This window comes from Notolepis coatsorum, assembly GCF_963971535.1.
Source record: "Notolepis coatsorum genome assembly, chromosome: 11".
Lineage (NCBI taxonomy): Eukaryota > Metazoa > Chordata > Actinopteri > Aulopiformes > Paralepididae > Notolepis > Notolepis coatsorum.
The window spans coordinates 49,267,375-49,411,553 of record NC_140175.1 but is presented as its reverse complement, the minus strand read 5'-3'; the positions used below and the strand labels follow the sequence as shown (position 1 = coordinate 49,411,553).

The following is a 144,179-nucleotide window of genomic DNA, read 5'->3' as shown; positions in this document are numbered from 1 at the left end:
GCTTTCTAAACTCAATAATCGATATTATTTCGGCGTTTATTGCGCCATACAAACTGGAAATGGATCTAGGAGATCGGCGTCAAATAATTGGGATATTTTTCCTCCAGTCTCATCGGCGAACGGTAAGAGGACACTAACGTTATTTTCAGCCTGATTGTTTATTCATTTCACTGCAAACCATCTGATCAATGTATCAACCCATACTAAATAAAGCAGTTACTGAGGATCAAGGAATTATAAACAAGCCCCCCCCCCCTTTTCCTTCACGCATGAAGCATATACCGATCATATACATTTGAATTTTTTAATATAGTGTGTATAGGAAAGAAACGATAATCTATCATATGCGTCAGGGCCTATAACTCGTTTTTGGAATTACAGCAGAAAACCTTAAACACTTATATTATAGACGGTATTAACACAACAATGTATGAAAAAATATAACGTTCCCACATCCTGAACAATAGATAATCGATGTTGAATGGGCCATAGTAATGTCAATATAGCAATACAATTTAAAAAGTTATAGCCATGCAAAGAAGGTAAACATCTCCATAGGCTTTCAACGGTGGCAGACTGGGTACAATGATGGGCACAACCCCCGGCGCCCAATGTGTTAATACATACAGTACAATAACAACAGCAAGTGATTACATTACTACATATAGCAAAATAACAGCAGGCTATTACTACATAAACTGTAGTACAATGAGCACAGCAGGCTATTAGTTAGAGTTGGGGTAGGTGTGTTGGACCCAGGCGCAGTGTAGAACAGAGGAGACGGAATGCAGGGGTTGACCTTCACAATATAACAAAGTCTTTATTTCTGAATAGCGGATACCTTTGTAGCACGTAGCAAACAAAAGGCGAGAAAACTTGGTCTCCACAAAACACTATACGAAAAACAAAGCACTAAACAGGGAAAACAAATGGAAGAAAGCAAGTCTCCAAAACGGGATAAGTTAAAGGGTAACACAGCGATCGATGGTGCTGCAGACACACATCAAGGTACTGTATACTTTCAATGATTATTTTCGGACGACATCAAAGCAAATGGCAAACAGACTTATTCCCCATGGCAGGAGCAATAAGGCGCAACTCACAAAGGTGTACTCACGGGTAGGTTCAGTGAACGACTGACAATCTGAATAGTAAACAAGGAGGACATATAAAGCAGAATAAACTATACACACCAGGTACCAATTAGGGTAATCAGGGCAGAAAGACAGGTAATTACCATTGGGCAGGTGAGAGTAAAACCCCAAACGTTACAATTACTGCACATTATTACATATTAGATTCGATTAAAATCTATTTTCATTGTTGTGTACTCTTCAGGGGATATTTAAAAAAAAACTTAAAAAGTAAAATAATTCAGGAGTAATTGTAACTGAGGGGTACAATTCCCTGACTGTATTGAATAAGTATGGTATCATTAAACCACTACTGAGTTATGTACATTACTACTGGCCATACAGTACACATGTATGTGAGATGAACACCCCCACAATAACACGGCTTCACAAGAAATACTGTTTAGAAGAATATTTATTAGAAGAGCACCAAGATTATCTTACATTACTTATCAAGATTGAGAGTTGCGCTTGTAAGGCGAAGAATGTGCATGAATAGGTCAAGAGCGTAAGTCCATGAGCATATTACGCAGGAGATAATTAATACCACCTGTATCATAAGAATTATATATGGTACACTAGTAGGTCAGCTGGAGATACTAAGGGGGTTTCCTCCGGTTGTAAGCCAGCAGGGGAGAGGATTTGTCGGTAGCAAAAGTCTGGATCAACGAGGAATAAGGAGACTCCAGGTACAGGAGACAGTGCAGTAATCCCTTGATCCGTAGACAAACAACAGCTATTCTCCGGTATGCAGTGCCGCATGGAGGAAAGCTAGCCAGCCTCAGAGTCTTAGAGGCGGGCTCGACGGTGCTCCTCACAGGGTAAATCCCACACGGTAGTGGGTGTAGACGATTCTCCGCTCCAACAGCCACAGGACCAAAGCAAATATAATCCAGCCGAAAAGGGCTCTGTAGTCGTCGGGGTAGGTTATCCAGTGTACATATCCACACGGTTCTCGTCTAGGGCTCCTCGGATGACGGCACAAGGTTAGGCCGCCCAGCCTGGATAAGCACACTAGCTCGGTACGATGAAACGTTGGTAATGCTGGTCACTGTAGAACGGTAGCCGCACGATACACTATACATAATAGACTATTACTTAATAATAGAATAGGTCGAACTTGACGATACAGCGTTAAACTCTGACACTTCAGCTATCAATTCGCACGCGGTCTCAAGGCTCTATTTCGGGGCAAAACGGGCCCACTTCACAGCACGTTGTATTGTGGTGTGAGGCTTCAACTTATTGGTTAACATGTTTCGGGTAACTAACTGCTGTATCCACCTGCAACGTATTTATACGTAAGGTGAACAATCTAGTACCAGCCTTATTTCTGTCTCGTATTCCTGCGCAGAACCGGGCATGTCCAGGCATGTCTTAGCGGTGACTTTGAACTAGACATTGGGGGGTATGGCCGTGGCGCCTAGGGGATCGCTGTCCAATAGGAGAACGAATATTATGGTCTGGCCTGTACTAGGTAAAGGGATATTCTGTGTATATGTACAAAGAATATACAAGGGATATCAGACGATATACAAATACTATACAATATATCTCAAGTAATAAATATATATATTCGGTTTAATCTGACCCTTCGTAACAGTAATAGTTGAGCAAAACACCAAACATTTGTTTTTTTCAAAAAAGATATCTTGCAGCATATTCATTTTTTTTCTTTTTTTTATATATATTTAGTTTTTAATAATTGTAAAGGATAGGCAAAAATAAGCATTGCTTCAGCCTATTACTTTTTTTCGGTCATTGAGTTTGGATTATACAGTACAATAAAAACTGCAAATGTAACAGTAAAGTACAATGGTACTATACAATGTACAGGTGATTAAACTGGGTATATTATTATTAAATAATTATTATCAGATCAGATTGTTTTTGTGAGGGCTGGGTAGGACTGCATGCTGCCCAACGAGGGGACGTGCCGAACATTCTTCCTCACGCACCTGTGAGTGGTTGGTAATCAGCTCCTCTGGAGAGTATTAGTACTGCTGGTTGCCTTCCACTCCTTGCCAGGTCATCTTGTTGCCACCATCTACTGCCGTGCTCTTGGTGAGACATCGTCGTCGCTCTCTAAACGTCCACGGGAGGATTTCTATGTTCTCACTGGGAGACGTCGTGCCATTCTGTACACTACCCTCTACCGCCGTTTCCTGGAGTGGGGCCTCGTCTTCGCTCTCTAGACTTCCACGGGAGGATCCCTATGTTCTCACTCCAGACGTTGTGCCATTCTACATTGCTACCATCTACCGCCGCGTCTCTGGGGTGAGACGTCGTGCCGGCTACTGTCCTACTCCCTCTTCATGGACCTCATTCCTGGGGTGAGGCTAGTCATCGCTCTCTATTGTCCAACAGGAGGATGCCGTGTTCTCACTCCATTCCCCTTGGACCCCCTGTTTGCTGCGTTGCCCATCGGCAGTGTTCACGTTCTTGAAGATTCCTGTGTACCTTTTTGTTTGCCCTTTAAAGGCACAGTGCTGCAATTTGTGTTCTTGGACTTTAGTGTTTTTTACCCTTAAAGGGCCAGTGCCGCTTTTTGTGTATTAATAAATCATGCCCTTGTTTTGGCTAACTTTGAATACCTGTCTGTGTCGTGCAATTGGGGTCGCATTACAATCCGTAACAGTTTTATTTGCCATTATGCAACAAGTACAATGTAATTCTTACTCTCCGTTTGCTCCACAGCATGAAGGAATAAAAAGCAACAATTTACAGAATAAAAGAGCAGGTATTTATATACAATAGAAAATAAGTACAACTAAGTATAAGTAAGTAATATAATATGTACAGGTATATACAGTATGGTAGTAGTCATACTGGCCAGCAACATAACTAGTAGGTAAGGGATATGTATAGATATCGTATCTACAGATATGTAAAAGGATTATGTGCAGGTAAGTACAGACAGGTGAGAATAAATATATATATACAGCATGATTGTACATGCTCTCATACAGAGTTATGGGTTATATGCAGACATATAAGTATGTTTAAAGAAGGATAATATGCAGGTATATTCAGACACATGGATATAGCCTATGTGATACATGTGAAAATATATAATATAGTACAACAACAGCAGGCTATTACTGTACATTAAAACATATTGTACAATTACAAAGGCTACATTAATACAGTACAATAAAATAGCAGGTTAATATATGACTGCATAACACCATCAAGCATCTGGTAAAATCCATAGCTGGGGATTAAAGTCAAGTCTCTGATAAATTGTTCAGCATGCGGAAAGGCCATGTGGACAACACATTAACACTTGTGTAATCCGATCCCCTCAGCAATTTCACTAGATCTGATTGGTAGATCCACCCTTTCATCTCATGACTTAATTTTGAGTTCACTATTCACCACGTCACCCTCAGATCTACTAGATGAATTGTTCAAAGGTGGCACAGCGTAGTACTTTGTAGTACAAGTACTTCATATATGCCTATGAAAGGCACAGACAACAGATATCCTTTCATTATTAGTCCACTTGCTCTCCAGGCCAGTAACTTTTCAAATTCAATGGCACTGTTATTAACACTTTGAGAGCCAGCCATGCGGAGCACTAAAGGGCTCCGTATGCCAGCGTCCACTTCAATGATAGAGCTCTCATATTTGCAAAATTATGGCTATGTGTCTAATCTGGCAGTCGCTTATCAATGACTTGTTTGCAGTCAACATTTTCTAAACGGATTGTTTTTTTAATCGGTTAATTTCCGTTTGATACAATTTTGAAAAACGCTCGTTTTTTTTTAAGTTTCACAAATTTAAAGATTCTGTGATAATCGCCCTTTACTGGAATATTCTGGAATACACAAAACGTTGAAATTTTTCGGCCTATTTATGAATCGTTTTCAAATAAACGCTAGATTATCGATAGTACATGTGTACTTATGCACGCTATAGAAGCTCGCTGAAAAATCGATTCTCTCATTTCCTGATCAGCACACACGCACACACACACGTTGATATCTCTGTGAAAAAAGTTCTGATTATCCTAAGGCTGGTAAAATAGATTCCTTACCTCAGATCAGATGTTCTCCAAAAAGATTATTCCAATTCATGATCGCAATTCCAAATATCGATTGCGTTTATTGATCAGACGCTGGGTACTGGAAATATGTATTCCACGCTGTTTTGGGGCTCGGCAATGAATCTGATCCTCTCGGGTGACTTGTCTGAGAAGTAAAATGAGGAAGCTGGATTCCCCCTCCCCCCATGTGTTTCATGCAATCCATTCCAAAGGGGTGCAGTACAACAGGGAGAGACGATAGGGGGCGGTATTTTCCCAATGGAGCTCAGAGAGAGTTTGCAGCACTAACGTGAGACTAGATTGATAAAATATTAATTCAAATCGCTAATTAAAAAAAATTATTTATCGTCGCTGGCACTCAACGGTCGGCATGAACTAATGATAAATCTTGTCGCTGGCACTCAAAGTGTTAAAGTCACTGGCCCTTAAATAATAGGTTATTTCTGTATTATTTCAACCTGTAAAAAAGTAAACATGGGAAAATTCACTTGACCTACCTATATATACCTACAGTATTAAGCGGATATTGGAAAGTATTTCAAATCATGCTATAAAGATCATGAATACATCGCTTCTGACAGGCATTTTCCCAGATGCATTCAAAACAGCCATCGTAAAACCCTTACTAAAGAAACTAAAACTAGGCAGCGGGTATTGAAGGTGAGGCTATGCCTACCCAAATGGGCAGCCCCAGTCGCAGCATTATTATAGGCAGCCTAGGTGTGTATTGTGTGGGCTGCTGCAGCCCGGTGGTGACAATTACGCAAGGGTCGGCCGACCAAGGTGTCAATGGGTAGTAGGTGTGTGGTGACCGTTTAACATTCCAGACTGCAGGCAGTAACCAATCACGCCGCACCCGTTTGTGTAAACATCTGCATTCAAATGTTCACCAGCCAGTTTCTTTGTAGATAACACCAGCGACGGCAGCAGGAACGCAAAATGGATATATGTAATTTTTTCAAGGCAAAGGAGGATCATAAAAGTAATTCAGAAGCTCTAGAAGATCGCATCCGTGAAGCCACAGCAAGCCCTGCCCCTGGGCATAATAACACCTTGACCCGATCACCTGAGGCTTCAGGTAATCCACCCCACACTGATTTGGGAGAAAAAAACAGTGGCCCCTCTCAGCCAATCATGCCAGAATATCCTAAAACAAATTTTGGGAAACAGAAACGTTGCTTTTCATCGCACTTCTTTAAAAAGTACATGTTTCTAGAGTACAGCAAAGAAGAAGATGCTGTGTTCTGTTTCCCCTGCCGCCATTTTCAGTGCAACAGTGGCTATAAGGATCCTGCTTTTGTGAATGGTGTATGCGACTGGACAAATATTTCAGTCAAATTACAGAAACACACTGAATGTTGTTCCCATCGGCAGTGTATGGAGCAATGGAATTCCTATCTGCAATCCAAAACCACTGGTTCCGTTGCTGCACAGTTAAGTAATGCTCAAACTGTTAAGTGCAACAGGGAATATGCCACCACTATTGCTGAGATGGTACTTTATCTTGGCAAACAAGGGCTTGCTCTACGAGGGCATGATGAGAGTCGGAGTTCGACAAACTAGGAACTTTTTAGAGCTTGGTACGTGGTTCTCAAAGCATGATGGCGCGTTCTGCGCTAGGTTGAATAGCCCCTTCAACCTTACTAGCTACGACGCTCAAAATGAACTGTTGGAAATTGCAGCCAAAAGTGTGAAAAGCCAAATCATTCGCAGTGGATTTTACACCATTCTTGTGGATGAAGCGTGGCCATTTAAACAGGAGCAAATGACAGTGTGCGTGCGATACGCAGAGGGACTGGAAGCCTGTACGTTAATGCCAAGCAAGCAGTGCAAAAATGCTTCCGCATTCGTCACCGCACGCTAGTGCGGTAAAGCGCCCTTCTTTTCAGACAAATGCTACCGTGCGTGCACCGGCGGCGGCGTGCTCGCTCAGGTGCGTGCGTGCGCCGGCGTGCTCGCGCGAGGTGCCCGCGCATGCGACACGAGCGGAGCTCAATATATATAAGTCACCGCCCCTTATTCAGTATCCAACAAATAGCTCAATTGGCAAGGACACATGGCTGTGGATCCTATGGCTTGTTTGCTGGCGAGTTCGAATCCCATCGAAAATATTTTTTAACGTGATTTTTTTTTAACGTGTATTCTTTCGCCGATTAAGGTTAGGCATTGTTTCGGAGTTGGTTAAGGTTAGAACGGTTAAGTTTAGGCGCTGTTAAGGAGCTGGTTAAGGTTAGAGTTTGTCAAAGAGAATGGCAATATAATTTCTATGGTTAAGGTTAGGCATGGTTAAGGTTAAGGTTAAGGTTAGGCATTGTTTCGGAGTTGGTTAAGGTTAGAACGGTTAAGTTTAGGCGTTGTTAAGGAGCTGGTTAAGGTTAGAGTTTGTCAAAGAGAATGGCAATAGACAGCCTATTTCCGCGAAAATGAAAGGCGCATTACTGCATGCCACTACGGTAAATTTTTGCACTGCTTGCTTGGCATAAAGCTACACGCGGACTGGAAACAAAAGAGCGATTTCTTGGATTTGTGAATTGTTCTGAAGTGCAAGACGCAAATGCAATCTATGTGAAGCACTTTCTGGAGGATTGTGGACTGTACAGTTTACCCATTGTGGCACAGAGTTATGATGGCGCAACTGTAATGTCTGGGCATGTCAATGGTGTTCAGACAAAACTGCGTGAGGATCACCCATCTGCTACCTACGTCCATTGCATGGCCCACAAATTAAACCTGGTTTTGGTGGATGCCTGTAAAGTAAATCGCACAGCAATGGGATTTTTTCTCACCCTTGAGAGTCTGTACACCTTCTTCGCACAACTAGGAACACATCACGCATACAAGCAGGTGTTACCGCAGATCTCACAGCACTGAGCGACACGAGATGGGCTTGCTGATGGAAAAACGTGTCAGCTGTCAAAGATGGAATACAAGCCCTGACCTCCACTCTGTCTGATCTGTCCGAGCCTCCTTATCGTCGGTTTGTGGAAGCATCTGGTCTGCTGAATAGTGTAAAACGCACAGACTTTTGCGTGAGTCTGATTATTTTTAATGATTTGCTCAGCCATGTCGCACACACAGCATTTCAAGGGAAAGACACAACATTGTCTAAAGCCGCAAGTATCCTGGAATCGATGATGAAATGCTTCGAATACATGAGGACCGACAGTCAAAAGTGGGATGACATCTGGAGCGAAATCCAAATATTCTGCCAGTCAGTTGATGTTTGTATGGAGAGCGGGGATGAGAGACGACCACGCAAGCGCCCTGTCAAACAGCCAGCTGCTCTCGCAGACAGCGTTGTCACCAGCACTCTAGGCCAGAGAGAGTACGAGGCAAGCACAGCAACCACCATGAAACAAATGGGCCTGTCAGCTGTTCTATCCTGTTTTGGACACACTTCTGGGCAAGTGTCGAGACAGATTTTCCCCGCAATCACTGGCCATTGCTAAAAGTGTTGATGCTGTGTTCAAATGTGATTATGGGGGTGCAGAGAGCCTGATCAGCCAGTATGCAAACATACTCAACATCAACCCCAAACTCACACTGACTGAGATGACAATGGTGTCAACACAAATCCAAAACGGATCCACTGATTCAGAAGGGAACTTGTGTCTGGACATTATCCAAATTATGGAACTGGCTAAGAACCACCATGGGCCAGGAGAGACTGACAACTCTGAGTCTGCTTCACATCGAAAGTGATCTCACACACACACTTGAAGCAGAAGAGATCATTGCTGCCTACGATGCCAAGACGAAATGTCGCATATTGCTGCATTAAGGTAAGACTGATTGATTGATTGATTGATTGAAAACTTGATTAACATATTGCATAATGGGTACAATACAGTACGGCGCAATACACACAATTGTTAAGGGGTTAATCATATTGGATGCCTTAATTTGAACACTTAATTTGCTCTACAGCAGGCACTTTGTATATGGTGAGAGCCACTAAATTTCCACACTCAATCTGGGGGGCCGCATTGTTTATCGGCAGTCCTGCCAGTAGTACCCCATCACTCAAATAGCCCATAATAGTCACAGATGTGATAAATAAGGCATATAAACTATTATAATTTGTTGTAACTTTGTTTTTATTCCATTTCAAACGCATTTAGTAATGCTTAATTTCAACTTTATGAATTTATAAATACAGCTGAATTTGAAAGTATTGCTGTGTAAGAGATACAAACAGCACAGAAGGGTACTGACAAGATAACCTAACAACAAACAATGACGCAACACTGGAAGACAGGGGCGGCATGAATATATACAGGACTAATTACAATTGACAAGGAACAGTTGGGGGCTGACAGGCAGGACACATGAATACAAGGGAAGGAGACTAGACACTGAACTAACAGGCAGGAATAAACATAGTAACATAACACACAGGGAAGACTAGGACTAGACAGGAACATGAATATGAATACACACAGGGAACAAGAACATTGGCAGCCAGGCAGGGAGTAAACAAATTTCCAAAAAGTTCAGACCTGACAGTACCCCCCCCCCCCCCACGAAGGGGAGGCTCCCAGACGACCCACACGATTGACCCGGAACAGGCAGGGCAAAGGGCAGAGATCCCGGAAAAAACTGGGGACGAGGACACGGAAAAAACTGGGGACGAGGTCACGGGAAACAGGAGCCGGGGGGCGGAAAAAATAACCCAGGAGGGGCCCAGCAGCAGGGGGACCGGGGAACAGGACCAGAGGGGAGCCCGGAGAAGGGCGCACAGGGCACGGGACCAGGGGCACCGGCGAGGGGGACAGAGACAGAGGCCCGGAGAGGCGGGCTAGAGACAGGGACAGAGGCCCGGAGAGGGGGGCCCCCGGGACCGAACCAGGGGGCCCGGAGAAGAGGGGCGGAGGCGACGACCCCGGAGCAGGACCCCGGACGAGGGATACTCCAGGTGCAGGTCTTGGGACCGGGCGCAGGACTCCGGACGGGAGCCCCTCCTGGCGTAGACCTTGGCGCAGACCTCGGCGTTGACCACGGCGTCGACCACGGCGTAGACCACAGCGCAGGGCTGGGCCAGACAACTCTCCAGGTGCAGATCTAGGGACCGAGTGGCCTAGACCTCGGCGTCGACCACGGCGTAGACCTCGGTGCAGACCTTAGCGTTGACCACGGCGTAGACCGCGGCGCAGGGCTGGGCCAGACGACTCTCCAGGTGCAGATCTCGGGACCAGGTGCAGAACCCCGGATGGGGATCTCTCCTGGCGTAGACCTCGGTGCAGACCTCGGCGTTGACCATGGCGTAGACCACGGCGTAGACCACGGCGCAGGGCTGGACCAGACGAGGAGCCGGGACCAGACGACGAGCCGGGACCAGACGACGAGCCGGAGGCAGGAGACTCCCCGGGGACAGGAGCAGGGGCACGACCCGGACAAGACGTCGGGGTCTCCCCGGGAGCCGGAGGAACAGGAGCAGCTAGAGCCACTCTAGCAGGGGCTAAACTGGCAGTAGAGATGCTAGCTGCAGGACCTGTGCTGGCTGCTAGGGCTACACCAGCCGGCGGGGCTAAAGCGCTAGCAGTAGGAACTCTAGCATGCGGAACTGAGGGACTAGGCGTAGGAACCCTAGCAGACGGGACCGAAACGCTAGCAACAGGGGCTCTAGCGGACGAGACTGAGGTGCTAGCAGCAGGGGCTCTAGCGGACGAGACTGAGGTGCTAGCAGCAGGGGCTCTAGCGGACGAGACTGTGGGGTTAGCCGACGGGGCGGCTCCAGGGAAACTGACCTTGCTAGCCGAAGAGGCAGTCCTAGCAGCGGGGAGACTGACCTTGCTAGCTGAAGGGGCAGTCCTAGCAGTGGGGAAACTTACCTCGCTAGCTGAAGGGGCAGTCCTAGCAGTGGGAGACATGCTGGTGGTAGAGGCTACATAGGCAATCTGGAGTAAGCTAGCAGGGGCTAAGCTAAGTGCAGGAGCAGTACTAGCTGCAGAGAGTCTGCTAGCAGTGGGGGATGTGCTAGCTGTAGAGGGTATGCTAGCAGGAAGAGCTAAGGCGCCAGCTACAGAGGCTACATGGGCGATCTGGAGTAAGCTAGCAGGGGCTAGGCTAGCAAATAGGGCTGGACTAGCTGTGGAAGCCTGGTTAGCTGCAGAGGCTAAGCTATCAGACGGGGCTGTACTAGCTGTTGAGGCCTGGTTAGCTGCAGGGGCTAAGCTAGCAGACAGGGCTGGACTAGCTGTGGAAGCCAAGAGATTAGCCGACAGGGCGGCTCCAGGGAAACTGACCTTACTAGCTGATGGGGCAGTCCTAGCAGTGGGAAACAGGCTAGTTGACGAAGCTACGCTAGCAGTAGGAACTGAACTAGCAGTAGGGGCTGGGCTAGCTGTGGAGACCATGCTAGCTGAATGCGCTACACACAGTGGGGCTAGCAGGCAGGGCTGGGGTGCTAGCAGCAGGTACCCTAGCAGGTGAGGCTATGCTAGCCTTCCTAGACTTTCTAGCTCTCCGTGACTTGTTAGCAGTAGGAGCTACGCTAGCAGACGGGGCTATGGTGCTGGTAGTAGCTGTGCTAACAACCGGGGCCACGCTGGCAGTAGAGGCTTCACCAGCAGAGGAGGCCGTGCTAGCTGTGGAAGCTATGCTAGCAGTAGGGACTGAACTAGTAGTAGCTATGCTAACAGTAGAGGCCATGCTGGTGGTGGAGGCCTTACCAGGGTTAGCAGCTTGGCAGTCGGCTGGGGAGCTGGGGTCCTGGAAGAGCACCCTAAATATGTTCCCGGCCAGTACCCGGAGTTCGCATGCTCTTTCAGGACTCCGCTTCATCATGGAGAACACCAGGCGATAAGCGTTCTTTCGCTCCTCCAGACTGCAGGCCGGAGAATAATTGCCCATGAATTTTTGTAGGAGGGAATGTGCCTCATGAAACCCGTCCCCGAGGGGGGCTACGGGACCAGTAGGGGACGCTATACTAGCAGAGAGGGCTATGGTGCTAGCTGTAGATGCTATACTAGCAGGAAGGGCTAAGGTGCTAGCTGTAGATGCTATGCTAGTGGGAGGAGCTAAGGTGCTAGCGGGAGGGGCTAAGGTGCTAGCAGTAGGAGTTACCCTAGCAGGAAGGGCTGTGCTAGTCTTCTTAGCTTTGCTAGCCTTTTGAGACTTGCTAGCAGGCTTGCTAGCGGACTGGACCGAGGCGGTAGCTACCGAGGCTACACTAGCGGCAGGGGCTGTGCTAACCACGGAGGCCATGCCGGCCGAAGGGGCGGTCCCAGCATCTGAGGCTACGTTAGCTATAGGGCCTGTGCACGCGAGGGCAGCTAGGTAGGTAGCTACTGCAGAGGCTGCTCTATCACCAAAGGTTCTGCCAGTTGCAGAAGCCTCGCTAGCAGTAGCAGGATGGAGTAAGCTAGTGGTAGAGAACGAGCTTACACTGAGCCTCCGAACAGAAGGAACCCTTGACTTAGCTGTGGGGGCAGAGAGAGCTAAGGGGATAGCTGCCGAAGCTACAATGGCTACAGGGGCTGTACTAGCTACTGGGCTTGTGCTAGCTGCCTGTGTAGTGAGGGCCGCGGGGCCTATGCGAACTGCTACAGGGGCAGGACTAGCTACTGGGCTTGTGCTAGCTGCCTGGGCAGTGTTAGCTAAGAGAGCTAACAGGGTAGCTGCCGAAGCTACATTGGCTACGGGAGCTAAGCTAACTACAGGGGCCTTGCCGGCCGACGGAGCGGTCCCAGCATTAGAGGCTCTGGTTGCTATAGGGCCTGAGCTGGCTACCTGGACAGCGAGGCCTAAGGAGCCTATGCTAACCGCTATAGGGGTAATACTAGCTGTGGCGGTTATGCTAGTGGGACTAGCTGAGGTGCTAACACCGGTAGTCTAGCAGGTGAGGCTAAGCTAGCCTTTCTAGCACTACTAGCTCTCTGAGACCTACGCGGAGCGTGAGCTACGCTGGCAGTACTCGCTGTGGGAGCTAGGCTAACGGCTGTGCTAGTAGCATGGACTGTTAACGGAGCCGGGGTTAGCAGTACTAGCTGGGGAAGCAAGGCTAACGGCTATGCTAGTAGTCTGGACAGTGTTAACAGAGCGGGGACTAGCATTACTGGCTCTGGAAGCTAGGCTAACGGCTGGGCTAACAGCCTGGGCAGTGAAGGCCGCGGGACCAACGCTAACAGCTGCGGTGGCAGTAGAGGCCTTACTTGTGGAGGAGGGCGTACTGGTAGCCGTGGCGTCGCTGGGAGCAGGGGACCAGAGCGCCCGAATAATCAGTCCCAGCTGCCGTTCATGTTCCGCAAGCAGTGGAGCCTGCTCCGAGCTGCAAGTCCCACTTGCGCAGGTGAGCAGTGTGTGCAGCCGCATCCTTTCGAACGAGGATGAAGCGAGGAAATCTCCCTCGAAGAAGCGTTGCATGTTCAGCAGCAAGTCGCTCGCTTGGTCTGTCCCGTTGTCCGCTGAATCCTGGTTAGGTTGCGTCATACTGTGAGGATTCGGAGTTCAGGAGGGGTGTAGGATTCAATCGCAGGACAAGGTGGAGTGAGAGAGACGAGGCAACGAGTCGACGTTCCGATAATAATAAGTTTACTGAACACAGCCAAACAGGCACACGTTTACAGGGGAAAACAAAGGTAGGCAGAACAGCACGGGGAGGTACTGACAACAGAAGATACAAACAGCACGGAAGGGTACTGACGGGATAACCTAACAACAAACAATGACGCGACACTGGAAGACAGGGGCGGCATGAATATATACAGGACTAATTACAATTGACAAGGAACAGCTGGGGGCTGACAGGCAGGACACATGAATACAAGGGAAGGAGACTAGACACTGAATTAACAGGCAGGAATAAACATAGTAACATAACAACACGGGAAGACTAGGACTAGACAGGAACATGAATATGAATACACACAGGGAACAAGAACATAGGCAGCCAGGCAGGGAGTAAACATTGTGATAGAATGAAAATACATGAGGACAACAACAGATTGTCCAGAACGGCGTAGTACCGCCGATGAGCACACGATGGTGCCAGGGGATAAATGTCCAAAAAGTTCAGATCCTGACACAACTAAAAACACATATGTTTAGACAGGTCTTTGGTCATATATAGGCACTCTTTCTTGTCCTCACTGTTCCTATAGTTTTGTTTTTTAATTAGTGACTGATGATTTTATTTAACTTCTTTTATTCTATTATTTTATTTGGTTTCACTGTTTTTAACACTTTGGTTGCCAGGCTTATATTCTTAATATACCATCCTCCGCCAGCTCTATTTGTCTATGGAGAAGTTCCCCTTCTTTGCAGGGCTATAACTTTTTAAATTGTATTGCTAAATTGACATTACTATGGCCCATTCAACATCAAGTATCTATTGTTCAGGGTGTAGCAACGTTATACTTTTTCATTCACATGTACATACTAAAATACGGTCTAAAGTATAAGTATGTTTTTATCGTTTTCTGCAGCTTTCTCCAGAACGTGATTTATAGCCCCAAATGCATTATATTGATGATCAAATACAGTTTGATAGGAATCTGCGCGAGATAAAAAAACACTGACTATATAGACGTAGGCCTGATATTAGCGTCATATGACCTTAAAAGCAAAGACCACAAGCCCTATATTAGTTTATTGGTGAACGGAGAAAGAGTACAGTTCCTGTGTGACTCAGGAGCCTGCACGTCACTAGTCAGTAGTTTTTTTTTTTAAACACAGAAATACGCAATTTTAGAGATAAATACTGAAGAACTAGAATCATTAGAGGTTCTCAAAGTGAGGTCCATGTCCACGAGAGGGATCTTGGAAGTCCCCATAGAAAATTCAAAGTTAACAGGACCAAATCATCAGTTTCTTATTTGTTTATTTAACCTTTATTTAGCCAGATAAAACATTGATCTGGTCCAAGAGGCCCCAACAGGAGTACAAATATACATATATATACATATACTGTACATACATACACACATATACAATTTATATACAATAACAAAATAAAAACACAGTTAAGAATCATATAAGCAAATAAACAAACAAACAAACATATGCACAGCCTATGTACAAAAGAAATAAACAGTTATCTCTAGTCTTTACAGTTTTCTTCAATTGCATAAACACGCAAATCAAAAGTATTAAACAATTATCAAAACCTTACACTCAAGGAGCAAAACATAGGCCCAGATTTGCACCCCTATAAGCACAATGTCAGCCACACACTTTTTGCAAAACAATACAACATATTTTCATCAGTCTACAGCATTGGTCTTGTGTAGTGTTTGGTGAATTTATTGTATATTTGCACATTCTCTGCGTACTTCACTTACAGTACTCTAATCACTGAGAAGTAGAATTGCTAAATGTGTTTTAGGTTAAGCACAGCAGTGTGTGTAACTGGTTCAAACAGAATTAAGTCATATGAAACGTGTGTTTCATATGGTAACAAAATGTAGTTTTTATAAATTAGTGTATGGTTTTGACAAGTGTTTAATTTAGCAAAGGATCTGAGGTGTTCTGATAATTGTATGTGGTTGTGCTAATTGTGTGTTTTGAAACACCGGGCCCCGTTTTCAAAATCATGCTTAAGCAATCGAAAAAAGCCAAAGGAGGAAGCAGAAAAGGATGGACGAGTATGTAGTTGAGTTGAGATAATAATAATAATAATGCATTTGATTTATAAGGCGCCTTTCAGGACACTAAAAAAAAAAGTCCACAAATCGGTGAATGAAAAAATTATAGGATCAAATGAAAACTACTTACTAAAAATTGATGTTTAAAAGTACTAAAAACCAACAAAAAATACCAAACACTAACAAACATTCAGCACAGACAATGGGGATGCTGACATCTTAAAAAAAAAAAAATGCAAAAATAAAAAAAAATTAAACACTTTTTTTTTTTTTTTTTTTTTTTGGTCCGGGGCTAGGAGAAAAACATCCGGAAGCCCAGGGCTAACGACGCCACTGCTCTTAAAGGCCCAGCCGATATAAAAAAAAACAGATGAATTACACGCAACAATCAGATTCAAAAGGACAACAGGTCTTGACCCAGACTTTGATAAAAAGATTAGTAAATTGGGACCCCAAAAGATAACTTGTGCATATGTCTACTCTGACGGAGTGAGTAGTGTTGTTGATGTCTCATGGCCAAAAATGGTCAACGATCTGGCTACAACCCCTCCACACATCTCGCTCACAAAAGAGCCCGGTACAAAATGGTACCAATTAGGAGACTTTGTGGCCAGAGCTAGAAATCAAGTGAAATGGTATCCAGAACAGACAGGAGGGTAGGAGTTCTCCTGTAACAAAACCCTCAGGAGAAAACCTCTAAGTTGGACGACAGTGACCACTCCACCGTCCACATGACGGGACAACCAGCCTTTTGATTATTAAGTTTGGAGGAACACCCCGAGCTAAGAGCGCTTCCTCCCTCCTTATGGTCAAAGGGGCTGTCGTATATTTCTAAATGAAAACATGATTAATGCAACTGTACAAAATAATACTGGACATGCTGTTGGTAAACTGTAAAGGAGCGACCAGGGCTCCAGGAGAAATGGTGTCCGTTACCACCAGGCCTACAGAGGGTAAGAGGCAGGTTGACTCCCCAGAAACAGATGGTTGACCTTAAGACAATAAAACTGACCCCTCAGGACTATAGTAAGACGGGCCGAAAGGAGGGGTATGCACTTTGGCTATCGTTGAGAACTAAAACAAACTGCTGACTAACCCAGAGGTCAGAAAGGTGACACAGGCTATTTGGAAATCTCCCCTTACACAAGTAGAAGGCCACCAGGTACACATTAACTCTAATAGTTAGACTAGAAGGTTTTTAGACCTCAAGGATACAGAGAAAACTAATGGCTACTGAACAAAATACTAAGTGATCAAAATAGAGCTAAAACCTAGATTACAGCGTACTTTAGAATAGGAAAAACAAACAGTAAGATAAATAGTTCAATCAAATAAAGTAAAAAGTGGACCCAACTGAAGACAAGACAGTGAGTCACTGGCTAGACAATAAAGAATTATCTTAGTATTCTAAAATGCAATTACAGAATGGTAAAGAGTTTGTAGATGGAAATAGCTCATGTTTTATTATCTAGGCATCAAGAGCCAGTCTGTCTCCCCATAGACTATGAAAACGGTTGTGTCAGCAGAAGAAATTGTGTAACATGTGGTCACAGGACACCATCAAGACAAGTTCTGCTGGAATGTGACAAGAATAGGCAGGCAGGGTCTCCCCCTCCCTCTCGCTCTCTGTCTCCCCCTCCCTCTCTCTCTCTCTCTCTCTCCCCCTGATAAAAAGGGCGGATGGCGACGGACAGACACACACCCGGTGACGGGAGCGAGGAGACAAGAAAGGATCTCTCGAGAGCGAGCCGACTCACACCAGAAGGAACCTGGAGAGACACGCCACACACACCGGCTGAGCGAAGGAACCTGGAGATGAGCGCTCCTTGCTTGAGCGCTGAACCTCCACCGACGGAGAGAGAATCATCAAACAGAACTCGAGAGCCGAGCAAGACACTCAGAGGAGACGGAGAACCGAGCCTGAGACTCGACAAGCCGGCTACTGAAGAGCCGATGACATGAGAGCCATTGAGACCAGATGACTGAGCCGAGGCTCATATCCAGACTCCACCGAGGGTAGATGAAAGAACCAAGCGCTCCCAAACCTCCCAGGATCCGAAAGAAAGGTTGCCGTGGCAACCAGACCACGGACCACTAGAGAGAACGCGTGTTGCCATGGACAACCGGAGACGACAACAGCCACATGAAAGAGACAATTAGATTTGAACCAAAGAGACGATGTACTTGTTTTTGATTCCTGAGCTGTAGTATTAATAAACAACCGCCGCCCGTTGATTTGAAAACGTTGTCAGCTCCTCTCTTACTTGAAACCGAACATCTGAGAAAAATACCTAAACCAATGCAGAGGAAAGGGTGATATAGAACACTATACGATCAATGAACTTAGATAGAGATACATGAATGAAGATAAGACACTTCAGGGCCCTCTGATGTGGGACTAATGACCACAGCGTTGCCAGTAACTATTACTCCCAGATCAGACTACAGGCCTGTGACCCGACAGTACCCATTGAAAAAGCAGGCAATGGATGGCATTAAACCAGTAATCTCAGATATGGAGAAAGCAGGTATTATCATTCGCTCACCCAAAGCACAGTGTAATACACCCATATTCCCTGTAGAGAAAGCAATCACTGGCAAATGGAGACTAATACAAGACTTGAGAACAGTCAACAGCGCAGTAATTCCAAGAGCACCGAATGTGCCAAACCCACATACGTTGTTGAACAGTTTAGAACCACAGAGAAAGGTGTTTTCAGTCATAGATTTGAGTAATGCATTTTTCTCAATACCATTACACCCAGACGCTCAACATTGGTTTGGATTCACGTTTGAAGGAGTAAAATACACCTACACTCGCTTACCACAAGGGTACAGTGAGAGTCCTTCAATATTTTCAGAAAACATACAGAAATGTATGTCTACCTATATTCCTAAAGAACATAGCCAAATTTTAATTTACGTGGACGATATCCTCATAGGTTCAAACACAACTGACCAATGCAAAAGTACAACACTAGAAGTTCTACAGCATTTAGCAAAAACAGGAAACAAAGTCTCCCTTTCGAAACTTCAGTTTGTGCAGCCGGAAGTCATATATTTGGGTCACCAGATTTCACAGCAAGGTAAACGGCTGCACGAAAACAGGAAGCTGGCAATCTTACAGGCACCAAAGCCACACACTAAATGACAGCTAATGTCGTTCATTGGAATGTGCAATTATTACAGAATTTGGATTCCAGAATATTCTAGAACAACAGCTCTCCTACAGGCGTTAATCTACACTACACAGATGGCTGACAGATAAATTAACATGGACACCTGAGGCTGACGAAGCATTCATAACAATGAAAAAGTTATTACAATCAAATGCTATTCTGGCATTTCCAGATTATAGGCTGCCTTTTGAACTGTTTGTGCACAATAACGATGGTCACATGTGTGCAGTGCTCACCCAACCACATGGGACCAAGAGATGTCCAGTAGGATATTTCTCTAGTCGACTAGATTCAGTAGCTAGAGCGCTACCACCCTGTGTACAGGCCACCGTCGCGGCAAGTATGGCTGTCACCACAACTTCTGAGATAGTGTTGTATAGCCCATTAACAGTATTCGTACCACACGCCGTGGATGCGTTACTGCTACAAGCTAAATTAACATTCCTCACAGCAGCCAGACATTTATATTTGACAGCCACTCTCTTGTCACAACCTCACATAACATTGAAACGATGCACCATGGTGAATCCAGCAACACTCTTGCCAACAGCAGAGGATGGCTCACCCCACTGTTGCATTCATGAAACAGACCAGGCTACCAAACCCAGACAAGACATGCATGATACACCTCAACAAGGCTACATAGACGTTTTTGTGGACGGCTCATCGTCAAAAGATCAGTATGGCAAGACACATACAGGATTCGCAGTAACAACAATAGATACACTGCTCATAGGAGGAAAATAATTTTCACACCTGTCTGCACAGGCAGCTGAATTATCAGCCATAATTGCAGCCTGCAAATGGGCAGAGGGTAAAAAGATTAACTTATATACTGACATGCTTTTTCTGCCGTCCATCACTTTTCACAGTTATGGGCATGCAGAGGAATGATTACCTCAACAGGAAAAGCTGTGACTCATGGGGAACTACTGAAACAGCTCTTAGATGTGGTCTCATTACCAAATTCACTTGCATTGTGTAAATGCGCCGCACACAAGACAGACACCTCATTGGTTACCACAGGAAACAATTTTGCAGACAAAATGGCAAAATTAGCAGCCGTGGGGAAAACCCCAAAGACACATGACGCTTTCTTAAGTGACACGTCTGTAAACACGCCCATCGATTTTGAAATCCTACTAGACATGCAAAACGCTGCACCCATACTTGAACAACAAGCATGGACGCGCGCAGGCGCAGTGAGAAACCCCAGAGGACTTCTCACTATACAGGAAAAACTGGTTCTACCTAAAGCTATGTATAAAACAGCAGCTGTATTGAGTCATGGGCTAAGCCATGTCTCAACAGGAGGGATGGTGTCACAAGTGATGAAAGTGTTCTATGCTCCTAATTACCAAAACTATTCAAAAAAAATGTGTAGAGCATGCTTGATCTGTTGTAAAAATAACTCGCAAGGTGGCTGCCGACCAAAAAGAGGAAGTTTCCCCAAACCCACACACCCATTTCAAGTAATACACATGGACTCCATAGAACTATCTCAAAACGGTAAACTAAGATACTGCCTGGTAATAATTGATGCATTTTCTAAATGGGTAGAAATATTTCCAACAAAGGATTTAACAGCACTTACAGTAGCAAACATACTGTGTAAAGAAATCTTCCCAACTCATGGCATTTCATCCATAATACGGTCCGACAACGGAACACATTTTGTGAATGAGGTCATCACGCTTTGCTCACGAACGCTCGGTATTGAATTGAAAAACCACTGTGCTTACCACCCCCAAAGTGCTGGACTGGTAGAACGCACAAATGGCACTCTGAAACAAAGACTGAGAAAATGTGTAGAGGAAACAGGAAGACCATGGCCAGACTGCTTGCATTTAGTAAAAATGTATATGCGAGTGACACCCACAGCAGAAGGGTTAATGCCATTTGAAATTCTGTATGGCCGCCATTTTCTGATGCCTATTATTGCGGCAGATCTCACTAAGAGTGCGGAGGAGACAACTCTTGCAGAATGGATAGCTGTTATGCTTAAGAATAAGACAATTAAAGAAGCAAATGATCTGCCTGAGTCCTTATCTCCCCCACAGGTCAGCGTTCTCAAACCAGGTGACCAGGTGCTGGTAAAGGTGTTCCGGAGAGCCAACTGGGCAACACCATGCTGGGACGGCCCATTCCAAGTGCTGCTAACCACGCGTACTTCAGTGAAAGTGGAAGGACGGCCCTCTTGGATCCATCAATCACACTGTAAAAAGCTTGAATTCCTGCCCAATCTCGACGTGTAGGAGGAAGTCCAGCTACAAAGGGGGTCATTCCGTTAGGGTTTGACCGTCTCAACCCTGGTGAAGAAAACAACTAATCCTACACAAATTAGAAAATGGGGAAGGTTCTGATTGTGATAGCTGTGGTTACAATGATGGTTACATGCACAGTAGTACTCACATCATTTCTGTTACATCTCTACCTACCACTGGTTCCTAACGATGACTATGATTCAGAGACTCCAGGACTCTCTGGTGCTGAAACACTCCTTTCACTGCACAAGAGATGGACATATCTCAAAGATACAACTTGGGACTACAACACAGGAACACACAAAGCACCTAGAATGACGAATAAATGATATTTCTATGTGAACACCTTGGCAAAAAGCTATGAAAAAACTGATTGTTATGTGTGTTCAAGAATTCCCTATTCTAGCTCCCAGGTGACCCTCTACGGAAAAATGATGAACAAGTCACGAGCCATGTGTTATGAAAGTATGGGTGGGATAGGTTACCAGCATAAAGGCCTAATCATTAATGACACTCATTCATACAACCCGGGTATCAGCAAGGGCACATGCGCCCGTGATTTTTGGATCAACTGGAAGAAAACCTCTGAAAAAATGAGGCCCCAGCGTGTTGTCCTTGATACAAAAGGTGCAAATCACCCAATATGTTATCAACAGGCAATTGGGAATACCACCAATTGTGACCAAATTGTGGTTCACGGAGACGGCGCTCCAGTGGACCTCTCAGGGGTATCAAACGGAACCTATTGGGTGCAGGGAGGATGGTGGCTGTGCGGAGACAACGCTTACCCCTTGCTGCCAAAGTATTGGACAGGCACCTGCGCGCCCATATCTGTGACTGATCATACGTTCTTCCTGGAGCCAGGGGAACGACCTGTCACTAAGAATAGACACAAGAAAGGTTCAGAGCAGCCTTTGAAACCTCATGACGCTGTATGGGGTTCTGATGTTCCGGCCGAGTTTAAACACTGGTCTGATGGCAACAAAGCAGTACTGACCCTCTTCCCACACATAGGTGTGTTAAAAAACATCCTACGGATTGAAACCATGGACTATAGGCTTGGGCTGTACATTAACTCTTCCCTCAAAGTAAACTCACTCCAAAACCACGAAATAGATGCTATTCGCACAGTGGTTATGGAGAATAGGATGGCTCTCGACTTAATCACTGCTTCCTCAGGGGGCACCTGTGTACTGATAGGAACTACATGCTGTACATATATCACAGACGACGTCCACTCCAAAAACATGACCGATGCAATGGACCGACTGAGAGAGTTACAAAGAGTAATGGCTAAGGATCATGTTACTGGTCAAGGTTGGTTCGATTGGTTGTTAGACGGGGGGTGGCAGGCACTGTTGACGAAAGTATTCATGTTCCTGATAGCCAGTATGATAATCCTAAGTGTATTTACTGCATGCATTCTCCCTCTGATAAAAAACATGATGAGAAAGATGTTTTCTGGAATGGTGGGCAATTACATAGCATTGCAACAATTAGATGGTGACATGCCCCTACAGGAATATGATCCAGAATGTGCTAAAGATGACGATGAACTGTAAAAACAATGACGTTCCTGCAGAAAAGATTGCGCAGATGTAGGTAACTGATGGACAAACTACAGTGTTATCATCCATTTTGATAAACAGGAGGGAAATGTTAAAGATATTATGTTTAACTCTATGTATTCTTTTATCTGCAATGTTTGAATAACTAATGCAATGTTTGAATAACTAATGCAATGTCTGAATAACTAATGTTCAATAAGATTCGCTCTGTGTGTCTGACATGTCTCTTATGGATAAGCACTTCTGGTTATCCACCTCTGAGAAAAGCACTTCTGCTTTTCCACCTACAATAAAACAGGAAGTTCCTCTGTGCCTCTGTTAAAACAGGAAGTTCCTCTGTGCCTCTAACACAAGACCAGTTCCTGAAACTAGATGCACAGGCATCCGTTTCTAACTTACTGCAAGAAGCCATTTCCTGCTAAACCATTTAGCCTAGAAACTGCTCGTCTTAGTGACCGTCTCTAACTGTTTGTGTAGAGTCAGCAAACGGCACATCCTATTGTCTGCTATCAGCAAAACCATCTCTGTCTTGTGACGCCCTTTTGTCACATGATGTCTTGCTCCACGCTTGCTCCGTGTTTCGATTCCACCCGTTGTGGACAGAAGCACGGATATTTCCGTGGCAAGTTGTTATTGCTTTTATTCCATTTTAATAACCTATTCAAGGTCGCCGAGCGGCACTGCAGCTTTACCCTACTCTTTCGCCAACGTGCAATACCGGCCAGATCCTCTTAGGGGCGCTATCGCTATAATAGAGTGTTCCCTGTGGCAGAAGTTGTCTTTTTTTTTTTGGATCTCTAATGTAGTTTTCTACTCATTGTCTGTTGCACAGGATACGTTTTGAATTGCGGATTTCACTATGCAATAAGGGGATTTATCATCAGCCAATGGACATATCGATCTACCAGATGGCGATCAATAACGGGGAAATGCTCAAGGGGATCCAACCGGCTCATGGTAAGATCTTTTTCACGTAAATTACAGCCAAATCGAGCCTTGTTATGATACGATACGATACGAATGGCCTATGTGGCTAGTTAGACGAACACGGTTATTGGTAATCAATAATAAGAAACTACGTCCCCCGCCCCCCCCCCCCCCTTTCATGCATACATGCTTGAGGATCGTGCCGATCATATGCAGTTTGAGTTTTAACTGTAGCATCTGTATAACGGAAATGCCATTGGATATAACGTTAGCCCTTTATCTCGCCTCCCAGGAAATATACTAGACCAAATGCCGTATAACGCTTATATTCACGGCGCTATAAAATGAGAACGTATTGATGAAAAAATTATTTCTTTAATCCATTTTGAAGGGACGGTTTATGGTCCCAATTGACAATGAGAATGGACAGATAGCAATACTATAAAGTATAGATTTAGCTCTACAAACAGCCCCACGTCTGTTTACATTTGCCGGTCCTCTAGAGATTTATTAGACGCATCCCAATGGCCCCGAATGTGTTAACATCCCTACTAGAGATAGATAGATGGAACAGGAAAACAACTGAACATCACTGTCAACAAGCTCAGGCAATGGAATGGCATTGGATTGCATTCCCCCAAACTCTTAGAGAGCTCAAAACTCATAGAGCTCAAGACTCATAAACAAGAACATATATTACGAATTAAATACATACATGTTATATGGCACTAAAAACTGTCCATGTCTAACAGAGCTCTACTGTAAATTAATTATTTCTTAGCACCATGACATATTCTATCCAAGTCTCTCTTCCTTCCCCTCACTTGTCAACTTCTCCCCATGGACCTCTTTATCTCTCCCTTAATATTCTCCCTCCTCTTCCTCTCATCCTGGAATGAATAGCCCTTCAAGCGAGAGCTGAAGATTGAAATCTCTCACTTAATTGAAGAGAGGAGAAATGGATTCAAGTTTTCGTCCTGGATTCCTGCTTGACTGGGAGTGGAAGCAATTATACCAGGGGCATCTAATCAATTCCTGTTTAAAAAAAATTACAAATTCATGGCGTAGCGGAGATTGCGCTCGTCACCAATGCAAGAGGCTGCGGTCTCGACTCCCGGAGTCAGCATTGCTTGAGGCTTGGGCTGATCGCTATACTAACCCGTTTGGCTGGGTTAGGGGGAGGGCAAGTCATGGGTGGGAATCTGGCGTTGTGGACAGCGACTACAACTACAGGTCAGGTCTGGGCGCTTGCTCAGCGGAGGCAGGACTTGATGAAGGCAGCGTGACCTCCCACGCGTTACACTTCACCAATGAGAGTCCTCGCTGCCAGGTGAAAAAAGAGTCACTGGCTGTCGCCGCGCGTGTCGGAGGAAGTGTGCGGATGACTTTAGTACCGACCAGTAGGAGAACATGCACACAACAAACAGGTAGGGGAGGGGGGGAATTGGCACAACGACTAAATTGGGACGGGAGTAAACAGAGAAAAATCAGAGAAAGAGAGGATTACATTCTAAAAAAAAGATTTATTGACAAATTAAGGGCAAAGGTCTGTTTTCCATGATCAGGAATTACGTGAAAATATCAATTGGTTGCATGTAAATGAATATGATTAAGTTCTACATTTAGATTTTAAGCCTAATTCACTTTCTCTGTCTCTCTCACACACACACATGTAGGCTAAACTAGTGGTTCTCAAACTGTGGGGCACAGATCAAATGTCTATAAGTCTATACTTTATATTATTGCTATCTGTCCATTCTCATTGTCAATTGACACTATAAACCGTCCCTTCAAAATGGCTTAAAGAAAAAAAAAATTCATCAATACGTTTCCATTTTATAGCGTCTTGAATATAAGCGTTATATGGGATTGGTCTGGTATATTTCCTGCAAAACGAGAAACAGGCTGCTAAGCTAATAACGTTAAATCGAATGGCGTTTCGGCCCTACAGAAGCTAGAGCTAAAAATCTAAATGCATATGATCGATATAATGTTCCACCATGAATGCATGAAAGGGGGGGCGGGGGACGTCGTTTCTGATTATTGATTACCAATAACGGCGTTAGCCTCAATAGCCACATTCGCTGATCGCCTGGTTGGGTATGATAACAAGGCCTGATCAGCGTGTAATTTACATGAAAAAGATCTTACCTGTGGCCGGTTGGACTGCAAAAAGGATTTCCCAGTTATCGATCGCCATCTGGTAGATCCATATGTCCATTGGCTGATGCTATATTCCTTTACTGCACACTGAATTCAGCTCCCAAAACGTATACCATGCTACATGCTACACGCATAGATGCACCCTAACAGGAAAGTCCATTCGAGATCCAAAAAAATAAATAAAAAAAAATCTGCCACAGGGAACACTGCATTATCGAGACAGCGCCCCCCCCCCTCCCCCCTTTTTTTCCCTTTTTGAATTCCAAGAGTAGGGGAAATCTGCAGTGCCGCTCGGTGACATGGAGTAGGTTATTAAAATGGAATAAAAGCCAAAACAACCTGGCCCTCAACCGTTGGATCCGAAACACGGAGGCCGGGAATGTGTTAAGGCCACCTGCCGAGGTTGGATAATCAATCATGCATCAGTTAAACACAAGAAAGCTATTGAAAAGGAGAAATATTTACTAACTAAAAACAATGGAGATGCAACATAACAGGATCCTATAAATCTTGCAACTTGAGAACGCTCTAATCAGTGTAAGGGATAACTGATAGCAATACCTTGCTATGCTCGCTCATGCCTGTATTTTTTACTGTTGTGAAGCACTTTGAACTGCAACCTCTGTATGAAAAGTGCTATACAAATAAAGTTATTATTATTAATACTGGAGACTGCCTTTTCACTTTATCAATACAACATGAAGAGATCATTATAAATTCTAAAAAATTAAACCCACTCTGGAAACGAATTGAAACTAAACTGAATTGAGATTGTTTAGTGGCAGCTCTCTCTGGCGTGCACAATTTGGATTTGGTCCTGTGGTCCATAACACAAGTCCAGTTTCTTATTTTTCCTAGTAGGGCAGGTGGTGTACTGGTAGAGCTTCATGGATTTGTTAAGTTTACAATGATTCAAGATTCAAGAGGTTTATTTGTCACATACATACCAGGGCATACAGTGAAATGCGGGTGGCCATGCCCGCTTTGATTGTGCAATAATACGAAATAATAAAAATAGACATAATAAACAGGTAATAAAAATAGACATAAAATAGATATGATAAAATAGACATGTTAAAGTCCTGAGATAATGCAATACAATGTTAGCTACAAATTAAGGCACTGGGTCCTATGTACACTACTATACAATATACAGTTTTTACTCTATATCCTTATGCTATACTTGCTCTTTCTAAACTATACTATTAATACAAGAACCACAACAGTAAAGTGACCGTTTGTGTGTGAGCGAATGCAGAATGTGTGTTGTGTGTGTGTACTGTGCTCATGTGTACTTGTGTGTGGAGAGTTCAGTGTTCAATGTTCTGATAGCCTGGGGGAAGAAGCTGAGCCTTATTGATTCAAATCTCCATGTACTGTACAGTAACATGCATGGAGCATCTGGGGAAAGGTACTGGAGTCTTTGTCATTCTGTAGATGGTGTCAGCAGCAGCATGTGGGGTGTCTGCCCATGGGTGACAATCTTCCCTGGGAAGATAAAATGGTCGGACAGACAACAAAGTCAGCTGTGCCTCCTTGGGATTTCCCCCACTCGTATCCCTGTCCAGCCTGACAGGTGCTCCAAAGCCGTTAATTGTCAGATCCAAGTCTTTCATTTCACCATGAAGCAAGCATCTGTGCATTTGTGTAGATGGTTTGTGTTTGCCTGCAACTCGTCTGTCTTGTTTCTGAGGGACTGGACATTTGCAAGGATTATAGACAGGGGCAGAATGCGCCTCAGTTTCTGTCGGACGCCTCCTCTAATTTCCTCATTTTAGAGAAGACATTTCTGTCCCCCTCATCATACGTCTTGCGTCCCTAGAGATCTCAGCATTTAAATCTATTTAAATGCGTATATTGTTTTTAAATGTAGTGAAGTAAAAGTGAAAGTCGAAAGTATAGATTCTCCCAAAAACTACTTAAGTTACTTTACACTACTGCTTCTCTCCCTTCATGCCCACTATGGAAACACCTGCTCTTTTCGGGAGCATGTCTATGTTCCTCGGGTCCCATGTTCCCCGGTAGCGATAGATAGTCAGACCACCAGCCCTGATTCCAAACTATAACCTTAACCAACTTCGAAAGAGGGCCTAAGCTTAACCAGTTCGAAACAAGGCGGACATTAATAATTAATAAAATAATAAAAATTTATAAAATGTTCAATCAATCAATCGGGGAACATAGGACCCGGGGAACATAGAACCCGGGGAACATATAGGGATGACCCCCCTCTTTTCAACAGGCAGTAGGTATAGCCTGTTGACCAACATATGCAAGGCCATCAGGTAGGTACAATTTGGAAGGACAATACCATAATCCTATTTTCAGAAATGATAACAGCATTCAATCTGTTGTGAATATAGAATACTATGAATATAATAATGATTAATTAATTAATAATCTCTTATTTGCAGTTAAAAGCTGTCATCACAAAACTAACCTCAAAGGGTACCATGGTTGCCATGAACATGGATAACAGCCTAAAGAAAATCGCAAAGAGGGTTTCAGGCATAATACGTTTAAATAAATGGACGGAGGACTTTCTGAACCTGATAATCATGCAAGAAGCTGCATCATCTCTGGTATATCTGAGGGGAGGGAACGGCTTATGGGACAAAAAGGTCCTTCCTGGAATCACAACATCTTACCCTCTTCTCTTTCTAACATAACAAGGTCATTGTTGGACTCACAATATTCACTTCTGGTCTCAACCATCTTGTTTGTTTCTGTAAAGTAATGTTTATTTAAAAAAAAGGAAAAATAAAAGGATATTTATGCATTGCAGCATTGTTGATGTCAGACCATGTGCATACATGTGTTCCTAAATAGAAACACATACATTAAATAATTTAGCACTGTAACCCTCCCCCTCCCTCCTTCAACTGTTTTGTCTTGTCTGTACAATAGCCATGTCCTTGTATTGTCATACTGGAAAATGCATAATACAATCTAAATAAAAATAATCAATAATATAATCAAATAATCAACATAACATATACTGTGCATCGAGCAGCATGATGACCTTTTTAAATTTTTATATATTACTGAACAATTGTCTCTAAATAATAGAGACGTTATTTAGTTAATATAAAAAGGAACATTTCCGACCAGACCATATAGTGCTACGTTATTGTTAATACTATTTTGTTAATAGCTCCTTTTATCTTTATCAAGGCTTAATAATTACGGAGGGAATGTACATGATGTTCATTAGTGATGTACATGACATCATCACGTTTATTACTTCCTTGACTGATGAACTCTAAGCATGTAGAGCTGCACAACTATTCTAAACAAATATAAACATGCAACAGTACACCCACTGTAACGCCAGTAGCTATGGCCAAAGCTCCCACCCCCCTCAGATCTTACCCCCCACAGATGATCCCTGGAATTCAATTTTGGCAGCAACTTAAGCACCCTTGTAAGCACCCTCGACTTGGTTTATTAATAGTTTTAAATAGGCAAATGAAAGTATTTTAATTATTTAAGTATGTTAAATTAAGTAGAATTTTTTTTGACATTCTTATTAAAACACTCTTGTAATTTAAGGTAATTGTTTTGAGTTAGAATATTCCATTGTAACATTTAGTAATCCTTGTATGCACTATTGTAAAACACAAAATTCCAATTTTGATATGAAAATCTTTGTTTTGTGTAGCAAGAATTGAGCAGCATTCCATATTACGAAAGGTAAAATCAATGGCATGTACACTTGCGCTATAACAGCAGGTGCCGATGACAAAAGTAAATGCTAATCAATTTTCACATAAGCCGTTTGGAGAGATGCCCGTATTTAGTTTGTGCTTGGCAAGCAGAATGACCTCAATATAAGCATGTTGAGAGGGTGATGAGACAGCAGGGGAGACAGGTCTGTTCCAGCTAGTGGTAAGTGACACTGATCATTCACTGTGATAGCATTGCATGAGAAATACCTTCGTGCTTATTGAAAAGTGATTTATTGATTAATACGTTTAAGTTAATTAAAATAAGAACTTTATAATCACTTAGAGGAACTTGTGACATTGTTGTCAATAATACACTACTATGGTATGGTAACCTTTATTTGGACAAGTAATAAACAAACAAACGTTACTTTAAGATACAGTCAACCAAGAGTATGGCATGTTAAATGATCATACCGATTTTGGTAAACAAGGTTCAGCACCATACTATGAGGGATCATCTAAATCAGACAATTCTGACTTCTGACAAGTCTGTGGAAGTTGTTTTTCATACTGTACAAGAATGAATGGTTTCTTCTGAATACAAACTGTGCTATCTCCAACTATGCTGTGTGTAGACACTACCATGCATAATGTGAAGGAGAGGGTTAATGTAGGGTGAGGTAGAAATACATTTGGCCCTCCATGAAATTATTTTGGCCCTTCATATTCCAGGAGTGATTTTGAAACAAACTTCATAATGACAAGAAACAAACATATTGACATAATACCTAAATTGTCATTTGGTAAGGTTACCTGATAATTACTGTTTCCTTGCTGATGATGGAACAGGTTGGATAATACAACCTTTTCAAGCTGAAAGCTTTTCAGAATTAGATTTTCAAAGAGATTCCAATCATTCAATTGATCCCAACCATGACTTCTATTCACATAAATGGACTGCATTTATATAGAGCTTTTATCCAAAACGCTTTACAACTTGTTCCTCACATTCACTCACACACCGATGACGGAGGCAACCATGCAAGGTGCCAACCTGCTCATTGAGAGCAGTTAGGGGTTAAGTGTCTTGCTCAAGGACACTTCGACACATTGCCGGGAGGAGCCTTCCGATAACCATGACGACCGCTCTACCTTCTGAGCCACTGTCCCCCCATAGATACACAGTATCTACAGTTTCCTAACTGTCAAATATCATTTTCGTGATACTGTGGCATACAGTATTGTTGCAATATTTTGAAAATAAAGTCAGAGGGTGTGCAGCCACATAATAATTTCACATAATAGTGACATTTCCATTTGTGAATGAATTCTACTTCCACAACAATGTTCTGCACTTCACTGTCGTTGCACCATGCATATGATTCTTTGTGAACATTTTCATAATTTATTTATTATTTAATACTCATGACTCAAGACCATCTAAAATATTTGTTTTCTCATGTAGGGTTGTCAATTGTGAACGGTTACTCTGTGATTGGGTGGTAGAACACGGTGAGAATTACATTTTTATTACAGAACATCCTCCTAACACAATCTCTAATTATTTTATAACAGTAGCAGGTGAACATAATTTTAGATTTGGTTTCATGCTATCAGTTCTGGATCTAGTTTAGGTTGGAGATATTAAGACAATTTATTACAGTAGATGAAACATAATGTATTGCGTATTGGGGCCCGGGGGGGCATTTGGCTAAAATGTAAAGAATGTTTTATTTCATATTTTCTCAAAGCCGTAATGGTAATGGTCTTGCTGTTATGGTTCATAACTGCAACATTAATTTACTATATAGGAAACACTATGAGAATGTGCTCTGATTAGACTAAAACTAATAAAATGTCCACTTCAGATGAGAGAAGAGTGAAAACAATTTATGTCTATGTCATAACAGAAAACCGCCACCATGAGTACGGACGCAGAGATGGCCATGTATGGCAAGGCCGCCATTTACCTACGTAAACCAGAGAAGGAGAGGATTGCGGCTCAAGCCGCACCCTTTGATGCCAAGTCTGCTGGTTACGTTGCTGATGTTAAGGAGTTGTACCTCAAATGTACCATCCTGAAGAAAGACGGTGACAAAGTCACTGTCAAAGTGCTTGACACTCAAGAGGTGCATGTATAGTGTTTAAAAGTGTTTAATTTATAATTCAAGGCAATGTGACTTACAGATGAAAGATAAACTGAAATTATTTCTTTATTTCAGGAGAGGACTGTTAAAGACGATGATGTCACCCCTATGAACCCTCCCAAGTACGACAAAATTGAGGACATGGCCATGATGACCCATCTCAATGAAGCTTCTGTGTTGTATAACCTCAAAGAGCGTTATGCCGCATGGATGATCTATGTAAGATATTATCAAATATGAGTAAAAGGTGCAATCTTAAATAAGGATAATTTAATGTAATGCAGTTTTAATTATCTCATCCCCTTCAGACCTACTCTGGGCTGTTCTGTGCCACTGTGAATCCCTACAAATGGCTCCCAGTGTACGACCAGGAGGTCGTAAATGCCTACAGAGGCAAAAAGCGTATGGAGGCCCCACCCCACATCTTCTCTGTCTCTGACAACGCCTTTCAGAACATGCTTACTGGTATGTCCTGGTCATGAAAATCCTATGAATTATTATTTTTGGTTTGGTTAAACAGATAAGAAATGTCTTGCTTTACCTTTCACAGATAAGGAGAACCAGTCTGTTCTTATCACGTACGTTTCTCATCTGTTGATCATCAGAAATATCAATATAATCAAAATTATTGAAATGCATTTGTGAGTTTCTCTTAATTCAATTATCTATACACAGTGGAGAATCTGGTGCCGGAAAGACTGTGAACACCAAGCGTGTCATCCAGTACTTTGCCACAATCGCAGTGGCTCCTGGTGGAGAGAAGAAGAAAGAATCAAAGATGCAGGTAAAATACTGAGAGAATATACTGAAAATGGAAACCACAGACATTTTAACAAAGCGTGGAAATGTACTGATATGATCGTTAAAATGTGACATTTTAATTATAGGGCTCACTGGAGGATCAGATCATTGCAGCCAATCCTTTGCTGGAGAGTTATGGTAACGCAAAGACCGTGAGGAATGACAACTCCTCTCGCTTTGTAAGTTGAATATAACATTTTCTATCAAATATCACTTGGGCATGAATGAATGAATGAATGAATGAATGAACACTTTATTTAACAGATTGCAGAATGGGTACAATACAGTATGGCTCAATACACACAATTGTTAAGGGGATGCAGACCTGAGAAAGACGTTTGTCTTGTTTCCATCAGGGTCCCCCGATGCATTACTTGGTTACACAATAATAACACTGTTGTGTTCTTCTGAAAAGGGTAAATTCATCAGAATCCACTTCCTTCCAACTGGCAAACTGTCCAGTGCTGATATTGAAACATGTAGGTATAACATTCACGTACAAAATAAACAAGTGACATTATTAACCTGTTAATCTGTAGACCGTTTTCGCCTAAAAGGTACATGCCTAAGTAAATGGAAGATTGCTCCACTTCTGCAAGGTCAATTTGCATGTTCTTGGTATCTAGGAACATCTAGGGACCTGGGGGTATGTAATTTCAGTGTCAGAAATATTGTGTCTGTTACTAGGCTGAGTAAATTGTAATGAATAAATTAATTATGATTAACTATGATTTATGATTTTGATGATGATGATCAAAAATGTATACAGGTAGGAGAAAATGCTCACTGAGCTCATTCACCACCTTATTGAGATCATGTGTACAAAAAATCTAAGCAAATGAACCGCAGGAAGATGATTAAACAGAAGGATTTGTAGATACAGTAATTAATGATAATCGACTTTAATTATAAATTCATATTTGACCTTGAACTTGACCTTATTATGGTCAAATCATACATCTATGGATAGGGTAAATGCTCCTCTTTCCAATGGCAGGGTTGATTTAGTCATTTCTTGCGTTTTTTACGATAATTAGCATTTTCTGATAAATTTGTATTTCCGATAAAACATATAAAACATCGGTAAAAATGAAAATATACAATTTGACTACTGTTTTTGATAGGGTTATGGTCTTTACTCTTGGCTACAAAATATTTAAAAACATTGACCTCTTAACATCCAAGGGCTCACATGTGGACGATTCTTTGCCGACCTCTAGTGGCTCGGGTGTGCATTTCTTTTAACACTTTGGGTGCCGGGAACCGTCTTTAGACGTCTTTGCTGGCCATGCTAAAGTTGCCGGAGGACGCTTTACGTCGTCCTTATATCAATATTTCAAAAATCTGCGATCGGATTCATATGTCCCCTCCGCTGGCCTGAGATCCACCAGCAGGACCCACTGAGCTCTCTGGCGGTTCAGGAGCGCCATCTGGTGGCCGATCGGCGCAACTGCTTAACAGGATGTGCCATAGAGGTTGTGCTGGACTCCGTATTACTTCCGGGCACTCGCTATAGGTCCCGGGACTCTGGCTCATCACGCTACACAGTGATCGATTGCCAATAACTCGATAAACAACATGATTTGGACGTATATACCATTATACAAGCTGGAGATGGACCGGGTAAAAATCGCCATCCCATAATGATAGAATTTCTACTCTACGATGATCGCCCAACGGCGCGCGGAGACTGGGGTGAGTTTGAGCGTGTAACGTTACCGTCTTCGATACTAACTGCTATTATCAATATTTGACCCACATTAGATGATTGGTATAACGCTGCCCACGGAATTATAAACGCCCCCTCGCCCATCCGGTCAACATCAGATGACGTGTAGTAACTTCTAGAAGTACGTCTAGTTGGAATTTTCTATATCGCGCTGATTGCCATCAAACTGTATTTCATCATCAATATAATGCATTTGGGGCTATATATCACGTTCTGGAGAAAGCTGCAGAAAGAGATGAAAACATACTTATACATTAGACCATACTTTACTATGAATATGTGAATGAAAAAGTTTAACGTTGCTACACAATGAACAATACATATAGGACTTTGAATGGGCCCTAATAATGGCAATGTAGCAATAGAATTTAAAAAGTTATAGCCCTGCAAAGAAGGGGACTTTCTCCATAGACAAATAGAGCTGGCAATCTATGGTATATCATGAATTTAACCTTAGGCAGCCAAAGTGTTAATACAATATATAGATAGAATTAAAGCCCTATTTGTTGCCTGTCGATTGCCCTTTCAGGTGACAAAATCCGTTCAGCGGTTCTCGAGTTACATGCCGATATGTGAGGCGTGCCCCAAAGTACGCAAAAGTACACATTACCACCCCCGACTCCCGGGGCTCTACAGTAGCTCCGTCAATCATTTGGCGATCTCGAAAGTCTTTGCACAGGGTTGTAGCCAATGAGTGTGACTTTCCAATGATACCCCATGATATCTAATACGGTCTCTATTGATCGATTTATGATAAAGAAAAGCAGAGTCTTAACAGGTTAACAGGCTAAATATTAATTATGACCAAACCTCATAGATCTGCTGGAGAAGTCCAGAGTGACCTTCCAGCTTCCAGATGAGAGAGGCTACCACATCTTCTACCAGATGATGACCAACCACAAGCCTGAGCTGATTGGTGAGCTGAATAACTGATATAACTAATCTTAATTTGATTGTTTATTGTTTATTGTTATTTGCACTTAGAAACATACATTTTGGAATCAAATAAGTAAAAGAAGAACAGTTAAAATAATTGTCAACAACAATGGTCCATAATCATTGGACGGAAGCAGATCCTGTCTAACTCATTTGATTCTATGTGTGTCCACACCAGAAATGACTCTCATCACCAACAACCCCTATGACTTCCCCATGTGCAGTCAGGGTCAGATCACTGTGGCCAGCATTAATGACAACGATGAGCTGGATGCCACTGATGTGAGTGATGTGTAGTAATCTACCTTTTTACACAGATGTTCCAACTTATTATATTATTTTATATGTTTAAATGTTATTTTAAGGGCGGCTGATTGGCGCAGTGGGCAAGGCGCTCGCCACTAATGCAGGATACGCTGGGTTCAAGCCCAGCTCTCAGCGTTGCTACCGGCTGGCCGGTTGTTCATACTAACACAATTGGCAAGTGTTAGAGGGTGGGAAAGCCGGTGGGTGGGGATTGGACGTTGTGGACAGCGACTCCTACAGGTCGGTTTGGTGACGCCAGTGCGGCGGAAGCAGGAAGTAGCGGGGGCAGCGTGAGCCTTCCACGCGTTACTCCTGGCCACTGAGAGTTCGAGCTGCTGCGGTGAAAAGATGCGACAGGCTGCCTCCTCGTGTACCGGAGGGGACACGTGATGCAAGGCTTCTGTCCTCACTACAACCGACCAGTGGGAGCCATAGTCTAGCAACGTTCAAGACAGGGGAGGGAATAATTGGATAATACGAAATTGGGATGGGAGAAAAATAAAAAAATGGGGAGAAAAAGTGGATATACATTTTTTTTATTTTAAGAATAATTACATTACATATGCAGTTTCTCAAATTGCCATACGATGGTAAATAATAGATAGTTATTTAGAATTAACCTGACCCACCAGATGGTTTGTTACACAGTAGAACCATCTGGGAAGTAAGTAGTTAGCATGCATTTTCAATTCAATTTCAGCTTCTTCCCCCAGGCCATCAGAACATTGAACACTGATCTCTCCAGAAACAAGCACACATGAACACACACACACACACACACACCACACCACACATGCTGCACTCTCTCACACACAAACACACCACAGGTAACTTTAAACACACAAGAAAAGGTCGCTTTAAAGGAAAGAAAAAAGGTCACTTTAAAGAAAAAGATAAACATAACTGGATGTTTTTGTATAGTATAGTTAGGATAGCATAGTGACATAGAGTACAACTGTATATTGTAGAATAGTGTACATAGGACTCATTACCTTTTGTATTTTATCTTAGTACTTTTATCATCACTATTTTATTTCTATTCTATTTTATTTATTATTTGTATTTTTTGCACAATCGAAGCGGGCATGGCCACCTTCATTTCATTATGTCTTGTGTATGTATGTGATGAATAAACCTCTTGAATCTTGAATCATTAAAGCAACAGAAATGATCGCTTATCCACTTATCCAAACATTTTAAATAAAAAAACCTAGTTGGCCTGAAGGAAGCACTATGGAGCTTAAATTTAGAAGGCCTTCATTTCCACACTACAATTCTAATTGACAAGAAATGTTGCTGACATATCCAGTGTGCCTTTAACCCCCTAGTCCACAATAAAGCTCTTGGTCACTTTTCTGCATGTGGTTGACATTCTTATATATTTTTTTCTTGTACTTATTTAAACTTCTTTTCATACAGGAAGCCATTGACATTCTGGGCTTCACTGCTGAAGAGAAGATTTATATCTGGAAGCTGACTGGTGCTGTGCTTCACCATGGCAACATGAAGTTCAAGCAGAAGCAGCGTGAGGAGCAGGCTGAGCCTGATGGCACAGAGGGTGAGTATTAAAAGATAGGTTCACTATTTTTCAAACCACCTCTTCACAATTTCAATCTCGCACAATCTCACTGATAGTATTGAGAAACATACCCCTTCACTGCAGCTTATCAGCAGGCTGAGTATTAAAACATAGGTTCACTATTTTTCAAACAAATGTTGTTTCCCATCATTTATAATCATGCATCGCAAAATCTCACTGATAGATTTAGTGTTGAGAAACACACCCCTCCACTGCAGCTGCTCTGGACTTAACACAGTAAAATTGGGCTTTAGTTTTATAGTTTAGAGACCTTCAAAAACCATGATAAATCTACTTTTTGAACTCACAGTATATGTTTACAGTATATGTTTGACTGAAACACAAGTTTCAAGTTTCTCAAGTTTCTTTAATAGTTGTCATACAGAAGTACAGAATACTTTTATACAAAATGCTTCTTACTGTTACACTCCAGAGACTGTGCTAGACAAGATAAGTATGAAATAAAATAAAGTAGCATGTAAAAAGAAGTAAAAATAGAGGTCCCAGTGTTCAGTATAGACATATGTACAATGTTCGATGCAGACTAGAAGTAACTGAGTTACCATACAATATACAATATACTATGCAATATACTAATATACAATACTATATAGTGCAAAGCAGAAATTGGATGAGGTACAATTTAGGTACAATTTACAGTAAGGTGTACGAGTTGTAGCACAAACCATGCTTTATATCAGGTTATATTGACTTAATATTGTAAATATGTTCCTGTGGCTACATCCACGGAAGAAGCAAACATTGTTTGTTTAATTTTAGTAACACAACTTTTTCAGTGATACAATCCAATCACACAGGCACATTTGCCTTGGGCTCTGTTTTTGCTTTGTTCAAGTATTATATTCTATCTTTGCTATGCTAGTGTGACTATGGCATCATGCTGTCTCTTTGCTATGCTGAACCCATGAACATTATGCTGTCTCTTTACTCTGCTGAACCCTATAGGCATTATGCTGTCTCTTTACTATGCTAGTGAAACTCTATGACATTATGCTGTCTTTTTGCTATGCTAGTAGTCAAAGTCAGCTTTATTGTCACCTCTCGTAATGTGCAAGACATACAGATCAATGAAATTGCATTTCCCCCTTCCCACGGTGTATATAACAAAATATCAATAACATATAGTACACTATAAACATAAAGTAACATATGGACAGTATACAGGACTATATACAATGTAGACAGTAGCTACAAAAAAGTATGTATAAGTGAATGACATAACAACAGACATTCAGTTGATAATAGATAATAATAGAATAGAAAGAGTATATGAAAATAAATTCCTGTGAGTGATTTTAGACCATAAACTCTGCTGGAAACCCCATATAGAATATGTGAGGGCTAAGATGGCAAAGAGCATCTCAATTATTAGTAAGGTGAGACATGTACTATATCCCAACTCATTGCACACTCTGTACTGTGCAATGATCTTGCCTTACCTGCATTACTGCACAGAGGTATGGGGGGTAACACATACAAAACAACCATAAATACATTGACTATCCTACAAAAAAGAGCAATAAGAGTAATAAACAACGGGATATCGGGACCACACACACACTGTTTCTACAATCACACATTTTGAAGTTCATTGATATGGTAAACTTTAAAACTCTGCAAGTTATGTACAAAACAAGAAATAATCAATTACCGGTAAATGTAAGAAGCAAATTTCTGGATAAAGAGGGGGGATACAACCTCAGAGGACCATTGAACTTCAAAAAACCTGTGATGAAAACCAACCTGAAAATAATGTGTATCTCCTCTTATGGAGCCACCCTGTGGAATGGGCTAGAGCAGGGGTGTCAAACTCATTTTCACAGAGGGCCACATCAGCATAATGGTTGCCCTCAAAGGGCCAAAGACCGTATAAATGTTAATGTAAAATAAATGTAGCTACTCATTTACATATTGTTAAACATGTTGTTTCTGTATTTATTACTTATTCAAGTTATACATATTGCATATATGCATTTGCATAGATGTAAAAATATATGTTAGCTTATGTTATTTTAACAAAAATTTTAGTTTATCAGAACACCATATTACTCCATCAATCAATGATCAAACCATTCAAGTAAATAACAAAGAAGAATATCATCAAATACAAGCTATGACATTAAGTTTGTTCAAAACCTTTTTGTCACAGTCAAGAGGGGCAGAACTAACAACTGTGAGCTGCAAAGAACACGTGGGACAGATGTAGCAGATGTTACAAAAACAAATGGCTGCACACAACCTTGCAGAGGCCATACATCCAACTAATGGAAGATAGTTTAATTAATTAACTTTAATTAACAGATTGCAGAATGGGTACAGTACAGTACAGCTCAATACACACAATTGTTAAGGGGATGCAGACCAGAGAAAGACTTTCGATTTGTTTACATCAGGGTCCCCCATTTTCAATTCGTAATGAAATTGCTATTATGTGTCTGCATGAACACACAACTGTAACTGTACTCAAAAATAACAAAATAAGGGTTGTCTCAGTCCACAACTATATTGGTCAAGTTTTGGGTGGGACTTGTTTGCATCCCTACAGCTTCTTATTCAATTGAGCGAGATGCTCGGTTATGTCACACAGCCAGTTTGCATCTGACAGTTCAGACAATATTTCTTCAACCTTTTGTTACCTATTCCGCCTGGATATTTTTTGTATTTTGGGCTGTAAAATTGTCAAAGAATGTCTGAGGAGTAAGTGCTTTTGGCTTTTTTCCTTTGTTACTTCATCAATACCTCAGATGTTCAACATACATATGCGTAAGAATGTGTAATAACTAAGGCTGTCAAAGTTAAAGCTTTATTAACGAATTAACCCACAATTCTTTTAACGCCGCTATTTTTTAACCCAAGATTAATGTATAAAAAAGATTTTTTTAATTTTTTTACCAGAGCTCTTGGGGGCCACATCAAATGACGTGGCGGGCCACATTTGGCCCGTGGGCCATGAGTTTGACACCTATGGGCTAGAGGATGAACAAAAATATTGTGAAAACATAAATCAATTAAAATCTAGACTAAAAAAATCTATTTTTGATAGGTACAGAAGGGAAGAAGAGCTTTAATTGCATAAAGAAAAATACTAAGTAAAATAAGTATTGTACGGTATATCATATTACATTATATAATCATATTATAATTAATTTGTATATTATATTGAACTATATTTGCAGTATATACTATTATATTATGGTACTATATTATATTGTATATATATGTGCTGTATACACTATTATGTACTATATACTATTATATATATTATTATATACTGCAGGTATACTATACTGTAATGTGTACTATATGTATGTACTATGTATGTATGTATGTAAATGAAAAAAAGAAAAAAAACTAAACGTAAGTCTTCAGGGGTAGGGCCCGACAAGCCTAGTGCTTCTCCCTAGCCCTTTTTGGACAATTGGACAATGCTGCAATAGCAGCTGGTAAAACTTTGCAGATTTATGGAATGACCGTTGTTATGTGTCCAAAGCCTGAAATAAAAAAAATTACTGAACTGAATGTAAATATAGAGGTAAACGAGAACCTAGTGCACAACTTTTAGCACCAGTGGTACATAGGGGTGGGAATCACCAGTTTCATCACGATACGATACGATATCGATTCTTTGGACAACGATACGATATTTTCCGTTATCACAAAGTCTGCCACGATACGATACGATTCGATTCAGGTGCCTGCGATCGATATGAGACGATATTATATGCCCATTTAACACAATCAGTAACATTTAAATCAACAAAAAAAAAGGCAATGGAAATATCATTTGACATTTTTATTTTTGATCTCTTCCAGACATTTAAATGAAAAACAATGTATTGTTTTTAATACAAATAGACCTCCTGTTCATTGTTTTTGGTTCGTTTTTCTTTTTTTCTGATATTAATATCCTATCACAGCGCTGTATTTTGGCTGGAAAAGGCATATTGGGAGTCAGAAGGTGCAGTACCGGCCAGATCCTGTTAGTGGGGCTATCTCGAGAATGCAGTACCCCCCCCTCCTTCCCAGTCTCTCTATGGCTCTATCAGCTTAGCTTAGTTAGCTCACGCTAACGCAACGTTAATTTCGGTATTTAACGCGACGTGGGCAATGTATAAAGGAATGGCGAGGATGGAAAGCATGTTAGATGCATTTGACCCCACAAAAAAACAACAGGCACTTATTTCGGGCAAAATAGGCGGACTCTGAAGCAATGCTGTCTAACGTCTACACACGCTGAGCTGTTGTTGTTGTTGCAGCCGGGCGGATATGCTCACGAGGGGATTTTCAAAATAAGAGTATCGCAATATGAATCGATCTTTTTACGTTGCATCGATCCTATTTGATAATTGATAATAGATATATATATCGATCTGGATTGATGTATCGTCCCATAGTGGTACATAGTAAGTATGAATAATAAATAATGACAGTAAAATACAATAATACAATAATGGCAGTAAAGTGGCAGTGAGATGATAGATATGGCAGTCAACTAATATGATGTAAACTAAATAGTGGCAGTAAAGTAAAGTGGCAGTGAGTTTGTAAAGTGGCAGTGTGTGTGTCTGTGTGTGTCAGTGGGTGGGGGGTTAGTCCAGAGTCTCTGGGGGGCAGAGTAAGGTCGCTTTCACATATAGTTTTGGTGGACTCGGTGCGGTTCTGGGGGTGAAGTTGCAACATTGTTGCATTCTTCATTTGGTTCGCCTGCTTTCACACAGATATCTGTCAGGCGGACCGAGACCTTCTGAACAATGTCACGCGGTCGAAAAGGGCGCTTGTCTATTGGACAGTGGAAATGTGTGTGTGGCTGCGATCCCGTGTGTGCGCGCGCGCGCGTGTGTGTGTCTGTGTGTGTACTGCGGAGCCCTCCAGATCAGCGGAGCGAGTTTTGACATGGCATTGATCCATTGTTCTATTGAAGCACATTACCACCATCCTCTCGCTAAACAACTTGTAGACCACGGTGTTTTTATGAGTGCCCACAAGTAGCTGTTTTAATAATATAATAAGCCGCGCGCCTCTGTAATAATAATAAGCCGCGTTTTTTCTTCCTTCTTCCCAAGATGCACAGACATATATAGATAGATAGATAGAGAGATTAGATGCAGTGTGCTTGTTTTGCAGTGAGTGCTGCGAGCAGTGGTAATAATAATCACTTCCTATATTTGGTTCGCGTTTGGTTCGATGAAGCCGAACCGAGACCTACGTTTTCAGGCGGACTAGAGTTCGCCTGCTTGGTCCGCGGACCGAGTTCGACGCGCATTCACACAGACCCGAAAAACCGGACTATTGAATTCTGGTCCGAAAGTCCGGACCAAACAGCCCCTGTGTGAAAGCGACCTAAGAGAAGAGTCCAGATTATGTGGGGGCAGGGTAAGAGAGATGGAGGGGAGAGCTGTGTGTGTGTGTCAGTGGGGGGGGGGGGGGGGTTCTTAGTCCAGGTTCTGTGGTGGCAGAGTAAGAGAGCGGGGGAGAGCTGGGAGAGAGTTCAGCTTTCTGACAGCCTGGTGTATGAAGCTGTCTTTCAGTGTGCTGGTCCTGGCTCGGAGGCTCCTCATTCTCCTCCCGGAGGGCAGGAGAGTGAAAAGGTGTTGGTGAGGGGTTGGTGATGTCGCCCGCAATGCGTAGTGCTTTGCGGGCCAGGCGTGTATTGTAGATGTCCTGGAGGGAGGGGGGCACCAACGATCCTCTCAGCCGTGCGCTGCAGGGTCTTGTGGCAGGATGCTCTGCAGTTGCCGTACCACGCGGTTATGCAGCTGGTCAGGAGGCTCTCAATGGTGCCCCGGTAGAAGGAGCACATAAGGGGCCCTGAGGCTCCAGCTCATCTTGCGGAGGAAGTAGAGGCGCTGTTGAGCTTTCTTCGCCAATGATGCAGTGTTGGTGTTCCAGGAGAGGTCCTCTGTGATGTGCACACCCAGGAATTTGGTGCTTCTCACTCTCTCCACCACTGCACCGTTGTAGTGGGACTCGTCTGTAGTGGGACTTGTCATTGTAGTGGGACTTGTCATTGTAGTGGGACTCGTCATTGTTTTGAATGAGATTGCGGTGGACCGGTTGACCCGATATGCAAACTGGAAGGGGTCCAGGGAGGGAGGGAGGGAGGATGAATTTGATGTGTTGCATGACTAGCCGTTCAAAGCACTTCATGATGATGGGTGTCAGAGCAATGGGATGGTAGTCATTGTAGCAGGCTGGAGAAGCCTTCTTTGGGACCAGGATGATAGTGTCTTTGAAGCATGTCGGCTTGGCTCAGGGAGGTGAAGGAAGCTGAAGCAGGCTGGCCTGCCACGAAATCTCCTTGTCAACTTTTATCATTGTGCGGTTGAGAGTGTGCTGACCTACGGTGTGTCTGTGTGGTTCTCCAGCTGCACAAAGGCAGAGCAAGAGGCTCTACAGAGGGTGGTGAAGGCGGCAGGCAGGATCGTCGGGACTCCTCTACCAAACATCACCTCCGTCTTCACCTCCCGCTGCCTCCACCGCTCCAAGTGTATTATCAAGGACCAGTCTCACCCAGCACATCACCTCTTTCAGCTCCTTCCCTCAGGGAGGAGATACCGTTCCATACATGCGAAGAGTTCAAGACTTATGAACAGCTTTTCCCCCCAAGCAGTCAGACTGTTAAACTCTCATTGACTGTCTCCTCACGTGCACCATGCACTTACCTGGACTTGATAACCACTATGTTACGGCCCATCATGCACTTTATTATTTAAAATATTCTGTTATATGTACAGTGTTATGTGTTTCATGTATGTATATATTGTACTACGGTCTGTGGGAGCTCCCCTGAAATTTCGTTGTATACTTGTGTGCAATGACAATTAAAAGTCTATTCTATTCTATTCTAGGTGTTAACTCATTCAGCGCAAACCACTTAATAATATGTGTTTGCTCGCGTACATATGTACATGTTATATACCTTTTGATTTGGGAGTATTTGGGGTTTCAGGGAATCAACCAGAACGATTCGGGCTTATTGCACACAATGCGTTTCATCTCACGATCTATGGGAAAAGACTGGATTATCTTGGAAATGCACTGTGTTTAGCGTGTAAAAGATGTGAGCTCCACTGCACAGTCTTTCAGCACCCGCCCGGGTATGTTGCCTGGGCCCCCAGCTTTGCGAGTGTTGATCCTGGAGAGGGATTGTCTCACGCTGGCTGGGGACAGAGACAGCACCTGGCATAGAAGTCATTCTGGTTGTTCAGCAGAGTGGTATCACTGTCACAGGTCTGAGGTCGGGGTTTATAGTCTGTGATGGTCTGTATCCCCTGCCACACGCTCCTGGTGTCTCTGCTGTCACTGAAACGGTGCTCTATCCTCTTTGTGTATTGCCTTTTGGCCTTTTTGATACCATGGTCCAAGTTGGCCCTGGCTGTTCTCAGGCCATCATCGTCACCTGCCCTGAAGCCGGCGTTCCGGGCCCTCAGTAACCTATGGACTTCCCCTGTCAGCCATGTTTTCTGATTGGCCCGTACTGTGATGGTCTTGGTCTCTGTGACGTCATCGATGCATTTACTGATGTAAGCAGTGACTGTCACTGTGTATTCATTAATGTTGGTGTGATGATTGTAGGTGGCTGCCTGCTTAAACATATCCCAGTCTGTGGTGTTAAAGCAGTCTTGTGTTGAGGAGGCATCCTCTGGCCACACCCATACTTGCTTATGAACTGGTCTGGCGACTTTAGCCTGTGGCCTGTATGCTGGCATTAGCATGACAGTGGAGTGATTAGAAGCACCTAGGTGGGGGAGGGGTGTAGCCTTGTATGCTCCTCTCAGGGTTGTGTACACAAGGTCCAGTGTGTTTTTTGAAAATGTATATGTTGATGAAGTTGTGGGCATACATATTTATGGTTTGTATGGTTGAAATCGCCAGCCACTATGATAACGTATATGTGAATCAACTCAGACTACCATTGACCTCATCCTGACCTCTGACAAGTCCAAGATCTCCAATAAAGGGGTTATAGCATGCAGGTTAAGTGATCATTATATGATATTCTGTATCCGCAAAAAGCTAAAACATAAGGCCGGCTGTCACAAAACAGTCACATCTAGAGACCTCAAAACCTACTCTAGCGAGGCCTTTAACCTTGAACTGGAGAGTGGACTGGTCAGATGAGCTCAATGGTACACTGGTTGAAGAAACATGGCTTGGTTTCAAAACCAAATTTTCAACAACACTAAACGACATGGCCCCCCTAAGAACCACCAGGGTAAAAAATCACGCTGAGCCGTGGATGCACTCCGAAATATTGGCCGCTATGAAAACCAGAGACAAAAAATGCTCTGAGTTTCGTAAAAGTCAGTCAAAGCTTACAAAAAGCACGAGCAGTGAACTCCAAGCCTACGTGACTGAACTCAAACTGGAAAGAAACAGACTAAGAAACGACGTAAACTCGAATTTCATCAATGACAAAACTGAGGAAAACAAAAACAAACCACCTGAACTTTGGAAATTACTCAACAATCAACTAGGCTGCAGTAAAAAACTTAAAACCAGATTCTCAAACATAAACATAAAGACGGACAACACACTCATCACAGACAAGCTAGATGTAGCCAATTACTTAAACATTTTCTTCACAAACATAGCCACAACACTGGTAAACAGACTACCCTCCCACTCAGGGCACATAGTAGCTTACTACAAAAACCTAGGGGTCCGCAAAGACGACTTTAATGGTAACAACAGATGAGGTACTCAAAAAACGGAGTGCCCTCCAACCTAACAAGGCCACTGGCCATGACAACATCCCCTCCAAATTCCTCAGAGACTCAGCAGCCGCCATCACCCCATCATCACACACATAATAAACCTCTCCATAAAACAGGGACACGTCCCCAAGGACTTCAAATTTGCGAGAGTGACCCCTCTGCACACAAAGGGCAGTAAATTAGACCCAGGCAACTACCGCCCTGTTTCTATTCTTACCTCCATCTCGAAAGTCATGGAAAAAATAGTCTACGAACAGGTTGAAAAGTACCTAGCGGGAAAAAATCGAATCTACGAATTCCAATCTGGCTTCAGAACATCCCACTCCACTGACACATGCCTTCTCTATTTGAACGACCACATCAAACAAGAGGTGGACGTGGGCAAATACTGCGGCATGGTCATGCTGGACCTACAAAAAGCCTTCGACACTGTCAATCACTCCATTCTGATAGACAAGCTGAAAGCAATTGGTTTTGATAGTCTATCAGTGAGCTGGATGCAATCCTACCTTGAGGGGAGGAAACAGATGGTGGAGGTAAACGGTACCCTATCCCCCCCCCTCACAGTGAGCTGTGGTGTTCCACAAGGAAGCATACTAGGACCGCTACTGTTCCTAATTTATGCAAATGACATGTCATCAGCTTGTGACTGCAGCTTGTTCTTGTTCGCAGACGACTCAGCCCTGATGGTCTCTGACAAGAACAAGTTACAGGTTGAAAAAACCCTCAGCTCAGAATCTGCACCTGGCTTGCTGATAACAAACTATCATTACACCTGGGTAAAACAGAGTCCATTCTCTTCGGATCAAATAACAAACTCAGCAAGACCGACAAGTTACAGTGGGTGACAATATTGTCACAAGGAAAGATGAAATTACATACCTAGGTTACATCCTAGAGGCAAATCTTTCCTGTGACAAAATGGCAATATAGGTAATAAAAAAAGTCAACCAACGAACTAGATTCTTGTACCGGATCTCCTCTCTGGTAAACAAGAATACCATGAAGACTCTGGCAGGAGCACTCATTCAAGGGTACTACGACTATGCTTGCACCTCATGGTACCAAAGCACCTCAAAGGCGCTAAAAACTAAATTACAAACATCTCAAAACAAACTGGTCAGACTACTGCTTGACCTTACTCCTAGAACCCACCTCACCCCTGCCCACTTTGACAACCTAGGATGGCTTAGAGTAGACGACAGAGTACAGCAACTTGCAATGGGCCTGGTCTACAAGATACACTACACGACCAAGGTACCCATGTACATGTCAAAATACTTCCCAAAGGTCAGTGAATACCACGATCACAACACCAGAGGGAGCTCCACAAATCATGTTAAACCCAGATTCGGCTCAAACAAGGGACTAAACACGTTTCGCAATTATGCCACATCAATGTGGAACGCCCTACCCAAAGCTGTAAAGGAATGTGAATCACTACCCACTTTCAAAACCACTCAAAGAACACCTACGGGAGACTGCAATTCAAAACTGGCCCCTGTAAATGTCCTAACCCAACCCCCTCCAATGTACAGTAAATTACCAAGTATGGGTTTGTCAATATTCCAATGTACAGTTTTGCTTGTACAGTTGTACAGTGTCCCCCACCCACCCACCCCTCCTACCCAACCCCCCCACCCACCCAACCACCTCCAATGTACAGTCCCCCCCCACCCACCCCACCTACCCAACCTCCTCCAATGTACAGTTTCTACATCAAATGTATATACTCTCTTTTCTAGACTATTTTTGTATCACAAACAGTACTGTATTTGCAAATCTGGTATGTCATAAATGTATAGGTGTAACAGTACTGTCTATCTGTATGTCGTGTATGTCATATATGTTATGATGAATTGAAAATGGGGGAGCCTGATGAAAACAAGACGAAAGTCTTTCTCTGGTCTGCATCTGCAAAAAGTCCAAAAATGGGACAACAGTAAGATTTTGGTGGGACAAAGTGGGACAACAGTAAGATTTTGGTGGGACAAAGTGGGACAGATAGATAATGTAAATTTTTTGTATTAGAATAATTGCCATGGTCTTCACCGAATAGATTTAAATCAAAGGTTAAATAAAAATAAATACAAATTAAATACCACCTAACATCTGTTTAAATATTCAAACTTCATCACTTGACAGGAATGTCTTGTGTTTGATATTCCCTGTTAACACAGAACTAGGGAAAACAGTGTAGTATAATACAAAAATAATAATACAAATAAATTGTGTTTCTATATTAGAATAACTGGTCCCTCCACATTAGTCTTGAGCTGGCAGCCGGCTTGAACCATGGAAAGCACCTGGCTGAAACACACACCGGCAGAGTCATTATTATAGCATCGTGGCATTGCATTGGTAATACAATATATTATGCTACAATCTAGTTGTTCTAATCTAAACAAAGTTTGATCTTACCTTAATTGTTCTTCACTTTATATTTTTTGTTTGAGCGTGCAGCTTCCAGTAGAGCCTTATTCTTCAGTACGCGACTGTAGAATTCAATACAACTGCATCCGAAGTTGGTCTTGATTTGGATTTCAGCCTTAATTAGCGCCACACTGCACCGGTTTCGTTGGTCGGTCCACGCCATTACCATCAGGGAAAACACCCTCTCAACAAACGCGTTAGTAACGGGGATGCTGAGGAGAAAGGATGCAAGGGCAGTCATATTTGGGGTCTTTGTGCCTTTAAGCATGCTTGACCACTTCACTCCAATACGTCTCTTCTCTCCACAATGTCTCGCTGTCGTGGCAGTGTCAGACAATACTCTTCGTAGAGTTCGTCCATCAGTGCCATACTTGCCACATGCTTTTGGTAGTTGTCGTCAGAGAAGTCGTACCACTTTTCGAGGTAGGTGAGTGCAGACTTGTAGAACTTTAAAAAATCCTGCTTGATTGCTGCTGCCTTTGTTGTCGGAAATCTTTGGAGAGTGGCACTGGTCTCCACTCCAAAGAATGCATCCACCTGTCGCTGCTGGAGCTTGGTCCTGAGAGTGGACATGATCTCATATAGCTCACAGACAGTCACATCATCTCCCTCCAATAGCAGCACAACATCATGGAATGTCTTCAGCCCATTCTGGAGGAAGGACAGATAGGCCTGTAGCTCAAGGGGTTGTCCATCTCCGTCCTGATCCTTTTCAAATAACCGCCACAGTAACTTTGGGCATTGGTCCTCTCCCAGTGACAAGAAGTAGCTTTTGATAGCTGGCCAGCTGTCATGTAGTCTTTTCACAGCTGGCCATATGCTTAGCCATCTTGTGGGTACGTGCCTCAGCACAGTCATATAGTCCTCTTCCACAAATGCAAACACTGCTTTCAATTCCTCTGTGCGTTTTGCTGATGATGAAAAGTGGCTGAATATTTTGTTGATTGTGGATTCTATGTCCAGCTTGTCTCCAGCATGTTTCACACAGTTGTGCACTATGTGAGCAACACAGTTTGCCTTTATGATGCCACTGTTATCTGCCTTTAGCTTCTGAAAAACAGAATTATGTTTGCCGTAATTTACGCTTGCGTTGTCTGCAGTGTACGCTGAAATCCTATCCGGATTGAGATCATTTTCTGTCAGTTTTTTCATAATCTGGCAGTGTATGGCAGCAGACGATTTGTCACTATCCTCATAAAAATCAAGGATTTGGCTCTTCAAACCTAGCTCGGGTGTCCAATATCTCAGTGACAGAGGGAAAAGTTTTATGGTGCCATGATTGGAAGCATCAGAAGCGACCGAAAATAATGGTATGTTTTGGTCATCTGGGACCATTGGGGTTTTTAATTCAATCAAACAACTCTCCACTGAGGAAGGTGCCAGTACATCCATAACTATGGATGTAGCTTTTGTACGACCACACAATATTTTTTTGCAATATCTGAGTCTGGCAAAATGACAGGAACTAGTTTCATACCACAGTCGGCTGACCTGTATGAATGGGAGTGTTGTACTGTGTGATAGACACTTGTTATCTCAGCTGCAGTGACCTTGTCCGTCTGGCTATCATTGTTTGGTTTAAAAAGAAACATATCCATAGATCTGGATGTTTCTTTTTGGTGAGCCACTTTCATGTGAGACTCACGTCCACTGTGGCGCTTCAAGTCGTATTCTCCTCCATGCGCAATTGAAAACGAACTATGACACAAAACACAGAAAGCCTGCTGCGGATTGCCTGACATCTGCCTCACCCAGGCATGTGTCATTTGCCAGTCTTGGTTGTAACTGCAGGTCTGTTTCTTTTTACTGCTTTCCATCTTGAACTAGTTCGCTTGTAATGTTGTTTGCGATATGAGGTAGCGTCACAAGTTCAACTCTCACGAGCAGTGCGCTAAATTACTATAACCAATCAGATCTGCGACTCACGACTCAGTCTCACGTCACGAGCAGCGCGCTAAAGTACTATAACCAATCAGAGCAATGTGTGTGGACAAGAGGCGGGTTGCTACGTTTACTGTCTGTAGGGAGGGGCTTTTAGACGCATGTTTTTTTTTTGCTTCGAAAAGAAGGACATCCTCTCAATATGCGGGACGCGGGACATTCGGTCAAATGGTGGGACAGTACAACCAAAAAGGAGACACCTGGTCACCCTATCTGCATCCCCTTAACACTTTGAGTGCCACTCCGGGTTTTCCTTTTTACCCCCTGAATGCCACGGTCCGCTCCAATGTTAACGTTAATATCGCCTAATCTATGTTTTAAATTATGGCTATGTGTCTAATCTGCCCGTCGCTTATCAAAGACCGCTTTTCCAGTCAGTGCTGTCAAGGCAGATTGGTTTTTTATCACTTCATTTCCGTTTCAGAGCATTTAGAAAAGCACTCGTTTTGAGATAGAAAACAGTTCATTCTGGACCATTCTGTGAAAATCGTCTTTTACTGTAATATTCCATAACGTTGTTATTTGTCGGCCTATTTATGAATCGTTTTCAAATAAACGCTAGATGATCAATATTATACGTGCACGCAAGCACATTCGGGCCGCGCACGGATAATCGCCGTTTTCATTTCCTCTTCGACTTTTACATTGAAACCGAAAGAGGACATTTCACAAAACAGCCTATATCTTCATCAACATTAGTCTGATTATCCTAACACTGATAACATAGATTCCTTACCTGACATCAGATGGTATCCAACTGGTATATTCCAATTCCTGATCACCATTCGAAAAAATCGATAAGTGTATTGATCCAACGTGTGTACAGTGCAGTACATGAATCCGCGGGGCTCAGAGCCCCCTGAATGAACGCTGGAACTCCGGCTGCATCAGTGGACTGTAAAATGTGGAGTACCGGATTTCTTTCCCCATCCACTTTCATTGAGTCCATTCCAAAATCCCTTATGTCATCTGGGAGACGACAGGGGGCGCTTTTTTCCACAATGATCACCGGCGCCGCTCGGGTATACTCGGGTAGGCTCGGGTGATGCAATATGATTTCAGATCGCTAAAAAAAAAAAGAAAAAAAAAATCAGAGAAATCTCGTGAGTGGCTTTCAACCACGTATTAATAAACCCGAGTATTCTCATGTGTGGCAGTGAAAGTGTTAACAATTGTATGTAACTGTACCCATTCTGCAATCTGTTAATAAAGTTTTCAATCAATCAATCAATCAATCCATCTGGATGGGCTGTCTGTTGCTCACTGATGGCGTTGTTAAGTTCCCATAGTGCCCTGTCGTTGTTGTGCAGGGGGGACTGTAAACAGCGGCTAACAGGATGGCTGTAAACTCCCTCGGTAGGTAGAAAAGCAGACACTTTAGGAACATGAACTCAACCAGGGCTGAGCAGTGTTTTTGTATAATCAGTGTCTTGACACCAAGCATCTCTGATGTAAACACAGACCCAGCTGCCGCAGGTCTTACCTCCTTCCGTGAGGACCCTGTCTGCCCGGTAGCATGTTAGCTCGTTGAGCTGGATGGCGGAGTCTGGGATGCTGTCATTCAGCCACGATTCCGTAAAAACAAAAGCACAACACTCTCGCCGTCTGCTGTGTCTATCTCAAAAGGTGTATGTGGTCCCATTTATTGTCCAGGGAGGATACGTTAGCGAGTATGATGGATGGTATAGCTGGCTTGTTTGGGTTAGCCGCTAGCCTAACACGGATACCTCCACGCTTGCCCCGCTTCTACTTCCTCTCGCATCGCTTTCGGCGTGTCCTCAGCGGGCACGGCTCAGTGGTGAGGGGTGGTGGGATAGTAGTAGTGTACCCCTATGGCATTATGGTGTCTCTTTGCTGTGCTAGTGTACCCCTATGGCAGTATGCTGTCTCTTTACTATGCTAGTGAAACTCTATGGAATTATGCTGTCTCTTTGCTATGCTAGTGTAACTCTATGGCATTATTCTGTCTCTTGGCTATATGTTAGTGTAACACTATGGCATTATTATGTCTCTTTACTATGCTAGTGAATCTCTATGGCATTATGCTGTCTCTTTTCTATATTAGTGTAATTATGTCATTATTTTGTCTCTTTGCTATGCTAGTGGGACACTATAGCATGAATCGCGAATATTCCTGGAAATCTCTCCTGGTTGTGTTTTATAAATTTTTTCAGAGGCTGACAAAATCGCCTACCTTTTGGGCTTGAACTCTGCTGACATGCTGAAGGGTCTGTGCTACCCCAAAGTGAAGGTCGGAAACGAGTATGTCACCAAGGGACAGACTGTGCCTCAGGTGAGCAAGATACATTACATCCTTCCCCTTCTGTGTATTTCACACACAGGTCACAGCAAATATGTCACATTTTCTTGTATAAATCAAATCAAATCAAATACAATTTATGTGTAAGGCCCGACAACACACGTTAATGTCCCCATGGGCCAGACACGTCTTCTTTAAACAAGTCAAGAAGAAAGATCACAATAAATCAAGAACAAAACAAAAACACCATAATGTCCAGAAAATGTAAAATAAATGCAACACTCCCAGACATACCCCACGCGAAGGTAAGGAAAAACTCACTAAAACCTAGCAATAGGGAAAAAATGCACCACAGGCAATGTGGAGGAGAGAAACCTTAGAAGGGCCATTCAAGGGGGATCTCCCTTCTTAGATGTCGGTGATGTTATGGTTTGACACCGACCCCAAACGCAACGACACAAGAGAGTAGGATTCAGAGTTGCCAAAAACAAGGGCTTGTTTATTTACACTAAATAAACAGCATAGACTTGGTAGAGTTCAAACAAAGGACAACTGGAATACAAGCAAGGATGAATGTTGCTGCTCTGCAGCTTCTCCCGGGATGGTAGTCTGGGGAAGCAGACGATGACGTCAGAGCCGCTCTGCAGACTTCTCTCGGCAGAATCTCCGAGGTGGTTGCGGGACCGAGAGGGAGAGAGGGAGCGAGTTAGCTCAGAGTGCAGTTGGAACAGAGCAGGTGACAGGAGAGGTGACTTGTACCCAAAAACAGAGTTATCCAAGTGACTGAATCTTCGGTGTATATACACACTGTGAGTAACGTTCCAAGCACAATCCCACGTGATAGAAATCTTCGGTGCAAAATAAACACTGTGAGCGAAGTCCCAAAATACAAATCCAAGTGATAATATCTTCGGTGTGTAAACACACAGTGGGCGATGTTAGGCCAACATATTATCCCAATGAAACAATCCAAAAAGGGCTAAACGCTGGGTGAGTGACTGTCTGATAAAAAGCAGGAAATCTTCAGTGTTATATAAACACACGAAAAACGGAATAGGATCAAAGACAGTCATAAAAACTCACCCAGGCGCTGTGCGTAAAGAGCGTTGGAACAGAACGGAGCGAGCGCGTCGCCACGGGGAAAGGGTGTCCAAGAGGAATGCTTCTTGAATATCCTGGAGGCAAAGCACAGGGAAAACACAGCAGGCAAGGCAGGAACGGCGAATGCAACTGAAATATCAAAACGATCCAACAAAACTTGAATGGGGAAACGGGGTATAAATAATCAGGGAATGCTTAATTGACAAGCAGTGACAGCTGAGGGATGTGATTGACAAGCGTGTGGTTGGGGGAGAACCAATCAACGACGTCTATGGGAAGAAGCGTGTGAATAGGGGAATGCAATGATAACAGAAAACTAAAGGAAAACAGAGCGAGTAGGCTTAAAGGAACAGAGCGAGTAAGTGAGCAATGGACAAAAACCTCACAGTACCCCCCCCTCCACGGGAGCCACCTGGCGACCAGGCCGACCCGGCTCGTCAGGATGGGCACGATGGAAGTCAGTGATCAAGCCGGGATCCACGATGAGCTGCCGGGAGACCCAGCTACGCTCCTCAGGGCCGTAACCCTCCCAGTCCACCAGGTATTGGAACCCCCGGCCCCGCCGACGAACGCCCATCAACCGGCAAACCTGCTACTGGGGGTGACCATCCACCAACACGGGAGGCGGAGGATCAGGAGCTGGAGGCATCAGGGGACTGAGGGAGACGGGCTTAACCCGGGAGACATGGAACACGGGGTGAATGTGCATGGACGCAGGAAGTTTCAGGCGTAGGGCCGCCGGACTGAGTACCTTCAGGACCTCGAAAGGTCCGACGAAACGGGGGTTGAGCTTCTTGGCCGAGGATCGAAGCGGGAGGTCCCTTGCGGAGAGCCACACCCTCTGCCCAGGGCGGTAAGTCGGCGCAGGAACCCGGCGCCGGTCGGCCCCACGACAGGCGCGCTCAGATGTCCGGAGCAGCGCGGTCCTGGTGATCTCCCAAACTCGTCGGCAGCGGTCGAGGTGGTCCTGCACGAAGGGAACTGCCACTTCCGCCTCCTGTGCGGGGAAAAGAGGGGGCTGGTAGCCCAGGGAAACCTCAAATGGTGAGAGGCCGGTGGCGGAACTGACCATTGAATTGATGGAGTACTCAACCCAGGGAAGGAAACGGCTCCAGGATGCCGGTCTCTCGGCTGCCACACACCGAAGAGCAGACTCCACGCTCTGGTTCATCCTCTCCGTCTGTCCGTTAGTCTGGGGATGATAACCAGAGGAAAGACTGACCGTCGCCCCCAATCCCTTGCAAAAGGCCCGCCATACCTGGGAGGTGAACTGGGGCCCCCGGTCAGAGACGATGTCCTGGGGAAACCCATGAAGGCGGAACACGTGGTGAGTCAGGAGGTCCGCCGTCTCGGCCGCCGAGGGAAGCTTGGAAAGGGCCACGAGGTGAACCCCCTTGCTGAATCGATCCACCACGGTCAGAAGGCAAGTGTTCCCCTGGGAGGAGGGAAGACCGGTGACGAAGTCTAGCGCCACATGTGACCAAGGACGGCTTGGAACGGGAAGTGGCTGTAAGAGCCCGGAGGGTGCCTGGTGCGAGGCCTTGCTGCGGGCACAGACCGCGCAGGCCAATACGAACTCCTTGACGTCGTTCCGCATGGTGGGCCACCAGAAACGACGAGCCAGGAAGGAGAACGTGCGATGGACGCCCGGGTGGCAGGCGAACCGGCTGGTATGGCCCCAAAGCAGCACCCGGGACCGGACAGAGTCGGGGACGAAGAGACGATGAATCGGAACGTTGCTTGGAGCACGCTGGAAGCGTAGGGCACGTCTAACCACACCCTCGATGCCCAAGGTGATGGCTCCAACCACTCGGGCCTCCGGGAGGATGGGAGTCGGGTCCTCAGAGGGTGGAGCCCCCTTGGAGTGTAACCGGAACAGGGAGTCGGCCTTCGTGTTGCGGGAACCGGGGCGGAAGGTCAGCGAGAAGTCGAACCGACTGAGGAAGCTGGCCCATCTCGCCTGCCGACCGTTGAGGCGCCTGGAAGCACGGATGAACGTCAGGTTCTTGTAGTCCGTCCAGATGGTAAAAGGCTCCTCGGCCCCCTCTAGCCAATGACGCCACTCCTCCAACGCAGCCACGACCGCCAGCAGCTCCCGATTGCCGGTGTCGTAGTTCCTCTCGGCAGGGAGGAACCGACGCGAGTAGAAGGCGCAAGGATGTACCTTCTGGTCCGAAAGCGAACGTTGGGATAAGACAGCGCCCAGTCCAGTATCCGAGGCGTCCACCTCTACAATGAACTGTCTCTTGGGGTCAGGGTGGAGCAGGATAGGGGCGGAAGTGAACCTCTTCTTGAGGGAGCGGAACGCAGCACATGCCGCTGGGGACCAGTCGAACGGCAGAGCGGGAGAGGTCAGTCTGGTAAGTGGCTCCGCCACTTGACTGTAGTTCCGGATGAACCTTCGGTAGAAGTTGGCGAACCCGAGGAAACTCTGTAACTCCTTCCGAGTGGTGGGTTCAGGCCAATCCTCCACAGCTTGGATCTTGCGAGGATCCGCTCGGGTCAAGCCCTTCTCAACGATGAAGCCCAGGTAGTCGACGGAGTCGGAGTGGAAACGGCACTTCTCCGCCTTGACGAAGAGCCGATTGTGGAGGAGGCGCTCCAGCACACGGCGGACATGCTGGATGTGTTCCTCGAGGGTCCTGGAGAAGATGAGGATGTCGTCCAGGTACACCACCACGAACACCTCCAGCATGTCACGAAGGACGTCGTTCATGAGTGCCTGGAATACCGCCGGGGCGTTGGTGAGGCCGAACGGCATCACTAGGTACTCGTAGTGGCCCCTGGGGGTCTTGAAGGCGGTCTTCCATTCATCGCCCTCACGGATACGGACAAGATGGTAGGCACTCCGGAGGTCCAGCTTGGTGAAGACGGTAGCCTGGGTCAGTGGCTCGAAGGTGGAGTTCATGAGAGGTAGAGGGTACTTGTTCTTGATGGTGATCTCGTTGAGCTGGCGATAGTCGATGCAGGGTCGCAGGTCCCCATCCTTCTTCCCAACAAAGAAGAAACCGGCCGCCACCGGGGAGGAGGAAGGCCAAATGAGTCCTGCTTCCAATGACTCAGAGATGTACAGATCCATCGCCTTCTTCTCCGGAACGGTCAGACTGTAAAGGCGGCTGCCGGGAAGGGGAGCCCCTTGGCGGAGGTCGATGGCGCAGTCGTAGGGGCGGTGAGGTGGAAGGGCCTGAGCCCTGGATTTACTAAAAACCTCCAAGAGGTCGTGGTACTCGGGAGGTATGGAAGAGAGGTCCGGAGGCGACTCACCAGCGGACCTCCGGGGCGGGGGACAGGACGCCGCCTGCAGACACAGGGCGTGACAGGAGGAGCTCCAGCCCTTGATGGTACCGGAGGACCAGGCGATGTGGGGCTCGTGCAGCGCGAGCCAGGGCCTACCCAGGACCACCGGGACAAGGGGGGATCGGGTGATGAGGAACTGGATTCTCTCGACGTGGTTCCCAGCGATGGTCAGCACGACTGGGCCGGTGCGTTGAGAGATGTCGGCCAGGCGGTGTTGGTCCAACGCAAAGATCTCCAAGGGCCTCACAAGGTCCTCAAGTGGAATGTTGGCTCGGGTAGCAAACTCGAAGTCGAGGAAATTCTCGTCTGCCCCAGAGTCGATGAGGGCCTCCACCGTGGCTCGTTGGTCCCCCCAGGCCAGGGTGACGCTCATCAGATGGCCAGGTGGTGCGCGGCTCTGGGAATGGGAAAAACGGCTCACCAGGATTTCCCGGGGTCTCGGCGAGCCTGATCTTTTGGCCGGGTGGGGCAGTTCGCGATTCGGTGTCCCTCCCTTCCGCAGTAGAGGCAGAGACCGGACCTGAGCCTTGCCTCACGTTCAGCCTGGCTCAGATGAGAGCGTCCCAGCTGCATGGGTTCCTCCTCGCGAACCGAACGGGAGGATCCGCTACCACCAGTCGTGTTGAGGGCAGGGCGTCCAGGAGTGACGTCATGCGTCCGGGGAATCCGGGGTACCTCAGGAGGTAACAGTCGGGTCCTCTTGCGCCTTCTCTCCTGGAGGCGTCCGTCGATGCGGATGACGAGGCTAAACAGGTCCTCGAGGGAGTCGGGCACCTCCCGGGTAGCGAGCTGGTCCCTGACCGCGTCACTGAGCCCCCTCAGGAAGGTTAGGCGAAGTGCAGGGTCGTTCCATCCACTCTCCACCGCCGCCAGTCGAAACTCCAGGACGTAGTCAGTCACCCCGCCGCTCCCCTGTCGGAAGGTCCCCAACCGGGCTCCAGGGTCCAGACCACGGGCTGGATGGTGGAACACTCTGCGGAGCTCCGCCACGAAGTCTGGATAGGAGAAAACAAAATCTGCATCCATTGCCCAGGAGGAAGTGACCCACTGGGCAGCCCGGCCTGAAAGCAAGTTTGTCATATAGGCCACTTGGGACCCTCTAGAAGTAAATCGGCTTGGTTGATGACGGAAAACCAACTCACATTGCATGATGAATGTGGCACACTCCTCGGGATTGCCGTCGAACAGCCGTGGGACGGAGAGACGGGGTTCCCGAGGTGCGGGATCGGGGTACGTGGGAACTGCTGGGGCTGCGGGGAATGCTCCTGAAGGAAGTGAGGGGAGTAAAGCGTTAACGGTGTCGCTCAGCGAGTGAAGCTGAACGAGAATACCAGATTGTTGTCCTGCCAGAGCGGCCAGTGACCCTTGAATGGGCTGGACTTGTTCCCTGAGATCCTGCACCGCAGCCGCAGCCCTCTCTAGTTGGTGACTGTGATCCTTGGTCAACTCGATCTGATTAGCTAGTGCGGTTCTGACCCTCTCTGTGTCGGCTGGGGTCGTCATTTTGGTTGGATCGTAATGTTATGGTTTGACACCGACCCCAAACGCAACGACACAAGAGAGTAGGATTCAGAGTTGCCAAAAACAAGGGCTTGTTTATTTACACTAAATAAACAGCATAGACTTGGTAGAGTTCAAACAAAGACTGGAATACAAGCAAGGATGAATGTTGCTGCTCTGCAGCTTCTCCCGGGATGGTAGTCTGGGGAAGCAGACGATGACGTCAGAGCCGCTCTGCAGACTTCTCTCGGCAGAATCTCCGAGGTGGTTGCGGGACCGAGAGGGAGAGAGGGAGCGAGTTAGCTCAGAGTGCAGTTGGAACAGAGCAGGTGACAGGAGAGGTGACTTGTACCCAAAAACAGAGTTATCCAAGTGACTGAATCTTCGGTGTATATACACACTGTGAGTAACGTTCCAAGCACAATCCCACGTGATAGAAATCTTCGGTGCAAAATAAACACTGTGAGCGAAGTCCCAAAATACAAATCCAAGTGATAATATCTTCGGTGTGTAAACACACAGTGGGCGATGTTAGGCCAACATATTATCCCAATGAAACAATCCAAAAAGGGCTAAACGCTGGGTGAGTGACTGTCTGATAAAAAGCAGGAAATCTTCAGTGTTATATAAACACACGAAAAACGGAATAGGATCAAAGACAGTCATAAAAACTCACCCAGGCGCTGTGCGTAAAGAGCGTTGGAACAGAACGGAGCGAGCGCGTCGCCACGGGGAAAGGGTGTCCAAGAGGAATGCTTCTTGAATATCCTGGAGGCAAAGCACAGGGAAAACACAGCAGGCAAGGCAGGAACTTGAATGGGGAAACGGGGTATAAATAATCAGGGAATGCTTAATTGACAAGCAGTGACAGCTGAGGGATGTGATTGACAAGCGTGTGGTTGGGGGAGAACCAATCAACGACGTCTATGGGAAGAAGCGTGTGAATAGGGGAATGCAATGATAACAGAAAACTAAAGGAAAACAGAGCGAGTAGGCTTAAAGGAACAGAGCGAGTAAGTGAGCAATGGACAAAAACCTCACAGGTGATAGTAGTGTTAGTAGGCAAAACAGTTGGTAAGCATGCACTCATATGTGTAATGAAACACAGATAAGTGCATGCAATAGCAACTGAACATTTTGAAAGATTAAAGATAGAGCTGATGGCGGATCTATTTGAGGCAAGGGGGCGGCGCAGAGAAGGCTGCATCCTCCCGGTCATCATCACAGGACGTCCAACACTATTACACTATTAACAGAATTTCCAAAGTAACATTTTGGAGAGTGTGTGCAAGTGGCAGGCTGACAGCATTGGAGTGCTAATGTATGTAGATGCATGCATTTTAATTCAATCAAATCACCTTTTTCAGGTCATGAACTCTGTGAGTGCCCTGGCCAAGTCCATCTATGAGAGGATGTTCTTGTGGATGGTCATCCGTATCAACCAGCAGCTGGACACCAAGATGCCAAGATCGTCTTACATTGGTGTGCTGGACATTGCTGGTTTTGAGATCTTTGATGTAAGTATGCTATTATAGCAATCTATGGACTGCCTAATTTAATGGAAAGACATTTCCTCAAGTAATGTAGGAGATTGGGCTAATATATGTTTCCCCCCACTGACAGTACAACAGCATGGAGCAGCTTTGCATCAACTTCACCAATGAGAAACTGCAACAGTTCTTCAACCACACCATGTTTGTCCTGGAGCAAGAGGAGTACAAGAAGGAGGGTATTATCTGGGAGTTCATTGACTTCGGCATGGACTTGGCTGCCTGCATTGAGCTCATTGAGAAGGTACACCATAATGTTGTGACTTATTAAAATATTCCTTAGAATGCCACAAGGTGTGTCTAATGATCTGTATATCTTTTTTCCACTTTTATAAAGCCCATGGGCATCTTCTCCATCCTTGAAGAGGAGTGCATGTTCCCCAAGGCTTCTGACACTAGCTTCAAGAACAAGCTGTTTGACCAACATCTTGGCAAGAACAAAGCATTTGAGAAGCCTAAACCCGCCAAGGGCAAGGCTGAGGCCCACTTCTCCATGGTCCACTATGCTGGAACTGTGGATTACAACGTCACTGGATGGCTGGACAAGAACAAGGATCCACTGAACGATTCGGTGATGCAGCTTTACCAGAAGTCTTCCGTTAAACTGCTGCCTGTACTGTATCCTGCTGTAGTTGAAGGTACGTCATTATGAGAAATTTACTTTTAAGTGTGATTATTTACATTTTGACTTTGATCTAAGAGACAATTATCTCAATGTTTAACTATCCTCTGTGTCATACAACATGTATTTTCAATACTATCAATTAAATGACATTGTCCAACTAAAATGTCCAGCATAATTCGATTTAGATAATAATGTTGAATCTATAAACTGATGATGTATTATCAAATTAATAGAGACTGGTGGCGCAAAGAAGGGAGGCAAGAAGAAGGGTGGCTCCATGCAGACTGTGTCCTCTCAGTTCAGGGTAAGATGTAACAACAACACTGTGGGCGGGATCCACAGAATGGATTGCATGGTGGAAATTGCACCCTTAACAGCGTTGGGTTTGCGCGCGGTATCTGCTCCGACTTTGCGAGCTATCCACTAAGGACATTGCGCGGATGAGATACCAGCACAGACACGCCCATTATGTGTGGAGTTTGCTCCTGATTTGCTCCAGCGAAGTTGGCTAGCGGAGCAGTCTGCACTCCTGACACCGCTGTTGGCAGCTATCAAGAAGGGGGAAAATAAGCCTGAAATGAGGCATAGACATAACGTATTTTTCACCATTACTATTTAGTTAATTTTGTATTGTATTTTGTTTATTTCGTCATTGTATTTGTTTTTCAGCCACGAATAAAATATTTTGAGCAGACCTGTCCATATTGCAGAATATTTATACTGAATTTAGGCACTGTGCCAGTGAAGATATTTTATAATTAACGAATATTTTGAGTGAGAAAGTTGTATTTAATGTTTAGTTAGGATAATAGAACCTGCATTATCATATACTCCAGAATAAACATTTCATTGGCCTGCTCCCAGCGTCTACTCCTCACGTTATAAATGAAAAGTTTATTCTGGAGCATAAGTGTGGTACAATTGGAACGTGAGTGCAGTCAATAATGATAATAATAATAAACGTATTTATATAGCATTACGATGCCTGCGTCTGGCAACAATTACTGCTGCCATGATCACCTGTGACGCTGGCATGATGCCCTATAGCGTTTAGGGCTTTGCGCTTAGTTGCTACCATGTCTGTGAAGACGGTAGGTGCGTAGCGTTAACTGGATAGCTTTGTGGATAGGGAGCATTTTTGGACGAGGCTCATTTGCATAGAAAGGGGACATGTTCCGCCCATATTACCTCATTTAAATACGCGCCAATTGCACCAGACGCAATGCTGATGGAACGCAGTTACCACCTCATTTCACCCCTTGCGCGTCCTCTGTGGATACCAAACAGAGTTTCAGAGCTTTAAGCACCGGCTTTGCGTCGGAAAAAGCTGCGCAAACCCTTTGTGGATCCCACCCTGTGACTTTTTGGAATTAAATACAAATAATTGCTTTTCATTAATAATATTTGGTTTTGATATGTATCTACAGGAGAACTTGGGAAAGCTGATGACCAACTTGAGGGCCACCCATCCTCACTTTGTGCGTTGCCTGATTCCCAATGAGTCAAAGACTCCAGGTACACTAACAGTTAACATAATGTTTGTGTCTTAATATGATTTGCTTTAGTGATTTAGTGTAGTGTAGTGGTAATGAGTCATTACATTGTCGTAATAATCGTGAAAAATGTTTCTCTGTAGGTCTGATGCAGAACTTCCTGGTTATCCACCAGCTGAGGTGTAATGGTGTACTGGAGGGTATCAGAATCTGCAGAAAGGGATTCCCCAGCAGAATCCTCTATGCTGACTTCAAGCAGAGGTATCCATTAACTCTCAACAAATTTTGAAACTTACAACTACTACCTAAGTGCTGAACATGACCATGAACTCTTTCACAAAAGGTACAAAATACTGAATGCCAGTGTCATCCCTGATGGTCAGTTCATGGACAACAAGAAGGCCTCTGAGAAGCTGCTTGGTTCAATTGATGTGGAACACGAAGACTACAAGTTTGGACACACCAAGGTAAAGGAAATAATAAAAAAAAAAACTATTCTGACCTGATAACAGGATAATTGAAAATCAAAGTTGTTGTCTAGTACAGTAGGTGACATTACATTTCATTTTTTAAATTAACATTCCCAGCACTGCTAAGGTTCATCCTATTTGTGTGACAAGTAAAGTAACTTATGTACTGCATAATAATGCCAATAATGACATTCCTGGGATGTTACTCACTTTTCAAAGTCAGATTCTGTTGTGTCAGCAGAGAAACCAAGCTAACAAACGTTTGCTAACAAAAATGTAAAGGTATATGTAATTTTGAATGAAGCTTGAAGACATGAATGAACTTTAATGTTTTGCATGTAAAGCGAAGGCAACCACACTCCCATTGAGACATTATCCTGTGCAATAGAAACACCTATATTATTGGTTAACTAAAAGTAATTTGACTGTAATGGCATATTTGTCTCCTATTCAGGTGTTCTTCAAAGCTGGTCTGCTGGGTGTCCTTGAGGAGATGAGAGATGAAAGGCTGGCTAATCTGGTAACAATGACTCAGGCTCTATGCCGTGGTTACGTCATGAGGAAGGAGTTTGTGAAGATGATGGAGAGAAGGCATGTTGAAAACCGCCAATTCTAAATACATGATTATGTTAAAGGAACACTCCAACATATAGTGAAATACACTTATTTGGCATCTTCCCCAGAGTCAGGTGAAAAGATTGATATCAATTTAATCTCTGTGCCTCAGTTTTGGTGTTGGATGTTGTATTTCTTCAGTTTTGGAGCTACAGTAAGCTAGCTATTCCCTATTGCTTCCAGTCCATGTGCTAAGCTAGGCTAGCATGCACCTAGACCTCTCTGTGGCTACTGAACAAAATACATTAAACTGATATCAATCTTCTTGTCTGACACTGGGGAAGATGTTCCTTTAAGTACAGTCATAAAATGATTTTGTACTAAACATATATTATTTCTCTATAGGGAATCCATTTACAGTATCCAATACAACATTCGCTCATTCATGAATGTCAAACACTGGCCATGGATGAAGGTGTACTACAAGGTCAAGCCTCTTCTGAAGAGCGCTGAGACGGAGAAAGAGCTGGCTGAGATGAAGGAGAACTATGACAAGATGAAGTCAGACCTGGCCACTGCTCTGGCCAAGAAGAAGGAGCTGGAGGTGAAGATGGTGTCTCTTCTCCAAGAGAAGAATGATCTGTCGCTGCATGTGGCATCTGTAAGTAGACTTTAACTGTCTGGACACTTTCTGTCATTGCATGTTTTTCTGATAACATTTTTAATTACTCCTTTTCTCTATGTTTGTCAACTAGGAATCAGAGAATCTGTCAGATGCTGAGGAGAGATGTGAGGGACTTATCAAGAGTAAGATCCAGTTCGAGGCCAAACTCAAAGAGACAAGTGAGAGACTGGAGGATGAGGAGGAAATGAATGCTGAGCTGACTGCTAAGAAGAGGAAACTGGAGGATGAATGTTCTGAGCTCAAGAAGGACATTGATGACCTGGAGCTTACCTTGGCCAAAGTGGAGAAGGAGAAACATGCCACTGAGAACAAGGTTCATACGTATTCACTCGCTAATTTATCAACCAATAACAATGAGCACTCGTTTATGACATCATGATTTGTTTTTCTTATTCAGGTGAAGAACCTGACTGAGGAGATGACCTCTCAGGATGAGAACATTGCTAAGCTGACAAAGGAGAAAAAAGCCCTCCAAGAGGCACATCAGCAGACTCTTGATGACCTGCAGGCAGAGGAAGACAAAGTCAACACTCTGACCAAGGCCAAGACCAAGCTTGAGCAGCAAGTGGATGATGTGAGTTATGAGTGAGATTGAATGGTTAATGAAAAATTTACTTCAAATTGTTTAATTTTCTTTTTACTGAAATTCATAGCTTGAAGGTTCTCTTGAGCAAGAGAAGAAGCTCCGCATGGACCATGAACGAGGCAAGAGGAAGCTTGAGGGTGACCTGAAACTGGCTCAAGAATCCATCATGGATCTGGAGAATGACAAGCAGCAGTCCGATGAGAAAATCAAGAAGTAATGTAGATTGGGTTCCATCTGTACATTTTCGTTTATCCATAAGATAATGTGTCATGTGTTAAAATATGTGGTGGAACCACACTGAAATACCACTATGCTATCGTATGACTCTCACAGGAATGACTTTGAAACTGCCCAGCTGCTTAGCAAGATTGAAGATGAGCAGTCCATGGGTGCTCAGCTTCAGAAGAAGATCAAGGAGCTCCAAGTAATGTTTTATATTAACTTAACTTATATTCACTTTTGTACATTAAGCTTGGCTAAACACAATTCTTTCTCTGGCTCAGAGGTGGGGTATTTCTTGCTTGAAATGCCCTGGTAAAATGCCCAACTTCAACTTAGTACCAACAATGAGTAAAATCATTGTAATTAATGCCTTATTTTAAAATCAAGTTGCAATTTTAATCTGCAGAGTATTTGCTGGAATACTTGTACTGTTGTACAGGCATTAGTCAGACCCTCAGGCAGGATGGCCAATTCCTGATCCCAATGCAGGACACACAGCTTGCCGATTTAGCTGGACAGAAAACTAAAACTGAATACGTATGTAAGAATAATGTTTACATAATGTATTTGTTGGATTTGCTAAACTCCAAACATCAGACCAAAACAAAACATTTTAAACAAAGTGCAATACCAACCAGGGATCTTTTGTCTAGAGCTCGCTGTTTGATTTACTTTGATTACACATTCTACCTTTACCTCTCCTCAAACACACATTTGGTAGATCGAGACAAAGGTTTCAACACCATCGATAGGGCTGTGCACAATATAGGCTTTTTGAGGAATTAATATTTCTTACTGGACCATGCTGTGAGCATGTTTATAAAATGATTGGCATGTCAGAGAGAAATGCTTTTTGACTTGAATCTCACTCTTCACAAGCTCTATGCTGCATCGATTTCTCTGTTCCATTCACGCATTGATCATGAGAGAGAACAGCCTCTCTACAAAGGCATTTTTGACAGGGATGCTTAGGAAGGATGCTTGAAGTCCTTCAACAACATCCCTGACTTTATTGTCCTACAGTTGCTTCCATCGCCACAATTTCGCCATTGAGTGCATTTTCAGCTGTAGCGCAGAGGTCCGTGAAACAAAAAATGCTAAGCTGTAGTTACTCAAACTGCACACAAGGCTACTTGGTGATTGGTTGGTGATTAATAACTACACAAAAACAATCATAATTGATATATCAAATGTTCTTTAAAGGGGAACTATCTTACTATTTCTTTCACTATTTGGGAAATTCTACACAATTCCTGAGTATGGAACACATCTGTACGTTTTTTTTCAAAAAAAATCATTGTTTTGTATTTCTAATCAAGTACTCTAAAGCAAAATTTTTCCATTTCAAGATTCCAAGCTGTTTTTGGCTGGGCTCCGCCCATACTCACAAAGAGCTTTGAGTGACAGTCACCAACCAACGTTACATCCAGCCTGTTTGAAAATACTAGAATCCAATCCATAGTCTGGTGAAAACGCACCTTATGTTATGGATGGATCATCACCGTTTGTCCTCTTCCTCTTCATAATAATATTCAATAGTTTGCTCTAGGCAATCGCCATTCTAGGCGATCGCCCAGCTGTAGTCTGGACTCTGGGGAGCTCTCAACTCGGCGACAAATAATGCCTCGGCTGGTGTTGTGCCGAATTCGGACTCCCTGCCAGAATCCGACTCCCCCTCGCGTGAACGCGCATACACTATCAGATTTCTGTCATAAAACGATAAAGCGGACAGAAATGCGGGAACGTTTTGATTATATTTAAAAAGCTTTGACATAGTAAAATGAGAGTTTCGAAGCTGTAAGCTGAATACAAGTCATAGGAACACGCACAATATAGTGTTCTTCCCCCTTCCTACTGTATAAGAAAGAGGAAAATCGCAAAACGCAGAAATGCTACAGTAAAATAGTAACGTTAATACACTATTGACACATGTGCAGACAGTTGACAGTTGCTGAGTAATGATTTGACAACTTCTGTCCATAATAAATATAACCCCGACAGTGAATCAATGACTAATTACTAGGGGTGGGAATCGCCAGAGACCTCACGATACGATACTATCGCGATACTTGCATCACGATACGACAGTATCGCGATACTAAATATATCGCGATACGCTGAGTAGCCTATTGCGATTAAAAAAAAAAATGTTAGATTTTTTTTATCAAATTTAATTTATTACCTTTTTTCAACTGCAAAGTAAAACTTTGTCAACATGTTTTATCTAATAAAATAAAGTTCAGTCTGTTCATCTCACTTCAATAATTTTTATTGCAGAACATGGTATTTTCTCAAGCAGACAGATGTAAACACTGTAATCTGGGTTGCATGTACCTGACAAACTGAACTGTTTGTATTACAGTCATATTCCAACTTAACTGAATGCACATGTGTGTGTGTGTGTGGACTACTGTAATATTACAGGTATTGAAATGAACAATGCAACTTCCTTATACAATTTTTTTTTTATGAATAATTAAATATCGATACAGTATCACCACGCAAAGTATCGCGATACTACTACGTATCGATTTTTTGCCCCACCCCTACTAATTACGACATTTGTACTTACTGATTCGATATTTTCTTTCGGGTCCCGAATACTCGGTACAGCTCCCTTCTTTAGTAACATCCTGGAAATCATCCCAGCATTATAAAGTCCTTGATTCTCAATGTCCTCCTTGCAAAAATGTGTGGTACACACCCGACTCCGAGCAGTTGGGACAACATTCGGCAGGTCTCAAAACAAACTTGGCCCATTGCTGGCGGATCACGACATCATCAGGAAATTAATGCAAGGACGTATTCGCTGCTTGGCAGTCAGGAACAGCACAACATATCTTGCCCGTTTTGCTCATAAAGTTTTCAAATGCTAACCCAATGCTAACTAACTGTTAAACTTCAATTCCACGCATTTGCTTGCGTACTGCAATACATAATGGTTGAGTGTGCGTGGTGGCAAACATAGAGGGGTCGTTACTATCAGATGATAATTCTTACACGTCAGAGGTACGCATACGTTTCAGAATGGCAGGACATTGGACCTCATTCACCAACATTTTCACAACGTTTCCTCTTACGACAACCTCGTTGGAAGTTCGTAAGAGAAAACCTACAACAGTTACCCCCGGAGTGTAGAGGTTCTCTTAAGTTGCAAAAATGATCGCAGCTGTGATGCCGTGAATGAAGTACGTCACACAAACTGGGAGCGCATTCTCGTACACCTGCATTTGCATACAGACAAGCCCCGCCAGCTCCTTATAAGGCCAAACGGAAGCGAGAGGGTCAGCATTGCATCTGTGATGTGCTGACCCCAGTATTCAACAGGTAGCGCGGAAGCGATTTGCAACGGATCAAAATTAGATTAGATTCAAATGTATTGTCATCATATAGCACACTATAGCTATAGTGGAATATACTGTATTAATATTCCATATTTATACCGTCTTGTTGCACGCTCCTGGCAACCTGCCACAGCGCGTGCGCACACATGCATACTGTATAGCCTACATGCGTAATGAATGAACAGTAGGGTTATATTATTCTAATTACTTGTTATATTAGGAGATTGCAGATACTGTATGCGCAGCTCTATAGTAGTAAAGGCTCTCACAGAGTCTGAGATGTACATGTCCACAGTCGTTTGAGGTTTACGTACCACCGCGTACCAATTTCCTACATTTCTCATGCCAGTTTACTACATTTAATGCAGGTCGATGTCAACCAACACTCCAAGCATCCTTTTGTGTGACACCAGTGCGCGACGCAGACGTTTGAGGACTTCTGCGGAAGCTCAGTGGTAATTCTTCACACCTGGTCAATGTTAGCATGGTGTTATTCACTGTCAAAGATTATTTTTCATTTGTTTTATAATTATTCGCCTTTGGTTCCTTACAATTTACTCAAGCCTAGTAACAGACACAATATTTCTGATACTGGGAATACATTCCCTGAGATCCATAGATGTCCCTAGATACCAAGAACATGCAAATAGCCCTTGTAGAAGTGGAGCACTCTTTAATTTACTTAGGTATGTATTTTTTTATAGATTATAAGTAAACTTCTAGATTTGCTACACTACTGGCAAGTATTTCAATGTCCAAAAATCCAAACTATCCCTTTAAGCATTACTCACATTGTTATTTTAAAGGCCCGTATTGAAGAGCTGGAGGAGGAGATTGAGGCTGAGCGTGCTGCTCGTGCCAAGGTTGAGAAGCAGAGAGCTGACCTCTCCAGGGAACTTGAAGAGATCTCTGAGAGGCTTGAGGAGGCTGGTGGAGCCACTTCTGCTCAGATTGAGATGAACAAGAAGCGTGAGGCTGAGTTCCAGAAGATGCGTCGTGACCTTGAGGAGTCCACCCTACAGCATGAAGCTACCGCTGCTGCTCTCCGCAAGAAGCAGGCTGACAGTGTTGCAGAGCTGGGAGAGCAGATTGACAACCTCCAGCGTGTCAAGCAGAAGCTGGAGAAGGAGAAGAGTGAATACAAGATGGAGATTGATGACCTCTCCAGCAACATGGAAGCTGTTGCTAAGGCCAAGGTATACTAATTCATTAAGTAAAACAAAATATGTATAACATTTTAGTGTATGAAAAATGACTCAACCTATCCAATATTGATTAACAGGGAAATCTTGAAAAGATGTGCCGCACCCTTGAGGACCAACTTAGTGAACTGAAGGCCAAACATGATGAGAATGTGCGCCAGATAAATGATATCAGCGGTCAGAGAGCAAGACTCCAGACTGAGAATGGCAAGTCTTCTATTCCAAATGTAGTTTTGTGCTCATATAAATTGTCAATGTGTTCTAGGGGTCCAAACTGCTGGAACCCTATTGTATTTGTTCTGATTCGTCTTGCATCTTCCTTTTTCTACATTACACGTATCTGGAGCTCAGAGACTGTAGATCTCATAGTGTGTCTAAATGTTTCCTATGCACAAGCTAAAAATATAATGCTTTTCAGCCAGCTATAATGAACAACCTTTATATTTTGGCCAATAACTCCTGAACTGTGTGGCACGGAGTCAATGAACGTATTGTATTTGTTCCATAGATGTGGTTCAAGACCAATCCATTACACTTAGTTTTTTTTCTACCATGATCATTTGACACCATGCAACTTTCTCCGAGAACGTTTATCCATCCATTATCAATATCTTTAAACATCTTACCGTTTGGCTGTGACACACAAACAAATGTTGCAATGTAGATGCACCAAAAGGAAGTGAAACATGCTTCCAGCAACTGAAATACACACACAGTAAATTTCGCAGAGTACATTTTACTCAAACTGAGTACATTTGACTCAAACTGAGTACATTTTACTCAGTAAAATGTACTCAGTTTGAGTAAAATTTACTCTGCGAAATTTACTGTGCACGTTTAGGAGTGTTCCCTAAGGGTTTCAGATAACATTTTGGACATGCTCCACGGCACCATCATCAGGCAAATCTTGCACGAAGACAATTTTATTTTACTTTAACAGAACGTAGACCAAATGCGTCCACATTTTTATAGGATTCTAGCACATTTTCATAACAATAGCGAATATTATCGTTTTCATTGAGGTTTCTTACAAATTAACGATGCTTTATGTTGTCCTTTATATGCCGATTATCATTAAAATCTTAAATTGTACCATATGTCCCTCTTTAGACAACATATGTAACGCTACCAGCGCACTTTTGTTAAGATAATTAGTTGACCATTCGCGGTCGCTATACCGAGGTCGCAGTAATAGTTTACCGCTGTTCAGATCACGGCGAAGAATAGACACATCCCAGTGACCTGTGACCTGTGCTAAGGATCTTGGGAAATGTATTCATGTAGTTTTCAACATTTTCACATTTGAATTTTAAACCAATGCTGCCATCTACTGACAACAGAAAGTGTTGTCTATCGTCACTTCCGTATACAGCGTCGCCCGAAACCCATTCTAGAGATTCCCACTTTTTACTGGGAATGGGGCGTGGCCGTATTTGGTCCCAGACAATAAGAGTGGCTGCGATTGGTCACCGTGACGTTACAGCTTATTTCAACTGCAGACATTACAGCTATTCGACAGTTGATGGAGAAGAGCCCGATAATGAGATGAGGCTTTATTCCCAAATGCTTTAATTTAATTAATGTACATATTTATGAGGGACAGGCCACATTTTATCATGCTCCATAGCACCACTGTCACGACATATTGGCCATTTTTACAGGACTTGCATTGCAATACTCTACATCTACAACATACAGTGTATACTGTATATTTATATTTACATTTAAATTAAAAAGGTAAAACATTTAAATGAATAGCTCAGGCTTTTATTTGCTTCAATCATTGAACATGATTGGCTTATATTTGGGATATTTGTATATGATCTAATTGTTTATTTAAACCAGTATAAATATTACCTATATACAAATGTGGCATATACCTATAATCAAATTACATATCAATCATGAATCATTAATTTGATCTCACTCAGAGAGACAGCATTCTCATTGTAGCTCCAACCTTACACACAGCACGAGAAAGAGAGAGAGAGAGTGATGATTCTAGAGAAATGGACCGATGTTGTTCTCCGAAGGGTTTGTTGAGTTTACAAGTGTTGTGAGTAAAATTACAGTTGTCATGCAGGTGCGCTATATTTTTGTAGTTGCATTGTGTTGTGATGATGAAGAGCAGTGTTAAATCATGGATGTATGTGTATGTTGTGAAGATGCATGGTAGATGGATTAGGTTTGTATTGTGCGCATGTTGAGAGGGATAGAGAGAGCATACTGGAGAGGAAGAGAGAGAATGGAACTGCTTATGTGTTTCCCTCTACGTTTAATTGGGACTCTGCTTTTAAATTAAGTTTTACGGTATATACTTTATATATATATACAAACACACACACAGTACCCCAAATACATGTCAATTTAAACCAATCCCAAAACTAGGTGAGTTTGGTCGTCAGATAGAGGAGAAAGAATCCCTTGTCTCCCAGCTGACCAGAGGAAAGCAGGCCTTCACTCAGCAGATTGATGAGCTAAAGAGGCAGACTGAGGAGGAGGTTAAGGTGAGGAATATCTTTAAAAAGTAAATGTTTGCCTAATTTAAAATTATTGTTGTCCCTTTTTCAATTGTTCAGATATATTTTTTTTGTTTAGGCCAAGAATGCCCTTGCCCACGGTGTGCAATCAGCTCGCCATGACTGTGACCTTCTGAGGGAGCAGTTTGAGGAGGAGCAGGAGGCCAAGGCTGAGCTGCAGCGTGGAATGTCCAAGGCCAACAGTGAGGTGGCCCAGTGGAGGGCCAAGTATGAAACTGATGCTATCCAGCGCACTGAAGAGCTTGAGGAGGCAAAGTAAGTCAATACTGTTATTTTCTGCTGTCCATCTCTACAACATAATTTTTTATTTTTAACATTACATTTGACAACTATTCACCAGGAAAAAACTGGCCCAGCGCCTTCAGGAGGCTGAGGAGCAGATTTCGTCTGTGAACTGCAAGTGTGCCTCTCTGGAGAAGACCAAACAGAGACTCCAGGGTGAGGTGGAGGACCTCATGATTGATGTGGAGAGGGCCAATGGTTTGGCTGCCAACCTTGATAAGAAGCAGAGGAACTTTGACAAGGTGCATTGACATTAATTACCTTAACTAAGGACATTCATTAAGGATTTTAGCTTCCAGAGACTGGGGTACATCACACCTTTTATTACAATTACTATGCAGGTCCTGGCCGACTGGAAGCAGAAGTTTGAGGAGAGCCAGGCAGACCTGGAGGGAACTCAGAAAGAGGCTCGTTCTCTCAACACTGAGCTGTTCAAGATGAAGAACTCCTATGAGGAGGCTCTGGATCAGCTGGAGACCCTGAAACGCGAGAACAAGAACCTGCAGCGTGAGTGACTTTTTATTCTTCTTTGAAATTTGAACTTTCACTTGCTATTAGAGCTACTATGATGCATTTCTCATCATTGTTTTGTGGTATCTACAGAGGAGATCTCAGACCTGACTGAACAGATTGGTGAGACTGGAAAGAGCATCCATGAGCTGGAGAAGGCCAAGAAAACAGTGGAGACTGAGAAGTCAGAGATCCAGACAGCCCTTGAGGAAGCTGAGGTAAAGGTTATCCTAGAAAGCTAAACATTATGATTCCAAAGTGATTTTGTTTGTGAACTGATTTTTTTTACAGATTATCAAAGAATGGACATCACATTCAAAAGTCAACCAGGGTTATATTCTGTACTTATTTCTAGGGAACTCTGGAACACGAGGAGTCCAAGATTCTTCGTGTGCAGCTGGAGCTCAACCAGATTAAGGGTGATGTTGACAGGAAGCTGGCAGAGAAAGATGATGAGATGGAGCAGATAAAGAGGAACAGCCAGAGGGTGATGGATTCCCTGCAGAATACTCTGGACTCTGAGGTCAGGAGCAGGAACGATGCCATGAGAATCAAGAAGAAGATGGAGGGAGACCTGAATGAGATGGAGATCCAGCTGAGTCATGCCAACCGCCAGGCTGCTGAGGCCCAGAAGCAGCTGAGGAATGTGCAGGGTCAGCTCAAGGTACTGAATTTCTCAAAATTCTTGTCTTGTATTTAGAGATCTGTGATATACTGTACTGTATATGAACATTTGCCTTTCATATTTAGCAACACAGAATAATTATACTGTATACAACATGAAGAGGATAATTCTCTTGCAAAGCACAATAATGTGGCTGAACAATAATTTTCTCCTCAGCACAGCTGTGCATGTGTCTTCCAGTGCCTTGTAAATTTAATTACCAGTCCAGTTTACAGAACTCCAACTCACTAATTAACAAGGTATCAACTGTTCATTCCAGGAGATAACTGACAGTAATGTCTGGCAGATCATGTTGCTAATAGTCTCTGGTCCATTTATGACACCTGTTGTATTGGTGTTTGTATAGAAATGAAGACACACACACACACACACACACACACACACACACACACACACACACACACACACACACACACACACACACACACACACACACACACACACACACACACACACACTCACACAAACACACACACGCACGCACACACACACACACACACACACACACACACACACACACACACACACACACACAAACACACACACGTACACTTTCCTCTCCTTTCTTATTTAAGGCTGCACTCTGGGCCCCCTCCACACACTCACACACCTATTTCAATGTACGGTTGTTTATTTATTGTTAAGTACTGCTGTGTACTGTGTCTTGTTGTGAAGGTTGTGACATGGCTTTGCTGCCAGTGGAGGAACAATCACTTGTATTGCTGCCACTTGGTCACTTTGAGATTGTATCTTACCTTCATGTATACTTATTGTGTATTGTTGTATATTGCTGTGTATAGTGTGTTTTTTCTCATGTGCTAGTGCCAAAGACAAATTTCCATTTTGTCCAAATCTAGTCATCTCAATTTTAATCTGAATCTGAAAGCAATTCCTTTAGGATATGGGCACTGCCATCTCTAGTGTTGTATAGTCACATTCTGATCTTTTAGAGATCTAGGTATGTCATTTATATGTCACCATATTTTAGGATGCCCAACTGCACCTTGATGATGCTCTCAGAGCACAGGAAGACCTGAAGGAGCAGGCTGGCATGGTTGATCGTAGGAATGGACTCATGATGGCTGAGATTGAGGAGTTGAGAGCTGGTCTGGAGCAGACAGAGAGAGGCCGCAAAGTGGCTGAGCAGGAACTGGTGGATGCCAGTGAGCGGGTTGGACTGCTGCACTCTCAGGTAAACAAACACAAATCAAGATTTTTTTATTAATGTGTTTATTTGGGTTACGTGTGCATCACCATAGTCATTGCTATCTGTATTTTCTTTTCTTTTAGAACACCAGCCTTATTAACACCAAGAAGAAGCTTGAGTCTGACCTGGTCCAAGTCCAGGGTGAAGTGGATGACAGTGTTCAGGAAGCCAGGAATGCAGAGGAGAAGGCCAAGAAGGCCATCACTGATGTGGGTTTACATTTCATATGATATTACATTCTTCATATGACATTCTTGACAACAGTGTGAAATTGTAGTGAATACAAAAATATGTATGTTCTAGGCTGCCATGATGGCTGAGGAGCTGAAGAAGGAGCAGGACACCAGCTCTCACCTGGAGAGGATGAAGAAGAACCTGGAGGTAGCAGTCAAGGACCTGCAGCACCGCCTGGATGAGGCTGAGAACCTGGCCATGAAGGGAGGCAAGAAGCAGCTCCAGAAACTGGAGTCCAGGGTAAGATTAAATAATAGCAACATTTTATTTTCATGTATCCTTTATTTAACCAGGGTAGATATGTTGAGACCAACATAAAACAATCACAAATAAAAGCAAGATAGTAAAAGTACACAAGTACTAAAAAGAAGAGAACATGTCTTACAAATGTAAATGAAAAATGACATTTAAAACATGAGCACTGGATGAGTAAGCGCCGGGCGGATGTCCAACATGATCAATTCCTATTAGATAATTTTGCTTAAAATCTTTTTATTAATAGCCTCCATGCAGGGACCGAAACTAAAGCCCGCCGCCCGCCAGGGGTGGTCAGTTTTTACCTTTGGCGCTTGACACTTAGAGGGCTGCCCGCCGTGTGGCGTGTAATCAATCAAGTTCATAACGATACTCTTATTTTGAAAATCTGTGCGGGTCTCATTTCCGCCCCAAGCGCATCTCCAGTCATAATATCGATGGCTCCGGCAGTTAGCAACAATTAGGTTCGTATGATACTCTTATTTTGAAAAAAAACGTGGCAACGAGTCATATCCGCCCAGCCCTGCAGCGGGATACTATTGGCTAAGGGCTTCTGCTCGCAGTGCTCATGTCAACACAGGCAGTCTGCTCTAGAAGAGCGGACCTCCATGAGCTATCGTTACTGTTTAAACAATGACCCAGTCAACTATTCACTTTTAGTTTAATACATGACGAGGCATTGTCTAACGGTATCTAGCTGGCTAGCTACTGATAGCTGCTGATATCAACAAATGCTCCAGCAATAGTCGACTCGAGTGCATAATACCTCCGTTCCCTCGTTAGCTCGCGTGACAAAATGGCATCCAATGTAATAAAAAAAAGTCAACCAACGAACGCGATTCTTGTACCGGATCTCCTCTCTGGTAAACAAGAATACCCTGAAGACTCTAGCAGGAGCACTCATTCAAGGGTACTACGACTATGCTTGCACCTCATGGTACCAAAGCACCTCAAAGGCACTAAAAAACAAATTACAAACATCTCAAAACAAGCTAGTCAGACTACTGCTTGACCTGACTCTTAGAACCCACCTCACCCCTGCCCACTTTGACAACCTAGGATGGCTTAGAGTAGACGACAGAGTACAGCAACTTGCAATGGGCCTGGTCTACAAGATACACTACGCGACCAAGGTACCCATGTACATGTCAAAATACTTCCCAATACCACGATCATAACACCAGAGGGAGCTCCACAAATCATGTAAAACCCAGATTCGGCTCAAACAAGGGACTAAACACGTTTCGCAATTATGCCACATCAATGTGGAACGCCCTACCTAAAGCTGTAAAGGAATGTGAATCACTACCCACTTTCAAAAACACTCTCAAAAAACACCTACGTGAGACTGCAATTCGAAACTGGCCCCTACAAATGTCCTAACCTAGTTGTACAGTAAATGACCAAGTAAGGCTTTGTCAGTATTCCAATGTACAGTGTAAAATGTGTGTGTGTCCCCTACCCAACCCCCCCCCCCCCCCCACCTCCAATGTACATCACAGCCCTCACCCACCCACCCCACCCACCCAACCTCCTCCAATGTACAGTTTCTACGCCAAATGTAAATACACTCTTTTTCTGGACACTTTTGTATCACAAACAGTACTGTATTTGCAAATCTGATATGTCATAAATGTATAGATGTAGTAGTACTGTCTATCTGTATGTCATGTATGTCATATATGTTATGATGAATTGAAAATGGGGGACCCTGATATAAACAAGACGAAAGTCTTTCTCTGGTCTGCATCCCCTTAACAATTGTATGTATTGAGCTGTACTGTACTGTACCCATTCTGCAATCTGTTAATAAACTTGTCAATCAATTCAATCAAAGCTAGCTCACGTTCATCGATCTGTCCCAGTAAACTAAATTGTCTTAACGTTATCTACCGGGCTAGCAGTAGCTACAGATAGCTCCTGATATCAATGTCTTATAACATTGATTGAATGCGTATTCTAGCTGAGGGCATGTTGAATGTGATTTGACAAAAGAACCGTAACGTTATAAATAGGGTCCAGCTGCATCGCCGGAGAATCCTTGCATGCTGAATGTAGGGTCTAGCTGAATATAGGGTCTAGCTGCAGGGCCGGAGAATACTCAAGTATACACACAGACAGTGGAGCTGTTTGCAGATAGCAAGCATTTTGACTTATTGCGTGGTGGCGATGTCTCGCAGATAATACAACTACAAGTATGATTATATAATATATATTTTATTTAAAAAAATTTTTTTTATATAAAATATATATATATTTTTTTTTAATCAAAAAAATGTTGGCAGGTAAGAAATATGCTTGGCGGGTAGACTCTTCCCATCTACCCGCCACTGGCCGGTGAGTCAAAAAGTTAATTTCGCTCCCTGCCTCCAGGAGAATGGAGCAGCATAGTTGAAAGCATGTTTCCCAAATTCAGTTATCACAGTGGGAACATGATATCATTTTGTGATCTCTTGTTGAACTGTTGATCAACGTTGATTCTTAATATCTGATTAAATTCTGAAGGTGCGTGAGCTGGAGGCAGAGGTTGAGGCTGAGCAGAGACGTGGAGGTGATGCTGTTAAAGGTGTCCGCAAATATGAGAGGAGAGTGAAGGAACTCACCTACCAGGTATGTCACGCTCACATTCATGACAAGTTGGTCATCAGCAGTGTTCCTATTGGCTGAAGGAGAATAAAGATTACAACCTCATTTTACTGATTCATTTGAATTTTTATTTCCATGCTTCCATAAGACCGAGGAGGATAAGAAGAATGGTGCCAGGCTGCAGGATCTGGTCGACAAGCTGCAGCTGAAGGTGAAGGTCTACAAGAGGCAGGCTGAGGAAGCGGTACGTTCTTATTGAGTAAAAATGCTGTATCTTTCACGAAAGCCGAGAAAGGCCACGTCTTTATTTATTATTTTATTACCATTTTCTCGTGTTAACGACTTATTATTTCGTTATCTCGATATAACAAAGATCGTTTTCTCATGATAACGGCTTATTATTTCGTTATCTCGATATAACAAAGATCGTTTTCTCGTGATAGCACATACATTTATTTCAGTAAATTGTTCAGTACAGCAAGTGGCAGCTTTTGAAGGCTGACATCAGGACGGCGTGATCACATGAACCAGCTCGCATCTGCACATGGTTGTGGATAATTATCCCACCAAAACAAAAGTCTTCTGTTATATCGAGTTAATGAAATAAATTAATCCATTATCATGAGAAAACTGACTTTGTTATATTGAGATAACGAAATAATAAGTCGTTATCACAAGAAAACGGCAATGAAATAATAAATGAAGACGTGGCCGTTCTTGGCTTCTGTACTTTTTTTCTTAAATATATTTCTTCTACTCTGAACATTCTCAAGGAATAATGATCTATGAAACTCTCACAGGAGGAGCAGGCCAACGTTCACCTGTCCAAGAGCAGGAAGGTTCAGCATGAGCTGGAGGAGGCTGAGGAGCGTGCTGACGTTGCTGAGTCCCAGGTCAACAAGCTGAGAGCCAAGAGCCGCGATGCTGGCAAGGTGCATTTTTATCTTTTATCAGTGAACATTAATACAGCAAATTTTAAGTCTAATATGACTAATATGTCTAAAATGTTCTATTGGGTATAGTTAAATGCTATTTTATCTTTCACAGGGAAAAGAAGCTGCTGAATAATTCTGCCAATCCAACACATTCACAACAAGTCATAGAATATGACTACATTGTGTACTGTATTCACTGTTGAATTATTCCACTCAAACACATTCACAACAAGTCATATAATATGACTACACTGTGTACTGTATTCCAATAAATGTGGCTATAAAATGCATTTTGTTTACCCGATCTTTCATTGCTGTGTGAAACCAAACAATTTTGCCTGGTCTGTCAATGCTTCCCAGTTAGGCTAGTAGTTATTAAGACTTTAAGACAGTTTTAATACTGCATGATGTGCGGGGTAGGTCCTATCTTATTCAATCGTATATCGGCCTAATTATGCAATTAAATTCAAATTGCTTTTCATAACTATGCGGATGACACTTAATTATACATAGCTCTGTCATCAACTGACTATGCTCCCATATACTCACTATGCTCCCATAGACTCACTATGCTCCCATAGACTCACTGTGTCAATGTATTGGTGACCCAGCAGCACACAGACTGTGGGTCCTTTTGAGGGATCTTCCTCTTCATTCATACCTTCACAATAAGCCATCACTTGTACAAATCGGGCGGATACTTTTCAATCTATGTCTTATGAAACATGCTGATAACGCAATACTTATTCCAGAGCTACAGGCCTCAAGAGAAAATGGAGTGTATAATGACTACTTTACCTAGAAATCAATGTACCCCCCCCCCCCCTTCTCACTTAACACCTTCCAGTCTGAGAGCAGCTGTGTGGCTTGTGACCCCGCTTCTATCTCCAGGCCATCAGGATGCTCAATGACTCTATGTAACATAAACCCAGCCATCTACATCATTGCACACACATCCACATGCACACACTCACTTTAAACAAACACTCCCCTTTTTACTGTATGAAGCACATTATCAGGGGCTCATACAGAACCAAGCATTTCACTGTAATGTACATGTACTTTATATGTGACAAATAAAAGCAAACTTGAAACTTGTGAGATCTTATAAGAGGATAAAGAAAAATAGTCAAGATAGTAATGAAGATTCAAGATTTTATTATCATTTAAAATAAAGTACAAAATATTGCTGGCTCATGTTATAACATATAAAACAAATCTGACCTGTATTAACAATTAACAATAGCTCAGATAAATCACATCATATAATGTTTAAGTTATAGACTCCGTTATGCGTGACTGACTTGCGGAGCGTGCACAGGACTTATATGCACACACAAAAACTTAAGTTTAAAAATAAAAATATATATATATGCACACTGCCAGCCATATATTATAATTTTTTAAGTTTAAATATCAATATTATCTGGTCATCCTCAGTAAATACTATCAAATTCCTCTGACCTCTTGCCAAAGACCAGAGATGGGACTGGCGCTTGCGCCCACACACACACAGAGAGAAAGGGAGAATGGCATAGCAGACTTAATGGTTTTAGAATATGGAAACAAGGTCAATGACATGTTTATTCTGGAGTATATGAGGGTTCTATTCTCTTAACTAAACATTAAATACAACTTAATTTCTCACTAAAAAAATATTTTGAAAATATAGAAAATATAATATAACTTCGGTCTAAAGATTCAGCACCATGGACAGGTCTTCTCAAAATAATTTATTTGGTGATGACATGACAAACAAAATACAATGACAAAAACAAAGGATGCAATTGTGTCATGAACATATACATTACGAGATAAAAAAAATTAGGGATGTCCGATATTATCGGCCGATATTGGCATTCAAATGTAATATAGAAAATTATCGGTATCGGTTGGGCGGCTGATTGGCGCAGTGGGCAAGGCGCTCGCCACCAACGCAGGAGACACTTGGTTCGAGCCCAGCTCTCGGCGTTGCTACCGGCTGACCGGTCGTTCATACTAACACAATTGGCAAGTGTTAGAGGGTGGGAAAGCCTGTGGGTGGGGATTGGACGTTGTGGACAGCGACTCCTACAGGTCGGTTTGGTGACGCCGGTGCGGCAGAAGCAGGAAGTAGCAGGGGCAGCGTGAGCGTTACTCCTCGCCACTGAGAGTTCGAGCTGCTGCGGTGAAAAGATGCGACAGGCTGCCTCCTCGTAAAGATTTCCCCTAATGCACTTTCAGTTCTGCGTTCGGGTTCCGCGATCTGATTGGCCACTGACGTTTCTCTCAGCACCAATCGCGTTATGCCTAGTTCTATCACTGGTTAAGCTTGGCGACTCTTTCGAAGTTGGTTAAGGTTAGAGTTTGGTTTAGAGCAGGGCGATAGACCACCAGCCCTGATTCCAAACTCGAACCTTAACCAACTTCGAAAGAGTCGCCAAGCTTAACCAGTGATAGAACTAGGCGTTAGCTAGCAGGCTGTTAGAGGCAGAACTAGGCGTAACACGATTGGCGAGAGAAACATCAGTGGCCAATCAGATCGCGGAACCCGAACGTGGAACCGAAAGTGCATTAGGGAAAATCTTTACGCGGAGGGGACACGTGATGCAAGGCTTCTGTCCTCACTACAACCGACCAGTGGGAGGCATAGTCTAGCAACGTTCAAGACAGGGGAGGGAAGAATTGGATAAAATAGGAAATTGGGATGGGAGAAAAGTAGAAAATGGGGAGAAAAAGTGGACCCAAAAAAAAGAAAACTATCGGTATCGGTAAAAAATAAAATGATGTATATATTTTTTCTACATTTATTTAACCTTTATTTATCCAGGCAAGCAAGTAAGAACAAATTCTTATTTTATTTATTGTCAAAAGTATGCATAATGTTGTGTTAATTCCACGACAAGAGATATGTAATGTTAATTACCTGAAATTATTCAGTTTTTAGGGGGGGGGGGGGGGGGCCTGCATATATCGGTATCGGTTGATATCGGTATCGGAAATTAAGAGTTGATATCGGTATATCGGATATCGGTAAAAAAGCCAATATCGAACATCCCTAAATAAAATACAAATGGTAAAAAATACTGTTATGTCTATCTGTTATAGAAACGAAGTGCTATTGATCCATCAGGACTTCCAATTTGCGAATGTCCTAGACATGCATACTGTTGCATGGGCAGTATTTATACTATTTTACCATATCAGGAGCAAATTGCTAATTGCGAGAGAAAACTGCTCCGCGAGCCAACTGCGCTACCAGATATCAGGAGCAAATTGCACACTGTATGGGCATGTTTGCACTAGTATATAATTTGCGCAATATATTTAGTGAATAGGTCCTTAAGACGGAGCAAATAGCGGGCACAAATCACACAGTTAAGGCTGTTATTATCAAGCGCAATCTATTCTTTGTGAATTCACCCCCAAGTCTACAGTATAACCAAATCAGCCTTCTATCATCTTAAAAACATAGCAAGAATTAGAGATTTCATAGCCAAACAAGACCTAGAAAAAACGATTCAGCCCTTTGTTTCCAGTAGGTTAGACTATTGTAATGCTCTTTTCTCAGGCCTTCCCAAAAAGGCACAGATGCAGCTCATTCAGAATGCTGCTGCTAGAGTTTTAACAAAGACTAAGAAAGCTGAACATCATTTATACCGGTTCTAACATCTCTGCATTGGCTGCATTGGTTTTATATAATAGACTTCAAAATACTTGAATACTTGTTACTTGTCTATGAATCACTTAATGGCCTATAGGGCCAATATACATATCTGATTTGCTTCCACATTATGAACCCTCTAGACTCCTATACGGTCATCAGGGTCTGGTTTGCTAATTGTCTCTAGGATCAGAAATAAACACAGACAAGCCGCATTCTGCTATTACGCCTGCACACATTAACACATTAAACCAACCCTGGCTATTTAAAAAAAAGAAAAAAAGAAAAAAAAAGATATATATATATATATATATATATATATATATATATATATATATATATATATATATTTGTGTGACTTTATACTGTGATCTCTGTCATATTTCTTATGCTGTAAGGCTAAAGTTTAATGTGGACAATGGCTTTTCAAAAGCATTGTGATTTAATGAACCTGTTATGTGCCTTTAACATAGACAATGGCTTATCCAAAGCATTGTGACATTATGCATTTCTTTAAACGATTTTATTGCACTGCACTAATTATGCAAATGCTATTGCATTGCTCTTATTCTGTCTATATGTCTGCACTTTATGCATTGCTTCATTTAGCATGGTTCCCAATACAAGTGGGTACTCAGACCCTGGAGGTGGGTGGGACCTGTGCTGGAACCCCTCTTGGGGTTGGACATTTTAACACAGACATCTATCACAATCCTTTTTATAGATATTAATGACAGAAATCTATTAGAGATTTTTAGGGAGGTTTTAATATAAATTATCTGCTCATTTTATGCCCATGTCTATTTTGTGTCTATATCACTGCTGGGAAGCACTTTGTGCTACAATTCTTGTATTAACGGTGCTATATAGGTTATTATTAATATTCAGTAAAGTAGCTTGAATTGTTTCTGCATGAAATGTGCTATATAAATAAACGTACCTTGCCTTTTATTTACCAAGTTTGCGTAATCGCGTATACATACATGGAATTTGACATGGTGCTTTCTCACATAAAGAAGACTAAAACAACACATTTGAAGTAAACAGTTAGAAATGATACTTTTTAAATATAAAAATTATTTAGAATCATTAGAACACTTCAATAAGGTATTGTGCCTCCAACACGTCCTTCTATATATTCCTACATGTTTTTAATATTTTGACCTGGATATTAAACTTTTATTCAACTGGTAAGGATGTCCAAGTTGTCCTTTGTACTAGTTAACATACATTAAACAAACAGCTCTACGTATGTTTTTTTAACTAGCTCCTTTCTTTTCATCTTTATCAATGGTTAATTATGGAGGTACATCATTCTTACTAGCATACTCCATTGACTGGCAAAGTCTAAGCATGTAATTAATCTACACTAAACATATAAATAAGTGCAATATTACCCTCCCTGTAAAGCAGCTCCTGTGGAACACTCCACTGACTGATGGAGCCTCAGAATGAAGAACCATAAAACTTGAACGATAATATCATTAAATGCAACATTACACTCACTATAAAGTATTTCCTGTGGAGTTCTCCATGCTGACTGATTAAGTGTAAGCATAAAGGTATTCCAACCATATAAATAAGTGCAACATTATACCCAGTGGAAAGTAGCCTCTGTCTCATACTCATTTATCTAGGATTTTTACTAAAAGTATTCAATATAAATGCATAAGCATTATTAGTTATATTTGACTATTATAAGTTATATGTTTGGTATTATTCCAGACAGGCACAGTTGTCTTACATTCACTGACTGAATTAAAATCAGTGCTTACTGTATGTCTTGGTAGAAAAATACAACGATTATAAAGACAACAAGCCTATTTCACCATAGGTTCTAATTACAGAAGGTTTAAAACGCAGGTAAGATGGATCTACTATTGTAGCATTTACATTTACATTTTGTCATTTAGCTGATGCTTTTATTCAAAGTTCTTTATGACAAGTCAGCAGGAATAGATCTAGAATAGGGATCATTTATTGCCATGTTACATATTACATGATGGGTGCAAAAACTATATTTTATCCATTGATTATCTTTAATTTGAGACTTTGTCTTTATTCAGAAATATAAAATTCAGGACCAAAAACAAACCTTTTAATGCAGATCCTCAGTAATTCCACTATTCCCTCACTTCTATGCCCCTGCTTCCCCCAGCCACTCCATCTCATCTTCCCCAGGTCATTGCTTCCGCAGTGAATGATCAGGACATCCAGGAAAAAATGCAAAACCACCGCAGGCCTCCATTCTCAGGAATCCCCCTGAGTCAGACACAATAGCAGTGTCAGCTCTCTCAGAAGATTTAGACCCCAAGGAATAAGGATTTTATTCTATTTGGATGACTTACTGAAGCTCAATCAGTCAGAGGAGACAGTTATGATTCACACCAGAATATTGGTGGAGCATCTGTCACTGTTGGGATTTGCCATCAACTCTCCTTTTTCCAACCAAGAGATGGCATTTTTGGGCATGGTTCTAAACTAAGCCTCAATAATGGCTTCTCTCTCCACTCCGCATCAGGAAGACATCATGTCGTCTCTGAGAGAGTTCCACCCCCACACTGCACTGGCAATCTGGCATCAGTAATGCGCCTGCTGGGCAGAATGGCTGCAGCCCACTTAGTGATCCGCCTAGGTCTACTTCACATACGTCATCTACAGAGGTTGACCTGGACTACTGGAGGACCCCACAAATCCTCTCAAGGGGTGTCCCTATGGGTAGCATAACATCACATGTGACAGTCTTCATGGGCACTTCCCTGACAAGCTGGGGAGGGACATGTGGCTCACAGGCAGTAGGGGCCATGTGGACACTCCCTTCGATCACCCACATCAATGTGTTAAGCAGTGCTACTGGTACTTAAACACTTCCATTGCCTTGTGAAAGATCGGCATGTTCTGGTCAGAACAGACAGCCAGACTACAGCAGCCTACATACATGGTAAATGGTGCATTTATATAGCGCTTTTATCCAAAGCGCTTTGCAATTTGTTCCTCACATTTCTACCCATTCACTACAAATTCACACACCGATGGCGGAGGCAACCATGCAAGGTGCCATCTCATGTCTCGGGGTGGACCCCCTACATCCACACATTGTCAAACAGATTTGGAAGCAGTTTGGGGAAGCAGACCACTCATTGCCCCCTGTGGTTTTCCAACAGGCTGAGCGACAGCACCTCACTGGCCTTCTCCCTGTTCCCTTGGAACAATGTGGTCCCCCTCATCCAGCTGTCCGAGTCAGCTGTTGAAAATAATGAAACTAGAGCATTGGATTCTTATTCTGTTAGCTCTGGACCAATGATCAATGGTTACCCGAAATGATACAGCTACTGGCATCTCCTCCATGGCCCATTCTATGGTCTCATGAAGCTCTGCCTCAGGCGCATGGCAGAGTATGCCATCCTCCTGTCCTAGGGCATGAGCGAATTATGGTTTTTGAAAGGTTGATCCTCGGGAACAGAGGCATCAAACCTGACGTCATTAGAACCTGTTCATGCACAGAATGATGTGTCTATTGAACTTACTGCGATAAACACAAAAGTCCTATTAAGCTGTTGAAATCTGTCTATAAAATTAAAACTCTCTTAATAAGCCAATTTACATGTGTTGTGATTTTATTGAGATTATCAAGAGGGAATGAATGTGTGTTCTGCTTAGAAATATGAACTGCTTTTATCTAAGAAAAAAACATTTTAAGATAAAGTTATATCATCGTTTAAGGCTATACTCGTTATTATTAGTTGAGTATTGCTGGCTTATTGCTTCTTGATGAAATGTTTCCACATCGAGCCATAAGCCTCCTGAATAAGCAACCGAATAAATAGAAACTATGTATGCTACAAAGTGAAAACATGACCTGCTCAGAGAACATCAGATGAAAGCAGGTCGTATCAGGCTACGAAAATTGCTTCTATAGCCAGTGGCTTGACATGAGAGACAGGTGGGTAATGCAGGTTCCCCGGGTTTGATTATATCTCACTCCGTGTTTACCACAGCCAAGGAGCGTTGATTTATGTGGAAAAATCCATTCTACACATTATTCTATTAATATGGATCCAAACTGCAGTGATGGCTTTCTCTGTAGCAGGTCTACAAATGTAACCACCCTGTTCAACTTGCCATTTTGGATGAGGCTATGATGCAATGATTGGTGGGAACAGGTGGTGCAAGATTTCAGCATGTAGAGTGGAAAGAAAGTTATGTATAATGGGAATTTATACTTTATATTTATAATGGGACGATTGCCATCACATTATATTCACACAGTAGACTCGACTCGTAACACAACATTATGATACGAAAATGTCAAGGTATACCCACATGAGATGCATGTATTTGCATACAGACTTTGAGGTGGCACACACTACATGAAGTTATTGGCTGTATGACGGAATGCAAGTCCATGTCCTACCGCCTTCGGATGGTTATAGGGAATTTATCATACAATGGCCTTTTACATCCTACATGTGGTGGGCAAGGGGGTACAAATCTTTGTAAGAATGAACCTTATCACATTACAGAGGCTCTATTGAACTTTATTGATCCAGGTGAACTGGCATAGTAATTTGATTGTGAATCAATCAAGCCATAAACAGCTGGCAAGTGCTTGTTAATAATAATAATTCAGGTTTCTATTCTTACACTTTGGAGTGTCAACTGTTCCCAGGCCCAGGCACCATGCATAAAATGACCTCAGTTGGAGAAATACAACTATGGTGTATAATGTACATGTCTCTATAACTACTATGAGTAAACCAAATGTTACTGCGATTATGCTTATTGCATTATAATCACATTATTCATGAAGTTGTCATGACATGACATTTTCATACATTTCTGACATGATGTGATTCAAATTATGCAGGGCATTGAACTATAAAGTACTCATGACATACTTTGGAAGTCAAATAGTTTGGAATAACATTTCTACTTGGAATTTGTGATCATGAACAAGGGACATCTGAATAGTGAGGCACTACTAACATGTCCTTAGATATATTTTCAAAACATATTCACACAGGTTGAACTCTGGAGATTTTGCCTTAAAGAATTATAATGTTGTGCCTGGGGTGAGAACATACTGTATGTTCTATTGAATGTCACACAACCCCCCTATCAGATTAAGTGATCATAAATAAAATAGTTTGAGATAAAAGTGGTAAAGCCAAAAAGGCACCCACTTTAGAGAATCACCCACAGCTATTTCTCTCACTGCAATTTATAAGCACCCTTGATTCTGCTTATTACTTGTTTTTTTTATAGGTAAAATAAAGTTTGTTCAATTAAATTAACTCTCAATATCAATAAATTAACAAATTCTTATGGAACCACTCATTGTAACTGAATTGTAATTAGCTTGCATTATAATATTGTATTGTAATATTTACTTATTGTTGTATGCTCTATTGTAAACATGCTATATTCCAATTGTGAAAAGAATAAGAAAACTAGTGAAGTGAGCAGCATTATACATATTGTGAAATGTTAAATATATCAAATTTAGAAATATATGATCAAGCAAAGGAAGCTCAATGGCATGTAAAGCTAGTGCTATAACTGTAGGTGTTGATGAAAAAGCAAATGCTCATTATTATTCATGTACGCCTTTTTGAGAGATGCCCATATTATGTTTGTGCTTGGCAAGCAGAATGAACTGAATATAAGGAGGTGGAGAGGGTGATGAGAGAGCAGGGGAGACAGGTCTGTTCCAGCTAGTGGTAAGTGACACTGATTATTCACTGTGAAGGCACTGCATGAGCAATGTGCTTGTTGAAAATGTATTTACTAAACGTGATTTATTAAGAAGATGAAGTTAATAGAGGCTTTGCACAGAATATTTGTAATGCCCAGTTTTCTTCCATGTTGGGGGAAACAATGGCTAGGGCAATGATAAATATATAACATGTAATGAATTGGAAATAAAACAAATCACAGTGGAACAGTAATCCCATGATTTTCAAGATTTTACTTATTATACCACTGCACAGAACTTTAAAATGTGGTTACCAATAGTTACAGGCAGCCATGTTGGAAGAAATATAACTTTACTGCAATGTCTCTATTATGATGGGGAATATATAATCATTGAGAGGAAGGGGGCAGGAGAGGAGAGAGGGTATAGGGAAGGGGAAAGGGGAGGTGGTAGGTTGAAGGAGGGTGGTTATGGTAGGGAAGGTTGAATGCTTGGGAGAACAGGTGGGTTTTGAGTTTGGATTGGAGTGAGGGAGAGTCTCTGATGGTCTGAGGGAGGGTGTTCCAGAGTTGGGGTGCAGCTTTTGAGAAAGCCTGATCACAAAAACCTTTTAATTTGGATGACGGGACAATGAGAGAAGCAGTGGAAGAGGACCGGAGGGATCGGTTGGGGCGGTAAGGGAGAAGAAGGAGGTCAGTCAGATAGGGGGGGGGGGGGCAGGCTATGGATGGCTTTGAAGGTGAGGAGTAGTAGTTTGAACTGTATGCGTTCCTTAATCGGGAGCCAGTGGAGGACAGGAGTGATGTGGTCACGGGACCGGGTGTTCATGAGCAAGCGAGCAGCAGAGTTCTGGACCATCTGGAGTCTATGGATATATCTTTATTCTATTTGACCAGATTCTATTAGGCAATAGAATAAAATACGGTTAACTAAATACAATAGACTAAAACAATGGTAAGAAAACAAATGAAAATATGTGTAACATTTGTATTAGCTGTTTACTTGCTTACTTACTTGAACATTCATTGTCATTGAAAACAACTGTTTCATGCTGCAGGTTTTTCAGAATTTGACTTTTAAAGAAAGTCCACTTCCTGGATGTATTTATTTAAAAGTTAATTGATCTCAACCCTGACTTCTATTCACATCATTTGCCATACATACAGTATTAGGGTTGGGTAACAACACTTCATTATCCTTTTGGCACGTTACCACAGTATATGGTATTATCACATGTAGAAAATGATCTAAGCCACAGCATACTCATGCAAAGCTTGTATATTGGATTGTTTATATTGACTGGCTGTCTCTTCTCATCTGGCCTGAAAAACATGTTGTATCATCATGACTACCAATGTGCAATACTCTCCTTAGAGAAAAATGTGAATACTACTGTCACTGTATAGACAATTATACCTTCAATAATTTTTTTTAAATACTCCAGTATACCATCCTATCCTACAATACATACTTCCAGATATTAATGTTATGGATATAAACAGCATGTGTGTATTATTGGTATACTTCCTACATACTGTACATATTGACAGGGAATAACGTGCAAAAAATAAGACAATATATAAAATATATACAGATAATGAATTGTGTTCATTATCACAAGTTGTGAGAAGTTTTCACATGACACAGAGCGGGCAACTGATATGTATGAATTCAGGTATTGGCATGATATTGTTACTTGTGTTAAGTGTGTTCATGTGAGGAACGAGATAAGAGTAAAGGATAAATAATATGTGGTTGTTTGACCATACATTAACAGTTAACTGAACAGAACAGAAGTAGAGCCCTCACACTGTGATGTTTTATGGCTCTTTATTTATCAAATGTAAGTTTCTATAATTAATATTTTACTTCTGCATCAATGTTCTGCATATAATTCTTAATTAAAATGTCCATACGTGGATTTTAACAAATACTTATATTTGTTCTCTCGTGCAAGGTAGAAAAGGCTTACTCTGTGATTGGGTCATAGAACAAGGTGAGAATAACTTTTTTCCTATTACAGAACATCCTCCTAACACAGTATCTCCAATTATTTATACCAGCGACAGTTAAGCATATTTTAAGTTGCATATTAATATCATTTATAACAATAGTTAACACATATTTATTTGTATATTATTGACAAAAATGTAAAGGGTGTTATATTTCATATTGTCCCTAAGCAGTAGTATTACATCTTCTTGTGTTGGCCCATAACCACAAATTGCATTTACTGAACAGGAAACACTGTAAAAGAATGTGCTCTGATCAGACTAAAACTAGCAAAAGACATCCAGCTGAGAGTGAAAATTATTTCTGTTTGTGTACTAACAGAAAACCGCCACCATGAGTACAGACGCGGAGATGGCCATTTATGGCAAAGCTTCCATTTACCTTCGGAAGCCAGAGGCTGAGAGGCTTGCAGCTCAGACCTCACCCTTTGATGCTAAGTCTGCTGCTTATGTGGCCGACGTTAAGGAGCTGTACCTCAAATGTACCATCCTGAAGAAAGACGGTGACAAAGTCACTGTCAAAGTGCTTGACACTAAAGAGGTGCAGTAGGGTTGAGTATTTCATTTAGAATTCAAGGCAATATGACTTACAGATGAGTCAGAGATCAACTGAAATTGTATTTCTTTATTTCAGGAGAAGACAGTTAAGGAGGACGATGTTACCCCTATGAACCCTCCCAAGTATGACAAAATTGAGGACATGGCCATGATGACCCATCTCAATGAAGCCTCTGTGTTGTATAACCTCAAAGAGCGTTATGCCGCATGGATGATTTACGTAAGATATTCACAAATATGAATAAAATATGCAATATTAAATAAGGACCCTTGTATAGTCTAATGTAAATGTTTCTAATTCTCTCATCCCCTTCAGACCTACTCTGGACTGTTCTGTGCCACTGTGAACCCCTACAAGTGGCTCCCAGTGTACGACCAGGAGGTTGTAAATGCCTACAGAGGCAAGAAGCGTATGGAGGCCCCACCCCACATCTTCTCTGTCTCTGACAACGCCTTTCAGAACATGCTTACTGGTATGGCCTGGTCATGAAAATCCTATGAATTATTATGTTTCGTTTTGGTTAAACAGATAAGAAATATCTTGCTTTACCTTTCACAGATAGGGAGAACCAGTCTGTTCTTATCACGTACGTTTCTCATCTATTGATCATCATAAATATCAATATAATCAAAATTATTGAAATTAGTTTGTGAGTTTCTCTTAATTCAATTATCTATACACAGTGGAGAATCTGGTGCCGGAAAGACTGTGAACACCAAGCGTGTCATCCAGTACTTTGCCACAATCGCAGTGGCTCCTGGTGGAGAGAAGAAGAAAGAATCAAAGATGCAGGTAAAATACTGAGAGAATACTGAAAATGGAAACCACAGACATTTTAACAAAGAGTGGAAATGTACTGATCGTTAAAATGTGACATTTTAATTATAGGGCTCACTCGAGGATCAGATCATTGCAGCCAATCCCTTGCTGGAGAGTTATGGTAACGCAAAGACTGTGAGGAATGACAACTCCTCTCGCTTTGTAAGTTGAATATTAAATTTTCTATCAAATATCAGTGGGCAATACTTGGTTATACAATAATAACACTGTTGTGTTCTTCTGAAAAGGGTAAATTCATCAGAATCCACTTCCTCCCAACTGGCAAACTGTCCAGTGCTGATATTGAAACATGTAAGAATAACATTCACATACAAAATAAACAAGTGACATTATTAGTAGGCTAGATATTTATTATGACCAAACATCATAGATCTGCTGGAGAAGTCCAGAGTGACCTTCCAGCTTCCAGATGAGAGAGGCTACCACATCTTCTACCAGATGATGACCAACCACAAGCCTGAGCTGATTGGTGAGCTGAATAATTGATTAACCGATAACTGATATAAGTAATCTTAATTGTCAACAACAATGGTCCATAATCATTGGAGGGAAGCAGATCCTGTCTAACTCATTTGATTCTATGTGTTTCCACACCAGAAATGACGCTCATCACCAACAACCCCTATGACTTCCCCATGTGCAGTCAGGGTCAGATCACTGTGGCCAGCATTAATGACAACGATGAGCTGGATGCCACTGATGTGAGTGATGTGTAGTAATCTACCTTTTTGCACAGATGTTCCAACTTATTATATTATTTTATATGAAAATGTTATTTTAGGGGGAGCTCCAGTAGCTCACCACGTACCGCGAGTGCCATTTCGGCGCCGGGGACAACCGTGCTCGTCACGGATCTGGGGTTTAGCGAGTTCGAATCCCGGACTGCAGCCGTGCCTTTCCCAGAGTGTCTTCCCCCCCATCTGAACCCTTTCAGCCTGTTTCTGTCGGTCATCCTTGACCAGAATAAATGCGATAAACGTATAAAAGAGCCAGGGGAATGGCCTAAGTTAAAAAAATAAAATAAAAATGTTATTTTAAGAATAATTACATTACTGCAGTTTCTCAAATTGCCATAAGATGGTAAATGATAGAGACACGTTACTTAGAATTAACCTGACCCGCCAGATGGTTTGTTACACAGAAGAACCATCTGGGAAGTAAGTAGTTATTAAAAAACCTAGTTGACCTGAAGGAAGCACTAGCGAGCTTAAATTTAGAAGGCATTCATTTCCACACTACAATTCTAATTGACAAGAAAACGTTGCTGACATACAGTATCCAGCTTTCCTTGCTCTACAAGTGTGCCTTTCCACAATAAAGCTCTTGGTCACTTTTCTACATGTGGTTGACATTCTTAATTCTTATGTATTTTTTTCTTGTACTTATTTAAACTTCTTTTCATACAGGAAGCCATTGACATTCTGGGCTTCACTGCTGAAGAGAAGATTTATATCTGGAAGCTGACTGGTGCTGTGCTTCACCATGGCAACATGAAGTTCAAGCAGAAGCAGCGTGAGGAGCAGGCTGAGCCTGATGGCACAGAGGGTGAGTATTAAAATATAGGTTCACTATTTTTTCAAACCACCTCTTCACAATTTCAATCTTGCACAATCTCACTGAGCTTTAGTATTGAGAAACCCCTCCACTGCAGCGTATCAGCAGGCTGAGTATTAAAACATAGGTTCACTATTTTTCAAACAAATGTTGTTTCCCATCATTTATAATCATGCATCGCAAAATCTCACGGATAGATTTAGTGTTGAGAAACATACCCCTCCACTGCAGCTTCTCTGGTCTTAACACGGTCAAATTGGGCTTTAGTTTTATAGTTTAGAGACCTTCAAAAACCATGATAAATCTACCTTTTGAACTCACAGTATATGTTTACAGTATATGTTTGACTGAAACACAAACCATGCTTTCTATCAGGTTATATTGACTTAATATTGTAAATATGTTGAATGAATGAAAACTTTATTTAACAGATGATATACAGTACAGGTATGAGGTATATAGTACTGTTACATTTGTGACATATACAATATGCAAATATACAGTACTGTTACCCATAGATCCTAACAGAAAATATATACATATGATTGGGAGGTGACTGTATATTAGGAGGGGCGGGTGGGCGGGAGAAAAAATATACATACGGTGGGGAGAAAATATATACATACAGTGGGGAGGAGACTGTCTATTAGGAGGGGTGGGGTGGACATTTCCGTTGGCCAATTTCGAATTGCAGCCTCCCGTAGGTGCTGTTTAAGAGCGGTTTTGAATGTGGGTAGGGATTCACATCTTTTTACGGCTGTGGGTAGGGCGTTCCACATTGTTGTGGCATAATTGTGAAATGTGTTTAGTCCCTTGTTTGTGCCGAATCTGGGTTGCACATGATTTGTGGAACTCCCTCTGGTGTTGTGGGCGTGGTATTCACTGACCTTTGGGAAGTATTTCGACATGTACATGGGTACCTGTGTGGTGTAGTCTTGTAGACCAGGCCCATTGCAAGTTGCTGTACTCTGTCGTCTCTAAGCCATCCTAGGTAGTCAAAGTGGGCAGGGGTGAGGTGGGTTCTAGGAGTAAGGTCAAGTAGTAGTCTGACCAGTTTGTTTTGTGATGTTTGTAATCTTGTTTTTAGCGCCTTTGAGGTGCTTTGGTACCATGAGGTGCAGGCATAGTCGTAGTACCCTTGAATGAGTGCTCCTGCCAGAGTCTTCAGGGTATTCTTGTTTACCAGAGAGGAGATCCGGTACAAGAATCTAGTTTGTTGGTTGACTTTTTTGATTACATTGGATGCCATTTTGTCACAGGAAAGATTTGCCTCTAGGATGGAACCCAGGTATGTAATTTCATCTTTCCTTGTGACAATATTGTCACCCACTGTAACTGAGAAGCCATCGGTCTTGCTGAGTTTGTTATTTGTTCCGAAGAGAATGGACTCTGTTTTACCCAGGTGTAATGATAGTTTGTTATCAGCGAGCCAGGTGCAGATTCTGCCGAGTTCTGAGCTGAGGGTTTTTTCAACCTATAACTTGTTCTTGTCAGAGACCAGCAGGGCTGAGTCGTCCACAAACAACAACAAGTTGCAGTCACAAGCTGACGACATGTCATTTGCATAAATTAGGAACAGTAGCGGTCCTAGTATGCTTCCTTGTGGAACATAGTTCCCTTGGCTACATCCACGCATGAAGCAAACATTGTGCCGTAACTCCAATGGAATACATACATACTACAAGAGACAAGATACAAAATCACACTGTTAAATCGAGGGAAAGTGTTCAGCCTGGTCATGATGAATAGGTTCCGATTGGGCATTTATTGGAGGATTGCTTACACCTCAAAAACATACATATATTACCATTGTGGTAATTCTTGTATCTTGTTCTAAAATAACAATATATGATTGTTTGAGCAAATATCATGCAGAATTTTCAGTGATACAATCCTGACTTTCACACAGGCACATTTGCCTTGGGCTCTGTTTTTGTTCAAGTATTATATTCCATCTTTGCTATGCTAGTGTGACTCTATGGCATCATGCTGTTTCTTTGCTATGCTGAACCCTAGGGATTATGCTGTCTCTTTACTATGCTAGTGAAACTCTATGACATCACATTATGCTGTCTTTTTGCTATGCTAGTGTACCCCTATGGCATTATTCTGTCTCTTGGCTATGTTACTGTAACTCTATGGCATTATTATGTCTCTTTACTATGCTAGTGAAACTCTATGGCATTATGCTGTCTCTTTTCTATGGTAGTGTAAGTCTGTCATTATTTTGTCTCTTTGCTATGCTAGTGGGACACTATGGTATGAATCATGAATCCAATATTCCTGGATATTTCTCCTGAATGCGTTTTATAAATAATTTCAGAGGCTGACAAAATCGCCTACCTTTTGGGCCTGAACTCTGCTGACATGCTGAAGGGTATGTGCTACCCCAAAGTGAAGGTCGGAAACGAGTATGTCACCAAGGGACAGACCGTGCCTCAGGTGAGCAAGATACATTACATTACATACATCCTTCCCCTTCTGTGTATTTCACACACAGATCACAGCAAATATGTTCCTTCACATTTTCCTGTATACACTATTTCCAAAGTAACATTTTGGAGAGTGTGTGCAAGTGGCAGACTGACAGCATTGGAGTGCTATGTATGTAGATGCATGCATTTTAATTAAATCAAATCACCTTTTTCAGGTCATGAACTCTGTGAGTGCCCTGGCCAAGTCCATCTATGAGAGGATGTTCTTGTGGATGGTCATCCGTATCAACCAGCAGCTGGACACCAAGATGCCAAGATCGTCTTACATTGGTGTGCTGGACATTGCTGGTTTTGAGATCTTTGATGTAAGTATGCAATTATAGCAATCTATGGACTGCCTAATTTAATGGAAAGACATTTCCTCAAGTAATATAGGAGATTAGGCTAATATATTTTCCCCCACTGACAGTACAACAGCATGGAGCAGCTTTGCATCAACTTCACCAATGAGAAACTGCAACAGTTCTTCAACCACACCATGTTTGTCCTGGAGCAAGAGGAGTACAAGAAGGAGGGTATTATCTGGGAGTTCATTGACTTCGGCATGGACTTGGCTGCCTGCATTGAGCTCATTGAGAAGGTACACCATAACGTTGTGACTTATTACAATATTCCTTAGAATGCCACAAGGTGTGTTTAAATGATCTGTATATCTCTTTTCCACTTTTATAAAGCCCATGGGCATCTTCTCCATCCTTGAAGAGGAGTGCATGTTCCCCAAGGCTTCTGACACTAGCTTCAAGAACAAGCTGTTTGACCAACATCTTGGCAAGAACAAAGCATTTGAGAAGCCTAAACCCGCCAAAGGCAAGGCTGAGGCCCACTTCTCCATGGTCCACTATGCTGGTACTGTGGATTACAACGTCACTGGATGGCTAGACAAGAACAAGGATCCACTGAACGATTCGGTGATGCAGCTTTATCAGAAGTCTTCCGTTAAACTGCTGCCTGTACTGTATCCTGCTGTAGTTGAAGGTACGTCATTATGAGAAATTTACTTTTAAAGGGGACATGCATTGCTATTCCTAGCACTATTTGGGCAACTTTACACAATTAATGTGAGTCTATGGAACACCTCTGTAAGGTTTTATTAAAAAAAATGCATTGTTTTATATTTCTAATCAAGTACTCAAAAGCATAATTTTTCTCACTTTGGATTTCAGGCTGTGTTGGCCTGGCTCCGCCCATAAGCACTTTGAGTGACAGTCACCCACATTCTGCGAGTGGCAGACAGAGAGAGATAGAGAGAGATTGAGGGGGATACTAATTAATTCCGCCGTAGGGGGGCATAATCCCACGGGACAATGCATTGGTAACTTGTTAAAAAATTACAATATATACCTCTGTGATTATTATTGTACGGATCTGAATACGGGCGTGCGCGTGGGAGCGTGCACAAATATATTACAGTGATATGCTGCTCCCGAGTCTGACTGCCTGCGAGAGAGAGAGAGAGATAGAGAGAGAAAGAGAGAGTGAGAGAGAGTGAGAGAGAGAGAGAGAGAGAGAGAGAGAGAGAGAGAGAGAGAGAGACTTTGACTTTTGATGTTCTTTATTAAAATATGTCAACTAAAAACAGTCAGTAGAGACACAAAAATCTCACGGCATATTCATAAAAACAACACACACACCCACACACTCACCCGCACACCCACACCCACACACACACACACACACACACACACACACACGCACACACACACCCACAAACACCTCAACAAACCCCAAAAACGTCCTTCAGCACATAAAAACCACTTGACCTTCAAATGCATATGTTCAGCCCCTCCTCCCCCACAGTACACATTGCATTCCCCAATCCCCAAGCATTCACGAACGCATCAACATTATGTCTCAGTGAGAAATACATGAACTCTAATCTAAGGTGTGCAGAAATCATACCCCTCAGAGAGAGAGAGAGAGAGAGAGAGAGAGACACGGAGCACTGTGTAAACAAACGCTGTGTGTGTGAGATAAGACAGGTCCCCTTCTCTCTCTCTCTCCCTCTCCCGTTTGAGGAAGTGTCAGGTTTCACTGTGCGCTACAGCCATAGACGGGGCATTAGTTATGCTCCCGACTCAAGAGAGAGAGATAGAGAGGGGGAGAGAGAGAGACAGACAGAGAGACGACAGTGCGACGCGCGTGTGTGTATGTGTGCCTGTCGCGACTCGCAAGTGTGTGTAAACTAAGCAGGGGCAGACAGCTGAGGAGAGATCGCTCAGAGAAACAGCGTATGAGCCTCTCTCTATCTGTTTCTCCCTCTCTCTCTCGCTCGCTCTCTGTCAAATCCCATTTGAGGAAGTGTCGGGTTACACTATGCGCTACAACCACAGAGCCAATCAGAACACAATCAGCTCCACCAGCGCCAAGTTACATCACCTTGCGAGTCAAATCAGAATGACCTAATTAACTGGAGGAGGAAATTGTCTGAACTGAATGAGAGCAATCCGCCAATATGGTATTTAGAGACACAGACCCATTGATACTAACCCCTATTACTATAATACAATGCTAAACACTGAAAAAAGCCATTTATAATGCATGTCCCCTTTAAGTGTGATTATTTACATTTTTACTTTGATCTAAGAGGCAATTGTCTCAACTTTTAACTATCCTCTGTGTCATACAACATGCATTTTCAATACTATCAATTATATTACATTGTCCAACAAAAATGTCCAGCATAATTCGATTTAGATAATAATGTTGAATCTATAAACTGATGATGTATTATCAAATTAATAGAGACTGGTGGCGCAAAGAAGGGAGGCAAGAAGAAGGGTGGCTCCATGCAGACTGTGTCCTCCCAGTTCAGGGTAAGATGTAACAACAACACTGTGACTTTTTGGAATTAAATACAAATAATTGCTTTTCATGAATAATATTTGGTTTTGATATGTATCTACAGGAGAACTTGGGCAAGCTGATGACAAACTTGAGGAGCACCCATCCTCACTTTGTGCGTTGCCTGATTCCCAATGAGTCAAAGACTCCAGGTACACTAACAGTTAACATAACGTTTGTGTCTTATTATGATGTGCTTTAGTGATTTAGTGTAGTGTAGTGGTCATTACATTGTCGTAATCATCGTGAAAACATTTTCTCTGTAGGTCTGATGCAGAACTTCCTGGTTATCCACCAGCTGAGGTGTAATGGTGTACTGGAGGGTATCAGAATCTGCAGAAAGGGATTCCCCAGCAGAATCCTCTATGCTGACTTCAAGCAGAGGTATCCATTAACTCTCAACAAACGTTAAAACTTACAACTACTACCTAAGTGCTGAACATGACCATTAACTCTTTCACAAAAGGTACAAAATACTGAATGCCAGTGTCATCCCTGATGGTCAGTTCATGGACAACAAGAAGGCCTCTGAGAAGCTGCTTGGTTCAATTGATGTGGAACACGAAGACTACAAGTTTGGACACACCAAGGTATTATCTATTCTGACCTGATAACAGAATCATTGAAAATCAAAGTTGTTGTCTAGTAGGTGACATTCCATTTCATGTCAGCTGCTTCATATTCTAATTATACATGGTGGCTAACAAACTTTTGCTAACAAAAATGTAAAGGTAAATGTAATTTTTAATGAAGCTTGAACACATTAATGAACTTTAATGTTTTGCATGTAAAGCGAAGGCAACCACACTCCCATTGAGACATTATCCTGTGCAATAGAAACACCTATATTATTGGTTAAAAGTAATTTGACTGTAATGGCATATTTGTCTCCTATTCAGGTGTTCTTCAAAGCTGGTTTGCTGGGTGTCCTTGAGGAGATGAGAGATGAAAGGCTGGCTAATCTGGTAACAATGACTCAGGCTCTATGCCGGGGTTATGTCATGAGGAAGGAGTTTGTGAAGATGATGGAGAGAAGGCATGTTGAAAACCGCCAATTCTAAATACATGATTATGTTAAAGGAACACTCCAACATCTAGTGAAATACACTTATTTGGCATCTTCCCCAGAGTCAGGTGAAAAGATTGATATCAATTTAATCACTGTGCCTCAGTTTTGGTGTTGGACGTTGTATTTCTTCAGTTTTGGAGCTAGGCTAGCTGTTCCCTATTGCTTCCAGTCCATGTGCTAAGCTAGGCTAGCATGCACCTGGACCATTACATACATTAAACTGATATCAATCTTCTTGTCTGACACTGGGGAAGATGCCAAACAAGTGCATTTCCCAAAATGTTCCTTTAAGTACAGTCCTAACATTATTTTGTACTAAACAAATATTATTTCTCTATAGGGAATCTATTTACAGTATCCAATATAACATTCGCTCATTCATGAATGTCAAACACTGGCCATGGATGAAGGTATACTACAAGGTCAAGCCTCTTCTGAAGAGCGCTGAGACGGAGAAAGAGCTGGCTGAGATGAAGGATAACTATGAGAAGATGAAGTCAGATCTGGCCACTGCTCTGGCCAAGAAGAAGGAGCTGGAGGAAAAGATGGTATCTCTTCTCCAAGAGAAGAATGATCTGTCACAGCAAGTAGCATCTGTAAGTAGACTTCAACTGTCTGGACACTTTGCTGACATGTACTGTATTTTCTGATGTTGAAGTAATTACCCCTTTTCTACATTTTTGTCAACTAGGAAACAGATAATCTGTCAGATGCTGAGGAGAGATGTGAGGGACTTATAAAGAGTAAGATCCAGTTCGAGGCCAAACTCAAAGAGACAAGTGAGAGACTGGAGGATGAGGAGGAAATGAATGCAGAGCTGACTACTAAGAAGAGGAAACTGGAGGATGAATGCTCTGAGCTCAAGAAGGACATTGATGACCTGGAGCTTACCTTGGCCAAAGTGGAGAAGGAGAAACATGCCACTGAGAACAAGGTTCATAAGTATTCACTCGCTAATTTATTACCAAATAACACGATGATCACACATTTTATGATGACATTATTTGTTTTCCTTATTCAGGTGAAGAACCTGACTGAGGAGATGACCTCTCAGGATGAGAACATTGCTAAGCTGACAAAGGAGAAGAAAGCCCTCCAAGAGGCACATCAGCAGACTCTTGATGACCTGCAAGCAGAGGAAGACAAAGTCAACACTCTGACCAAGGCCAAGACCAAGCTTGAGCAGCAAGTGGACGATGTGAGTTATGAGTGAGATCTAATTGTTGCTGAAAAATGTATTTGAAATCATTGATTACTTATTTTTTACTGAAATTCATAGCTTGAAGGTTCTCTTGAGCAAGAGAAGAAGCTCCGCATGGACCTTGAGAGAGGCAAGAGGAAGCTTGAAGGTGACCTGAAACTATCTCAAGAATCCATCATGGATCTGGAAAATGACAAGCAGCAGTCCGATGAGAAAATCAAGAAGTAATGTAGATTGGGTTTCATCTGTACATTTCATTTCATCCAAGACAGAATGTGTTGACAGTATGTAGTGAAACTACTCTGAAATAGCACTATGCTGTTCCTTTGTGACTCTTTACAGGAATGACTTTGAAACTTCCCAGCTGCTTAGCAAGATTGAGGATGAGCAGTCCCTGGGTGCTCAGCTTCAGAAGAAGATCAAGGAGCTCCAAGTGTGTAATATTTTATATACATTTGTTTGGGCAACAGTAATGCTAAACATTAAATTGTGACTGGCTGAGAGGTGAGTATTTATGAATTGAAAGGTCCTGGTTAAATGCACAACTTCAGTAGTACCACCAACAAGTAATCATCATTGTATTTAATGCACTGTTTTTATAACCAAGTTAATTAAAACAAGGTTAATTGTAATTGTTATAATTCCCTTGCACCTTTACTTGGTGGCAACAAAGCATCACAATTTACATTTAAGTCTTTAGTGAGAATTTGTTACATTTGCTGTTTAAGTTTATCTATTTATTTTTTACCCAGGGACAGTGCACATTAATCAACATCTTCAGTTTCCCCATCAATGTACATGTGCCAGAATTAGCTAATGAGCTAGTTTTTGGCACATGTATCTTTATTTTTATTAGTGCTGTCAATCGATAAAAATATTTAACTCGATTAATCGCATGATTGTCCATAGTTAACTCACGATTAATCGCAAATTAATCAATATTTTTTTCTTCTACCTTAAACGGATCTTTTTCAAGTTCCAAGTTTTAATACTCTTATTAACATGCGAGTCAACAAATGCTTGCTTTATGCAGCCATTTAACACAAAAGGATGACCATCATGCATTGCAAATTTGCATCAAATTCAAAACAGAGTGATGCACAAAATAACTTGAAAGAAAATAATAATTTAAAACAATGAATAAAGTGTGCATGAAATAATAGGGGAAAGAAAACGTTAGGAACTTGTTACATTCACCCACGCAAGGGCTGATTAATCACACCCCCCCCCCCCTCTCTCTCACACACACACACTCTCCCAGCTCTCTTGCTCTCTCGCCCCTTCCTCATCTCTCTCACCCCCCTCTCTCTCTATATATCTCACACACACACACACACACACACACACACACACACACACACACACACACACACACACACACACACACACACACACACACACACACACACACTTCAGAAACAAACATAGTATCAAAATACACCTGAGTGAAGTCTAGTAAAAAAATATAAAGTTTAAAAAATAAAAATAAAAAAATGATTTCTTAAAAGTTAATCGTGAGTTAAAAAAAATTGTGGCGTTAATACAATCGGGCAATAACGCGTTAATACCGCAGTTAACTTTGACAGCCTTAATTTTTATATATTAGGTGACCTACTGGGTAAATAGAGAAAAGGAAAAAAGTATAATCTTTCTGTCATCTCCCCAAAACACAATGATGCTAACCCAAATCAGAACAGTACACTTAAAGTAAGTATACTTTCTGAAAGTATACTTTTTATGTATTCAAAAAATACAATGTTTTAAGTTTAACCCACTTCAATTGTACATAGTGTGTCAAAAGCAGAATATAATTCAATCAGTATGAAGAAATATACAAAATGTTCCAACTGTACCCGCCCCTTGTTCATTTTCCATTAATGATAGAGGTTAGACATTATTTAACATATTAATATCATGCATCAATCGTATGAATATTATTCTTTGTAAAGGCCCGTATTGAAGAGCTGGAGGAGGAGATTGAGGCTGAGCGTGCTGCTCGTGCCAAGGTTGAGAAGCAGAGAACTGACCTCTCCAGGGAACTTGAAGAGATCTCTGAGAGGCTTGAGGAGGCTGGTGGAGCCACTGTTGCTCAGATTGAGATGAACAAGAAGCGTGAGGCTGAGTTCCAGAAGATGCGTCGTGACCTTGAGGAGTCCACCCTACAGCATGAAGCTACCGCTGCTGCTCTCCGCAAGAAGCAGGCTGACAGTGTTGCAGAGCTGGGAGAGCAGATCGACAACCTCCAGCGTGTCAAGCAGAAGCTGGAGAAGGAGAAGAGTGAATACAAGATGGAGATTGATGACCTCTCCAGCAACATGGAAGCTGTTGCTAAGGCCAAGGTACACTAATTCATTAAGTAAAACTAAATGTATGAATAACGTGTGTGAAAAACTACTCAACTTATCCAATATTAATTAACAGGGGAATCTTGAGAAGATGTGCCGCACCCTTGAAGACCAACTTAGTGAACTGAAGGCCAAACATGATGAGAATGTGCGCCAGATAAATGATATCAGCGGTCAGAGAGCAAGACTCCAGACTGAGAATGGCAAGTCTTCTATTCCAAATGTAGTTTTATGTTCATATAAATATGTTTTAAGCTATTTCCAGAACAGAATTGCTAGCCATCCAATCGCAAAAGAATGCAATTCTTACAGAAATCTCTAAATGTCAAAAGTTTTTTGTTTTTAAAAACTTTGACCAGTCAGCTGGTTCTTTTAGCGTTTATCGCTTTTTTCTGGTCAAGCATGACCGACAGAAACAGGTTGAATGGGGGTATAGATCGGGGGAAATACGGCTAGTCCGGGAGTCGAACTCGCTACCCCAGATCCGTGACGCGCACGGTTGTCCCCGACGCCGAAATAGCGTTCGAGGTACGCGGTGAGCTACTGGAGCTCCCCAAAAGTTTTTTGTTTTTAATACCAAATCACAGCATGAACTTTCTATAGTGTTCCTCAACGTCTTGGTGTCTTAATGTGGTATTTTGGAGGGATTTGACCATGTTTATAATTTCACGACCGGTCAAAAATGGTTACACTTTAAACTATAACACAAAAAGGGTTGATTGTGAATGACACAATAAGGAGATGAGGTATAATTCCCAAATGCTTCATGCTAAATAAATGGCACTTAACGTACATATTTGCGATGAGCAGATAACTTTTTGTTAGTGCCACCATCAAGAAACATTGGCAATTTGTTTAATGGCCATATCTCGGATGCTGTTTCACTCAGTTACAGGACGTGCATTGCAAACCTTTTCCAAAGTGTCTCATTTTGAATATATGTACCCCAACACACACACACACACACACACACACACACACACACACACACACACACACACACACACACAACACACAACACACACACACACACACAACACACACACACACACACACACAGTGTACCGCAAGTTTATGTAAATCCAATCCAATCCCAAAACCAGGTGAGTTTGGTCGCCAGCTGGAGGAGAAAGAAACCCTTGTATCTCAGATGACCAGAGGAAAGCAGGCCTCCACTCAGCAGTTTGAGGAGCTAAAGAGGCAGATTGAGGAGGAGGTTAAGGTGAGGATTATCTTTAAAAAAAAATATTTCCATGGTTTTCTAATATTTGTTCTAATATATGTTGTTCATCTTTTCTGATTTTGATATTACTTTAGGCCAAGAATGCCCTTGCCCACGGTGTGCAATCAGCTCGCCATGACTGTGACCTTCTGAGGGAGCAGTTTGAGGAGGAGCAGGAGGCCAAGGCTGAGCTGCAGCGTGGAATGTCCAAGGCCAACAGTGAGGTAGCCCAGTGGAGGGCCAAGTATGAAACTGATGCTATCCAGCGCACAGAGGAGCTTGAAGAGGCAAAGTAAGTCAATACTCTTATTTCCTACTGCCCATCTTCACAACATCCTTTTTTTAATGTTACATAACATTGTTACATTTAACAACTGTTCACCAGGAAAAAGTTGGCCCAGCGCCTTCAGGAGGCTGAGGAGCAGATTGAGGCTGTGAACTCCAAGTGTGCCTCTCTGGAGAAGACCAAACAGAGACTCCAGGGTGAGGTGGAGGACCTCATGATTGATGTTGAGAGGGCCAATGGTTTGGCTGCCAACCTTGACAAGAAGCAGAGGAACTTTGACAAGGTGCATTGACATCAATTACCTTAAGGATTAAGATCATTAAGGATTTTAGCTTCCAGAGACTGGGGTACATCACACCTTTTATTACAATTACTATGCAGGTCCTGGCAGAGTGGAAGCTGAAATACGAGGAGGGCCAGGCAGAGCTGGAAGGAGCTCAGAAAGAGGCTCGTTCTCTCAGCACTGAGGTGTTCAAGATGAAGAATTCCTATGAGGAGGCTCTGGATCAGCTGGAGACCCTGAAACGCGAGAACAAGAACCTGCAGCGTGAGTGACTTTTTGTTCTTCTTTTAAACCATTACTTAATATACTACCTCACTGTATGCATAACCAACTACAGTACCTCAATCTATAATCTATCCATATAAAAACTGTATGATAGCAATGTACAATAACACTGTATACAGTACACCTCATATATATATATATATATGTATATATATATACGTATATATACAGTATATGCATATATCATTATATACCCTCACAATACACTGTATATACTTTTATCTATATCTGTATATATTCTATACCTACTCTTATTAGTTATATCACTGGCTAGTATGGTTTAATTACTATCATAGTGCATTCATACTTGTACTACTGTATATAATAATACTGTACACACATTAGCTCTGCACTCTGGTTAGATGCCACATTAATTGTACTGTACTTGTTCTGTGCAATGACAATAACAGTTCATCTAAATCTGAATCTAAATAGATTTCATGAACAATATAATACACTTGCTATGGGAGCTAGAATGTAGTGTTTCTTATCATTGCTTTGTGGTATCTACAGAGGAGATCTCAGACATGAGTGAACAGATTGGTGAAACTGGAAAGAGCATCCATGAGCTGGAGAAGGCCAAGAAGACAGTGGAGACAGAGAAATCTGAGATCCAGACAGCCCTTGAGGAAGCAGAGGTACAACATATCCTGGAGTGCTCAACCATCTGATTCAAATGTGATTTTGGTTATGAATTAAATGTCTACAGATGATCAAATCTACAGATTACATTGAAAAGTCAACCAGGGCTATATTCTGTACTTATTTCTAGGGAACTCTGGAACATGAAGAGTCCAAGATTCTTCGTGTGCAGCTGGAGCTCAACCAGATTAAGGGTGAGGTTGACAGGAAACTGGCAGAGAAGGATGAGGAGATGGAGCAGATCAAGAGGAACAGCCAGAGGGTGATGGATTCCCTGCAGAATACTCTGGACTCCGAGGTCAGGAGCAGGAATGATGCCCTGAGAATCAAGAAGAAGATGGAGGGAGACCTGAATGAGATGGAGATCCAGCTGAGTCATGCCAACCGCCAGGCTGCTGATGCCCAGAAGTCACTGAGGAATGTGCAGGGACAGCTCAAGGTACTGAATGTTGAAACTTCTTGTATTTAGTATCTGTCATATATAGTATATCAACATTTACCTTAATATTTAGGATCACTGGGCGGCTGGGTGGCGCAGTGGGCAAGGCACTCACCACTAACGCAGGATATGCTGGTATCGAGCCCAGCTCTCGGCGTTGCTTCCGGCTTGGCCGAGAGCTTCCGGCTTGGCAGGCCGTCATACAGTACTAACACAATTGGCAGTGTTAGAGGGTGGGAAAGCCGGTGGGTGGGGATTGGATGTTGTGGACAGCGACTCCTACAGGTCGGTTGGGTGACCCCTGAGCCTCCCACGCGTTACTCCTCGCCACTGAGAGTTCGAGCTGTCTGGTGAAAAGATGCGTCAGGCTGCCTCCTCGTGTACCGGAGGGGACACGTGATGCAAGGCTTCTATCCTCACTACAACCGACCAGTGGGGGGCATAGTCTAGCAACGTTCAAGACAGGGGAGGGGAGAATTGGAATTACGAAAAATTGAAAAATAAGGAGAAAAAGTGGATAAAAAATAAATATTTAGGATCACTGATTCATTATAAACAACATGAAGATGATAATTTATTTTGCAAAGGATTATACTGTTGCTGAAAATTTTCTTTTCCCCTTAGTAGAGCTCTTTTGTATATGCCTTTTCAGTGCTTTGTAAATGGCTGATATTACAACATTTAAAGACCACTCAGGTTACAGGGTACAAAACTCCCACTCACTCATGAACAAGGTATCAATTGTTGAGTCCAGGAGATAACTCACAGTAATGTCTGGGAGATCATATTGCTAATCATCTCTGGTCCATTATGACACCTGTTGTATTGGTGTGTTTGTCCCCCACTTGCATGACATATAAAAACAAAGCACTCCTGTTACATGGCTGCCATAAGGTATCAATTGTTGAGTCCAGGAGATAACTCACAGTAATGTCTGGGAGATCATGTTGCTAATAATCTCTGGTCCATTATGGCACCTGTTGTATTGCTGTGTTTGTCCCCCACTTGCATGACAAACACAAACAAAGCACCCCTGTTACATGGCTGTCTGAACTTGAAAAGCATTAAAGCATTTTCTTTAGGATATGTAGGCCTATTTTGTCACACCAGGGGCACTGTGTGTTGTATAGCCACATGCTGAATAAGGGGCAGGTAACTATAAGATGTATTCTTCTTCCTGCTTCTTTTGTCCATGGTATGATATTTATGATTGTGGAATGAAAGTCAAGATAGACCGCGCTCTCAATATATGACACTGGGTGCTGAAATCCCGAGGATTATATGGAAGAAAGCAGGAGGCCGGACCAGCACTCTCAGATTTAAAAAGATTTTAATGGCAGCCTATAGAACAGACATGTTTCGGAACAGGTGTTCCTTCTTCAGTGTTAATAGGCTAGCAATGATATAGCTTGTAAAGGTGGGAGCTATATACCAGGTGGGCAGGAAGTGACATCATTGAGGTGAGCCTGGGATTGCTAGTCAACTTTGACCTCCAAAGTAAGGACTTTATAATGAAATATGTTATAAACTCAAATTAAATACAAATATAGACCAGAAACTAAATAAGCCAATTGCAATATTTGCAAACCAAAAACCATTTCACCATTCGTAAAAATAATAATAATAATAATAATAATAATAATAATAATAATAATAATAATAATAATAATAATAATAATAATAATAATAATAATAATAATAATAATAATAATAATAATATAATCATAGTAATAAAAGTCACTTATTATAGGAAACAGGATAACACGTTTTCTTCATTCATTCCCTTTGGTTCTGTACCATTAAACAAATGAATATAGTAGCCTGTCTCCCCCTCTAGACGGCTTGTTGACTAGCTCGAGTCCCATATATTACAGAAAGTAAACAGTAAGATTGCATTTGGAGAAATAGCGAGCTACGGAACAAACGATAACCCTTTAGAAAGGACATTGTGGTGCGAGTCACTCAATTATGCATTTGAAATGTTACCAATGTTAGAAATGGTGCATATCTCCAGGACCGATGAACATTTATTTTGCTTACTCCTCCTCGTCTTCCTATGGCCCATCTCACCGGCCGTGGTGGAAGAGGGCCGTCCGGAAAATTCTACTGGCTGCAGAGGGAGTATTTCGGAGACATCTCTTGCATGGGCACCTCATCCGAGTTCAACGCTGAAGAAGAAGAATCGGGGTGCCTAGGCCGGTCTCTGGGCTGCCAAGTAGGCCTGCGGGAGTGCGGGATGCACCATGTGTGTAGCATAGTCTTGCTCGTCTCTTCGTCTCTTTGCTCGAGGGGCCTGCGTATCGCCAAGGCAAGACATCGAGCGGCATAAGAGAGCAAAGAGACGAGCAAGACTATGCTACACACATGGTGCATCCCGCACTCCACATGTCTGTTCTATAGGCTGCCATTAAAACTTTTTAAATCTGAGAGTGCTGGTCCGGCCTCCTGCTTTCTTCCATGATTGTGTATGAAGAAACTCTGATTGTATTGATTCCATGTGGCAAATAAAACTGAATCTGAATCTGATCTTTTACTGATCTATATGTAATTTATATGTCACCATCTTTTAACATTAGGATGCCCAACTGCACCTTGATGATGCTGTCAGAGCACAGGAAGACCTGAAGGAGCAGGCTGCCATGGTTGATCGTAGAAATGGACTCTTCTTGGCTGAGATCGAGGAGCTGAGAGCTGGTCTGGAGCAGACTGAGAGAGGCCGCAAAGTGGCTGAAACAGAGTTGGTGGACGCCAGTGAACGTGTTGGACTACTGCACTCTCAGGTAAACAAACACAACTATCTGATCACTAGTAATTCGTTTATTTGGGTTATGTGTGCATCATAATAGTCTTTGTTATCTGTATTTCTTTCTTTTAGAACACCAGCCTTTTGAACAGCAAGAAGAAGCTTGAGTCTGACCTGGTCCAAGTCCAGGGTGAAGTGGATGACAGTGTTCAGGAAGCCAGGAATGCAGAGGAGAAGGCCAAAAAGGCCATCACTGATGTGGGTTTACATTTCATTTGATACTTTTTTCAGGTAATTCCTGACAACAATGTGACATATTACCATGACTTTCTACTGAATACAAAAATCTTCTAGGCTGCCATGATGGCTGAGGAGCTGAAGAAGGAGCAGGACACCAGCTCTCACCTGGAGAGGATGAAGAAGAACCTGGAGGTCACAGTCAAGGACCTGCAGCACCGCCTGGATGAGGCTGAGAACCTGGCCATGAAGGGAGGCAAGAAGCAGCTCCAGAAACTGGAGTCCAGGGTAAGATAAAATAATAACCATATGTCAAAATATGTACTGTTGAACTCATGTAGGACCATTACAGAGTAAAGTGGATTCTTAATATCTGATTAAATTCTGAAGGTCCGTGAGCTGGAGGCAGAGGTTGAGGCTGAGCAGAGACGTGGAGGTGATGCTGTTAAAGGTGTCCGCAAATATGAGAGGAGAGTGAAGGAACTCACCTACCAGGTATGTCACGCTCACATTCATGACAAGTTGGTCATCAGCAGTGTTCCTATTGGCTGAAGGAGAATAAAGATTACAACCTAATTTTGCAGATTAATTTGAATTGCTATTTGTTTCCATTAGACTGAGGAGGACAAGAAGAATGGTGCCAGGCTGCAGGATTTGGTCGACAAGCTGCAGCTGAAGGTCAAGGCCTACAAGAGGCAGGCTGAGGAAGCGGTACGTTTTTGTACAATGCTGTATCCATTTATGTTGCGACCACAGTTTGTCTTTCTGTTGGAACTGTTCACTAATCTTGTGTAGTATCTACAGTAGGGACCAATCTTCACAACTGTAACAAGGATCTAGTCTGCAAGTAAAACTGTATCAGGGAAGTTCATATTTGACTTGGTGCAGTAATGCAAGTGGAGGGGGATGAATGTTTCATTAAAACAGAGATGCATACATTTAGTCCGATTATATTTTGACATGTTGCACTGGTATTGTTTATCTTTCTATTAGTTGATTATTATACTATAACTACAGCATATATTAATAACGCTATGTGACTCACTGTCTGGAGTAGGCCATACTGGTAATTTGTTCAAATGTTAAATCACTCTCCCAGCTGGTTCCAATCCTGTGACTAATGCTGGCTCTTTTCTTGTCCAAACATTTAATAAATTGACCTGTCTAAATGAAAACTCACTAATGGAATAAACACAAACCATGGACCTGAATCGTGGGACTCCCCTTCAAAATCCTACAGGGAACAACTAGTTAGTGACAGTCGGCAACTCTAAATGAAAGTTTTAAGCAGCACAACAGTCACAATCACAAAACATGTACGTGACCCAAAACACTCAGCCTCTCCTGACTGATTTTCACTACACTTCATACAGATCTCCAGTGATCCTTGCCACTAGATCAGGGGTTCCCAAAGTTTTCAGGCCACAACCCCCAAAATAATGGCGTCAGAGAGCCGCGACCCCCACTATTATAGGAGGTGGTTGAAACATGCAAACGTTCACACACACACACACACGCACACACACACACACACACACACACACACACACACACACACACACACACACACACACACACACACACACACACACACACACACACACACACACACACACACACAACACACACACACACACACTAATAATAAGCATTGGAGGTTTTTAACACACACAATAACTACACAAAATAAAACAATAGTCAAGTCAAGTCAAGTCAAGAGTTTTATTTGTCACGGCATACAAGTATACAGTGAAATGCGGGGGGGTCTTGCCCGCAATGATTGTGCAATAATACAATAATGCCATAATACAATAATACAATAACATTAAGAATCCAATAGGATGAGAATAAGACATTTGTGCAATAATACAAGTAATAAGAATAAAGACATATCAGGTATATGTACATGAAGTTTACAAAAAGCATGGTAGGACATGCTAAGGTCCTGCGATAGTGCAATACACTGTTAGCTACGGATGAGGCACTGGGTCTTATGTACACTACTATACAATGCTGTACTATACAATCTACAGTTATACTATGTGTCCTTATGCTAGCTTGCTATCCAATATGTAATGTTAATGCTAATGCTAATGTTCAACTCACCTAATGAGATGGATGGGCACTATGCTTGGAGCACAACAAGTCCAGTCTGGGTTTAATTTTGGAGACCGCGACTCGGAGATCATCCTCCACATTCAGACGTGATCTGTAGGCCTACTTATTTTTTATATAGATCAGTGCAGAGAATGTTTTTTTCGCATAGGTAGGTAGATCCAAATGGCATCAATACATCCATTGCGGCATTGGATAGCTGTGCGTATTCCTCCTCAACTGATATCCAGAACTCAACCACTGGCTTGGACTGAAACACTGTCTTTAAGGTCGCTTGATAGTTCAACAAGCACGTCCTCCAGGTCGGATGGCAAATTTTTTTAACCGTTCAAGAAGGGCTTGGAGGTGAGTTGTTATAGACATCTTCACTGTGTTCACATTCAGTTAATTTTCCTCCATAAATTCATCAAGCTCTGGAAACATATCAATCTGGCCTATTTCTACTCGTGCAATCCAGCGCTCGAGTTTCCTCGTGACCGCTTGTATTTTATCATTGAGCCACAGGATGCTTGTGTTTTCACCTTGTAGTGACAGATTAAGTCCATTCATTTTAGCAAATATGCAAGACAAATATGCTAGCCTTGTTATCCAGTCGGGATTGGAGAGGTGGGCAGCGGGCTGGGATGCATTCTCCGTCAGAAACAAGCGTGCTCATCCACAGTGTGTGTCATGTGCGCTGTAGCTATGACGTGCATTATGTAGGACAAAGGAAATCCATAGGCTGAATATTATTTATTATCAGCATTTACAAATGCATTTCTTTTACCAGTTTAATGTATTTTAAAATATATTTGAATTATAGGCCTATTTCACACATTCTATGAAATCAATACATTCTGGAAATCATCTCGCGACCCCCCCGCGGCTGCTCGCAACCCCTCTAGGGCAGGGGTTCCCAAACTTTTCAGGCCGGGGCCCAGAAAATAAGGCGTCAGAGAGCCGCGGCCCAGTGCACATCGTCTGGCTTTTTTTTCTTTTTTTTTTTGCCAGGCGACCGATTTTTTAAGCCAAATATCACTTCAATCCTATTAAGTTAGTTCAAGTTAGTTATTCATTTATATGTGCTATTTATGAGAGGGCTAACTTGTTGCAAAATAATAATGATAATAATAATAGCCTCATTAAAATACTATTGTTGCTTCGGTTGTTTTCAGCGTTTTATGTGCATAATCTGTTATTTAGTTTGAAATGTTCGTTGAAATAAGTAGATTTTTCGTTTTTGTTTATTTATTAAGTTAATATAAAACCATATAGTCACATTTTAGAATACAATAGAATAGAATTTTAGAATACAACTAGAAACACTGTCCTGGCCTGCTTCTAAGTTCAGTGGCCTGACAAAAAAAATTAAAATAAAAAAAATTAAAATTAAAAATAAAAATATATATACATATTTTTTTTTATTTTTTTAAATCATCTCGCGGCCCACCCGTGGCTGCTCGCGGCCCACCTTTGGGTCGCGACCCCGACTTTGGGAACCACTGCTCTAGGGAACCACTGCATAAGATAATGCCTATAGTGCTCCAGTTGAAGCACATATAGGCAGCATGTACCACTATGAATGGGTGTGTTCCTATAGCCACATTGGTTGCAGCTTATCATTAATTACATTCTTGTTTTTCTTTTTCATTCTACTCTTAGAATTCATAAGTAGTACTGATCTATGAAACTTCCACAGGAGGAGCAGGCCAACGTTCACCTGTCCAAGTGCAGGAAGGTTCAGCATGAGCTGGAGGAGGCTGAGGAGCGTGCTGACGTTGCTGAGTCCCAGGTCAACAAGCTGAGAGCCAAGGGCCGCGATGCTGGCAAGGTAAATGCAAATCTTTTATCAGTGAACATTAATAATACAGTGTCATTTAAGTGTGATATGACTACTATGACTAAAAAAACATTATATTGGATATAGTCTAAATATCCTTTTGTCTTTCACAGGGAAAAGAAGTTGCTGAATAATTATGCTCAATCAACACATTCACAACAAGTCATATAATATGACTATATTGTGTACTGTATTCCAATAAATCTAGCTATACAAATAAATGTATCCTTTGTTTCATTAAAGTGTCATACATTTTTATTTAGTTTGGTTTGTTAAAAGTTCCCCGATATAGAGGAGTAGGGTGTATCTGCAGAACTGGACCCGGGCCCACAGCTTGTTGGGCGGGGCTTGAGGGGCTTACAGCTTGCTGGGCGGGACTTGAGGGGCCTACAGCTTGTGGGCGGGACTTCATGGGCATACAGCTTTTTGGGCGGGGCTTCAGTGGCATGCACTCAAAAAAATCTTCGGATTCACTTTTTATGTCAAGTGGTTCCACGCAACTGTGTTGAGTAACTTCTAAGATACTATATTTCTTAGTATGGACTCAATGAAATCAAATCAATTATATATGAGTGAATAGAGTAAATGTAACTTAACTTTATTTCTTAATATGGACTCAATGAAATCAAATAAATTATACAGTACATGAGTGAATTGAGTACATGTAACTTAACTAGATTACTTCATTTGTATGTATTATTCATGCATTCAACTAACTTAACATGGTTACGTTCAACTAATGAAAGTTAAGTAGATAAGAACACAAATGAACTGATTAAAAATACATAATAATAATCAAGTTAAGTTATGTCACAGTCAGGGCCGTAGTCCAGAGTTTAGAAATTAGGGAGGTCCATTTATTTTTTTTGGCCCAGACTGGCCCACCATAATCGGTCGGACATCACCCACCAGTACACCATCCTTGCGGTCCCCTTAAATATGCGTACCTACTGTACTATTCCCCCAACCCACTACAAAGCTGGGTAGTAAGTGCCATGGACAAGTGGACCAGTGTACTCACTCGCTCTTGGCTGAATCTTGTTTTGGGTGGTGATGTAAAAACACCTGCATCATAGCAGGCTCAGGATGGGCAAAGTAGTCTATAGCCTGTTCATCCCTGTCTCTCTCTGTTAAAGTTATGTGATGTGTACGATTGCATGTAACTGTCTAACTGTTTCCACAAGAGGGCGCTATAGGCGGAGCTGCTAATGCTACCACCAGGTAAGAGGTATAAAAGGAGATGTTAGCTCCCCCTCTGTCTCTTCCTCCGTCGCTCTCACAAGAGAAGGACTCTCATGTACTGTTGAGTGCAACGTGATAATAAACCACGCCGTTTAATGGCTAAGTGAAGAAACCATGTCTCATGAACATATTATTGTCGCCCCATAGCTGACTCTGTCAACAGGTTATGGGCCCAGATCACGCGGGGGCGAAATAATAAGGGTAGCAAGTTTAGCTGAAGTATAGGCTAGGTTAGCACCGGGAGCACCGCGTGGCTAAAGGCTAAGCCAACAGGAGCTAAAGCTAAGCCTACCGTCAAAAAGAGGATGGCGACTAAGGAGCAAATGGCCCTCGTTCAACGGAAGAGCAGAGGACTATGAGCTCTGGGAAGAGCGCATGTTGTGCTGCATGCACAGTGTGGGACTGAAGACAACAATCTTGACGGGAGAAGTAACGGCGGCCGCACGAGCCCTGGACAACAAGCATAATGCAGATGCATACTGTGAGTTAGCACCACTGCTAGACGACACAAGCTTGGGGCTGATATTCTGCGACACTAAGGACAAAGGCAGAGAAAGCCTGAAAGTGTTGAGAGAACATTATATCGGACAGGGAAGACCCCGAATCGTATCCCTCTACATAACACTCACAGCACTGAAGAAGGGGCACACCGAGACTGTGACCGAATACGTCATCAGAGCTGAGCAGATCATTACGGCGCTTAAGAGTGCAGGAGAAGCATCAAGCGATGGACTAATGATGGCAATGGTTATGAGAGGACTACCGGCGCTGTACAAACCGTTCACACTACTGGTAACACACGGTTCAGCAGACATGTCGCTGGGAGAGTTCAAGGCCAAGTTGCGAAATTTTTAGGCCTCAGAAGATACCCACCCAGCCGCCGCGGAGGCAGGAGAGAGGGTGCTGAAGGCCCGGGCGACGCCGAGAGAGAAGACCAGGCCCACAACGGAGCTGGCGTGTTGGCGATGCGGAGAAAAAAGCCATCGGAAACATAACTGCACAAAGACTGTTTGGTGTAGCTTCTGCAAATTCACGGGGCACACAGACAAAGTGTGCAGAAAGAAACGTGACCAGAGCGCATGGTACGTGCATGGACACGATGGCGGCAGTGGACAAGATGGCGAAGACGGTGGACGTGAGATGAATCGAGACGACGCCCGGAGAGTAGCGGGACAAGAGGACGTCATCTTCGGGGCGCAGACAGCGTACGTCACCCGGCCAACGCAGCTGCAGCAGGCCCAAAGGAAGGGACTGATCATGGACACAGGTGCGTCGTCCCACGTCATCAACGACAGGAATCGATTCAAGAACTTTGACAACACCTTCGACCCGGAGAGACACAGCATGGAGCTGGCAGACGGGAAGAGCACCTACGGGTTGGCGCAAGGGAGAGGAGACGCACAGGTATGCCTCATAGACAGTGAGGGGCGCCAGTGTACAGTGACGTTAAAGAACGCTCTCTACATACCCTCGTTCCCACAAGAACTATTTTCTGTAAAATCTGCTACTGCGAATGGTGCCAAAGTGTTCTTCAATGAAGGTACAAATTTTCTTGTAGAGCCTGACGGTACGCGATTTAACATAGAGGTGTACAAGAGAATGTATTATCTACAAACAGAGTGTAATGACAACGACAAGTGTAATAATAATGATATGTGTAATATGACGATGTGTCAGTCACGATATTCAGACATGGCATGAGATCATGGGTCATAGTAATTACGAGGATTTACTGAAACTGCAAGCAGTGACAGAAGGCATGCACATTGAAGGTGAAAAGCGTAGACCTGACAAAGAATGTGTAGTGTGCATAAAGGGGAAGTTCACTCAATCGAGAAACAGAAATCCCACAGAAAAAGTAAAGGTACCACTTGCGCTAGTTAACACAGATCTAGCCGGTCCAGTAAGCAACACATCCATAGGAGGCTTTAGATATGTACAGTCTTTTACAGATGTGTGTACAGGGGCAGTGTTTGTTTACTTTCTCAAAGCAAAGAGTGACACACTCCAGGCCACGGAGAAATTCCTGGCAGACGTAGCCCCTTATGGCAACATAAGATGCTTGAGGTCCGACAACGGAACCGAGTTCACAAATAGAGAGTTCCAATCACTGTTGAGAAGGAACAAGATAAGATACGAGATGTCATGTCCATACTCCCCACACCAGAACGGAGTGGCAGAGAGGGAAGGACGTACTCTTTTCGAAATGGCTAGATGTAAGCTAATAGCTGGTAACTTACCTAAGAGCCTATGAAACAGGTGCTTTAATAAGCACACAGGCACCACCCCGTATATATAGCACTGACAGGAAAGAAATGTAATCTAGCTAGAATGCACAAATTTGGATCAGTGTGTTATGCTTACCAGCAGGACAGAGGAAAGCTCGAGTCCAGATGTGAAAAAGGACTCTTTGTAGGGCACGACAAAGGAAGCCCCGCTTTCCTAGTCTATTATCCCGGTAAAGGGAAAGTGCAGAAACACAGGCTAGTCAAATTTGTCACAAAGACAACATGTGAGAACGAGACACAGACAGAGGAGCCAGAGCTGGACTCCAGAGTAAGGTGTGAAGAAACAGAGACACCTCAGCCTAGTGTACTTAGCACAGTCGTGCAGACAGACAGTCAGCAACCCCCAGAGGACGATGACGAGGAGCACCCGAGGGTGACGTCACGTGCCCCAAGCAGTGGGAGGTATCCCTCACCGGAACACAAACCCCCAAAGTATCTGACAGACTATGCCCGGAGAGAAAGTGACGAGGATGACTGTACACTTACCAGCATTGATTACTGCTACAGAGTAGTAAGTGGAGTACCTCAGACCTTTAAAGAGACCATAGTGTACCCTGAATCCATTAAATGGGAGAGAGCAATGGATGAGGAGATGAGGTCCCTAGAGGAGAACCACACCTTTACTCTAACCAAGTTACCAGAGGGCAGACAGACAGTGGGAGGAAAATTGGTGTACTCAATCAAGGAGGGTATTGAAGGCCACGACAAGTACAAAGCCAGGTTTGTAGCTAAATGTTACAGTCAGAGGGAGGGGGATAGACTACGGTGAGACCTTCTCCCCCACAGCCAATCTGACCAGTGTAAGGGTAGTGATGCAGAAAGCGGCTGAGGACAGTTTGATTTTACACCAGATGGATGTGAAGACAGCCTACCTGCACGCACCCATAGATAGGGAGATATACATGGAACAACCTGAAGGTTACGAGAAGAAAGGAGAGAAGCTAGTGTGTAAGCTAGAAAAATCCATTTACGGCCTGAAACAGTCTGGGCGAAATTGGAACAAGATGCTTCATACATGTCTCATTGAAGATCACTTCCTACAGAACCCAGTAGACCCTGTGTTTACTCAAGGGTAGTCAAGTGACACGTTCAGCCGAACGCACAATTGGAGGGGGGCTCCCCACCCTCCAGAACATTTACAACAAGCGTTGCAAGGGCAAGGCTAAGAGAATCATTAAAGACTCCAGTCACCCGAACAACTGCCTCTTTGAACTGCTGCGGTCAGGCAAGCGATACCGGAGTCTCAAGGCGAGCACAGAAAGACTCAGAAGAAGCTTCTATCCCCAGGCCATCAGGCTGCTAAACGAACAATGAACACTACACAACAACAACCACCAAACGCACATAGCACACACATCCACACGCACACACTCACTTTAAACAAACACACTGTAGCACCCACTCCACACACTTTATAGCACACACCCACTTTAAACAAACACACTGTAGCACCCACTCCCCACACTTTATATTTATTGATGAAGGATTGCACTACAACTCGTACACCTTACTGTAAATTGTACCTAAATTGTACCTCATCCCATTTCTGCTTTGCACTATATAGTACTGTACATTAGTACACTGCATAGTATTGTATATTATATGGTAACTCAGAACATTGTACATATGTCTATACCGAACACTGTGACCTCATTTTCTTCTTCTAAATTACATGCTATACTATGTTATTTGATACTATCTTGTCTAGCACAGTCTCTGGAGCGTAACAGTAAGAAGCATTTTGTATGAAAGTATTCTGTACTTCTGTATGACAACTATTAAAGAAACTTGAAACTTGAAACTCAAAAGAGTCAGGAAAAGTGATAATTGTCATTTGGGTGGATGATTTGATCATCGCAGCAGACAACACTAGAAACCTAGAACAGGTGAAAGGTATGCTCTCCACCAGATTCAAAATGAAAGACCTAGGTAGGTTAAAACATTTTCTAGGCATGGACTTCGAACAGTCTGCCAGTTGTGTAAAAATATCCCAGAAGAGATATGTGGAAAAGATCCTGAAACGTTTTGACATGCAAGAATGTAGAACAAGGGAAACACCATGTGATCAAAAACTAGACTACCAAGAGGATGCTCAGAAATTGACAGATGTAAAAATGTACAGAGAAGCTGTAGGTAGCCTCATTTATTAGACAACATGTACTCGCCCTGACCTATGTTTTGTAGTGAGTAAATTGTCACAGCATTTTGCTGACCCCACAGAGGATTACTGGATTACAGCAAAACATGTTTTTCGTTATCTCAAAGGTACGGCAGATAAACAGCTTTGTTTCAGAAAGAGCAGCGAGGGCTTAGGGCTTAAAGGCCAACCTTCATGTTGTATTTTTGTTCAATAAACAATGTGGACTAGGCCAACGGTGACTTTCATGAAGAAGGGAAAAAAAAGTATTGAAATTGACCCAGTTTTAGCGTTTTTATCAAACATTTTGTCTGCCCAACACAATCACCACGCACGTGGATATTTTAATCAATGGTTCATAACGTGCGTGTGTAATCGAAATGATGTCGTCACAACAGGTGCAGGGCACCAGGGGGCTCACCAGGGGGCTCTGAGAGTCACACACAGCTAGTGGCAGGTACTGCAGGCAGAGAGCCTTGCTACTACTAGCCGAATGAAAATGTATCTGTTTCACCTAACAACACTATTGCTCCGTGATCATAGCCATCCATCTCTAAAGCTAACCACTATTTGTAAAAGCCACAACCACGTTACCATATTTGTAATAATGTAAATCATTGTGTCGTTGTACATATTGTGTATACACCGTTAGAAGCTAACATAGCTTAGCTTGGTAGCTATTGTGCTAACAACATATCCCGACGTCCGGCTCGCTGGCCGGCATGAACGCCCGACACAAAATGGTTCTCTCCTCTCTGTACACCCCCGTCCCCACGGGTACCCTGCCGGGGAGCCCATGGACGCGACAACGGCGGCAGCCGTAGGGTGCTCGAGCCCGCCGTAACGCTAGTGGTACACAATAGCTATGAGCTAACTAACGCTACAGCCGCCGCTGTTGTCGCGTCCACAAGCTCCCCGGCAGGACACCTGCGAGAACGGGGGCACACAAGGAGGAGAGAACCACCCCAAATCGAGCACTCATGCCGGCCGACAAGCCGGACACCGCGGTTGTTGTTAGCACAATAGTAGCCCACTGTGATGCACCGAGTGGGCCACCATTGATCAACATGCAGCGACGTGTAGCTTGCATGATGCGTGTGCAGTGCTTTGCCACACAGGTCTGAGAAGAGGACCTGCACATGATTTTACTCGTTCCCCAAACTCCTCTACATGCCCCGATCTCAAATGGTTCACGACAGTAGACATAATGCTAACGTTAGCCAGCGCCATATATCGAGTAGTACTATGACCCGGACGGGCATAAGGCATACGTTTCCTGAAGTGACGTCACGGCCGTGCTAGCGTCTGATAAGCTTTTAGATTTGCTCGTGCATGTTATTCGTGCGTGGACCTTTTTAACCATTTCTGAGTGAAATTTCCGGCGTCAAATGGAAAAAAATAAATAATTAAATTAGATACCAATGATGTAAACTACCCATAATTGCAGAGTAGGGTTTAACCTGGAGGTTGGGCTTTAAAGCCTACAGTGATGCAGACTGGGCGGCAGACACCACAGACAGAAGAAGTACCACAGGGTATTGTGTGAGTTTGACACCGACAGCTCACTGGTTTTGTGGAAAACAAAGAAGCAGCCCACAGTGGCACTATCAACTTGTGAAGCCGAATACATGGCTCTAGCTATGACAATACAGGAATGTATTTATCTAGAACAACTGCTCGAAGGAATGGATACCTATGTATATAAGAAAACTGTTGTTTATGAAGACAACCAGGGAACCATTGCAATTGCGAGAAACCCTGTGTGCCGACAGAGGTGTAAACATGTGGATATAAAATATCATTTCATCAGATCTGTCATCAGGGAAGAAAGAATGACACTGATTTATTGTCCGACAGACGACATGGTTGCAGACACTATGACGAAGCCTGTTTCCAAACTGAAATTGAGAAGATTTGCAGAGGTCATGTTTGGTGTGTAAATATTGCCTGTTATGTAGTATTGACTGCCATATCCTTTTTGATGCACTGAACTGTATTATTTTCTTTGAAAGATGTTTTTGGAAAAGTTCTACAGTAGATAAGACAACCGTAAGTACAAATTAACTGATTAAAAATACATAATAATAATCAAGTTAAGTATGTCACAGTCAGGGCCGTAGCCAGAGTTTAGAAATTAGGGAGGTCCATTTATTTCTTTTGGCCCAGACTGGCCCACCATAATCGGTCGGACATCACCCACCAGTACACCATCCTTGCGGTCCCCTTAAATATGCGTACCTACTGTACTATTCCCCCAACCCACTACAAAGCTGGGTAGTAAGTGCCATGGACAAGTGGACCAGTGTACTCACTCGCTCTTGGCTGAATCTTGTTTTGGGTGGTGATGTAAAAACACCTGCAACATAGCAGGCTCAGGATGGGCAAAGTAGTCTATAGCCTGTTCATCCCTGTCTCTCTCTGTTAAAGTTATGTGATGTGTACGATTGCATGTAACTGTCTAACTGTTTCTCCTTTTGAGGGGGTGAGACGTTTTTTTCCCTCAGGGCTCCCCTCTCCGCAGAGGGACTTTGGTCTTCCGCAGGAGCGCGGGCGGTATTTGACCTAAGCCCCACACCGCATCACACCGCGCAGCCAGAGGTGAGAGCACGGCCTCGCCAGCGGCTGTGGCGAGGCCCTCAACCAGCGGCCATGTTTCCCCCGCCTGAGATACCCTGGGCACAACGTCAACAGGTGACCGCAAGGCCGACAGCCTTGGCGGCCGAGGGATCGGCTACATTAAATGAGCACGCCCTAAAAAAACGTCGCCGTCTAGCTGTGTGCAGCTCGCTCTCCGGTTACTCCCCCCCCCCAACACCAGCGGGATAAGGGCTCTGATTTGTTTCCTTTGGTTGCGGGTCGCGTGTCTTCAATGAAGCGCAAGCGGCCCCACGTTTCGCTTCTCATGGGGACAGGGGCTGACACCCAGTTGATGGCTGAGACTGGGTCTGTCCGTGAGAATGTTGTGCTGTCAAGCGGCTCCCACACCACACGTTCTGCGTCTGTGTTTGGTTGAGCCTGGTGTTACGTCTGTCAACTACAAAGGTTGTCAGCAGGGGGGCTCGAGACCTCTTGAGGCAAACAGTGCGGGTTCCCCCGACCTCGCCTTCGCCAGGCCGGGTATCACGTTAGTGCCTCCCACTCCCGGAAGGCCGGCAGTGGTCTGGCAGGCGCGCGTGATTTGGGTGGTAGTAATATCACTGCAGGGCTACGGTGTGTAGGAACCCACCCTATCGGGCAGTGTGGGGGCCTCACACCTTGCATGTCCAGCTGTAGAACAACTCCTCAGCTGTCCATGCTGGTGGGGTGTTCAGTGGGGGAGCTTTTGTCACCTAGTATGATGTCAGCTTCTCCCGTATCAAACCGGCCCTTTCTGTCGGGGTCCCCCCTTGGGTGCGATTGCCTCGTGGGTAGTGTCAGGGTCCAATGTCCCGACTCCACGGAACGCTCTGCTCGCACGGTTAGCGGGTCCAGGGTTGGCTACGCACAGCGGGCGGGACCGGGCCGCCTATCTACAGTTCCTAGCGGACCAGCGCCAAATGGCGGCGGGTGCGTTTTGGGAGTATCATCACATGTGGCTACAGCAGTACCATATGTCGAGGTGGATGGAGAGAACGCTGAGGTGGGGACTTGTGTTTACACAACCCCACCCGTTTTCAGGTTTGGTACAGACCCTATTGTCAGGGTCACCAGCAGTGACAGCTCTGGCCAACGAGATCCAATCTCTGTGGGCGAAGCAAGCCATCGTCGTGGTCCCAAAGGAGGACGCGATGTGTGGCGTTTCCTCCCGGTATTCTCTGGTGCCCGAGAAATCGGGAGGGGGGGGGGGTCAGACCCATGCTGGACCTGTCCCATGGAAGGTTCAGCATTTTGGACCGTCTCCCACCTGTTGAACACTGTCAGGTGGGGGCCTGGTTCTCCTCCATAGACCTGTAGGATGTGTATTCGCATCCCCGATCTTCCATCCTAGGGCTTACCTACGCTTCCTTTGCAGGGTTTAGCATATGAGTACCAGAGGCTGCCGTTCGGCTATTCTCTGGCTCCCCGCATCTTCACCAAGTGCGTGGAGACCGCACTGGGGCCTCTGCGTCGTCAGGGGTTATGAAGTGTATTCTGCCCTGGACGGCGTTCTGGTCCTTGGCGGTCAAGGTAGATCGTCAGATCTCATACCAAGCAGGTGGTGGAATTCTTCACCAGCCTGGGTTTTGCTGTAGACTGTAAGTAGAGTACTCCTCTTCCCAGTCAATGGGTGGAGTACTTGGGCTTGTTCTAAGCTCAAGGTCTATATGGGCATCCCTCTCAGAGCGTGTTATCGGCACGCTCGGGAGGTTCCGTCCTAGGACGGTTACGGCGCTGTCCGTGATGCGCCTGCTCGGTATGATGGCATATGCTCATCCATGGTCCCTCTTGGCCTCCTCTTCACCTCATGAGGAGGATACAGAGGTGGTTTTCCAGTATGGAAATAGACCCGGTGAGAGGCAAGTGGAAGCGGCTAAGGTTCCCATGTCAGTACTGGGGGACCTCGCCCTCTGGGGAGGGCCTGGGGCCCTCACCAGCGGGGTCCCCATGGGCAGCAGGCTGTCACGTCACGGTCTTCACCGACGCCTCCCTCACTGGGGGGGGGGACGCGTCGGGCCAACGCAGTAGGGGGCAGCTGACCATGCTGCCCGGTCTGCGCTACATTCAATGTGTTGGAATTGAAGGCAGTGTTTTGATCAGGACGGACAACACGACGTCAGCGTCGTATATCGACAGACAGGGATGAGTACGCTCCGCCCGTCTGCACCGGGCGGCGGTCGGATGGCTATGGGCGTTTCTCCATCTGCGCAGCCTGAGGGTCGTACTAATCACCCCAAAGTACCAGAAAAGACCCCAAAAGACCACACAATACCCCAAAGTATACCCCAAAATACCCCAAAGTACCAGAAAATACCCCAAAATACCCCAAAATATACCCCAAAGTACCCCAAAATACCCCCAAATACCCCAAAGTATACCCCAAAGTACCAGAAAATACCAGAAAATACCCTAAAATACCCCAAAGTATACCCCAAAGTACCAGAAAATACCAGAAAATACCCTGAAATACCCCAAAGTATACCCCAAAGTACCAGAAAATACCCCAAAGTACCCCAAAGTATACCCCAAAGTACCAGATAATACCAGAAAATACCCCAAAATACCCCAAAGTATACCCCAAAGTACCAGAAAATACCAGAAAATACCCCAAAGTATACCCCAAAGTATCAGAAAATACCCCAAAATACCCCGAAGTACCCCAAAATACCCCAAAGTATACCCCAAAGTACCAGAAAATACCCCAAAGTATACCCCAAAGTACCAGAAAATACCAGAAAATACCCCAAAGTACCCCAAATAGTGTGTAATAGTGTAATAGTAGTAATAGTGTGTAATAGTGTAATAGTGTGTAATAGTGTAATAGTGTGTAATAGTGTGTAATAGTGTAATAGTGTGTAATAGTGTGTAAAAGTGTAATAGTGTGCTAGTGTAATAGTGTAATAGTGAGTAATAGTGTGTAATAGTGTGTAAAAGTGTAATAGTGTGCTAGTGTAATAGTGTAATAGTGTGTAATAGTGTGTAATAGTGTGTAATAGTGTAATAGTGTGTAATAGTGTGCTAGTGTAATAGTGTAATAGTGTGTAATAGTGTAATAGTGTGATAGTGTAATGGTGTGTAATAGTGTAATAGTGTAATAGTGTGTAATAGTGTAATAGTGTGTAATAGTGTGTGCTAGTGTAATAGTATAATAGTGTGTAATAGTGTAATAGTGTGCTAGTGTAATAGTGTAATAGTGTAATAGTGTAATAGTGTAATAGTGTGTAATAGTGTAATAGTGTGTAATAGTGTAATTTTGTGCAATAGTGTGTAATAGTGTAATAGTGTGTAATAGTGTAATAGTGTGTAAGTGTGTAATAGTGTAATAGACACTATTACACACTATTACACACTATTGCACTATTACACACTATTACACTATTACACTAGCACACTATTACACTATTACACACTATTACACACTATTACACTATTACACACTATTACACTAGCACACTATTACACACTATTATACTATTACACACTATTACACTATTACACACCATTACACTATTACACTATTACACTATTACACTATTACACACTATTACACTATTACACACTATTACACACTATTACACTATTATACTATTACACACTATTACACAAAATTACACTATTACACACTATTACACTATTACACACTATTACACTAGCACACTATTACACTTTTACACACTATTACACTATTGCACACTATTACACACTATTACACTATTACACACTATTGCACTATTACACTATTACACACTATCACACTATTACACACTATTACACTATTACTACTATTACACTATTACACACTATTTGGGGTACTTTGGGGTATTTTCTGGTACTTTGGGGTATACTTTGGGGTATTTTGGGGCTATTTTCTGGTACTTTGGGGTATACTTTGGGGTATTTTGGGGTACTTTGGGGGTATTTTGTGGTATTTTCTGGTACTTTGGGGTATACTTTGGGGTATTTTGGGGTATTTTCTGGTACGTTGGGGTATACTTTGGGGGTATTTTGGGGTATTTTGGGGTATTTTCTGGTACTTTAGGGTATACTTTGGGGTATTTTAGGGTATTTTGGGGTATTTTCTGGTACTTTGGGGTATACTTTGGGGTATTTTGGGGTACTTTGGGGTATTTTGGGGTATTTTCTGGTATTTTGGTGTAAACTTTGGGGTATTTAGGGGTATTTTCTGGTATTTTGGGGTATTTTGGGGTATTTTATGGTACTTTGGGGTATACTTTGGGGTATTTTGGGGTACTTTGGGGTATTTTGGGGTATTTTCTGGTATTTTCCGGTATTTTGGTGTATACTTTGGGGTATTTTAGGGTATTTTGGGGTATTTCGGGGTATTTTCTGGTATTTTGGGGTATTTTCTGGTAGTTTGGGGTATACTTTGGGGTATTTTAGGGTATTTTGGGGTATTTTCTGGTATTTTCTGGTAGTTTGGGGTATACTTTGGGGTATTTTGGGGTACTTTGGGGTATTTTGGGGTATTCTGGGGTACTTTGGGGTATTTTGGGGTATTTTCTGGTATTTTGGGATATACTTTGGGGTATTTTCTGGTACTTTGGGGTATTTTGGGGTATACTTTGGGGTATTTTCTGGTATTTTGGGGTATACTTTGGGGTATATTGGGGTATTTTGTGGTATTTTCTGGTACTTTGGGGTGATTAGTAGGACCCCAGCCTGATGGCTCTCCACATCCCCGGCAGGGTGAATGTGGGTGCAGGTGTGATGTCGCGGGGCGGTCCTCACCCTGACGAGTGGGGATTACGTCCAGACATAGTCGGGCAGGTCTGGGACCGATTCCGTGGCCGTCCGGGATTCTGTACGCTTCCCCCCCCTTACACCTGATAGCTCAGCTGTTGGGGCAGGTACGTCGGGAGCGCGGGACTTGGTCCTGGTCGTGCCGGGCCGGGGCTCAGCTGTTTGGTCCCCGGCCCTGATTCAGCTCTGTGTGGCCCCGCCGTGGCCTGTTCCGTGGTCACTGCGGGCCCTCTCTCAAGCACACAGAACTCTGTTCTGCCTTCCTGTTCTGGGGCAGCCTCTAGGCTTGGCTGCTGTCAGTGTGAATTGGTGGGGATGTGTCTTGGCTATTCTGTGGTTAACGCTATCCGGCACGCGCGTTCCGTCCTCTACCGCGGCTTACGCGGGTAGGTGGCGTATTTTCCAAGAGTGGTGTAGAGTGGGGGGCTTGGACCCGGTGTCCTGCTCCCTGGACGCTGTCCTTTCCTTCCTTCAGTCTATTTTGGGTAGACTGTCGACTTCGACGGTGAGGGTATATGCCGCGGCTATATCCTTTTGTCATGTGGGGTTTGAGGGCGTTACGTTGTTCAGCCACCCTCCTGTGAAGCGTTTCCTGATTGGCGCTTGGCGTCTTAAGCCGGTGGAACGTTCTGTCTCAGAGTTGGGACCTCCAACTGGTCCTCGGCCGGTTGTCTGAGGCCCCGATTGAGCCTCTTGAGCAGGCGTCTTTGGAACAGCTGTCTTCAAGACTGCATTCCTGCTGGCCATCACCTCCGCTAAGCGCGTGGGTGAGCTGTGTGCTCTCTCGGTGAGGCCTGAGTGCTTGTCTATTCGATAGCGGTGCCACTCTGAGGCCTAATCCAGTCTTTGTGTGTGCGAGGGCATTGCCCTTTGCTACACGTTGGCTGGACTGGCCCCCCGCCATAGAATACGTCACTGGGCGCGTTTCTATTGGTTGCCGACTTCCGTGAGTTCTTTACAGGCCCCATGTGTGGTTCTCTGTTATTGTCAAATTGGTGTTGCGGTGCATGGGAACTCGAGAGTTCTGCTACCCTCGGTATATATGTATCTTGAGCCTTGAGTCACGTGGCTAAATGTTACATAAACTTTTCGATTTATTGCTCACGTGGGAAGTCTCTCTGGGGGTTCCCCGTCCCCTCCTTTATGGAGCAGGTTGACAGGGTATTGTTTAGGGATTTCCCTGACTCCTCGCCTGTAATGGTCTGTTGAGTCATGGCTTTTGGTGGAGGACATCTGTGCTGCGGCCTCCTGGTCCTCCCCGGGTCCCTTCGTTAGGTTTTACCTCATGGACATGACTGGGGGTTCTGTCTCCCAGGCGGTTCTGAGGTCTGGGACCTCCCCTGCGTCCCGCCCTTTGGTGGGTTAGCAGGGGTGTGTGGGTGTGTGCCACGGGGTGATGTGTCACACGTGGTCCCTCCTGTGCTGTGTGTTTTTAGGGGTCTCTAGTTCCCTCTTTTTCGCACTTTGGTGGAGTTGACGCGATTGGCCAGTACGCTTATATAACGAAGGGTTATGACTATAACCTAGTTATATGAGTACTGGCTGAGCGTCTCGCTCTTAGCGCGCCCTGAGGTCCCTTGGTTGGGTTTTTCTATGATGGAAAACTTTTTCCCGAGGTAGGGCGAGTATGACCATGTCCGGTGCCTTATAGGGGACACTGGGGCGGGGCCTGGTCAAGTGCATGGGTGCATTGTTTTCGTTAATGAAGTATAGTAGGTACTGGAGATGAGGTATATCTCAGTATGGCGAAGAGCAAGACGCTCAGCCAATACTCATATAACTAGGTTATAGTCATAACCCTTCGATTTCACACCTCCACTGCCTCCCACAGGCTGGGGAGATTTTCATCTTAAATTTGTATTCGTCCCAAATGTCCCAGCCCCATCCGATTTCTTAGATTTTTTCACTGTTTACTTATCATGCATTGCAACACTAATATATGGTCAGTACCCCAAGTCAGACTGCCCATATAAAAATGATCTTGGGGGTCTGAGGGCAGTAGCCCCCGACCCCCTCCCTGGGGAAGCACTTAAGTTAAGTACCCTCCCTTTGTTCACGTTTTGACCCAGCCACCAGCCCCCGAAAATTAACACCTGAGTGCTAGTTCTAAAGTGGTAGAAGAGTGGCAGAAGCGCAGCAGTAGGGTACTGAATCTGAAGTGCTTCATCTGTAGATAACCTTTTTGTTTTATATTCATGTTCAGAGAGGAGTAATAGTTAGATCTTTGTATGTGTGATTTATATGGCAATTAAGGCGAGACACCCCAGGTGAATAGTCAAATATACTTGTTTTGTTGATTTTGAGATTTTGTTATATTTTGCTTCCTAAACATGTCTTCTATGAAACTAGTGACAATAAAACGTCAATAACACACATTTAGTTGTTCATTTTACTTCATTTTGCCTTATTGCATCCATAAATGTGTACATATTTAATGGAGAAGTGCCTCATTTGCATATATAAACATAAATTTCAGAAAACGTGCAATATATTTTTTCTTAGTTTAACAAATTGGGAAAGTTTCATAGTGATATCTATTCAAATATTTTTTGCCTATTAGGGGGTACTACACTGTACTACAGAATGGGTTTAGGGCTAAGAGAGCTTGTATTGATCATGTTTTTGTTTTATCATCGGTGGTGAGAGCCAGATTGGACGAGGGCAAGAATACATTTGTTTGTTTTGTTGACTTTAAAAAAGCCTTTGACTGGATTAATAGAGAGCTTTTGGACTATAAATTAATCTGTTCTGGTATTGATGGTCTATTTTATAAGGCTATCAAAAGCCTGTATAAGGCCCCATCTGCCTGTCTGCAGCTGAATGATGTTAGGACCGGCTGGTTCCCCATTTGGTGTAAAACAGGGAGATGTGCTTTCTCCTACTTTATTCGCCCTTTATGTTAATGACCTGGCGCAAGAAATCAAGCAAGCCAATCTTGGTATTCCAATAGATAATATAATCCTAAATATTTTATTGTACGCTGATGATATTGTTTTGTTTGCAGAAAATGAAGCAAATCTACAAAACATGTTGAATATTATGAGTTCTTTGTGCATGAAATGGAGACTTGCGATTAACAGTGAAAAAACACAGATTATGCACTTCAGGAAAAAACACGAACAGCAGAGTAGTCATAAGTTTCAATTTGGACCAACGCCCCTGATTTACACACATTCTTATAAATATCTTGGTTTCACCTTTAATGAGTACATGTGCTTCATTGAAGGAAGGAAAATAATGTCTGAGTCAGCAGGAAGGGCGCTAGGGGGCGTGTTGAGTAAAATGAAAGTGTGCACTGACCTTGGGTTTTCAACATTTACACAATTATTTGATTCAATGGTGGGTTCTGTTTTATTTTATGCTGCTGGAGTATGGGGTTTTGATGATGCACCTGAATGTAATGCGATCCAGAACCGGGCCATAAGATACTTTTTAGGAGTCCATAAATACACACCAAAAGGGGCTATAGAAGGGGACATGGGGTGGGACTCTTGCTTGGTCAAGCAAAAAGGTGAAATGGTGAGGTTATGGAACCGCCTGGTCCAGCTGCCAAATGGCAGGGTGACAAAAAAGATTTTTAATTGGGACAGAGCACACGGTCATCCCTGGTCAAGAGAGATGTCCATGATTTTTTCTTCTACTGACTTGAGTATGATTTTTATGAACAATTTGCAGTGTAAGGTTCACATAATTAAAACAAAATTATCAACAATCCATCAGGATAAGTGGAAGGTGGAGATTTGGAAAAAACCTAAACTTAGAAAATATGTTGCAATTAAAAATGAGTATTTTACTGAACCTTATGTAATGTTAAACTTAAAGAGAAGACGGAGGTCTCTGTGTGCCCAGTTGAGGTCTGGCACCCTGCCATTGGCGGTGGAAGTGGGTAGATTCCAGGGTAAACCTGAGGAGGAGCGGTTGTGTGTTCTGTGTGATCTGGGAGTGGTGGAGGATGAATATCATTTTGTTTTTTATTGCCCTTTGTACACCACTTTGAGGAGGGCTTTATTTGAGAAAATTCAAATTGTAAACCCAGATTTGTTTTGGCAGTCTGAGAGTTGTATGTTGAGTTGTTTTTTTGTGGAGGACATCTTCGGTTTTGCAGGATTTTTGGAGAAGGCATGGCACCTGAGACAAAACACACTGTATCCTATATAATTGTATTTGAATTCACCTTGTTTTTCTGTTTATTTACATTGAGTACAGCTTGTGTTATATTATATTTTATTGTATTTTCTTGTATTTTTTTATGGCCATCTTGGTCTATGTCATTTGTTAAGTAATTGGTAAAGTATATTATTATATACTTATTGTTATGTGTCTTGTAAGCCCATATGGGCTGGGCATACATTTGTATGTAAGACATGAAAATAAAAAATATCAAATCAAATCAAAACTACACTGTTTGTAGCCTGTGTGTAGTTCTGTTCAGTTCAATAACATCATTATTATTATTATTATTCAGTTATCAGGCATGTGTTTAGGTTGTCTATTACTAATGGTTTGATTAGGTATTGTGTTTGTAAATATCTGTTTAAAAAAAAAGTATGGCATTTTACAATACAGAACTTTGAAGGCGTTTTCCCAAAAATGAGTTTTAAGCGTTTTTCCTCATACTCTGAGCCAGAAATCTCCACTTCAGTAGCACTCACATACACCAAACCTTCCAGTTATATTCATATCTATGTTCTGAAGGTATTTACAGAAGGGTTTGTTGATATCGCATTCATACCCTGATTTACATCACATTTTATTCCTAAAAACATGGCAAAATATGGAATTTTACCATAAAAATGGACTGAATGGAGTATTTTCTGATTTATGGAGTGATAAAAAGAGATATCCAAAATCCCCTCTGTAATAACCTTTGGCTCTAATATGTCAACAAAATGAAACTATAATTTTGAAAATGGCTTTATCCAATGTTCAGATTTCTGTCCTGGAATTATATGCAAATTAGTGCATATTTAAGTAGATCATGCCTCATTTGCATATTTAAACATACAATTTCAGAAAACTTGTAATACAAAAAAGTCTTGTCTTAATATAAGTAATCAACTGGGGAAGTTTCATTGTGATATCTATTAGTTAATCTTTTTACCCTATTCACCTGCAGTGTCTCCCCTTAAATCAATGGTGTGCTCCCGGCTTAACCAACGCAACAAACGTAACAGAACAACAACAAAGTATTTTGCGCATTTTCTACTTTCCCTCCTGTGGATTATGGACTTGTACCTGAATTCACCACTTAAACAACAACTCCAGACAGAAGTGGAAAGTAGCGAAACCGTAAAACAGCAGTCCCATTGTGACTTCTATTTGTTAACAGGCTCGTAGAGGAAGCATCCAGCCTTCGGAACCACGGCTATCCACACAGTACTTACAGCGAATCCGGAATGCAAGAAGTTACCCCCGACAGGCAAGTTTGATAGGAAATCAATGTTTCTATTATATGTGCTCATGTCGGGTGACATACACCAGAACCTGGGGCCCGTCATGACACGGAACCAGAGACGACAGTTAGGTCTGTTGACCCAGGAAGCGGCGGCTAGCATCGCTAGCACAACAGGACAACTGCTACCTACACAGACGGTGGCGGCGGCTGGCGACACGATCAACGGCAACATTAATCCAAGGGGATTAATAAAGGAATATCTTATCTTATCTTATTCCTCCACTACCACCTCTACAAAAGAACCCACGAGAGGCCACAGCGAGAAGGAATGAACCGGGGTTCACAATCGTGGCGCCCAGCACGTCACAGGACCAAAACAGCGAGGCATCGCCCGATGGCTGGCGAGCTAACGTGGCTAACATCAATGGACAAAGGACCCAGGAAGCTAACTCAAATCAAATCAAATTGATTTGTAAGGCCCGACAACACACGTTAATGTCCCCATGGGCCGGACACGTCTTCTTTAAACAAGTCAAGAAGAAACATAACAATAAGTCAAGAACAAAACAAGAACACCATAAGGTCCAACAAATTTTAAATAAATGCAAATAAATGAATGAATGCAAGCACTCCCAGACATACCCCACGCGAAGGTAAGGAAAAACTCACTAAAACCTAACAATAGGGAAAAAATGCTCCACAGGCAGTGTGGAGGAGAGAAACCTTAGAAGGGCCATTCAAGGGGGATCTCTCTTCTTAGATGTCGGTGATAGTAGTTATTACGTAACCATTGACTACAGGAAGGCTCGTTAACTTGTCAATGTTACACAATAAGGAGACGGCAGCCAAAGTATCTAAATAAAGAATATTTTAATTAATAGTTACCATGGTTTTTCGTAACTGAAATGTACATCAAATAATAGACAGACAAACACAGGACTATACAGACAGGATCAGCACCAGACGGAAGGGATGACAGACTACTTATACACAAGGGAATGACGAGACAACACACACCTGGGGTAATGGTAATTGGGTACACCTGGGGGGAAAACAATAGGGACTACACACCATGACAAAGGACTACATCTAGACATGACACATCACACTAGGAACGCCTGATCAGGGCACATGACACACATAACACCCCCCCCCCCTTAAATTTATGGCCATAACCCCAGAATAAAAATGGGGAAATGGACATAAACAACAAAAGAGAAAAAATACCACAAAATAATTAACGAGAAAAATAGTGGCCACTTCTAAACAATACAATAAAAGCAGAGAAAAAGTGAGTGCGGGAATTGTAAATTTTTTCATCTGATGACAATTAAGGGGAGCAATTCCCAGCACAACAATATTTTTTTAGAGAGTGCATGTTGATTTTTCACTATTCACACTTCTAAACACGTCTCAGACAAACTTCACAGACTACGATATTCGCTTTGACCCTTTGAACCTCCCATACCAGGGCGCAGTTCCTAGGCTAGGTCTCTTCCCACCCCTAGGCCTGACCATCCAGACCCCTCTGGACAGACAGACCATAGCCTTCTGCTTCCCGGTGTTTTCTTTTCAAACCCACCGATCACAGAAACACTACTCGCTTACTAGCTCACTCGGTTTCAGCTTATAGTGGCCTGACTGTACATTGAGCCGAACGCGGCGGCCCTCACCGTGTGAGGTCTTACTGCCATATGCGATCCGACCGGCAGGTGACCCAGTCGATAGCGACCCCAGACCCCGTAGTGGTTATTGGCCACCCAGGTAGGAACCGACGGTCTGATCCCCACCCCACTTTGCTATGGGTATGGAAACTTTGACCGTTTTCACCCGCCTTGCCTGTTCACAGAGAGAACACCCCCTGCTAGGTGTGGACTGTCATCCACGTACCACGTGTTGCCCCCACACTTGCGTGTGCGACACACACGCCGACTAGACGGTACCACGGTGGTATGTTGATTCATACCTCACCAGACACGGGGGCCCTTCAGTCTCTCCCCAGCACTATAGTTCCTTCTTAACGTGCCCTCGGGACTTCGCAGTCCCACCGCCGCCTGTTAGCGGCTAGAGGTTCGGAGTGCCCACCTCCTCCCTAGCCGCTGCACTAGAACAATGTGACATCGATCGGCACTGCACTCTGCAATCTGTCAATAACGTTCTCAATCGATCAGGCAATCAGTCAGGACGAATGGGCAGCCCCAGCCCCACTCCTCACCAGCCCGACCCGCCCCTGGAAAACAGAACAAAATTAACAAAGAGAAACACAATAGGCCACAAGACAGCTCCAACACAGAGCCACCTCCCATGCGGAGGAACGTTCAGCCCCGCTCCCACCACTGCTTCAGACGGAACAATGACGGCCTCCTCCATTTCCCTCGCTCCCACTGGAAAGAGAAGACTCACAGCATTGCCATCATTCACATTGTCATCACTCGCATCAACACTAGATGGGGCCAACACACAAGCCGACGCTGACGTAGAGGGCACAACCACAGGTGCAGCCACTACTGAGGCTGGCACCGGCGTTCTAGGCGTGGGAAAAAAGATAGGCATGGAATTGGCAGTACAGTCAGGCACCGCGTCACTGCCCGACAACCCCATGTCAAATAAATCAGCAGGATCAATGACACCCCCTCGATCGGGAAACGGCTATCGACCCCGATAACGACCGGTCCCGACACCAGGCCCGACTCCAAATGAATCTTGTGTAGCGGCATTCTCATAACATGTCTACCAAAAGCTCTGACCCTTATCCCAGCATGTGCTTTTGATCTGTTATCAAAGGGTAACACATTCCTAGGGATAACTGATTGAGACGCAGCAGTGTCCCGTAAGATAGTCACAGGGACCTTCCTACCACCTTTGTAAAATGATACCAACCCTCTACTGATAAAAGGTAAATAGGCTGCCGCCATGCCTTCACCCACAGCAGTGGGCGTCGCAACCAACGATATTTGTGTCATCTGTGTGGTAGGACTGTTAACCCCGTGAAGGAGAGCATAGCAATTATCTTTTATATGCCCTTTTCTTCCGCAATGAAAACAGACACGAGTGTCCCCCCCCAGACCTCGCTCACCAACTCCACCTGCGTCCGCATGTGTTAACTGCTCGCTATTGCCAGAGGCCCCCAGTTTACCACCGGAGCTCCACCCCGGTCTATCCTCCCCACCAGGACAGCCAGGCTTGACAAACAGCACCCTGTGTGTTAAAACAAACTCATCCGCCAGACCGGCAGCCACCGAGCATTTAGCCACCTTCCGTTCGTTGATATACATCGCCACATTATCGGGCAAACAATACGACTTGAATTCCTCCAAGAGGATGAGCTCCCGCATTTTAGCCAGGGTGTCGACTTTCTCCGACGCACACCACCGGTCAAACAACAGCTCTTTCTCGTACGCAAACTCCACATAAGTCTGCGAGCTGCCCTTCCTCAGAGCCCTGAACCGCTGCCTGTACGCCTCAGGCACCAGCTCATACGCCCTGAGAATCGCAGCTTTGACCGCCTCGTAGTCTTGGGTATTCGGGCACAGGGACGCATACACATGCTGGGCTTTTCCCGTAAGGACACTCTGGAGCAGCAAGGTCCAGTGTTCGGCCGGCCATCTCAGTGTCGTGGCCACAGTCTCAAACATGGAAAAATATTTATCCACATCTTTTTCCAGAAACTGTGGCACGAGACGGAGATATTTTGCCACATCGAACCTATCCTCAATGTGTGTGCGCACCTCTGGCCCAAGCCTCCTGAGTTCGAGTGTGTGTGCGCGATTGCGCTCCACCTAGGCTTGGTCACGGTCAACCCGCTCCAACTCGCGCGCATGCACACGTTCCGCCTCCGCGCGCACACGGTCCGCCTCCTCACGCTTGAACCTGAGCTCTTCAAACCTAAGCTCCAACTCCAACTTGCGCAGCCCCAGAGAGCCATCGGAGACTTGGTCTAACTCCTCATCGGTGTCGTCATGCACCACCTCTTGGGTGGTCAGAGCCTCTACCAATGTGCCCCGCTGCTGTGCTTTTCTACCCGGGGCCAGCTTAACCCCATAATGGTCCGCTATTCCCGCCAGCTCATCCTTCGTGCACACGCCTAACAACCCCACTGTCGGCCTGCGCACAAAGTCTGCCACTGTCACTGGCATTTCTGAACCGGGAAGAAACAGGGAAGGAGAAAACGAGGGATACCTACAAACACAACCACCATATATCAAAACAAACGAAAACAATCAACCCCTAACTAACCACAACAAACAAAAGAAAAACGGCTTCACCCTAGCGTCTGTATAGTCCTGGGCCCTCATTCATCAATGTGTGCGTAGAACATGTTCTATTTCCACACGTAAGCACGGAATGTAGAACTAGTGTACGCACAGGGAAGTCGGGATTCATCACACGTGCGTACACAGGCTCTACGCACACCTGTCATGATGAATCCCACCTTGGCTCTGCGCCGCGGCTCGTGCACGCTTTCACGTATTTGCATACCAGAAACGCCCCGATTAACCATATACGGTAATGGAATACACCCATGAAATGTGGAAAAATGGACTAAGCCGAGGGAAGCGTGTCATGAGACAGGCTGACAGACGTGTACACTTACGGTGATGTCGGATATGATATCTATTAACCATTGCTGCCTGGGCAGCGCAAACACTAATAAATACCGCGCTGGAATATGACTGCCTTTTCCCGTGTTGTTTGATTAATACCCAGGGATTAAAGTTCTCCTCAATTTTATTCCAAATCGCGATGGATCTCCCGTCAATTTTCTACCTGCTGCATATGATTTCTAGAGGCATACTACAATCTATTTTGATGTCAGTATTGGGTAGCAATGAATCTCACTGCATGTATGATGTAGCCTGCCTTTCAATACATGAACTTGAATTCCATCATGTTTGTGTGCGGGACTCACAAGGCTGTTGTCACAATGGGTGGTACCGGTACAGACAGTAATAATAACAGTCCACACAATATCACGATCCATGCCATAGCCTATGTTCTATTAGGACATGATCTGTGATGACAAATGTTCTGATATCATACTCTGACAGCATGCCTATGATCAACAAAAACGCGAACTTGAATCCCATCATATACATAGTCTGTCCACTATCTGGTGTCATTGCAATGCGTTTTCTATTCTTTATTATACAGTAAAAAGGGGGAAGAACACTATATTCATATGACTTGTATTCTGCTTACAGCTTCGAAATTCCACTTGTTTCGTTTAACGTAAAGCCTTTTAAATATAATCAAACCGTTCCCGTGTTTCTGCGGTCTGCGCAAAATAATAACGAGTTGAGCTTTATGATTTATGATGAATTGAAAATGGGGGACCCTGATGTAAACAATACGAAAGTCTTTCTCTGGTCTGCATCCCCAATTAACAATTGTATGTACTGAGCTGTACTGTACTGTACCCATTCTGCAATCTGTTAATACACTTTTCAATCAATCAATCAATCAATCAAGCTACGCGGAGCGCAGTCAGTCAGTAGCCTACACCCGTATATTCCGATAACGCTATATAAACCATGCTGCATTCATTCTGAGAGAAAGATCTATTATTCCAAATGCTATTTATAGGGTTTTGACCATAATTACACTACTGTTGCTATTTTACAATGAACTATAATGAACTACGGTTCGTACAGAACATGCCAGTGTTATTATGCACAGAAGCTCATTTCCTTGTTGTAATAATATATTCTACCACTGGGCGCCAGGTACGCCTGGTCTGACCTGTGCGTAGATGTAAGCACGGAGTCAAGTTCAAATCGAAATTGATGAATCCCACTCTTTGCTTAGAAATGATCGTACGCACAGGGTAAGCACAGATCTGTGCGTAGAACACGTTGATGAATGAGGGCCCTGGTCCCTACCTACTTCGGCCACCGCTCCACTACCAACCCTGGTACTGTATGTACGATATCTAAACAAGCGCTGGCACAACCGCCTAATGCCTCCACACCTAGAGGTATTCGCAAATCAACCACTGTCATGTGTCAAAAAAAAAAAAACCAAACCCATCCCCAAACGTTCTCAACCCTCACTATAGTACCCGTATATAAGTAACTACTATACACACGCCGGCCTAGGAGGAGCCTGACAGGGTCCTTCTAATACCCCGACCGGATGTGGTGTGTCCCCAGGCGATGGAAGGTACCATATATAAAATGGTCCAACTGCCCTAGCTGGTTGAGAACGCTCCCTATTGGAGAAGTATTTGCCAAGGGGGTCTAAAACATGGGTCACACACACGACAATGCCAACCATACCTCACAGTGTGGATCCAGCCCAGCGGCCATCACCAAATGCTTGCTCCTAGTCGTTTGGCCGAGCCCCCATATTACGTAACCATTGACTACAGGAAGGCTCGTTAACTTGTCAATGTTACACAATAAGGAGACGGCAGCCAAAGTATCTAAATAAAGAATATTTTAATTAATAGTTACCATGGTTTTTCGTAACTGAAATGAACATCAAATAATAGACAGACAAACACAGGACTATACAGACAGGATCAGCACCAGACGGAAGGGATGACAGACTACTTATACACAAGGGAATGACGAGACAACACACACCTGGGGTAATGGTAATTGGGTACACCTGGGGGGAAAACAATAGGGACTACACACCATGACAAAGGACTACATCTAGACATGACACATCACACTAGGAACGCCTGATCAGGGCACATGACACACATAACAGTAGTGTTGCAGACTAACAGTTGGTAAGCATGCACTCATGTGTGTAGTGAAACATGCATGCAATAGCAACTGAATATTTTGAAAAATTAAAGATAAAGCTGATAGCGATAGCAACTGAACATTTTGAAAGATTAAAGATAGAGCTGATAGCGAATCTATTTGAGGCACAGGGGCGACGCAAAGAGGGTCGCAACCTCCCCGACATCATCGCGGGACGTCCAGCACTCCGGTCACCACTACGAGACCGCCGGAGACAGGGAGACAGGAGGGCACGCAGAGAGGGTCGCATCCTCCCGGCCTTCATCGCAGGACATCCGACACTCCGGTCAACACTCCGGGACAGCAACTCACAGGGAGACAGGGAGATGGGACAGAGGTTAGAGAGTTCCCATGTTTGTAGTGCTGCGGAAAAGCAGAGATGGGAGAAAATAGACATCCTAACTAAACTAGACAGATTCATCTAAAGGTCAGTCCCCGACCAGGTGAGATCAGGGTAGGTTGAAGGAGAGAGAGAAAAGATGGGTCTTAAGCAGGGATTTAAAAGCTCCGACAGAGCAGGCGCCCCTGACGATGGCAGGTCGTTTGTTCCACAGGTAGGGAGCGCGGTAGACAAAGGCTCTGTGGCCGGCGTATTTCTTTTTAACCCTAGGAATGGATAGAAGCCCCGCATTTTGTGAGCGCAGAGCACGAGCGGGCGAGTATCGGGAGATGAGATCGGATAGATAGAGCGGTGCAAGCCCATTTAAAATTTTGTAGGTGAGGAGTAGCACTTTAAAATCAGATCGGGCTTGAATAGGAAGCCAGTGTAGGGCGGACAAAACTGGTGTGATGTGATCAAATTTTCTAGTTCTAGTTAGTATCCGTGCAGCCGCATTTTGCACAAGTTGAAGATGTTTGATGCTTGAATTAGGTAGGCCTGAAAAAAGTGCATTACAGTAGTCCAGACGTGATGAGACAAAAGCATGAATCAGGGTTTCAGCATCAGCCAGAGTTAAAATGGGGCGAATTTTTGCGATATTACGAAGATGGAAGGCAATTTTGGTGAATTTTTTTACATGTGAATTAAATGAGAGGGAGGAATAAAAAATTACATTTTGACATTACTTTGATACATGACAAGTATCAAAGTTGAGGGAGATGTCCTGAAACAGGCCTCTGTGGTTTGGGGGGCCAACAATTAACATCTCAGTTTTATCTGCATTAAGGAGTAGAAAGTTTTGCGACATCCACTTTTTGACGGCAAGCAAGCAGGGCCCCGTTCCCCGTACCTGGCTAACTGAGTTAGCCGGATAATTTCCAGTATAGCCTGACTTAAGCCGGACCTTCCTGTTCCCCGACGCTCGATTGTCCAAATCACCATGACAACAGATCAAAAAGTTTGAGCCTGGTCGAGAGCAGGGTTAACTTCAGTTAGCCGGATGAACCATGGCCACGCCCCCGCAAATAAATGACAGCTCGCTTCCTGAAATGTTTCTCACAGTCTAGAGATCCCATTTATACCATTCTGAATTGTTTCTGCTTCGTTTTCCTAGAGGGGGCTTTTGAAATGTATAATAATAGAAATAAATGCTGATAATAAATCATATTCAGCCTATAGATTTACTTTGTCCTAAATAAAATAATGCACGTCATATACGGCGCTCGGAGTGCGATACACGCTGCAGGCGCATTGCAAATGTGAATCCCGCGGGGATATTTTTAATGAATGAAACCTATCGGCCGTTTGGCTCTGATTAGTTTCATATATTCTCCGCTGTAGATTTGCTTAACGAAGCGCCCGGATTGTGTTTCATTCAAGCATAAAATTGAAGTGTCTATGCGTGGATTGTGGTTTTTGTGTGATATTGTAACTGGGATTAAAATGTCTGATGAGATGCGCTGTTTGACGGATTTGAGAAATTGAATGAGCCGTTGACGTCACATTAATGCATTTGAGAATAAAGAGATGAAACTTCATTCAAAAGAAAAATATTCGAAACACGGGTCTTTGTCCATTGATGGATAAACAATGGATATATCCCGTATGGCACTGTGGTCCAACGGCTAGTTCTCAAACCTGTCAACCTGACGGCCCGAGTTCGAAACCCTGTGTTTCCAATATAATTTTTTTGGAATATAATATTAATGATTATACGCAAAAGTAGCCTAGTTTTAAGTTAAAATATTATAAATCTACATGCATTGAGGATGTCATTCTTTATATAGTTCTAAACGTGCACCAAAGTATTTACATTGCAAAAAGAAGAAAAAGACTAGAAGGAGGGGGATTCGAACACGGGCCGTCTGCGTGAAAGTCAAAAGCACAAACCGTCACACCACAGTGCAGATAATTAAAATATCCACCATACATCAATCAATGGATAAGAGAGCCGTATCCTTATTCTGAAACAGTTAAACTAATTATTTTCGCTAGCAAGATCTCATTTGATTATCCAATGCATAAACCTACTGCCAGCAGGCAAGTTTAAAGAAATATAATCTGATTGATTGGGGTAATGAGGGACTTAAAATTTGCCTATAGATTATGCATTTAACTTGTCGGCGAGGCTATTGAGCCGTACTGCAATCTGTTAATAAAGTTTTAAATCAATCAATCAATCAATGCTGTTAGAAAATCAGGATCTCTGCTCTCGACACTTGCTGCCTTTTCAACTGAAGCGGCCTCGCGCACTTATCCTGGGTCTCAAGTCTGGTTCGAGTTAACGAGACTGAATCCACCTTCGAGGAACAGGAAAATCCCGGCTTCAAACATCGGGTTAATTGAATCTGGATAATGGGACTCTTGATCGACTTAGTTGAACCAGGTACAGGGAATAGGGCCCAGCACCTTTATTAGACACATAAACATTATGGTCAAGCTTTGCACGCGTTGCACTCCGCTTCCAATTAGTCTCGACCTGGATGATAAATTGGAAATTTTCTCTGCAGTTCATCTGTAATGTACATTTTCGCGTTTGCATTGTGAGGAGCCAGCAATGCTGGTCGGATCTGTCCACTTGCTCATCTGTTGTGTGTGTCTGTGTGAGCGTGCAGTAGCGCTGCCCACAAAGCACTGAAAGCGGGGCTTCTCTTGGTAACGTCACACGCAACAGGTTACCGTTAGGGATGTCCCGATCACATTTTTTTGCTCCCGATCCGATCCCGATCATGTGATTTTGAGTATCTACCGATACCGATCTTTCCCGATCCGATCAAAAAAAAAATATATATATATATATATATATTTTTTTTTTATCCCAATTTCTCACATTACATTCACCCTGAATGTTGACGTTATCCAGGTGAAAAGTTAACTTCATTCAAGCGAGGCATTGCAATCCTTGACATAAATCATTTGATGTATAATTAAATCAAAGGAAATGCGTTTGGGTCTGAGAGTGTGGCTGGTCTGCCGTTCTGCAGCTGGATACTATTGGTTTGTTTTGGCAAAATTCTTCTGCTCTGTGTGACAATAAATAAAATAATGATGATATGCAATTTAAAACCAAAACTAAGGCCTCAGTATGAGTTTAAGACGTGAACATGGTCATGTTTGTTGAATAAAAAAAAAAAGTAATTTTTTTTTGCGGCCGATTTCAGATGTGCACAGGAGCGTTTTGCCATGTGCGCGCGCGCATGGGCGCACCTTAGGGGGAACATTGGTTGTGACTATCCCTTCTAACACTTTGGATAGGAACGGAAGATTGGAGATGGGTCTGTAATTTTTCAAGATTAGAGGGTCGAGGTTCGGTTTTTTAAGAAGTGGTTTAATGACGGTTGATTTAAAGGCCAGGGGCACCACGCCAGTAGACAAGGAGGTGTTGAAGATATTGAGTAGGGCAGGGCCTAGAGTTGGGAAGAGTTTTTTGATGAGAGTTGCTGGAAGAGGGTCAAACAGACAGGGTTTAGCCGCGCCAACCAATTTAGAGAGGGCACTAAGTGAGACGTTTTCAAGGCAGCATAGCGAATGGCTGGATTCAAAATCAGGGGGAAGGCCCATCAGAGGTTGGGAGGGACTCTGATTGTTGAGTAAGGCAACAATTTCATCTCTAATGATGTCAATTTTCTTGGTAAAGAATTTAATGAATTAGTTAACCGAGAACGCATGGTTTAGGGCACTTGGTTGTTTCTGAGTACGTTTTGCAACTGTGTCAAACAGAAACTTTGAGTTGTTTTTGTTTTCATTTATGAGCCTGGAAAAATATGAGGTTTTGGCAAGTGAGAGTGCCTTTTTGTAGTTACGTAAACTATCATTCCAGGCAAGGCGGAATACTTCGAGTTTGGTCGAACGCCATTTATGTTCAAGTTTGCGACAAGCCTTTTTAAAGGAGCGTGTTTCCTCCGTAAACCAGGGAGTTTGTTTTTGCGGAGCACGTTTAATTTTAGGCTTAAGGGGAGCGACAATGTCGAGCGTGCTACGAAGGGCGGCGTTAAGCTTGTCTGTAGAGAGATCAAGGGGGCCAGAGTAAGAGAAGAAGGGAGAGAGGGTGTCTGGTAGGCAGTTAACTAGAGTTGGGACAGTTGAGGCGTTAATACGACGGCTCATGTAGGATTCTACACTGTCTGGGCGAGAAACCGTCAGATCAATTTGAAAATTGATGAGGTAGTGGTCTGAGAGAGCAGGAACATAGGGGGAAACGGTCAAATTTGACACAGTGAGACCGCGGGCTAGGACTAGGTCAAGGGTGTTCCCACCACTGTGAGTGGGTTGGTCAACGATTTGAATGAGACCGACAGAGTCAATGATGTCGGTAAAAGCCATTTAGGGGATCTAGAGTTTTGTTGGAATGAATGTTAAAATCACCAACAATTCAAATGTTATCTGAGCGCGTAACAAGCTCAGAGATGAAAGTGGAAAACTCATCTAGGAAGAGGGTGTAAGGGCCTGGGGGGCGGCAAAGGACAGCTGTCATCTCCTTTAATGGACTTGTCTCGTGAAGTATAGTATTATCTTAACAGTACAGTACTCTGCTGTTGTTCTTTCTCTTAGTTGCTGGTTGTGTTACCCATAGGAGAATAGTACGGTGATGGAAGAATCATCAGGCAGAATCCAGAGCTCTCATCTAAAGTTGTTGCCTTTATTGCATATAAAACACAATGTATTTAAAAGGTTTGAAATGTCCCACAAAGTTGAGTCTTTGTTGAAAAGAGTCTATATCCAAATAAATGTTGTTCAAAACAGCATTGAATCTATCTAGCTGACTCGAGTTCTTTGTTGTCTGGAAACCAGGAAGTTTCCCGCTTCAATGTCTTTTGTTGTTGTTTGATTCGTTGCTATGGTGATGAGTTCCTCCGTCTGTTCTCGTTTGCCGTCCTGCCGCTGGGGTCGTCTGTCTGTTCTGTGTCTCTTGTGTGGCCCCTTTTTATCAATGAGAAAGACCTCTGTGTGATGTCATCAAAGGCCGTCCCCTAGACGTTTTTCCACCAATCACTGACTTTTTCAGTTTGAAAGTAAAAATGGGTTGTCTTAAACAGACCATCTGACCTGTGTTTTGTTTTCCCATCAGAGAAATACATTACTGTCTAAATATGCTTAATACAGTTGGCATTAAACTCCAGGATGTATTTAGTTGAACTGGGAGGCATTTTTTTTTATTTTTTTATTTATTGATCTTTTTTTCCCTCCATTTTCCTCTGATTTTTCTCCCATCCCAATGTTAGTCGTATGCCAATTCCCAGTCCCTTCCTGGTCGCTGCGCACTTACCCCCCACAGTCAGATCATCTGGGAGAGTGGAGGCTACCACGTGCTTCCTCCGACACACGTCCAGCCAATCACCGCTTCTTTTCACCTGGCAGCGCGGATTCTCATCGAGAGGGCGTAGCGTGTGGGAGGATCACACTATCCCCCTCAAGTCCTATCCGCGCTTAGCAGGCGCCCTGACCGAACTGTAGGAGTCGCTGTTTACAACGACCCGGACACACCCCGCCAGCTTCTCCCACCCTCTAATACAGCCAATTGTATTAGTGCAGACGGCCAGCCAAGCTGGTGACAACCCCGGAGCTGTGAGCTGGATTCGAACAGGCGAATCCAGCTCACAGCTCCGGGGTTGGTGACGAACGCAATCTCCGCTCGGCCACCTAACCGCCTCTGGGAGGCATTTTCTAAACATAACCATATTATTCCTGACTTAAAAAGTTAGGTTTCAGATGAGAGTCACAGTGTTCTACCAGCAAGCCCTCTTCTACAGATTCCAATCATTTACTTTTAGCTTGAATTAATATCCCTTTTAAACAGTTATTGGTATTGTTTAGTTTGGTTCAGAAACAGCTTGATTGTAAAACTCCAGTGACTCTCTTATCCTAACTACCACATGTTTCATCTTATTCCGTTCAGCAGCATCAGTCCGACATAACAATAATATTTGCAGTTTAATTCAAAGCTTCATTATGGATATAACCATACTTTAGTTACTGAAATAGTATACCTAAATTCCTCCTCCTTACAGCTGTCTATC

General features: G+C 43.2%; 2 protein-coding genes across 2 annotated transcripts; both read left to right on the top strand.

Moving 5' to 3' along the window:
• Positions 1-31,455: 31,455 nt before the first annotated feature.
• Positions 31,456-78,400, top strand: LOC311237284 (myosin heavy chain, fast skeletal muscle-like; the record flags this gene model as incomplete). The annotated part of the gene is made up of 39 exons (XM_084325088.1): positions 31,456-31,662; positions 31,756-31,899; positions 31,989-32,145; positions 32,231-32,258; positions 32,356-32,464; positions 32,568-32,660; positions 32,897-32,960; positions 35,028-35,126; positions 35,325-35,428; positions 36,872-37,010; positions 52,318-52,436; positions 59,669-59,818; positions 59,925-60,095; positions 60,189-60,489; positions 60,710-60,780; positions 61,904-61,991; positions 62,113-62,230; positions 62,313-62,436; positions 62,894-63,030; positions 63,400-63,655; positions 63,750-63,992; positions 64,077-64,253; positions 64,333-64,478; positions 64,599-64,689; positions 68,638-69,027; positions 69,114-69,240; positions 71,422-71,540; positions 71,632-71,828; positions 71,914-72,097; positions 72,197-72,362; positions 72,459-72,583; positions 72,721-73,029; positions 74,039-74,242; positions 74,341-74,466; positions 74,561-74,731; positions 77,252-77,356; positions 77,481-77,576; positions 78,133-78,264; positions 78,380-78,400. 39 exons carry the CDS (start codon positions 31,456-31,458, stop codon positions 78,398-78,400), a joined length of 5,808 nt encoding a protein of 1,935 aa, XP_084181214.1.
• Positions 78,401-89,561: 11,161 nt separating this feature from the next.
• On the top strand, positions 89,562-112,819 carry LOC311237283 (myosin heavy chain, fast skeletal muscle-like). The gene is made up of 40 exons (XM_084325087.1): positions 89,562-89,601; positions 89,940-90,158; positions 90,252-90,395; positions 90,492-90,648; positions 90,735-90,762; positions 90,860-90,968; positions 91,065-91,157; positions 91,244-91,307; positions 91,387-91,485; positions 91,614-91,717; positions 92,423-92,561; positions 94,894-95,012; positions 95,221-95,370; positions 95,475-95,645; positions 95,740-96,040; positions 97,808-97,878; positions 97,971-98,058; positions 98,173-98,290; positions 98,373-98,496; positions 98,806-98,942; positions 99,316-99,571; positions 99,667-99,909; positions 99,997-100,173; positions 100,255-100,400; positions 100,519-100,609; positions 102,126-102,515; positions 102,598-102,724; positions 103,625-103,743; positions 103,839-104,035; positions 104,129-104,312; positions 104,411-104,576; positions 105,111-105,235; positions 105,370-105,678; positions 108,255-108,458; positions 108,554-108,679; positions 108,776-108,946; positions 109,049-109,153; positions 109,274-109,369; positions 112,452-112,583; positions 112,706-112,819. The coding sequence occupies exons 2-40, from the start codon at positions 89,952-89,954 to the stop codon at positions 112,724-112,726; spliced, it is 5,808 nt and encodes a 1,935-aa protein (XP_084181213.1). The 5' UTR covers positions 89,562-89,601; positions 89,940-89,951; the 3' UTR covers positions 112,727-112,819.
• Positions 112,820-144,179: the final 31,360 nt, after the last annotated feature.

Excerpts from the sequence above, each read along its gene's own strand:
- LOC311237283 (XM_084325087.1), top strand. The coding sequence starts at position 89,952 with ATGAGTACAGACGCGGAGATGGCCATTTATGGCAAAGCTTCCATTTAC. Across the intron at positions 104,036-104,128 it reads GAGGAGCTTGAAGAGGCAAA|GAAAAAGTTGGCCCAGCGCC; the intron begins GTAAGTCAATAC and ends ACTGTTCACCAG. Across the intron at positions 104,577-105,110 it reads CGAGAACAAGAACCTGCAGC|AGGAGATCTCAGACATGAGT; the intron begins GTGAGTGACTTT and ends TGGTATCTACAG.